Below are 143,340 nucleotides of genomic sequence, written 5' to 3' on the forward strand. Positions count from 1 at the left end.
CCCTCAACCCTATCACTCCCTGACACCTTAAAAAGTCCCTCCCCAGCTTTCTTGTAGCCACCTTCAGATACTGGAAGATCACAAGAAAGTCTCCTTGGAGCCTTCTCCTCTCCAGGCTGAACAACCCCAACTCTCTCAGGCTGTCCTCACAGGAGAAGAGCTCCAGCCCTCTGCTCATCCTCATGGCCCTTCTCTGGACGCATTCCAGCACCTCCAGATCGTTCCTGTAACCTCCAGAACTGGATGCAGTACTCCAGGTACTGCAGGTTAGTGGCCCCCATCCTTTTGCTGCAGCAGAGAAGGCTCAGATAAGATGAAACGGCAGCAGTGAAAATTATTCAGAAAGCCTGTGGTGGACAATTACAGTGAATTTCCTTGAGAGAGAGAGGGAGAACTTAACAAGACAGGAAAGAAAATATGCATTTAGGCCAATTAGAGGATCCACAGCATTAGAACCCACACTGCCCACAAAAGGCCTGGAGATGACTCCAGACCTTGATTAATTCATAGCAAATCCCCTGCTAGTTCTCTATAATAAAAATGATTGAGTGCATTTGTCCTGATAGCAAGACAGTAGGTGCCTTAGAAATGCCTTTGTGAATAAAATTCCCTCTGTGTGTATCAGTTGTAAGCAATCATTTTCCCTGATGCATTTTTACAAAGTAGCTTGCTGTATTTTTCTTTTTTTTATTTCCTTTAGAAGCAATTAAAGGGATTGTTGAAGTATTAGAATAATGTGAGAGACAATCAGAAATTGTAGCAAGTATTCAATAGCCCAGAGGAGTGTCTTGGCTCATGCAACTCCCAATGTTTTTGACAAGGGATATTTTACTTAAGTTTATTTAAGGTCTTTTTCTCCCTCCTCCAACTGGCCTGGTGTCTCAGATTCCTGCAATGGAGAGTGAGGGAGCATATTAATTCTCACACTTGAATGCCTTGGACTGATCTCCAGGGAGTGCTCTTAAAGCAGATCACATTGTAGCTTTTGATAAACTACAGCTCAGACTTTTACAATTTCCTGTCCTTCAGCATTTCCATTCCCAACTCAGGTTAGTCTGAGTTGCATGGAAAAATAATTCTGGTTTGCTTGTCCTTTAATTAGCCTCAGAAGAATTCTTCTTGGTTACTTTGCATGCACAAAGCACCCATCTGTACTTTCTTATTTCTTGCCTAGGCAGGAAGAGTGAAGCACTCCCATCAGTTCCTTCTCTAGAAACAACAGGGAAGAAAGGTTCTTCTTCTCTAGGTACCTCCTCACAAGGTTATCTTCAGAGCCTTCTTCTCTAGGTACCTCCTCAGGAAGGTTATCTTCAGAATCTTGTTCTCCAGGTACCTCTTCTTACATTTGATTCTGAGGTTTGAGGTATTTGCTAATCACAGAATGTCAGGGGCTGGAAGAGACCTCAAAAGATTGAGTCCAACCCCCCTGCCAGAGCAGGATCACCCAGAGCAGATGACACAGGAGCACATCCAGGAGGGTCTTGAATATCTCCAGAGAGGGAGACTCCACAACCCCCCTGGGCAGCCTATTCCAGTGTTCTGTCACCCTCACAGGGAAAAAAATCTTTCCTTCTGTTTCCATGGAACTTCCTGTGCCTCAGCTTCCACCATTGCCCCTTGTGCTGTCATTGGGCATCACCCAGCAGAGCCTGGCTCCATCCTCTTGGCACTCACCCTGCACATCTTTATCAACAGCAATGAGGTCACCTCTCAGACTCCTCCTCTCCAAGCTCCCAGCTCCTTCAGTCTCTCCTCCTAAAGAAGATGTTCCACTCCCTTCATCTTTTTTTGTGGTTCTGTGCTGGACTCTCTCAAGCCTATGAAACTCTTCCTTCCAACACTATAAAGCTCCCTAGGAGCCTGCCCCCAGACAAGAGTTTGCTGTCACTTACATTTCAGCCCTAGAGAGATCAGTGTTGGGGTGATGTGGCACAAAATGTCATTCCTCAGCTGGGTTACAGACTTCTGTCACTAGCACATTTACCTGCACCATGAGCTTTCATGTCGTTGTGTTTTCACTGGCACAAACCTCTAAGTTTATTGGCAAAGGAACATTTGTAACGCTTTGTCTATAAACATGGGGATTATCAGCATGGTAGAGCTGCTACATGATGGGCAATCACCATGGCATCCTCGAGAGATGGTGTTTAAAGCTCTGTTGGTGCCTCTGCAATGAACTTTAGGTGAAAACAAATTTGTTGTCCTTGATATCACTCTTCAAGAAGGACCTCAGGGAACTGCTTGAGAGAGTCTAGCACAGAGCCACAAAAATGGAGTGAAACATCTTCCTTACAAGGAGACACTGAGGGAGCTGAGGGCTCTTCAGCTTGGAGAGGAGGAGACTGAGAGGTTTGATGTTGATGACTTTGATGTTGATAAAGGGTTAGTGCCAAGAGGATGGAGCCAGGCTCTGCTGGGTGATGTCCAGTGACAGCACAAGGCTCAACAGCGGAAGTTGAGGCACAGGAAGTTCCATGGAAACATGAGGAAACATTTTTTTTTTTTTTTTTTTTTCTCTGTGAGGGTGACAGAATACTGGAACAGGCTGCCCAGGGGGGTTATGGAGTCTCCCTCTCTGGAGACTTTCAGTTCAGTGTAGAAGGTGATGGAGCACAAGCAGCCTTGTCTTATCCCAGGCACTTCCATGTAGTGTGTACACAGAACTGAGATCTCTGTTAATACCCAGGTAGTGACTGTGCTCTGCAAGAGCTGTCTTTTAAGAGACTTGTTTGCCTACTATAGTACCCAACACTTGGGTGGTGGTTTTTTTTTTTTTCTATAGAAAGAGTTTCCACACTTAGATGTCATTTCAGTGTTGAAGAACTGCTATTTTAATCTGCTGAATGGTCCCTAAGGGGTTTTAGAACACCATTTAAAGTCAAATTTTATAGCTTTTTTTTTTTTTTTTTTAATGCTTTCTGACAAAGCTATTTTGAAGTGGAAGGAATACCTACAAAGTAGATATGGGGGGGAGGGGAATCCAAATAAAATGATGTGTAGGCATTTCAGAACAGGGAAAGGAACAAGCAACCACATGAATAATTTGCTCTCTTTAATCACAAGCTACTGTATTATTCCCTTAAAGGGAAATTTCCTGAAGATATTCTGCTTAAAGGTTATTGATTTATGCTAGGATGACAGATGACTTAAGAAATTCTGTGAGTGGAAGAAGGCAGGCACATCAGGGAGGCAAAAAGCCATTGATTTCCTGGAAAGGACTTTCTTGGGGGGTGGAGGTTATGCATTTAGGCAGCAGTGATTTGTAGTCCTTCATTAATGGTCTTGCTCTGACTGGCTGTGTCAAGGATTCCAGCATCTCATCTCATAGGTACTTACCACTGGTTGATAATAATTTGTTTTCCCCAAACTGCCTCTCACAGTACATCAGAGGCTGGAAGGGACCTCCAGAGATCATCAGGTCCAACCCCCTGCCAGAGCAGCATCACTTAGGGTAGTCTGCACAGGAATGCATCCAGGTGGGGTTGGAAAGGCTCCAGAGAAGGAGACTCCACAACCCCCCTGGGAAGCTTGTTCCAGGGCTCTGTCACCCTCACTATAAAGAAGCTCATGTTGAGCTGAAATCTTCTACGTTCAAGTTTGAACCAGTTCCTACTGAAAAAATTTTCCCCAAATAAATATCAAAGATATAAGGAACCTTTTTTGGTCTGATTTTTCTCCCTTATGCCTCAGAAATATAAAGTTTTAGATAAAAGGCTTCTGCTGTCAGAAGGGAGTAGGTTTTGCTGTGCCAGAGGAAGAGTTTGACCTCCTCAGGTGCTCTAGGGGAGCATCAGAATAGGAACTGTCTAGACAAGACTCAGGCAAACAAACACTCCAGACAGCCTGCATTGATGTGGGATTACCTGGCCATCTGCAAGTGCAGCAACAACAACATGGAGGCATCTGAGAGATGGCCAGGAGGTCAAAAGTGTCTGCAGGGACTTCCTGAGGGTACAGGTCACTTGTGTGACGTTGGTTTAGGAAGCACTGCTCAGTGTTGGGTAGTGACAGGACTAGAGGGAATGGAGCAAAACTAGAAATGGGTAGATTCAGATTGGATGTTGGAAGAAGTTTTTCCCCATGAGGGTGGTGAGACACTGGAAGAGGTTGCCCAGGGAGGTGGTGGAAGCCTCATCCCTGGAGGCTTTTGCATCCAGGCTGGATGTGGCTGTGAGCAACCTGCTGTAGTGTGAGGTGTCCCTGCCCCATGTGAGGGGGGTTGGAACTGGGTGATCCTTGAGGTCCCTTCCAACCCTGACAATTCTGTGAGTCTATGACCTTGTACACAGCCAAGAATTTATTGCTAGTCCAATTGAAGTATTGGCAATCTAATCAAAGGCTTCTAATTACAATGATGCTAACATGTACATCAAAATGATCTCATGACAAATATTTTTCATTTATTATACAACTGTATCTTTTATGCTCACTTTTTTTTTTTTTTTTATCCTGGGTCAGTAGATGGATAATGTTATCATTCCTTAAGCAGAATAGCACAGAATCATAATTGTCAGGGTTGGAAGTGATCTCAAGGATCATCCAGTTCCAACCCCCCTGCCATGGGCAGGGACACCTCACACTACAGCAGGTTGCTCACAGCCACATCCAGCCTGGCCTTGAACCTCCAGGGATGAGGCTTCCACCACCTCCCTGGGCAACTTGTGCCAGTCTCTCACCACCCTCATGGTGTAAAACTTCTTCCTAACATCCAATCTGAATCTACCCATTTCTAGTTTTTGCATCATTCCCCCCCAGTCCTATCACTCCCTGACACCCTAAAAAGTCCCTCCCCAGCTTTCTTGTAGCCCCCTTCAGATACTGGAAGGCCACAATAAAGTCTCCTTGGAGCCTTCTCTTCTCCAGAGTGAATAAAGTCTCTCAGCCTGTCTCCATAGCAGAGGTGCTCCAGGAATAATAAAACAGGGAAGCAGAATTTACTCAGGGTCCAGCTTCAAGTCCTTCACCAGCAAGAATAAGATGGTTGTAGTAGGACTTCTTCCTTGTTTCTGGTTTCACTTGGGGTTATTTTTATGCTTGCTAACAAACATATTTGCTCTTTCTCCAATGGTCAGCAAATTCCATGTTATCTTTGGGGTTTAGCATACACAGAGGTGGTTTTTTTTTTTTTTTCATGTGATAGATGCTTTGCCCTTGTTATCCCTAAATTCAGTACCACCTTGATCTGCAGCCCTAAGGCTGCTTTTGTTCTTTCAAGGCTCCTTCTGTCTTCTTGTGCTTGAATTTTTGATGCTTTTCTTTTTCTTCAAAAGCCTTGGTGCTGTTCATTCCCAATAATGTAATTAATGTTACATTACCACAACCTAGTCAAGCACTCATCCTTCCTCAAGGGTTATTCAAGAGCTCATAAAAGGAATGCTCCACAGGCACATTTATTTGTATACCTAGATGTTTTGGTAATTAGTTGTTATTAATATCTCTTAGCTATGGCAGTATCACTGTTGTCAGGGTTCACAGTCTCACAGGATATCAGAGGTTGGAAGGGACCTCAAGAGATCATCAGGTCCAACCCCCCTGCCAGAGCAGCATCACTTTAGGGTAGTCCACACAGGAATGCATCCAGGTGGGCTCTGAAAGTCTCCAGAGATGCTTTGCAACAGGAGGGATTTCAATCACTACAACTGGAGTGAGACAGGATTGAAACAAATTTGAGCTGATGTTTGAAAAGAATATTTGACTAAGCTTGGCATGAACTTGAAGAGGATTTAGGGAGATTCCATAAATATCTGAGGGTTGGGTGTCAAGAGGGAGGGGACAGGCTCTGCTCACTTGCACCCTGGGATAGGACAAGGGCCAATGGATAGAAACTGCAGCACAGGAGGTTCCACCTCAACAGGAGGAGGAACTTCTGCACTGGAAGGGTGACAGAGCACTGGAACAGGCTGCCCAGAGAGGTTGTGGAGTCTCCTTCTCTAGAGACTTTCAAGCCCTATCTGGATGCATTCCTGTGTGACCTGTGCTGGATTCTATGGTCCTGCTCTGGCAGGGGGGCTGGAGTCAATAATTTTGGGAGGTCCCTCCCAGCCCCTAACATCCTGTGATCCTGTGACTCTGATCACATCATGCTTCCAGGTATTGAGTGAACTCTCCTGATCTGTCATAAACAGTGACTACCAGTAGTGTTTGCTGCAGTGAACAACATCTGAAGGAACAGGAGGGAAGGAATAGTCACATAGTTTCTCTGTGCAGCTGAGAAAAAGGACATCCATTTGAGCTAGGTCCTCCAAAGGATGATTATCTCCCTCTCCATGAACCACACAGGAATCCTGAGAAATAAGTATCTCAAGCTAGGTACTTCAGAACAACCTCTAAGTATGTTGCATTCACCTAGGGCCTTACTGAACTGTCCTCTTAGTTGTTCACTTCCCAGGTGTTTAACTGTTAAAACAGCTGTAATGTTATAAATATCTCTGCTTTCATGGGCACAAAAAACAGAAGGTAAAAAAAAAAATATATATATATTAGAAGGTAGACCAATGCAGAACTGCAAAATCAGAGGGCTTAATGTAGTCATTCAAGACTGAGCTTTCCTCAATAAGAAGAGTAGCAAGAAGTCATTTCTGCTGGTGGGAGATGGCAGTTCTCCAGCCTGAAGCATGACTCTCCTAGTTAATGATAGCTGATGTATTGATCAGATTCTGAGTCAGCATTAATGTCTAGACCAGAAGAATAACCTGACCTTTCCCCCTCTTGCATCCCTTAGGGAGGAAGAGACTGTGCAATAGGACTACCTATGCTTGTAGATGTTTTGGAGGTCACTAGGAGTCCAGAGGGTTACCAGCCCAGGTGCTAGCATGGTCTGTATGTCTACACCAACACCAGATATGTCTGACCTATGTCTACAGCAGCATACTCATTGTTTCTTCCTTTTCTTTCTTTCTTTCTTCAAACCTCTACAAAGGTAAACAAGACAAAACCAAAACCACCACCACCAACAAAAAGCCACTGAATTCACTAATTCATCTGTAGAAAAGAGCAGATAAAAAAGATCAGGATGCTCAGCACCATGATTTTTCTCTGACCCTGACAGCAGCATTTTGATTAAAAGCCCCCATTCCAGTTTCCCCTGTGAGGGTGCAGCAACTACTTTGCCTCCTCTGACCTGTTCCTCCCAGAAGTACTACAGCATTGCACTCACAAGGCCATGTTATGGCTGAGAGGGAAGCACCGCTGCAATACAGTACACCTGAAGGCATGTATGTTAATGAAAAGAAAAAAGGAAAGTGTTGGAGCTTAAATGAGCCATGAGGATGCTTGGGAGACTTGAGCATCTCCTCTGTGAAGAGAGACTGAGAGCCCTGGGGCTGTTTAGTCTGGAGAAGAGAAGGCTGAGAGGGGATCTGATCAATGTCTATCAATAGCTGAGGGGTGGGTGTCAAGGGGAGGGGGCCAGGCTCTTTTTGGTGGTTCACAGTGATAAGACAAGGAACAATGGGTTCAAACTTGAACAGAGAAGAATTCAGCTCAACATGAGGAGAAACTTCTTTCCAGTGAGGATGACAGAGCCCTGGAACAGGCTGCCCAGGGGGGTTGTGGAGTCTCTTTCTCTAGAGACTTTCTGAACCCACCTGGATGCATTCCTGTGCAGACTACCCTCCCCAGCTTTGTTGTAGCCCCCTTCACATACTGGAAGGCCACAAGAAGGTCACCTCAGAGCCTGCTCTTCTCCAGACTGAACAGCCCCAACTCTCTCAGTCTGTCCTCATAGGAGAGCAGCTCCAGCCCTCTGCTCATCCTCATGCTCCTTCTCTGGACACCTTCCAGCATGTCCAGATCCTTCTTGTAATAGAGGCTCCAGAACTGGATGCAGTACTCCAGGTGGGGTCTCACCAGAGCTGAGCAGAGGGGGAGAATCACCTCCCTTGCCCTGCTGGCCACACTTCTCCCGATGCAGCCCAGAAAGCCAACCAGATCCTGGGCTGCAAGTGCACATTGACAGCTCATGTTGAGCTTCTCAGCCACCAGCACCCCCAAGTCCCTCTCCTCAGGGCTGCTCTCCAGCCAGTCCCTGCCCAGCCTGGATTTGTGCTTGGGATTGCCTTGACCCTGATGCAGGACCTTGCACTTGGTCTTGTTGGACCTCCTGAGGTTGGCTTGTGCCCACCTCTCCAGCCTGTCCAGGTCCCTCTGGATGGATCTCTTCCCTCCAGTGTGTCAGCCATGCCACACAGCTTGGTGTCATCAGCACACTTGCTGAGGGTGCCCCCAATGCCAGTGTCCATGTCACAGACAAAGATGTTGAACAAGACTAAGTGGAGTGTGTGAAACCACTACTGTAACTTAAAGTAGTAGTTTAAGAAATGATATAAAGTCGCTGCTGTTATAGTAGATATTTTGAAGTGGTTCTGAGGTGAGAAGGGTACAAATCATGTGAGGATCAGCTGAGGAAACTGGGGGTGGTTAGTCTGGAGAAGAGGAGGCTGAGGGAATGATCCTCCCATTCTCTGCCATTACCTGAAAGGAGGTTGGAGCCAGGTGGGTGTTGGTCTCTTCTCCTCACTAAGTGATAACATGAGAGGAAATGGCCTCAAGTTGCACCAGGAGAGGTTTAAATTGGACATTAAGAAAAACTTCTTCACTGAAAGGGTTCTTAAATGCTGAAACAGACTCCCCAGGAAGGTGGTTGAGTCTCCATCCCTGGAGGGGATGAAGAGATGTGGTACTGAGGGATATGTTTTAGCACCAGCCTTGATAGAGTTGGAGAATGGTTGAAGTCAATGGTCTTAGAAGGTCTTTTCCAGCCTAAAAAATTCTATGTTTCTAAGTTGAAAAAATGGAAGTGGGAGTAGAGTCCTCTTACTCTGTCCTTAGCAGAACCAGTGTGATTCAGAAGGAGATGAACACTCTTGCAGATAGACATCCAGGTCCTGGTATTGATCTGGAAAGGGTTGGGACTAGGATAAAGAGCTATGGATGATGGAAATTCCTCAGCTACTGGACAAACTGTCAAACTGTGCACAAATGGTGGCTTCTGCTTGACACCTGTCATAAGCTTGTGGCACTGGCAGCTCTTAAGTCTTTGCAATCCTTCCTACAGTGGAAGGTCCCTGCATGGACAACATTCTGCCAGGAGCTAACGAGCATTTAATGGAGAAAAAGAATTAGCAGTTCAGAAGAAATAGTTTAAATGAAACGAGCTAGCAACCAAAACAGATGAGATAATCGATTTAAAATTGCACTTTATTTTATTAAATGAGATCAAATTATAAAGATTTTTGTTTTTTCCCCCCTCCCAGACTAAATAAAAGCTCTGTTTTGCATGGCTAATGCAGCATGGTAACTGAGGTGAAGCTCCACAAAAGCATGCAGTGATTTTAGCAGCTATTAGGCAAACCAAAGGCTCTAACATCCAGAGCATCATTCGTGGCACAGCTGAAGCAGAAGATAATGTGAGTGCCACCAATCTTGTCAGTGGAATTATTTTAGGAGGTACTTTCAAGGAAGGTTGAATTACCCCAAGGCAGGCTCCTACTCCAGAATAATAGCATCATCAATGATCCAAACTGAAGCAGCTGTTCCATTAGTCTCCAATCAAAAGGGTGAATTGGTATTGATAATCCTGAAAGCATATCATAAACCAGTAAGATAATTCTCCCACTTTTAAAACCAGTTGATTTCTCTGGCATTCACCAGAATTATCTCTGCACAGCAACATTGCTTTCTGGGCTTGAATGATGAATTTTCATCACACACAGATGCTGGAATCTGCAAGCTGGTGATTAAAGACAACTGCAGACACAAAAGTTTGTCTAGGAGCAAAAGACTAAGGGCCTTCTAGTCCCATTTTCTTGTACTGCTTGAGAGAGAAAAATGCTCTTTTTTTCTGGGACAGGTTAAAAGAGCAAAACCAGATAATCTTTTAACTTTCTTTTTTTTTTTTTCCTAATTGATTGTGGCACTTTTAGGCTTTCCCAGACCTTGAACAAAAAGTAGTAGAAAGTAAATAAATTGCCATTAGGATGTAAAAGGGAAAATAATGATAAGTACTAAATAATCCCATTGGTCTGAAAATCAACTGAAGTTAGAGCTTTCTCTCTTTTGGCTTCCTACACTCTGGCAGATACTAGCTGGCTTTTGCTTAGCTTTTGCTGACCTTGGCTGTGTTCTTTGTTGTGGTTAATTACTAACAGCAACTCTCTGCTCTTCGTCCTCTTCTACCATGTACAGGAGGGGGGAAGGGAGCAGGGAGGGGGAAGCTATTAGCAGCCCCCTGGTTATGTCCAGGGGGCTTCTTGTGTTTATAAACTGTAAACATATGTAAAAATTGTACATTTTGTACATATTCATTGCATTTCACATTTAGTTTATAGTTGTGATTGTAAATGTGCTGGATTAGGAACTGGCTGGAGGGCCAGGCCCAGAGAGTGGTGGTGAATGGTGCCACTGCCAGCTGGCAGCCTGTCACTAGTGGTGTCCCCCAGGGATCAGTGCTGGGCCCTGTCCTGTTCAATATCTTTACTGATGATCTGGACAATGGGATGGAGTCCATCATCAGTAAGTTTGCAGATGACACCAAGCTGGGAGCAGGTGTTGATCTGTTGGAAGGTAGGAGGGCTCTGCAGAGGGACCTTGACAGGCTGGTCAGATGGGCAGAGTCCAAGGGCATGAGATTCAACATGTCCAGGTGCTGGGTTCTACACATTGGCCACAACAACCCCTTGCAGCTACAGGCTGGGGACAGAGGGGCTGGAGAGCAGCCAGGCAGAAAGGGACCTGGGGGTACTGGGTGACAGCAGCTGAACATGAGCCAGCAGTGTGCCCAGGTGGCCAGGAAGGCCAATGGCATCCTGGCCTGGATCAGGAATAGTGTGGCCAGCAGGAGCAGGGAGGTCATTCTGCCCTGTACTCCGCACTGGTTAGACCACACCTTGAGTGCTGTGAACAGTTCTGGAGCCCTCAGTTCAAGAAAGATGTTGAGATGCTGGAAGGTGCCCAGAGAAGGGCACCAAGGCTGGGGAGGGGTCTGGAGCACAGCCCTGTGAGGAGAGGTTGAGGGAGCTGGGGGTGTTTAGCCTGGAGAAGAGGAGGCTCAGGGGAGACCTCATTGCTGTCTACAACTACCTGAAGGGAGGTTGTAGCCAGGTGGGGGTTGGGCTCTTCTCCCAGGCAACCAGCACCAGAACAAGAGGACACAGTCTCGAGCTGTGCCAGGGGAGGTTTAGGCTGGATGTTAGGAAGAAATTCTTCTCAGAAAGAGAGATTGGCCATTGGGATGGGCTGCCCAGGGAGGTGGTGGGGTCACCATCCCTGGAGGTGTTTAAAATAAGCCTGGATGAGGCACTTAGTGCCACGGGTTAGTTGATCAGATGGTGTTGGGTGATAGGTTGGACTTGATGATCTTGAAGGTCTTTTCCAACCTGGTTAATTCTGTGATTCATTTGCTTTAAACTGGGGTGGTCTGGCAATTTTATGCTGGGGGGAGAATTTCAACCCACTACATTGATGATGCAATGAAGTCATTTTGAAAACATACCATGAAAATCTATCTTAAAAAAAAAAAAAAAAAAGTCAGCAGGCTGCTGCATTTTTGACCCCATGGAATATGCATTTATTCCTTAAGCTCCATGTTGCTTAATGTTTGGTATCATCAGCAAATGGTTACTGGTAATTAACAGCATTTTATTTACACAGTCCCATGAGGGCCTGTCATGACACACTACCTGAGAAGATTAGGGTGTTGTTGGTTTGTTGGGGTTGTTTTTCTCTCAACAATTAGGTTTGGAAACAATGCAGGGTTTGCATGATGTATTTTGACATATTCACAGTATCACAGAACCAATAGAGGTTGGAAGGGACCCCCAGAGGTCATCAAGTCCATCATCCCCCTTCCAAAGCAGGATCACTTAGTGTAGCCTGCACAGGAATGCATTCCTGCCATTGCAAATAAATCTGCTACCCCAAAAGTTGTTGCAAGCACCCCAAAACTTGTTGAATGCACCCCAGAAACTGATTACACACCAAGCTATGCTGTAGGACAATTCTGTTTGATTATGTAGGGAATATTCAATTAAAATCATTTGAAGTTCAGCCAGGTCTCTGGTTTTTTCCCCCCTACCCTTACAGTTTAGGGCTAGTGCCCTAGCCTAGTGTCCAACTGCAAAAAAGGAGTTTTTTCCCAGAGAGTTTGAGTCTAGGGGATAGACAGACTTTAGAGGCTGGACAGAGAATAATGCAGAGATAAATTTATCTCATCTCGTTGGCTTGCTTGAATATCTTTAAATTTTGCAGCACAAACTTGGGGGTTTTTGGGCTTACTTCTCTGGGGCTGCCTCCTGCTTCACTTTTGGCTGCTCTGTCTCTCTGTTCTGACCTTGTATGTTGGGTTGGCTGCCTTCTTGTTTTGGCTGGTGAGGTACAAGTGGGTTGGGAGTGGGGGGGGGAGACAATGGGCTGGTTGTAATACAGCCCTCTCTGGGTCTTTTGTGTCCAGGGGGGATGGTTTTGTGCTACTGTTGAGCTGTAAACATTCCTGGTATATGTTTATTCTGGTTTATACTTTTATATTTAGTATACTTGTGTAAATAGAATTTCATTTTACTTCCAAATTCTGAGTAAAGTGTAGTAAATTTACTCCTGGGGATAAAGGGGAGGGGGGGGGGGAGCAAACTTCCAAATTTGTTAGGGTCCAATCTAAACCCACAACACTTACTAAACACTGATGACTGTGATGTATTCAAAATGGAGATTAAGCATTTTTTTTTTTAAAGTGTCCTATAGTAACCAATAAGCAGATGATGGAAAAATAACCTTAAGGAGAAATATGGAGATGCAAAAGAAAGGAAAAAAGAACCAGTGTGACTTCACAGTCTCACAGTATCTCAGAGGTTGGAAGGGACCTCCAGAGATCATCAAGTCCAGACCCCTGCCAGAGCAGCATCACTTAGGGTAGTCTGCACAGGAATGTATCCAGGTGGGGTTTGAAAGTCTCCAGAGAAGGAGACTCCACAACCCCCTGGGCAGCCTGTTCCAGGGCTCTGTCACCTTCACTGGAAAGAAGTTTCTCCTCATGTTGAGCTGAAATCTTCTCTGTTCAAGTTTGAACCCATTGTTCCTTGTCTTATCACTGTGAACCACTGAAAAGAGCCTGGCCCCCTCCACTTGACACCCACCCCTCAGCTATTGATAGACATTGATCAGATCCCCTCTCAGCCTTCTCTTCTCCACACTAAACAGCCCCAGGGCTCTCAGTCTCTCTTCACAGGGGAGAGGCTCAAGTCCCCTAAGCATCCTCCTGGCTCTCTGTTGGATTCTCTCCAGCAGGTCTCTGTTTCTCTTGAACTGGGAAGCCCAAAACTGGACACAGGATTGCAGCTGTGGTCTCAGCAGGGCAGAGTAGAGAGGTAGAAGAACTTCCCTAGACCTGCTGGACACACCTTGCTTGATGCACCCCAGGATCCCATTGGCTCTCTTGGCCACAAGAGCACATACTTCAGAGAATGTATACCCTCTGTTAAAGGCTGCAATATACAATCTCACACACCATACTTCCAGGCTTTTTGTTACAATTATGAGGTCTAGAGGTCAATGAATAACAATTATTGAATTTCAGAAGAATGATTTTATGTATTGCAGAGAGACTGTTAATGTTCTGGACAGCAATTATATCACCCTTCATTTAGGCTTGCTATGGGATTCTGGTACCAAGAGTTTAAATCCTCACTCTGCAGAGAATTTTTTTCCTGGTTATCAGACAGACCAGTCCTGTGAAGAAACCTTTTTATGTCTTGTGCTTTGCAGATTGAAAAACTTCTTGTACTCTGAGGAGGATTGGTCAGGATAGGGTATACTGAAGAGCCACTTTCAACCTTCAGCAAAGGCTGAGCCAAATATCAAATGAATCTTTTTGCAGCAGGAAAAAATACTGACTACAGCCTCTTGCCTGCCCCATTATTTTTCATTTTCACATGTCTTTGTCCTCTGGATCTGGCTGGAACAGTAAGTGCTCACAGTAGTCAGGTAGAACAGCTGCCCTGTTAGCCTCTAACAAAATAAGCCCAGACAGATAATCAAATAGTAGTCTCCTGTGAGCATCCTGTAAGCCACAAAACAATTCTTATTCTTAGCGTTTGCAGGGACTTTACATCCTCCCTGGAGACAAGAGGAATCAGCAAAACCAGAAGGGTTCTCTGCAACGTGTTTCAAAGTGTGGGAGCACCCACAGCAGCAGACTGATTTGCCAGAGTCTTTGTCCTCTCATAGTTCATTGTGGCATTGGCTACATCAGCAAGTAGCATGGTGAAATAGAAGCAGGTCTTCAGAGAGAATCAGTTGGCCCTGAGAAGCCAGCACCCATAGTAAACATGTTTGGAGGAGGTTACTTTAGACCAGCACTAATCTAATCCCATAGGCTGAAGACACATTAGTGCTGAAACACAGTAGGTTCCAGTACTCCTGGAAACCACCTCCAAAAAGATGCTGCAAGCACCTTCATGTGCTCCAGGGACTCTGTTACACCAGCTAAAGCTCAGTAGGGTGTGGCTGGGAGGCTCACTTTGAAAGCATGCTCCTCATTTGAACTGAAGTGCCAGTGTGTGTCAGGTACTCTCTGTATGCTTGCACCACTGCGCTTCAACTGTGTCACTTCATGGAATCAACCAGGTTGGAAGAGACCTCCAAGCTCATCCAGTCTAACCTATCACCCAGCCCTGTCCAATCAACCAGACCATGGCACTAAGTGCCTCATCCAGGCTTCTCTTGAACATCTCCACCACCTCCCTGGGCAGCACATTCCAATGGGCAATCACTCACTCTGTGAAGAACTTCCTCCTAATATCCAACCTGTACCTCCCCTGGCACAGCTTGAGACTGTGTTGGTTCCTTGCTAGGGGAAAGAAAGCATCAACTGGAAGAGTTTGAATGCTTGCCCATTGTAATAAAAATGTTGGGGTTGTTTAGCCTGGAGAAGAGGAGGCTCAGAGGTGACCTCATTGTTGTCTACAACTACCTGAAGGGAGATTGTAGCCAGGTGGGGGTTGGTCTCTTCTCCCAGGCAACCAGCAGCAGAATGAAGGGATGCAGTCTGAAGTTGTTCCAGGGGAGGTATAGGCTGGATATTAGGAGGAAGTTCTTCACAGAGAGAGAGATTGCCCATTGGAGTGGGCTGCCCAGGAAGGTGATGGAGTTGCCTTCCCTGGAGATGTTCAAGAGAAGCCTGGATGAGGCACTTAGTGCCATGATCTGGTTGATTGGATAGGGCTGGGTGACAGTTTGGACTGGATGAGCTTGGAGGTCTCTTCCAACCTGGTTGATTCTATGTATATTTGTATATATTTATGTATTTTACTACTCACTATCTTCAAACACCACTGTAACTTATTTACAAAATAAGTATTCACAGGTTCAGTTACTCAGTGGTGGGGTTTAGATTCCACATCTAAAGACAGTTAAATGATTTAAGCACAGATCTGCCATCTCCAACACAGCAATTCAAATTGGACATACAGGTGCTGTGATCTGTGGGTTTCCCACAAATGGGATTCTGTGGCAGACTGGCTGGGAGCTCACAACTTGCTCCTCTGTCTGGTATCTTCCCAGATGCCGTGGCTGTGATTCCAGCAGTCCTTGGCTTGGAGAGGGCTAAGGGTGTCTCTCTTGTCATGCCCAGTTCACAGTCTGGAGCTTGCTCTTGGCTTGGAGAGGGCTAAGGTCATCGCTCTGGTGTGCTCCCTTGCTGGGCTGCAGCCTCTTCTGGGATTCAGTTTCCTTGGAGCTTTTCCCCTTGCTGCCTTGGATGAAGTTGTTGGTCTGCTAGAGCAGGTTCTTCAGCTGCTACTCGGGCAGCACTTGGCTCTTGTCTCTTTGTGCTAAGCTGGCCCTCATCTGCTACTTGGGCAGCATTTGGCTCTTGTTGCTGTCTGGGTGAGCACAAGGCAAGTTGCCTGACTTCTTGGCTGGTTTAAATACTGTCCCAAGACATTAATGCCCTTTGGTAACACAGGACCCTGACAACTGGACCTCTGGGATGGAGCATATCCAAAGATGGGCAGGGGCACACACAGTTCAGAGGTGTGTTAGAAGGTTAATCACATGTGGTACATGTTTATCTGCACCCCAGGAAGTGTCCAGGTTTGCACATCCACAGGTGCTTAGCCCATTGTCTGGGCTAGGGCATGTTTGGGAATTTGCCCCTTCAGGATACCCATGCTTGCTAGGCTCACTTGCTGTCCATAACATTGTGGTAGTCCAAGATGGACTTCCTAAAGGAACTAGAGTGTATCCTGGTGCCCCAGTCCCCTGTAAGGCTCCTTCCCTTGTCTGCAGCATGCATGTGCTTGACATTTCTCATCAGTCACCATATTCCCTAGCAAAGTCTGCTGTCTTCAAAGGTGTGTCTTGGCAGATGGGAAATCCAGGCTGCTGAGAATTCCAGGCTCCTGGCCTCTGTTTTCTGAAATATGAGTGAAAGGTACAGATAAAATTGTGTTTTTGGGGAGGAGAAGGGCTGTGGCTTTAGACCTTGTGAAACAGGAAGGATCAAAATATGTTTTTGCTGTGTTCTGACTGTGGCTTTAGACCTTGTGAAACAGGAAGGATCAAGATGTATTTTTGCTGTGTTCTGACTCATTCTGGAAATACTTGGAGATCTAGTGAAGGGTGATGACAATCATAACAGACCAAGGGACTACTTGTGCTTTGAAGTTATCTTTCTGTACCCAAGCACTTCAGCCCTCTTACCATAGTGTATGATTTGATCTGGTTTGTTGTTTTGGGTTGGTTTTTTTTATTTCATCATAGCTTAAATGTCTCCCAACACACCAACATCATAGCTTAAGTGTAAAAGGAAGGTTTTCTTTAACCCTTCCCCTCTCCCTTGGAGGCAGAGATGGGTGCAGTCTTCTTTCCCACATCCTTTGCTCTCTACTTGAGATTTTTTTTTTTAAGTGCTGCTAAAGTTGTCCTGCTAGTAATGATTTTAATGAACAAGATAAGTGAGGGAGCAGTTAAATCAATGTATTGGAGATGACAGCTTAACGAAAATGATATTTAGCTATGGGAAGTGAGAGTTTCATAATTTATTTTCTATTATGATGTTGATTGTTTCCCTTTGCAGTTTGAACCACAGTGTGGAAGCTGTGCTGAAGTTATGTTCCTGCACCTTTGTGCTCTCCTCCCATGGACAGCCACCAGCCTCATGTTTAAAATTCCACTTTGAAAGGCCAGTTTCAAAGTGTTTGCACTGTTTTTCTTTGGTGCCCTGAGAAGTAGGGAGCTGTTTTCATTTGAGTTCCAGGCTTAAAATACTGTGTGTGTGACACTGCACCTTCCAGCACCTGAAGGGGGCCTGCAAGAAGGCTGGAGAGAGACTGTTTACAAAGGCCTGCAGTGATAGGAGGAGGGGAAATGGTTTGCTAGTAGAGGAGATTTAGATTGGATGTTAGGAACCAGTTCTGCACCATGAGGGTGGTGGAACAATGAACAGGTTGCCCACGGAGGTGAGGCTTGACAGAGCTCTGAGCAACCTGATCTAGTTGAGGATGTTCCTGCTCACTGCAGGGGAGGTTGTTGAATTAGATGACCTTTGAAGGTCCCTTCCAATCCAAACCATTCTATGATTTGTGTTCCAGCCAAATGCACTCACATAAATCACATGTGCATGCTTTTTGAAGATCATTGCAGGTGGGTTGGACTAAATGGCCTCTAAAAGGTTCCTTCCAACCCAAACTATTCCATGCCTCTACCACCTCCCCTATGGGGACAGGATGAGGGAGTTGGGGTTGTTCAGCATGAAGAAAAGATGATTCTGGGGAGATCTTACAGTAGCCTTCCATTACTGAAGGGTGCTGTAAGAAAGCTGAGAAAGGACTTTTTACAAGGGCTTGTACTGATAGGATGAGAGGGAATGGATTGAGGCTTGAGGAGGGCAGATTTAGATTGGAGATTAGGAAGAAATTTTTTATAGTGAGGGTGGGGAGACACTGGAACAGGTTGCCCAGGGAGGCTGTGGATGCCCCCTCCCTGGAGGTGTTTAAGGCCAGGCTGGACGAGGCCTTGAGCAACCTGGGCTAGTGGAAGGTGTCCCTGCCCCATGGCAGGGGGATTTGGAACTAGATGATCCCAACCCAAAGCATTCTATGAGTCTATGACATACTTGGGTGGGTGTCAGGAAGATGGGGCCAGTCTTTTTTCAGTGGTGTCCCGTGACAGGACAAGAGGTAACAGGCACAAACTTGTACATAGGAAGTTCCATCTAAACAGGAGGAACTTCTTTATGCTGAAGGTGATGGACCACTGGAACAGGCTGCCCAGAGTGGTGGTGGAATCTCCATCTCTGGAATCAAAGCCTACCTGGACTCCATCCTGTGCAACCTGTTCTAGGTGACCTTGCCTACCACTCTGTGACTTCCTGATTCCATTTTGCAGTTTTCCTTTATGGCTTCTTTTGTCCTTAGGAATTCAGACAATCCGAGGTTTCCCCTGGCAGTTAAAAAATTTTAGTATTTCTTGTTTCCTGTTTGCTTTTCAACATTTTTAGACCTATTTTCCTGTAGTATTTTATTCACTCATGAAAGAGATTCTTCTCTAGTTTTGAGAAGGATGGATTTCTATTGTTTACATAAAAGCACAAGGAAAAAAAAAAGTCAGATTTGGGACTACCTGAAACCAGCTTGTCCTGCTCTCGCCCTTAGTCTCATGTTGCTTGAGAAACATCATTGGTGCTGATTTCATTTTAAATAATGAAAATGAAAAAGCTTTGTTTTGTCACTTGTTTGAGCTACCTGTCATTTTAGCTGTAGTCCTTCACCTCTTTCAGTGCTAGCAAGCTGCTGGACCTACTACACAGAGGTGCAATCTCGAGTGCTTTTAAAGAGGTGCTCCAAACTGCTCATGTAGAACTGAGAGGGTTTTTTAATTCTGAAACTACTCTTATGTGAAACTTCCTCACTTGTCACAATAATGACATAATATATTTTAGTGACAGGACGAAATTTTATAGACTAGTAAAGAGTTTTAAGGGCTCCATAAACATCAGAATGCAAAGGCAGAGGAAGAGTTCATTGCTCATTTGGTGAAATGCAGGCAATTTGGCAGATCGATCCATAATAAACCTAAGGACTGTGGCTCTTTTCAGGGCAAAAGGACTTCCCAGAGAGAAAGGGACTTGGGGACAGGCTGTGCTTATTTTCTTGCTGAAGGGGACAGCAATCCTGCTCCTGGGAGCCAGTGCCACCAGCTGCATCAGGGAAGCTGCTACTGCACTTACTCCGTAATAAATGCATATTTCCTCCTCTGAGCTCATCATGGCAGGACCCTGCCTGCTGTGTTAATCCACCACTAAAGAGACCTCAGGTCATACAATAATATGTGCCTTTACCTTCTGCCAGTACCCCCAGGACTGGCTATTAATTTTCAAGTCGTTGAATTTTTCACTTAATCTACTGCAGCTCTCTGAGGCATGCTGAGTTTCTTTAACCGTTAAAGCAGCTGTAAGCTGTATGTATAAAATAATAACCAGATGATGTGTAAAGTAGCAGGAAAACCTAAGCCAAACCACTGCCTTTCATCAGTATCACCACGGAAAGAGGGTTTATTTACAGTTCTGTGCACTTACATCTTCGCTCAAAGGAGGAGGAGGATGGCTAGAAAACGATTTGGTATTTTATGCAGCACAGGTTACTCCCGGAGTGCCCCATAAGCCAGCTGCAAGCAGTGGCATCTCCGGGGCCAGGGAATTGGGCAGGGGATAGATTCAGGACCCTGTAAGCCACGCCAAGGATTTTATTTAAGCGCTAGTCCCGCCGAGATGTATCTGGCTATCCCTACCGCCGGGGAAAGCGGCAGCCGCTGCCGCTGGTTCTCCCGCCTCGGCTTTCGTTTTGGTGGGGGATTTGGGGTGATGGTAACGGTGGTTGGTGGGGGAGGGCTGGCTACTTCCCCCCGTAGCTCTCCCGAGAGAGGCAGGAAGGGAGGGAGCAGCAGGGAGGAAACAAGAAGAGGAGGGAGCAGAGCGTTTTGAATGTTGCAGCAAAGCCTTGTGCGTTTTATAGCACCGCGCATCGCCCGCTTTCCTCCCCCTTCCCCCCCGGGGGCGCTCCGCGGCCGCGTAGAGCCGCCCGCAGCCTCCTGTTTTGCACCACTCTTGTTGCGTGGCTGCGCGGAATTCTCGCCGTCGCACTTGCGCCTTTGCCGAGCACGCCGCCTGCCTCCAGCAGGCTTTAGGGACCCGGTTTAGAGGACTGAGCCCCTTCTCCTGGGGACGGAGGAGGGACTGGAGGGTCCCTCTTTGCCCCTGCAACTGGTGCCGCCCTCCCCAGAATCGCTTTCGCGCCGGACGCGGCGCCGCGCAGCCTCCGCGGGTGTCCGCGCACGTCCCCCGTCGCTTCTCCTCCCGCCTGCGGGTCTCCACTTGGCAGGACCGAGGGGCTGCTGCTCCGATTGCGAGCAGATCTCTGAGTGGCTTTAAAGATAAAAAAGATTTAAATATCCGTAGATACGTAGTTTAAATAGATGCTTATCACTTTCTCTCTCGGCATATTTCTGTATGGGTAAGACGGCATTATTTTCCCTCTTTGGAGGAAATAGCAAATCAATGCCACCCTTTCTCTCAAGCATGTTTCCCTTCTAGTAAAGGAGGCTCCGCCTCTGTCAGGGACTGATTCGCCCAGCAGTTTTTAGGATAATTTATGGGGCAACCTGATGAGCCTATTGGGCGAGTTGCTCGCTCCTTGTAGAGTGGGTTCCTACCTGTTTGGGTGGTTTATTTTATTCCCCCCCCGCCCCGCTTCCTACCCCTCCTTCTGCCTGCCGTGTGCCGGTGTGTGTGTTTGGGGGTGGGGGGGACACACGGTGGGATTGGCAAGGTCGCTATTCCCCATCCTCTCCGGAGAAAACTCGGGGAACGGAGAGAGCCTTCAGCCTCATGGATGCGTGGGGGGGCCCCGCGCCCCTCTGGAGCCGCCGCGGGGCCCGGCTGCTGCTGTTGCTGCTGACCGTGCGGCTGGGGAGCGGGTGAGTACCGCGGGCACCCCGGCACCGGCCGCCCGCGCCCTGCCGCTGGCTCTCGGCTGCCTGCGCGTTGTGCCCCGGGCTGAGCTCGGGGGTCGAGGGGATGTGGGCTCGGAACGGGTTTGGGGAGGGGAACAGGGGAAGGAAGGGGGCGTGCTGCGCGCCGCGAAACTTAAAAGGTCCCGGTGCTCCCAGTGCGGTTGCTGCGGGAGGCTGCGGGGGAAACCGGCACCGGCAAAGTAAAACTTCGGCCGTATCCCAGTTGGTCGCTGGGCGAGTTGGGCACTCCGGGCTCAGCTCGCTGCTGGGAAAACCGCGGCGATCCCCCGCCCCGGAGGGCCGGGCCGGAGTACACCAGCTAGCAGAGAAGCCCTCAGCCCCTCGGGGGGCCGTCGGTGCAGGCTGCACCCTCGCAACCGGCTCCCGCCGCGCCCGCACCTTCTGCCGCGGTGCCTGCGCGGCTGCTTAGCAGCTGGGAGCGGAGCTGGAGCTGGAGCTGGAGCTGGGCTGGCGAGCGGCTGCGGCGCTGGTGGCTGTTCGGGAGAAGACTGGTCCGGCGCTTGGTGGTAACGCGGGGGCACTGCCCGTGGTACCGGCACTTTCTCACCGTGCTGCCCGTGCAGTGGGGCATCGTGCACCGCACCGCCAGCGCCAAGGGGACCGGGCCCACGCGTGGGGTGGTGCCAGGCAGCTGCTCAAGTCCCAGAAGTTGGAAACGTGCGTTTTAAGGGAGAGTTACGACCCGGATCTGTAGAGCTCTGAAGAAACACCAGTTTGGCATTGCTGTGTAGATGTGTTATTAGTACCCATAACAACGGAAAGCAATTTAGTCATTCATCCCTATTAATAATTCAGAGCTAATGTGAGCCATTCCACAGGTTATACTCTCATAAAAATCACAAAGCAGTACTGAAAGGGTATTTGACTGTGGCTCAGTGTGGTGTTCTGTGTAATGACAGACCAAATTATCATTCAAGAGGCCATACCCAATGGGTAGTATAAAGACTGGCTTAAAAATTAAGTTAAAAGTCTAGTAAACGTTTTCTTGTAAGTATGTGAAGCTCTAGACCCCTTCCCCATACTAAATGGTGATTTATCAATCTTTGTGAAGTGTGCTGTCTCAACTCATGTCTTCTGTGTTACCCTACTCAGAAACACCACTCACTGATTATGCTTTTCTTAATCTGTGTCTTCTAAAACCTTGCTTATGTTATGGAAATATATATTTTTTTTTCAAAAACATTGATGGAAATTATAACTAGTGCAGCTGTGCATCTTCAGAATGTTTCTTAATGAACATATTGTACCTCAGGTATGAAAGAAATTATCAAGTGGTTTGAGAGAGAAAAGAATATGCATGCTAATTTATCAGTTCAAAGACTTAGTTACAAAGGAGGAGGACCAGCTTAAAAAAAAAAATAAATGTATTTTTTGGTTTTGTTGTCTATTGAAGTGTGGTTGTGATTACAGGATTAGGTATAGATTATTATGTATACGTCTCATTAACATCAGCTTTTGTAAATAAGTTGGTAAGAGGTCTTCAGTGAAGGAAAAAACCCAATCCCCTAACTTACATCATTATTTTGTGTTTCAGAACATCTCAGATAAAATGGAACCTTTGGTGTAGATATTCATGTATCTGAATCAGCTTCAGGCTTGCTTTTCATTTGGAGGCTGCTAAGGGAAATGGTGGAATGGTGATTAGGAGGTAGATTTCCTTTTTAATTTAATTTAAATTTTTAGTTTTAAGTGACCACAAATGGACTATTTTTCAGATCCTGATTCTGTGGTCTGTAGTGCATTTTAACTCAGGGATGTTTGCAGAGGGGTCTGGGGCTCTAGGGCCCTTTAGAAGCCTGCCACAAAGTAGGATGGAAATATTTTTTTTTTTCTCCTTCTTTGGGTGCCTTTCTGTAGTTTCAGCCCAAGCTTTTCCTATGAGGTCAAACTAAACCACTGAAGTAATGCTTTTCTCAAGAACAGCCTAGGTTGCACCAACTCTGGTTGCTTTTCTAAAAACATCTTGCAGGAGCCAAGCCACCTTTTCAGCACAGACTTTTACAAGGCTGCAAATTGCATCACTTCCAGTGTGCATTTATAGACACAGTGCTTTGTGCTGAGTGTGAGTCAAGTTATTGTCAGGTGTAACAAGTGGAGCCAAAACCTAGGCAAGGACTTTGGGAGCTGAGTCCAACCAAGAGTTTATCCTTTCAATGCACTGCCCCAAAAGCTGTACCATGGCATTAGACCAAACTTCCTTCACCAAAGGGATTCATTGCAGTTCAAGTCTGTCCCATAAACCATTTCCACCCTGCCTCCCCCACCCAGTTCTCTACAGGTAGCACAAGCAGGCTGCAATGGTGAATGAACTTGATGTAACTTTGTGAGTCACAACTTTGTCAATATCTGACATCCCTTCCATAGCAGATATTGGGCTGTGAGCCCTCCTCTAAGGTATGTGCAAGGTAAACTCCCCAGCAGTCACTGCAGTCCTCAGTGTTCAGCAAACCCACTATTCCTGCTGGACTCCAATAAATAGATAATTCATAGGGAGAGCATAAGAGCTGACAACTTTAATTAATATTATTTCCTTGGTTCTAAGCATACAGGTGGAGCACAACTGTAATTTCTTCTAATTTATGCTGCTCTAAATGGTAGGTGCTGGTCAGCATCCCTAACAGTCTGTTGTAAGCTGTACTTAATGTTGGCCATAACGTGCCCAGAGAAGGGCAACCAGGATGATCAGAGGGCTGGAGCTGCTCTCCTATGAGGACAGACTGAGAGAGTTGGGGCTGTTCAGTCTGGAGAAGAGAAGGCTCTGAGGTGACCTCCTGTGGCCTTCCAGTATCTGAAGGGGGCTCCAAGAAAGCTGGGGAGGGACTTTTTAGGCTATCAGGTAGTGACAGGACTGGGGGGAATGGAACAAAGCTGGACGTGGGGAGATTCAGGCTGGACATGAGGAAGAAGTTCTTCCCCATGAGAGTGGTGAGAGCCTGGAATGGGTTGTGCAGGGAGGTGGTTGAGGCCCCATCCCTGGAGGTGTTTGCAGCCAGGCTGGATGACGCTGTGGCCAGCCTGCTGTAGTGTGAGGTGTCCCTGCTCATGGCAGGGGGGTTGGAACTGGGTGATCCTTGTGGTCCCTTCCAACCCTGACTGATTCTATGATTCCCTTTTAGTTTTGTAACCTGACTTTCTTAAAAAAGGCAATTCTAAATGCTCCATTTCAATGGAGCTGTCAGCAGGCACAAGTGTCAACTAATGATTTCTTTTCCATTTCAAAGCATCTCTTAGGAAAATCCTTCTGTAACATGGCCTACGTTTTCCCCTCATGGAAATTCCTGGATCAGTGTTAAGCTTGTCATAACACTATGGGTTCCTTAAGGCTTGGTAATGGTGATTTACTGTTTCATTTGAACATCTGTGGTGTTTATTTGTTGTTATCCTTATTCTTGTGTGCTTTGTTCATGATGTGATGGTGAAGAGAACTTGTTATTTAGCAGTCCTGGTGCTTTGAGAGATGGTTGATTTCATTAGAAGCTTATTAATGTTTTCTTTGGGTAGTGTAAAGTTTAGTAAGACATAAATACTGAGAAATGTTTGTGTTCTTTGCACACAGTTTACTCACTGTGGATTTGAAGGAAACCTTCAGACTATGGCAATCTATAATGAAAAAAAAGAAAAAATAAAGAAGCTCTCATACAAAATTGAACTTAATTTTCAATTACTTTTAACTTTCTGTTTGCTCACTGTGCCTGATGTTAAATAAGAATACCCTTGCTACCAATCCAAGCCTTCCTGAGGTGGGCAGAAAAGGTCATTTGTTGACTTCTGTCAACTTTTTTTTCTGGGTACATAAGTCAGTTACAAAGGGGTTGGAAGGTCTGTGGTTTCTCTTTGAAGCTGTAGAGGAATAGTAATTATCTGGGTGGAATGCAACACCCAGGTTTTATGGTCAAGGGGTAGGGCTACTCAAATGGACTTAGCATATCCACTGTTTGAGAGTGGATTGCCTTGGTTTGTGCTATCATTTTTGCATACCCTCAAAAGTCAATGTGTATGGGGGGGGGCTCACACAAAAGCAAAGATGAACAGCATCTCCCAAGGTGCACAGAGGCATTTTTGTAGTACCTTTAGTTACCATCAGAAGACTTTCTTGCACTGCATGCTAAGTTGAGCATCTACTTGTGTAAAATAACAATATCATAACTTGCTTGGTGAGGAGCAGCAGAGAGAAGTGGTGATGACAAATGAGAGCATGACAGGAACCTTTCAAAGGATGGTGGATGACAGTGACACAGACTTTGATTTCTTAACCCCTTTCTCTGATTGGTAATAATTTGCAAAGAGTAATTCACATGCAATGGAATTAACCTGGAGAGGACACAGAAGTCCCAATTTTGCATTTTCACACATGCAAACATTTTTAATAAGGCTGAAAGTAATGTGATGAGTTCAGTGGCCTGCAACCTGTACAAGAACTTGGTTCTAACATCTCTAAACTTAAAATGGTAGATCATGCAACAGCATCAAACTAATAAAGGTAACAGGAGAGACTAGAAAAGTCATCTGGAGTTCACCAGGACAGAATCTGTTTCAAAGAAGGAAATCTCAGTGATATGGCAATGTTGGAAGAAGAAGTTCTTCACCACGAGGGTGGTGAGACACTACCAGGGAGGTGGTAGAAGCCAGGGAGGAGGTAGAAGCCTCATCCCTGGAGGTTTTTAAGGCCAGGCTGGATGTGGCTCTGAGCAACCTGATGTAGTGTGAGGTGTCCCTACCCATGGCAGGGGGGGTTGGAACTGGATGATCCTTGAGGTCCCTTCCAACCCTGACAATTCTATGATCCTAGGATTCTATGAAATAGTTTCTAAAATACACTTTCATGGGTGGATGCTCAATCCAGAAGGATCTGTTGTGATAATCCAGACTGATATCAGAACAAACAAAGCTGGCACATTTATCTTGTATCTGCATCAGTTTTGTTCCTTCAGTGTAAGTGTTTTAAGTCCCTGCATAAAGATTTGATGAGGAGGAATCGATGAAGTGTTGTACAGTGTTTCTAGTCTGAGTTTTCTCTGGCTTCCAGCCAAAAGATCTCCTGCCTTCTGCTAGCTGAAAAGGCTAGTTTCCACCCCCCCTCCCTCCCCCCCTATCCCTAATGCTACCTGCTACAGCTGCCTCAGCTCCTGGATCCCACATCCATCTCTTTGTGAGGAAATCCAGGTTTTGGTTCATGCCTCTGGTGTTCTTCAGGGTGTGTGGTAGTTTTAGGCTGATGCCTAGAAAGCTTCCACAGGTTTTGACCAGAAAGTGATAGAATGTGAATAAATTGCCATTGGGTGTAGAAGGGGAAATAATGATAAGGTCTAAATAATGGCATTGGCCTGGTATCTAACATAAAGGTAGTTGTGTACACTAACTTTTTCTCTCTTTTTGCTTCCTCTGCTCTGGTAGATACTGCTTCTGCTAGCTTGCTGACCTTGGCTGTGTTCTTTGTTGTGGTTAAGTACCAACAGCCTTCTTTCTGCTCTTCTCTCTCTTTTTTTTTGCCTTGTGTACAGGAGGCAGGGAAGGGAGCAGGGAGGGAAAAGCTGCTGGTAACCCCCTGGTTTTGTCCGGGGGGGGGGTTCTTGTGCTGTTTATCAATTGTAACTATGTGCAAATATTGTATATTTGGTACACATTCATTGCATTTCATATTTTAGATTGTACTTCTGCTTGTAAGTACAGCTTCAATTGCTTTAAACTGAGCTGATCTGGCAATTTTATGGTTGGGGGGTGGTGGAATTTCAACCCACCACAGGGTTCAGATCCATGGCTGCAGCTGAACTTCCAGCAATGGAGTATGGTCTATAGCCATCTACTCTTCAAAACTCTTCTTTCCCTTGTATGCCTCTGCCAGGTTTTGCCTTGACAAGAGCTCAGAGCACCTCATTCCCAAAGCAATCAACATTTTGGTCAGAAAACATCCTTCTGTCTTTCTCTTTTCAGCCTAGTGTTTCATAGTATGCTGTAGATTATCAGCTTGGAGAAACCTCTTCATCTGTCAGGAGATGAGAAGCTGCAGTGCAATTCTGTGCCTAGCAGTCGTTGCAGGACAAATGATCCAGTCCAGAATGGAAGCTTTAGACAAATGGGTCACAATCAGAGATAACTCTGTGCAGAGTGGAAACTTCTGCTGAATCAGATGTACCCATGCTACAGTCATACTAACTACCCCTAGAATTATTTCCCCAGTATATATGATTTAAGAGGCAGCTTGGTAGCAGCTTACATTTTCCTCTTGGAGAAGTAAACTGAGCCACTTACGTTTATTCAGAAAATGCTGAAATGTTTGTCTAACCATTTCTATAAAAACTTCCCACTTTTTCTTTGAAGAACAGACCTTAAAAATGGGTGGGCTATACAAACATTAGCCTCATTATTATATTACTTCCCTGCTACTACTTCATCCTGCTGCCTCAGCCTCCAGCAGTGTTCCAGTCTAACTTAAGGTTTCTTTTGCTTTCTGCCTTGGTCCTTAAATCCTTTTCCATGTCAATGCATTAATTTCTGATGATGAGGTATGAATGGCTAACTCTGTATTTCTAAATTTATATGCAGCTGTTTTTCTTATTTTCAGGAAGGCAGATAACAGTGAACAGAGATCTGAGGTAACAAGATATGTCCCCTTTGGATGAAATTAATTTGAGGTCTTAAATGGATTGTTAGTCCTTTCAATTAACAGGCTTTTCCTGTTGTTTAAGGCATTGCATCATGAAGGATCAACTTTTATACTTATTAAGTCTTGTTATTACTGATCCAATTTTATGGTCCAATTTATCTTTCAGAATAAAGTACAGCTGGATGAAATTTATAGCAGGAAAAAAGAATTGTAGTGTTGTGTATTAATTTAGGCAGCTAACTCTGTCACTGTAATTCATAACAATTTTTATTTATTCATTTATATTTTAAGATTAATTGTCTGATATATTGTCATGGTTTAACCCCAGCCAGCAGCTAAGCACCACCCAGCTGCTCTCCAATTCTCCCCACCACTTTGTATGGTATGGAATATTCCTTTGGCCAGCTTGAGTCAGCTGTCCTGGCTGTGTCCCTTGCCAACTTCTTGTGCCCCTCCAGCATTCTTGCATGCAGGGCATGAGAAGCTGAAGAATTCTTGTCTTAGGACTCTTCTTAACAACAGCTAAAGGCATCAGTATGTTCATAACATTATTTCCTAAATTATTACTTTTACTTACTATTATTACATTATTTCCTAAATTATTATAAAATAATTTACTAAATCCAAAACACATAACTACACCAGCTGTTAGGGAAAAAAAAATGACATTAACCCAGCTGAAATCAGGTTATATATTTACATGGCAGAATTCATTTTGGAGATAACTTTACAAAATAAAAGTATCCTCAGTGCTTTCTCTGGGGGAGAAAGGTACTTGAGTTTACCAGCACACAACCATCAAATGCAGAATCATAGAAAGGTTTGGGTTGGAAGGGGCCTTCAAAGGTCATCTAGTCCAACCCCACTGCAATCAGCAGGGACATCCTCCATTAAATGAGGTTGCCCACGGCCCTGTCACCTTGAATATCTCCAGGGATGGGGCCTCAACTATGTCCCTGGCCAACTGTTCCAGTGTTCCACCACTCTCATGGTAAAGAATTTCCTCTTAACACCCAGTCTAAATCTCACAGAATCAATAAGGTTGGAAAAGACCTCAAGTATCATCAAGACCAACCTGTCACCCAAGACATCTCCTCTAATTTCAAACCATTACTCCTCATCCTATCACTTTGTAAACAGTCCCTCTCCAGCCTTCTTACAGGATCCCTTCAGGTACTGGAAGGCTGCTATTAGATTTCCCTGGAATCTTTTCTCCAGGCTAAACACCCCCATGTCCCTCAGCCCATCCTTGGAGCAGAGATGTTCCAGACCCCTGATCATTTTTGTGGCCCTCCTGTGGACCCTCTCCATCAGATCCATGTCCTTCCTGCATCGAGGGCAGCAGAGCTGGATGCAGCACTGGATTGTATCCTACCTGATGCAGGTGAGCTGTGGGCCTGTGCCATTGACACTGTTTCATCACTGATGGCCATCCAGCTGATGGCCTGCAGGTTGCATCCACTGGGGAACACCTGTGACAGTCATAAATTTTAGTCACCATATGATGAGAGGTGGACTACTCTTGTCACAGAAAAAAAAAAAAAGGTGTTCTATTTAATACACAATAAATTACAGTGGAGAAGGCATAATTTTGCTTGCAGAGAGGGAGAGGCAGCAGGCTTTTTTATGACATGATTTAGGTATTTACATTAGCTCTCATGGAGGAGTGCATTCACCTCTTTGTACAATTATTCATTAATTTCATTGACCTTGGGATTAGCCCATAACTGCCTAATGAAAGTTAGACTAAAATTGTAGTAGAACCCATTCACCATATTTCTCCTGGGGACATATCATTCCCTGACTTCATATTTGTATGTCCTTTCCTGGGGTTTTAAGCCAGATTCACCTATATGCCGCAATTATGGTTCAGTGCAAGTCTCTGGTTCTCTTTCTGCTTCAGTCTATCTGTTGCTCCTTCAGTTCAGTCTGTATCTATTTATTTGCTCCTGTGGAAGGAGTCTGAGACTTCCAGAACTTGGAAGGCTCCTCAATTTGAGAAGGATATTGAGACACTTGAATGTGTCCAGAGGAAGGCAAAGAGGCTGGGGAGAGATCTTGAGCACAGCCCTGTGAGGAGAGGCTGAGGGAGCTGGGGGTGTTTAGCCTGGAGAAGAGGAGGCTCAGGGGAGACCTCATTGCTGTCTACAACTACCTGAAGGGAGGCTGTAGCCAGGAGGGGGTTGGTCTCTTCTCCCAGGCAAGCAGCACCAGAACAAGAGGACACAGTCTCAAGCTGTGCAGGGGGAAGTTTAGGCTGGAGGGGAGGAGAAAGTTCTTCAGAGAAAGGGTAATTGGCCATGGAATGTGCTCCCAGGGAGGTGGTAGAGTCACCATCCCTGGAGGTGTTCAAAAAAGGATTGGATGTGGCACTTGGATCCATGGGTTTAGTTAGTCATGAGGTGCTGGGGGAATAGGTTGGACTTGATGATCTCTGAGTCTTGTCCAACCTTGTTGATTCTATGAGTCTATGAAATAAGCTTGTTTGTGTGAAGACTTGTAGTGGATTTCTTGTTACTTGAAGATTTAGAAGGAAATCTTCAATGAAATGCTCATGTTAATATCTTGGAATACCAGCAGCTGAAATGACTGAAAATGTCTTATAAAGGAGAGCTCATTTCATATGTTTCTTGAGATGCTGGTGGTGTTTTCATGTAGAAGTCTAATGAAGTTGACTTTGCAATGTGATGACTGTTACAGGGACTGTGGGATGGCATTTAATTAGGGTAACTGCTTTTTATTGAGGCTGTGGTTCTCAGCATTCAAGTCTAGTTCCACTGTGGAAAGGATTTCTTGGATTAAGGCACTTAACCCTTCAACAACAGATCAGTTCATTCTGAACTTGATGACCATTAAGCTTTCATCAGTCCAGTATAGATAAGAGATCTGCAGTCTCTTGACTAGGGTGCTGACATGTGGCACATGGATTTATCTGCCAGTCTTTGTGTGTTGATTCTACTCTGCAACTGCCAGATCTGATACTGCCACAGTTAGGACACACTCCAGATGTCCAAAGTGGTCATGTCTTTTCATCACCATGTCCTTCTTCATCAGGTTGGGGAATATTTTGTCCTTTATTTAATGGAGTTTGTCCTTCTCTGTTGTATGCACTTAGCCTTTATGATTTGCCATTGTTATTATTTATCTTCTGTTCTCTTAATCTTCCTGATGTTTGGTCTGGATGAACAGCAGACTATGGCTGTTTACATTTTAATTATTTGATTGCATGGGCTGGCCAAAACCCACTCTGAAGATAAAACTTAACCAACTGAGCAGATAAGACTTACCAGCTTCTATTTCTAGGTTTCATTCAAATCCATCTGAAATACTCCCTAAGAATTTTAGTAGGTTTAGACTTAAGTTGCAGTCAAGGCAATGTGGATTATCCTAAAGCCCACTTTATCTTCCTGATAAATTTTATTTTTCATTGCATGCAGTGACTGAGAGGCTTTCCTTTAGAAGGCATTTATAAGAGAAGGATATATATATATATATGTGTGTGTGTGTGTGTCTCAAAAAGTGACAATGACAAAATGCTCTTGATCTCTAAGATTAAAGTATAGTTGGCATAATGGCCTCAGCTTGCATTAGAGATGTTTGGACTAGAACAAAGTAAGGACCTACTTACTGGAGATAATGGATCTTCTCAAGCACTTCCTTAGGCAAAAGAACTGCTTTAAGATGTTGTAGCAATGATTTTCTCAGAAGAGAGGAAGAGATGCTCAGGTTCTGTGACTGTTGCAGTCACTGAGTTACCTCAGTGGTTTGGTAAGCCACGACAAAACACACCACACATACTGCAAGTCTCCAGTCAGGATGTGGAGTAATTGATGTGAGGAAAGAGAATTGAGAAGTGTGTCCTGTTTCCTTGCTTGCCTGGCATAGAGGAACTGCTCAGAGCATTCAGAATCACAGAATTAACCAGGTTGGAAAAGACCTCTCTCTAGCAGGTCTCTGTCTCTCTTGAACTGGGGAGCCCAAAACTGGACACAGGATTGCAGCTGTGGTCTCAGCAGGGCAGAGTAGAGAGGTAGAAGAACTTCCCCAGCCCTGCTGGACACACCTTGCTTGATGCACCCCAGGATCCCATTGGCTCTCTTGGCCACAAGAGCACATTGTTGTTCCATGCAGAACTTGCTGTCCACCAGCACTCCAAGAACAATGGGGATGAATTGCAACAAGGAAATCCCAGCTAGCTATAAACATTCACTGGGTTGATAATTTAGCAGTGGAACAAGCTGTCCAGTGAGGGTTGTGGGATCTCTGTCCATGGCATTTTTAAAGACCTGACTGGACTATTCTGTATGCATCATGGGCTGAATTCAGTGTTGGCCCTTCTGTGAGTAGAAGTCAGCTTTCCAAGATCCCTTCTAGATTGCATGGTTATGTGGAAAACAGCAGGAAACAGCTTGGTGTTGTTTTTTTTTTTTTTTTTTTGTTTGTTTTGGTTGGTTGTTTTTTTGAGTGTGGTTTTTGTGGTTTCTTTTGGTATGGTTTGCTATCTCATTGTGCAAGAATCTTTCTCTCTATTGCGTAACATAGAAGGGTGCAGACACAGGTATTTGTTTTCATCAGGTCTAAGAAACTGGGAAGAATATAGGGGGGAACATGCCTTTCTTAATAAAATTCCCAAAGTGCTATCACGATACTAATCACGGTGAATATGTCTAAGAGTCCAGCAGCTCTGAACTGGAACAGAGAATTACCTGTACTTGGGTGGACAGATGTGAGGAAAATTTTCAGTTGCTTTCTGGACTGCAACTGGATAGGAGGAGTAGAGGCAGCAGTTCCACTGGCCTGAGTATATCAATATTTGGCTGACTTGTCAAGGAGGGAAGATAAACTCTGTGTTATGTGAGAAAACTGACTGATAAAGAACATCTGTGATGCTTTGGGCTCAGATAATAATGTTGTTCAGATCTTTAAAAGCCATTTGAAGTAATAACAAATTTGACCAGTGGTAGTTTCAAGTAGTGTGTAGCATTATCTGAAAGTTGTTTTGGGGGACAGCAGTTTGTGTGGGTCTTGGAACAAAGTTATTTTTCTTTTTATTTTCTGGAACAGATCTTTAGTAATAGCTGTTCTTAACCTCAACAATTCCCCTCTCTTAGATGTTCTTTGCAGTCAGGTTGTGCCTTTATGAAGTGTTCAGTCATTTCTGTTTCAGAGTAGCATTTGTGGTATCAGGTACCACAGATCATTTTATAAGAAATGAGATCATATAGAAATGAGATTATAAAATGAAATGAGATTATGAGATGAAATGAGATTATGAAATCATTTTATAAGAAATGTGATCATGTTTCTAAGTGAGGGTCTTGCTGGGACTAAAGATAATTGTACTTAAGTTATTGTGTGGGAGAGAAAATTTCTCTCTCAGAGATGTTCTTCAAAGCTGCAGGACTCAGAAGAGCTTGATCACCTGATGGTTGTGATATGGGTTAAGGTAGCACAAGTCTGATGGTCTAAACATTCAAATATATATAGGCAGCACTTTTAGGTCTGTGGAATGAACAGCAGGTGCCTCTGCTTTTATCTTTGGGATGCATTCAGAGGAGTGTGTCCAGCAGATCCAGGGAGGTTCTCCTCTTCCTCTACTCTGCCTGAGTGAGACCTCACCTGGAATATCGTATCCAGTTTTGAGTTCCCCAGTTCAAGAGGGACAGGGATCTGCTGGAGAGAGTCCACTGGAGAGCTACCAGCATGACTGAGGGAGTAGAGCACTACCTTATGAGGAGAGGCTGAGAGAGCTAAAGTCTGGAGAAGAGAAGACTGAAAGGGGATTTAATAAATATTTATAAATATGTGAGGACTGATTGTCAGGAAGGAAGGGACAGCCTCTGCTCAGTTGCACCCTGAGATAGGACAAGGGGTAATGGATAGAAAGTGCAGCACAGGAGGTTCCACCTCAACATGAGGAGGAACTTCTTCACTGGGAGGGTGACAGAGCACTGGAACAGGCTGCCCAGAGAGGTTGTGGAGTCTCCTTCTCTGGAGACTTTCAAGCCCCATCTGGATGCATTCCTGTGTGACCTGTACTGGATTCTGTGGCCCTGCCTTTGGCAGGGGGTTGGACTTTGATGATCTCTGGAGGTCCCTTCCAACCCCTAACATTCTGTGACCCTGTTAGTGCTATGATTGTTCTTTTCTCTTTTACACAAAGCTTTACTTATTTAATACTAAGTGAGCTTCTTTGTGTAGCTTATCCCTAAAATCTAATGTTTCTTTCTGTATATGTTTATTTTCTCACACTTTTCCATTCTAAATTTACTAAAAACTCAGGCAGGAGAAGGGAAAGGGTAAACAGGGCAGGAAATTATAGATAGATAAATAGGAGATTAAAAAAGGGAAAGAGCACAAGACAGTATGTGTAGCCAGAGGAAGAGTTAACCTAACAGTATATGGTGGGCTTACTGGAAAAATATATGCAGAGAATAAGTAAAACAGACTTCAGTAGGAGAGAGAAATATTTTTATCACAGTCTCACAGTATATCAGAGGTTGGAAGGGACCTCAAGAGATCATCAGGTCCAACCCCCCTGCCAGAGCAGCATCACTTAGGGTAGTCTGCACAGGAATGCGTCCAGGTGGGTTTGGAAAGTCTCCAGAGAAGGAGACTCCACAACCCCCCTGGGCAGCCTGTTCCAGGGCTCTGTCACCCTCACTTTAAAATTTCTCCTCATGTTGAGCTGAAATCTTCTCTGTTCAAGTTTGAACCCATTGTTCCTTGTCTTATCACTGTGAACCACTGAAAAGAGCCTGGCCCCCTCCCCTTGACCCCCACCCCTCAGCTATTGATAGACATTGATCAGATCCCCTCTCAGTCTTCTCTTCTCCAGACTAAACAGCCCCAGGGCTCTCAGTCTCTCTTCACAGCGGAGATGCTCAAGTCCCCTAAGCATCCTTGTGGCTCTTTATGAAATGCTGGGGTTTTTTTTGAAGGGAAAGAGAAAACCCTGGAACTTTTGAGGTTCTCATTTTATAACACAAAAAAATATACCAAAGTCTAGTAAGGCAAAAGGAGGGAGAGATAGATTGACAAAAGCATCTGAGATGGAATGGGTAGGGAGAAGAGAAAAGAGAATTATGCTAAGAAAGTTTCGAAACTAGTTTAGGATGGCTGAAGGAGGAGAAATACATCAGTGGCTGTATCCCACTGGATTAAGAAGAGCAAGTTATGCTTTCTGGAGACTTTTTGTTTCAGTAGCTGCATTTCTGTGCTTGCAGTTAGGCTGATTTATTTCCTCAGATATTTTGTGTACTGAATGAAGCCTATCAGTGAAGAAGGCGATGATGGGATGCAAAAGAGTGTTCATTTCTGCAGAAATGGTATAGGACTGATGAGTATGAAGTCAGCCATGAAGTTGGGAAGGTAAATCTTGGGGGATGTTTAAACCATCCACTACTGACAGCTAACAACAAAAGTAAGATTCCAAGAAAATCTTCTGGAGAAAAACATAGTTGGGTCCTATTCTAACAATCGTGACTGTGTGGTCTTGCTGCTCTTTCTGCTACTGAAAAGAATTAAGTTGTGGATGCATTCCTGTGTGATCTGCTCTGGCAGGGGGGTTGGGCTGGATGATCTTTCAAGGTCCCTTCCAGCCCCTAACAGTCTGTGATTCTATGTGAGTGTGTATGTGCAGGAGTCCCAGTCCTTTATTTTTAACTTCTGAAGGATACAAGTCTGTCTGTGGTTCTTGTTTTATCTTAGGAAGACCCAAGGAAATGTTTTGAATTGCTGACAGAAGAGTAATTACTGATTCCTACCACGCTGCAGTTGCATTTTACTCCCTCTAAAAAAGAAGTTTCTTCTGTCTCAGGTACTGCTGAAACTTAGCATCCTTCTGGGTGTGAGCTTTTCATCTATCCTGGTTCTATTCTTGGGGAGACCCAAGGAAATATTTAAACATGTTTGGAATTGCTGACAGAAGAGTAATTACTGGTTCCTACTATGTTGCAGTTGCATTTTGCTCCCTCTGTAAAGAAGTTTCTTCTGTCTCAGGTACTGCTGAAACTTAGCATCCTTCTAGGTGTGAGCTTTTCATCTACACCTGGTTCTATGCTTTGGTTCCTACACTTGCCTAAGTTCTTGATTTATTATTTTGTTTTATTTTTACCTTCTGAATTAGAATCATCACCAGCCTCTGTCCCAGCAGCTCTGGATGCTGGGGTGTCAGTCATCATGTTTTTTAGTGATGCTTCAGGTATTTTTTTTTTCTGTGTGTGTGTAATCCGGCTAGGTCAGATGACCTCCAAATTGTCATTGATGGAGCCATAAAATACACTTCTTTACCACATCATACAAGCTTATCATGCTTGATATTCTGGAGTAAAGTAGTATCTGGTTAGAGGTCTGATTGGTTGGAAGCTTTCCCTGAAAAACTTCCCTGGAAACCTTGTTTGCCTCAACTGACTTCCTAGGAAGCATTTTCTGGTTAAATACAGTGTTTTGACAAACTCTGGAGCTGTATTGGTGCTGGTAAAGTAATCTCCCATGTTTGCAATTTAGGAGATATTACCTTTTTTTGTCTGAAAGTTAAGAGAAATAGCTTGGTTTTAGAATCACAGAATCAGTCAGGGTTGGAAGGGACCACAAGGATCATCCAGTTCCAACCCCCCTGCCATGGGCAGGGACACCTCACACTACATCAGGCTGCCCAGAGCCTCATCCAGCCTGGCCTTAAACACCTCCAGGGATGGGGCCTCAACCACCTCCCTGGACAACCCATTCCAGGCTCTCACCACTCTCATGGGGAAAAACTTCTTCCTCACATCCAGTCTGAATTTTGTTTATTTTGAAAGTATTGGAAGATAAAGGTTAAATTGTATTATACTTAGAAAAAGGACATAGATATAATACATAGCAGGAATTGCAGCCAGTGAATAGCAGCTGTCTTAGGAGTCCACTGTTCTAAAGCATGGAACATCCTTCTGTTGGTAAAAAATCCTGGAGCAGCTGCTTGTGGCTGGTGTTGGAGAAGATCCTCAGCTGGCTGAACTCACTCAACCTACTGCTTTCATTTGCATATGTAAGAGAAGAAGGGAAATGCTATGTTCCTATGTCAGAAATTATCTGACACATTGACTTTCCTTCTTGGTTATTAAATGAGCATCTTTGTATTCCTTGTAGGGAAAGGATTACTTCCCAACAGACAAAGCTGCTGTGTAGGATTGTTTAAACCTCACCCCTGCTGAGCTGCTTGAGTGTAACCATGAAGTGTTGGTGGAGATAATTAATGTTCCCTGCCCAGTCTCTGCTGCTTCTCCAGAAGCTGTGCAGGTTCCTCATAAATCAACCCTTCTTGGAGGACTGGGTACCCTTGGGGGTGTTGAGTGGGAATAGGTACCTGGGGTTTAGCTGTGTTTCAATACTCCCACCTATGCTCCACTTTTGCATGTAATGCATGGTCATACCAGGAGGAGCACTCTCATTGTATCAACTCTTTTCCCAGTTCATTACATAGCCTGACACGAGTTAATTGCAACTTAAAGCTCATCTGATTGGTTTTTCCTCATCTTTAAAGGAGAACAAAGACCTATGCTGTTCATGTCTGAAGATCAGTGTGTTGCCTGATGTTGAAAAGACTTTATTTAGGCATTAGTCTGGTGTGCTCAGGGATTTATTAGTCATGGCAATGTCTCAAATTAGTTGAAGGACAGAGAGCATAATTAGGGCTCTTTTTGCCTAATTACTGTTAACTGTATACATGCAGTTTACTGTTTATGGGGCTGGCTGAAGTGTTAGAACAAGCAGCGTGTTAAGAAGTGAGTTCTCTCATTTACAGAAATCATTAAAATTGGGATGACCACCTTCACTAATAGATGTAAAAGAGCTTCATGCCATGGAACAGAAGTGTGTTTGTTTGATTTCATGTTTTTATTCTAAATAATTGGCTCTCCAGACATTCTGAAAAAGACAGAGTGAGCTTTGTTGGGGAAAATTACATTCTACATTAAGTGGGAGAGGATCAAGTTGTGTAGTCTGTGTGTAACAAATAACCTTTCAATGAACTTAGGATGGAAAATAACTTCTCTTCAAGTTTGCTTTCCTTCCTGGAGTTATGGGAGATAGGAGACAGTGCTGCTGATAAAGTGAGAATGGAGCTAATTGGCATGAATCTTGTCTGACTCCACTCTGCCCTGGTGAGACCTCACCTGGAATATTGCATCCAGATTTGGACTCCCTGGCTCAAGAAGAGACAGGGATCTGCTGGACAGAGTCCAATGGAGAGCTACCAGCATGATGAAGGGACTGGAGCATGTGCCCTATGAGGAGACTGAGAGGCCTAGGGCTGGTTAGTCTGGAGAAGACTGAGAGGGGATTTAATAAAAGTTTATCAATATCTGAGGGCTGGGGGTCAAGAGGGAGGGGACAGGCTCTGCTCACTTGCACCCTGGGATAGGACAAGGGCCAATGGATAGAAACTCCAGCACAGGAGGTTCCACCTCAACATGAGGAGGAACTTCTTCACTGGGAGGGTGACAGAGCACTGGAACAGGCTGCCCAGAGAGGTTGTGGAGTCTCCTTCTCTGGAGACTTTCAAGCCCCATCTGGATGTGTTCCTGTGTGACCTGTGCTGGATTCTCTGGTCCTGCTCTGGCAGGGGGTTTGGACTTGATGATCTCCAGAGGTACCTTCCAGCCCCTAACATCCTGTGAGCTTATGACTGCAAGAAGTAAAAAGGTGCTCAGCAAAGATTAACTGTTGCTGATATTTGATCAACCTCTCTACCTGAATTTAACATTTTGGCTTCTGATTTGGACTGAAGTTTGCTCTCTTCTGTGTTTCCTTCTACCCTATTGCAAATCCTTGAGGAAAAAATTAGACTTCACAAAGTGAGATGCATAGAGACTCAGGTAAAGTCAAGAGTTTTGAACCACCTTGTTTTCCAAAGGGAATAATTCCTTCAAGAATATTGTCTAAGAACATAGGTTAGATCCTGAGAGATCATCTCAACTGATCTTGCTGAGTGGAAATCTGAAGAGATTCCTACCTTTGAAAAACAGGGTAGTTCAAATCTCTTTAGGAAGACAAAGATCAGTGTTCCAGACCCCTAGAAATTAATATGTCCACAGTGTCTGTCCTGTTGTCTTCCTGTGTCTAGGTGGTCTTTTGAGGGAGCTTTATGCAACTCCCCAAGAAACATCCAGATTGAGAATTCAAGTTGGCAAGTGTTGTGTGCTCTGCTCTGCACTGGAGAGAGTACAGAAGACTTTCTCTGTATTCTGGTCACTTCCTTTTTCCCAACCAGCATAATTTCTTTCTTATCTCAGTCCTGTGGCTGCGTGTCAGTGGCTATGGCTTAGGAATCAGAAGTGTAGCACTGGGTGCCATCAGCATTGCAGCCTTTATTGCATGCTCACTGGTCTTGAGCATACTTTAAAGAAGAATTTAAAAGATAGGATGGTGGTAGCTAGATGAGTTAATCACAATCAGTCATCTCTGAAAAGGTCAGTAAGATATCAAGAGAAAGAGTAAGACTAAGTCCTTTCCCTGTATAGAACAGGGATGGTCTTGTTCCTCCAGCCTTTGACACTCTGCCACAAGAAGCTCCTGGCAAAGCTGGCAGCTCGTGGTTTGAACAGATTCATTCTGAAATGGGTCAAGAACTGGCTGAAGGGCCGGGCCCAGAGAGTGCTGGTGAATGGTGCCACATCCAGTTGGTGGCCAGTCACTAGTGGTGTCCCCCAGGGATCAGTGCTGGGCCTCATCCTGTTCAGTATCTTTATTGATGATCTGGATGAGGGGATTGAGTCCATCAACAGTAAATTTGCAGATGACACCAAGCTGGGAGCAGGTGTTGATCTGTTAGAAGGTAGAAGGGCTCTGCAGAGGGACCTTGACAGGCTGGACAGATGGGCAGAGTCCAATGGGATGAGATTTAACAAGGCTAAGTGCAAGGTTCTACACTTTGGTCACAACAACCCCAAGCAGCACTACAGGCTGGGGACAGAGTGGCTGAGAGCAGCCAGGCAGAAAGGGACCTGGGGGTGCTGTTGATAGTAGCTGAACATGAGCCAGCAGTGTGCCCAGGTGGCCAGGGGAGCCAATGGCATCCTGGCCTGGATCAGCAATAGCGTGGCCAGCAGGACAAGGGAGGTTATTCTGCCCTGTACTCACCTCTGGTCAGGCCACACCTTGAGTGCTGTGTCCAGTTCTGGGCTCCTCAATTCAAGAGAGATGTTGAGGTACTGGAAGGTGTCCAGAGAAGGGCACCAAGGCTGGGGAGGAGTCTGGAACACAAACTCTATGAGGAGAGGCTGAGGGAGCTGGGGGTGTTTATCCTGGAGAAGAGGAGGCTCAGGGGAGACCTCACTGCTGTCTACAACTACCTGAAGGGAGGTTGTAGCCAGGTGGGGGTTGGTCTCTTCTCCCAGGCAACCAGCACCAGAACAAGAGGACACAGTCTCAAGCTGTGCCAGGGAAGGTCTAGGCTGGATAGTAGGAGGAAGTTCTTCACAGAGAGAGAGATTTGCCATTGGAATGTGCTGCCCAGGGAGGTGGTGGAGTCACTGACCCTGGAGATGTTCAAGAGAAGCCTGGATGAGGCACTTAGTGCCATGGTCTGGGTGATTGGATAGGGCTGGGTGCTAGGTTGGACTGAGTGAGCTTGGAGGTCTCTTCCAACCTGGCTGATTCTATGATACTAATTTCTGTTTGTGCTGCTTTAGCTAATGGATTAGTGAGCCACATGCTCTGGTTAACCTTGTGTACTGGTATGGAAGCCTTGTGTATTTCTCTTCCAGCAGTTGAAACTTTTTTCAGCATGTCTTACTTTCTAGATGAAGTGAGATGGTTCTGTGTAAGTAGTGGGGAATGTGCATTTTAAGCCAAGACTCTTGTCAGACCCAGAGAAAGATTGCCTTTAATAAAAGTGCCTCCTGAAATCAATTTGCTTAGTAGTGACTGGAAAACCTCTGGGATATTGGGATGGAATTTTTCCCTCTTCCTCTGAGACTGAATTATTGATACCTTTCTGTGAGCTATCAGTGTCCTGGGCTGTATACCTATTTATAATTCAGACTTTTACGTTTGGAGGAGGACCAGAGGTCCTGCAGTCAAGCAAGGCAGAAAGTGAAAATTTGAAATGTATTTGTTTGTTTTGTTTTGGTTTTTTTTTGTTAATTTCAAGTTTATTTAAGTACAGTAAATAGGGGAAAAGAGAGATGTGGAGAGCAGGTTACTCAGATGTTGTATAGTTGGAGAGCCAACGTGAATCAAGCCTCCTGTGACCTCAGAGCTGGCCCTGCTGTCAGCAGGAGACTGGTCTAGAGCCCTCCCATGATCTCTTTTTCCATCAGAGTTGTCCTGTGAATCTATAAATAAAATTAAGAACTCTTCAAAATGTCAAGATATTCAAGTGACTGTGAGTGAAGGTGTCATGATTGTATCTCCTCTTGGGTTTAGGTGGGGAAGGTCTGACTTCTTGTACTTTGCATTTTGACTAGGTCTGTGCTGCTCTTAATAACAACGTGGAGAGAACACTAAAGTAGGACAGAACTGTGTCCCCATCACTTCAAATTCTCAACAAACACTTGAGCTGGTCCTGAGATTCTGTGCAGAACTGGGTGCTTGGGGATATGGTTTACAGGTGAACTTCCTAGAGCAGGGTCAATGGCTGGACTTGAGCCCAGGGATCTTTTCCAACCTGAATGATTCTGTGAACTCTGGCAGTTTCACCATGCTTTCTCCTGTTTGTGGGGTGGAGGACAAGAAGAAGAAGAAGAAGAAAAGGTCAGTTTTGTAGTGGGCTTGGAAGAAAAGGTCAGTTTTGTAATGGGCATGTCCCTTTCCATAGACAGCTGCTTATAAATTAAGTTTTGCTGCTCATTATCTTAATGCTCCTGGGGAAAGAGTAGCATTGCCTCTGCACTCTTAGCAACCATAAGCTCATTTATATAGTAATCAGATGACATAAAGAGCAAGCAGACCAAAAATATGGACTAAAGAAAGCTGCATGGTAATGAAAGATGAAAGATTTGGCAGTAGGTAGCTTTGAGGGAAAAAGAGTGGATGGTTCCAAAACTTAGTTTTTTCCTTCTTTTAATGCTTCTATTAGTCGGATCCTGCTAATGGGAAATGTTAAATATTTCATATCTGACATTTCTATAATGTCTATGCAGTAAAGACCAAGTATTTTATGGTGCATTTCAACTTAAAGGAAAGCAAACACTTTGCAGACTGTTAGAGGGGAAGCTGCTAGGGAACCTTGTATTTAGAGTGCATATTACTTTCAGCTCTAATAGACCCTTGCAACTTGTTTGCAAGTAGGAAACTTGCAGGAACTTGTTTGCAGTAGGTTCCTCTGGGAACCTACTGAGCTGTGGCAAACTCCCTGTTGCATTTCCCAAATGAAGCAGGCATGCCAAGACCACTGAGCATTTTCCACAGCAGTGTTAGTCTTGATTTTCAGTATTATTTGAGAGGTGATGCAAGGTCTTTTGCATACAGGCTGGTATGGTGCATTCCTACAAAGGAATGTGATAGAAGCCATGCACATGTACTCCATCCATGTCCTTTCCTGATTTTTTTTCTGTCCTTTCCTCCTGAAGGTGTAGTCTCCATGTGTAACACATGGAGGAAATGTGGCCAACAGAGCCAATGGGATCCTGGGGTGCATCAAGGAAAGTGTGAGCAGCAGGTGTAGTGAGGTTCTTCTCCCCCTCTACTCTGCCCTGCTGAGACCACACCTGCAATCCTGTGTTCAGTTTTGGGCTCCCCAGTTCAAGAGAGACAGAGACCTGCTGGAGAGAATCCAACAGAGAGCTATGAGGATGATTAAGGGACTTGGGCATCTCCCCTGTGAAGAGAGACTGAGAGCCCTGGGGCTGTTTAGTGTGGAGAAGAGAAGGCTGAGAGGGGATCTGATCAATGTCTATCAATAGCTGAGGGGTGGGTGTCAAGTGGAGGGGACCAGGCTCTTTTTGGTGGTGCACAGTAATAAGACAAGAAACAACAGGGTCAAGCTTGAACATAGAAGATTTCAGCTCAACATGAGGAGAAACTTCTTTCCAGTGAGGGTGACAAAGCCCTGGAACAGGCTGCCCAGAGGGGTTGTGGAGTCTCCTTCTCTGGAGACTTTCCAAAGCCACCTGGATGCATTCCTGTGCAGACTCCCCTAAGTGATGCTGCTCTGGCAGGGGGGTTTGACCTGATGATCTCTTGAGATCCCTTCCAACTTCTAATGTTGTGATGGTTTTAAGACCATCACAAATGTACTGTGATACAGTGATAAACGTACTGGAAAAAATCCCACCCTTAGTTCTGAGAGCAGTGTGTCTGTGTCATTTAGAAGCCCTGAAGTCCCTTTCTAATGATATAGCAGCAACAGTTTTGGTTTTGGTGTAGTGTGCAACACAAATTAGTACAAAGGACAGTCATTCAGTTGCTGTCTTTTACTGGAATGCCTGGGCTTATGTTACCATAAGAAGTGGTTTATATGGATTGCATGCATCCTGTAATAACTGCTAGCCAGTGCCCATTTGTTGAAGATGTGTTGTGTAACTGTCAGGGATGCCGCTATCAGTCTGATGCACTCTGCTTGAATTGAAGCCCACAGCAGTTCCCTGAAATAAGCTGGGTGAGTAATAGAGATTGGAAACTTTAGTGCTGGAGGAATGCTGAAGTCCACATTTGTTTGATTCAAATGGAAGGAAAACTCCATCCAGGCATTCTTTGACCTTTTGGTGCTCTCTGAGCGAATCTGCAGACACAATCAAGGTATTGCAATTTCTTCCTAATGACTTAGTGATTAACTACATATTGCAGCTTATCTCATTAAAAGGTAGGCAACAAATGAAAGTGGAAGTGTTTTCCTTGCATGTTTGTTTCATCTTGATAAAACAGGTAGCTAAAAAAAAGGTTATTCTTAACTGAAAGGAATGGTGCAGCAGTTTAACTCTAGGTTGTACACACGCAAAACTGCTGGAGAGGGTCCAGAGGAGGCCATGGAGATGATCAGGGGGCTGGAGAACCTCGCCTATGGGGACAGGCTGAGAGAGTTGGGACTGTTCAGAATGGAGAAGAGAGGGCTCCAGGGAGATCTTAGAGTGGCCTTCCAGTACATCCAGTACCTGAAAGAGACTACAAGAAAGCTGAGAAAGGACTTTTTACAACGGCTTGTAGAGATAGGACAAAAGGGAATGGATTGAGGCTTGAGGAGGGCAGATTTAGAATGGAGATTAGGAAGAAATTCTTTACAGTGAGGGTGGGGAGACAGTGGAACAGGTTGCCCAGGGAGGTGGTACATGCCCCCTCCCTGGAGGTGCTCAAGGCCAGGTGGGATCAGGACTTAAGGAAACTGGGCTAGTGGAAGGTGTCCCTGCCCTTGGCAGGGGGGTTTGGAACTAGATGATCTTTAAGGTCCCTTCCAAGCCAAAGCATTCTATGAATGTTGGTTTGCTTGCTTGACATTTGAGTGGAAATGAATAAGTATGCAAGTCTTACTGCTTAATGTTCTAATGTTTCATGCCTTACTATGGTTAGAAGAGAGGATACTGGGAAGTGATTCTGCTCCTGTTCTTGGCACCAAGATGTATCTTCTACCCTGGTTAAGCATCCCTTAGAAATGTTAGCACCATGAAATGAAATGAAACACCTGTAGGGAAAAGCTTGGGGATAACAGTTGGTGTTTTAAACCAGGAAAAGGCTGACAGTAAAAGGATGTCTGCTGCTGCTTTTATAGCTTTGACTTGTGGCTTGAGTTTTTCTGTCTGGGTGATGTGTTAATGCCTCTCTCCACGGGTTTGTTAGCTTATACTCTCTACTGCCATAAACCAAAATGTTGAGGGTTTTGTTGTTATTGTTGTTTTGGGTTTTTTTTTAATAAGGTCCTGCCACTTTCTCTTGGCACCAGAGTGCATTTGGAGCTTTATCAAGTATTCTAAATCATGTTCAATATTTTAGCAGTTGTTTTTCCTCACCTCTTGTGTATTTAGTTTCACTGTTGAGATGATATTTTTTTTACCTAACCTTCTTTTTTCTTCTCTCTTTATTTTTTTTTCTTTTTAAATTCACTAACCGTAGAGCTGATAAAGCAGATGATGAGGATGATGAAGATCTAACTGTGAATAAAACATGGGTCCTTGCACCAAAGATTCATGGTGGGGATGTAACTCACATACTGGACTCCTTACTTCAAGGATATGACAATAAGCTTCGGCCAGATATTGGGGGTAAGCCTGCACAATAAATCAGTAGACAGAAGATGTGAAGCAGAGGTGGTGTACATTTTGTGAAAGAAGGGCCAAAAAAAAAAAAATCTGCTTAATGCAAATTTTGAAGCTCAATATAACAAGCTAGGTATAACAGCAATAAAATGCAACGATTTTCTGCAACTGGTAAAAAGAATCTTCTATGCCAGAGGAAATTTGTGAATGTTTTATTTACAATCTCTCTTACCTGAAGTATTGCTTTGGCGGGGGGGAAGTGGGCAATCTATATTAAATCATTACAAGGCAATTACAGTTTGCTGTGTTTAAATGTGACCTTCTGGCAGAAAGAGTTGTAGATGTAAAACAGTGCTGGCTATTTAAAAATTTTGATCTGGAGTCAGTAGGAGTTTGTTAAAGAAAATATTCCTAGATATTTTTACTCTTTCTGTAGAAAATTCATTGCAAAGGGTTTATGTTGAGCAAATTTAACTCACCCTAGTTCCTTTTTTTTCCCCCTTAGCTCAGACTTGAGAAAAGTGCTGAAGAATCTTAGAATATAGTTAAGGACTATAGGAAGGAAAACTGCACTACTATGCTGCTAGTAGGAAGGGAATTTTGTCTTTCCATAGTCAAAGCATCAGTTTGCATGTAACCATTAAGTGTAAATATCTGGAATAATGTTGTGTTGCAAACATGGAATGCTTGAAACCTTGTCTACCAGATGCATGTTGGGTCAAACTAAGGAGAAGTAATTTATTGTCTCTGAGTTTGTTTCCTGTGCTGTGAAGTCAGAGGTGGAGGAGATAATTCTTTGTTAAAGACTTGGCTTTCCCTGTTAAAGGAATGTGATGTAAGTCTGTAAGCTGCTTATATGATAAACACTGCAACCACCTAGACTTGTTTCATTCATGTAGGAGAACAGGCAGATGCAATCTCAGCCTAAGTATCTGCTTTTGAAAGCTTCTGACACATTGTTTTCTTCCCCAGATTGCTTAGTTCTGTTGTGTTGTTGACTGGTCTGAAGATGCTAAGGGACAATTTTTTCTCTCACTGTCGTAAACACAAGCACATGTGAACCCCATGAAGTTTGCTGCAAGCCTTTGCCTTTGTGATCATTTAGTTGAATTAATGCAAACATTTAGATGACAAGAAAGATGTTCCAGCATAGTTTTCTTCAAATTCTCAGTGTGTGACAGATGTAGAGCGTTACTTTGTTTTCCCCTTGACAGGGCAGGCAATAAAAGGCAAAGGGATTGTAGGATCTTAGAATGGTTTGTGTTGGAAGGGCTGTTAAAGATCACCTAGTTCCAATTCTTCTGCCATGGGTAAAGGGCACTTTCCACTAGATCAAGTTGCTCAAAGCCCCATCCAGCCTGGCCTTGAACATCTCCATGGATGGGGTGTCCATAACTTCTCTGGGCAACCTATTCCTGTGCCTCACCTCCCTCACAGTCAAGAAATTCTTCCTTGCATGTAATCTAAATCTACCCTCTTCCAGTTTAAAGCCATTACCCCTTGTCCTGTCACTACATGTCCTAATAAAATGTCCCTCTCCAGCTTTTCTGTAGACCTCCTGTAGGTACTTCTACAATGTCTTCACAGAGCCTTCTCTTCTCCAGGCTAAACAACTCCAACTCTTTCAGTCTGTCTTCAGAGAAGAGGTGCTTCAGTCCTCTGACCATGTCCATGGCCCTCCTCTGGACTCCCACCAACATGAGGGAAATAGGAGGGCTTAAATGGTCTCCTCTAGGATTCCTCTTAGTGCTTAGCTGGTAATGGGGATGAAAGAATAAAGAATCGTGCTTCTCCTCTCCCCCCATAAAACTTAGAATAAATGTAAATAAAACAGGGGAAGAGGAGTTGATTCTGACACCTCAAAATGGATTTAGGTGGGCACAGAATAATTTTGCTGCGATCCTTACCTTCCCCTGTGTGAAGTCTTGATCAGTCAAGAACTCTACCTTTTAGTTAGTAGCTCACTTGTACAGCTCTTTGGATTCCAAGCATCAGTTCCTGAAAGACTTTTGATTCTGGTTTCTCTCACATAAACGTTCTCCTTCCATTCTCCTCTGCTCTCTTGGTGCAATACTTCTGCACAAATCTGACCTTTGCTGCCTGGGACCTGCCTCAATCCAATATCATAGAACATGAATAATGAATAATCATGAATAACAAGTCAGAGTGTGAAAAGCTGGAGACATTTGGCTGTGTTCACCTTGTCTTATGTTAAGACTTAAGTCTCTTCTGGATGGACAGGAAGCTGCAGGCTTCTGCTACAAGGAAGAAATATGGGCAACATAAGTTGGAATTTCCAACTTTCGAGTGAAGGCATCACGTTCTGTCCAGCTGCAGACATTTAAGAGTCAGGAAAACAGCATCAGGCTATAGTGCATTCACCTCAGTCTGCTTCAATTATGCAGATAAAATCTGGTGTCAGGTTCCACATCTTCAGTGGGGATGTCAGTACTTGTACAACAAGGTTATTGAACTGGAATTCTAATTATCTTTCAAAGCAATAATAAGTCACAGAAAGGTTTTACTATTGAATTACAAAGCTTAGTTACAATAGAAACATTTTTGTCTTGTTTGGTTTGAACCTGGACTTTCTGGGTTCAAATGCCAGAGCAGGATTTTGTTTTCTTCCTGATGTTGGCACAGAATTTCAGCATCTCAGAAGGAGACAAGGTGGTTTCATTGTTAAACACGCACTTGGCTGAGGGAGGTGATAAGGGAGAGAGCCAAATTAAAATCAAAATGTCAGAGGCAAGACTGAAATGTAATAGGAGGAAACCACATTGTCATTTTCTGTTAGTCTTATTCATGTACCCAGGGAGCTGGCTTGGTGCAAGAGGCCATTGTTGTGCTGAGCTACAGGGACAGGAGAAGAGGTCAAGAGGGAATGGATTGAAGCTGGAGGGGGGATTTAGACTGGAGATTAGGAAGAAATTCTTTCCAGTGAGGGTTTTGAGACACTGGAACAGGTTGCCCAGGGACGCTATCGATGTCTTCTCCCTGGAGGTGCTCAAGGTCAGGTTGGATCAGGACTTAAGCAACCTGGGCTAGTGGAAGGTGTCCTTGCCCATGGCAGGGGAGCTGGAACTGGATGATCCTCAAGGTCCCTCCCAACCCAAACCATTCTATGAATCTATGAGTTGTAGTTCTTAACTGCTACCCTTTTTATTGTTTATTAAGCTTACAAATCTTTAACTTAATTTACAAAATGTGCCTTGAGGTTTTTTGGAGCATAAAGGAGCTAGTACTGAAGAACCTTCTGCTCAATATGGAGTCATAGCAGTTACCAGATAAAGTCTCTTATCTGTAATAGCCATCCCTTTCATTACAGCTGCAACCTTGGAGTGTTGATATATGAACAAAGCTCTACTATTCTCACTGTAATGTTACCTTTTGAATACCTGATTTGATAACCACACTTGCTGTCATTTTTTTTTTAACTTTCTTTTTTTAAAGGAAAGAATTCTAGCTGCACACTCTTTCACCTCTCACATCTTAGGGACACTGATCTGTTATTTGCCTATCAATGAACAGCACATTTTGTTCCCCCCAGCTATGTCTCATGTCCAATATGATCAATATAAAAATGTAATTAAAAATAGGGACTAACCATTACATGTCTGCAACTAGAGAATCATAGAGTGGTCTGGGTTAGAAGGGAACTCTGAGGGTCATCTAGTCCAACCCACTCTGCAGTAAGCAGGAACATCCTCAACTAGATAAAGATAAACAGGATAAAGAACTGGCTTGATGGCTGCACCCAAAGAGTGGCTGTCAATGGCTCCATGTCCCAGGGGAGGCCAGGGACAAGCAGAGTCCCTCAGGGATCAGTCCTGGGACCAGTCTTGTTCAACATCTTTTTCTGTGCCATGGACAGTGGCATTGAGGGCACCCTCAGCAAGTTTGCTGATGACACCAAACTGTGTGGTGCAGCAGACAGGCTGGAGGGAAGGGATCCATCCAGAGGGACCTGGACAGGCTGGAGAGGTGGGCACAAGCCAACCTCAGGAGGTTCAACAAGACCAAGTGCAAGGTCCTGCAGCTGGGTCGAGGCAATCCCAAGCACAAATCCAGGCTGGGCAGGGACTGGCTGGAAAGCAGCCCTGAAGAAAAGGACTTGGGGGTGCTGGGGGATGAGAAGCTCAACATGAGCCAGCAGTGAGCACTTGCAGCCCAGAAAGCCAACCAGAGCCTGGGCTGCATCGGGAGAAGTGTGGCCAGCAGGGCCAGGGAGGGGATTCTCCCCCTCTACTCTGCTCTAGTGAGACCCCACCTGAAGTACTGCATCCAGTTCTGGAGCCTCTGTTACAAGAGGGATCTGGACATGCTGGAAGGTGTCCAGAGAAGGGCTATGAGGATGATCAGAGGGCTGGAGCACCTCTCCTATGAGGAGAGACTGAAGGAGTTGGGGCTGTTCAGTGTGGAGAAGAGAAGGCTCTGAGGTGACCTTCTTGTGGCCTTCCAGTATCGGAAGGGGGCTACAAGAAAGCTGGGGAGGGACTTTTTAGGCTCTCAGGTAGTGACAGGACTAGGGGGAATGGAACAAAGCTGGAAGTGGGGAGATTCAGGCTTGACATGAGGAGGAAGTTCTTCCCCATGAGAGTGGTGAGAGCCTGGAATGGGTTGTCCAGGGAGGTGGTTGAGGCCCCATCCCTGGAGGTATTTAAGGCCAGGCTGGATGAGGCTCTGGGCAACCTGCTGTAGTGTGAGGTGTCCCTGCCCATGGCAGGGGGGTTGGAACTGGATGATGCTTGTGGTCCCTTCCAACCCTGACTGATTCTATGATTCTAGATCAGGTTGCCCAGAGCAACCTGAGTGTTTCAATCACCAGTCTGAGGAAAGCCATCATTGCTAGAATTTTTAAGCATGGTGATGATTGATCATGGACATAGAGAAATTGGGTACCAAGAGAAATTTGTGTAGTTGTGGTGGCCCTATAAGCAAGGCGTGGGTGAGTAATTGTGTCTTATCACACTAATGTGAAAATCCATGTACTCAGGGATATAAAGGATGCATGAACAAAAAGTGGACTTGCAAGAAACTAATAGAAGCACTGCCTCTGAAAAGATAAGGATATTAGAGGGATATTTTGTTGGGCAGGTGCTCTTAGTCTGGCATTGATGAAAGGATGATACAGGCGGGAAAGTAATAAGCCCAAAGAAGCAGGAAAATACCAAGTAAAACTCGAAGAGGTATGAATTCTGAGGTGAGGGATGTCTTTGTGAGAGCTGAAGGAAATTGCAATACAAGAGCAAGCTGCAGAAGAGCTTACTCAGTGAACGTGAAAAGAACCGGATGTGTGCACTGCGTGGAAAAGGATGGAAAGTGCTGGGGTAGGAGAATTTGCTCAAGATGGGTTTCTTTTAAATAAAAAGATAAGAAGTGTGGAGAGCAGGGCTCTGCTTTCATCCAAATCACTTTGAAAGCATTCTTCAGAGACGGAGCTGGAAGCCTTTTGCAGACACTTGAGGCTGGAATTTTCAATCGAGATAGGCATATAAGGAAAACTCTGAGATAACTGCTGGTGAGAATTGCATTATTCCCTGAAAAACTTACAGATGGAAGGCCTCTCTTATTTCTCTATGTAGTAATTACCTAATTTTGTTGGGTTTTGGTTTGTGGTTTTTTTTTTCCTGAGTAACTGCTTTATCACCAAGAAGAGATGCTCCTTTAAGCAATTAATGAGGAATTACAGAAAACATGCTCAAAGAAAATATGCTTGGATGACATTGTCAAAGGTGGTCTTAGTTTAAATTAAATAGCATGATAAGTAACACTAATAAAAAAAAGAGGTTCACTGCAAAATAAGGAATTGTGGTGAGCTAAGGGGAATGGCCAGTGAATTTAGGTGATGGACAGGCTATTGAGTAATGCTGAGGCTTGGAGTAATGAAAATGGAGCAATATTAAGGAGGAAAAAGTACAATCCTCTGCACTTTTACAGTAATGATAATCATTTTTAGCAGGAGCTAGGGGTTTATCAACTGCCAATAACCAATAGGGAGAGCTCTTCAGTGTAGCAGGCAGAGATATTTCAAATAGCAAAAGCTGGATATTTGGTCTGGATAAATACAGGCTAAAAAAAAAAAACAACAAAAAGAGGCACTTTTGATAGGAAGAACAATTACTAAATTAATTTGTCAGTGGCTGAGGTGGATTTTTATCACTGTGGTTTTTCTAATAGACAGTAAACATTTTTCAAAATGCAGATTTTGAACTGAGATTGGAGTTCAGATCATGCCCATGTCTTGGGTTTGTGTGGCAAGGTTCTCTTAGTGGGGGAGTCTACAGGGCTGGCTTCTGTGAGAAGCTGCTAGAAGCTTCCCCTGCATCTGATACAGCCGATGCCAGTTGGCTCCAGGTTGGATCCACCGCTGGCCAAAGCTGAGCCCATCAGTGATGGTGGGAGCACTTCTGGGATGATTATCATGCCCTGTTGACTAACTTCTTGAAGAGATGGAAGTTTGCTTTCCTAAATATCAGGGTCTCAACTTTACCCTTTGCCTGACCCTTATTCCTCAAGACTATGAACTCCACCAGAGTGTGATCACTGCAGCCCAGGCTTCCTCCACTCTTGTCATCACTGATTAGCTCCCTTGTTGCTTGTTTGGAAGTTCATTCTTGTTCTTGGATTCCAGCCACAAAAGTTGCTTATTTATGGTATTCATTTCTTGGGACAAGCCTGTCTTTAGCTATGTATTGGTGTTAGTTGATGCTCAATACCTGTCAAACCTTTTAATCCAGAAGACGAAAAGTTTTGTGTAGTGAAGAAAAGGTGGCAGAACAGAAAACCAGAAAGTGTGAGTAGAACTCTCCAGATCAGGCTTAGCAGGCAGCTTATCTGTGTGCTTCAGCTACATTAGGAGCTGACTGTTGAACTACCCCTTGGAGGTAGCTAATCCTTGATGCTCTTCTTTCTCTCTTTGTTGAGTATGCAGTCTGCTATCCTCTCAGCTCCTTACTTTACTTTACCCTGGCTCATATTGTCTTTCAGTGTAAATGTTTAAACTGCACAAACCCTCTCTTCCCTTCCTTAGAAGCTCCTGTAAGTTTACAGTACAGTTCAGTACTTCATGCAGGATGTGTCAAATAGCCTTCTTTCTACTTGTAGTGCTTTCAATTTTTAAAGGAAAGGAAGAAGCGTTCACAGTAGAAAGATCTTCTCAAGCCATCTTTCACTGTTAGCTCTTTGTGGAGAGAAATGAGCAATGGTAATTATATGGATGTCAAATTAAGTATCAGGAATGTATTTTCCTCCAGCATTTGTCATGGATTCCAATCAGTTCTAGTTGAAGAACACAGAAGAATGAATTCTTTCTTCTGATTCACAAAAGTACTTTGCTTTGAACCATGCAGAAAAACTAAGGTAACAAAACAACTTCTTCCAGTCATCCTGAATTGTATCTTTTCCTCTGGATCATTTGGGTCAATTAGAATAATTTCAACAGAGGTAGGTTTTCAGATTCTTCACTGGCACTTAATGGCTCTAACAATCTCACTCAGAGCAGTATGGAAAATGCAAATTGAACTCTGTGGCACATTAGAGGAGAGCCCTTCTGGCAGATCAAGTAGTGCTCACTGCAAGCTGGAATTTCATAAAATTGACAGAGCCCCCATTAAAAACTGGCTGGCTGACAGATCTCAACATGTAGGTTGCTAGTAAGGAAATATCAGTTGTGTGGCTGTCTGTAGTGGGGTCTCATAGGAAAGTCCTGCTCGAGAGTAATGATACCTTGAATGATTTCAGCAATGAATTTTTGCAGTAAAGCTGGCAGATGATACAAAGGCAGTTGGGAAGGAAGAGTTGGGAATCTGCAGAGTAATCAACTCCTTCAGTAAGTAAAACTGGAGATACAGAAACTGAGAGGGAGAAAAATGAGAAGGGGATGGGGGGAGGGGGAAGCCTATGGGTCCTATTTCAAGGTGGGAGGTTCTGCATAATAAAGCAATGATTTAGGGGGAAGCTTAGATATTATGTGTAGTATAAGATCTTAGCTATGTATCCCCTGAGCATTTTCCTGAGATTAAGTCCGCTTTTGAAAAGGAACTCAAGTAGAAACTTGCAAATGCTCAAGAAGTGCTGATAACACTTATGAAGATTTGCAGTTCTGGTTTCCACGTTTGAAGATGGATCTGGCAACAATGGAGTAACTTTAGAAGTCAAAGCAGAACAGATTATCTGTAGATTGCATTTGCAGTATGCAATATGAACTGTTCAGCATACTGAAGGCAAGTTTCAGAGGTGACCTTAGTCACTCTGTGTGGTGTGCATGCATGTGAAGAAGAGGCTTGATACATGCCTAGGTAGTTCTAAAAGTTAGAGCCAAAGAACTGAAGCTCAGACAAAAACAAGATTTCCTGACTCTAAGGAGAGTTCACAGGCTCACAGGATGTTAGGGGTTCGAAGGGAATTCTGGAGATCATCGAGTCCAATCCCCTGCCAAAGCAGGACCATAGAATCCAGCACAGGTCATACAGGAATCCAGATGAGGCTTGAAAGTCTCTAGGGAAGGAGACTCCACAACCTCTCTGGGAAGTCTGTTCCAGTGCTCTGTGCCCCTTATAGTAAAGAAGTTCTTCCTTATCTTGAGGTGGAACCTCCTGTGGTGCATCTTACATCCATTGCCCCTTGTCCTATCACAGGGCACAAGTGAGTAGAGGCTGTCCCTTCCTTCTTGACCCCCAGCCCTCAGATATTGATAAACATTTATTAAATCCCCTCTAAGTCCTCTCTTTTCCAGACTAACCAGCCCCAGGTCCCTCAGCCTCTCCTCACCAGGCAGTGCTCCAGTCCCCTAATCATCCTTGTAGCCCTACACTGGACCCTCTCCAGCAGATCCCTTCCCTCCTAAACTGAGGAGCCGAAAACTGAATGCAGGACTCAAGATGAGGTCTCACCAGGGCAGAGTAGAGGGGGAGGAGTTAATAATTTTCTGAAAAGGAGTTAATAATTTTCTACTAATATGGGTTTAAAACCAGTGGCATTGCTTAAGCAGTAAAGCAAGATAAGATTCACCTCTTGGTGTTCTAGTCTAGTAGTGAAGTTGCTGTTCTATAAATCAACAGAGTTGCAAAATTAGAGGAAGAGGATGTGGGTTGGGGACATGGCAGATGTGAAATATATTGTACAAATGTGTAGACACACACACATTATATACCTTTTTAGTTAGTTTTTTCCCTTATTTCAGATATGAACTCTTGTATTGCACTTCTTTTCAGTGAGTCCTGCAGATATGGAAAACATTTTCTTCCCAAGAAGTACTTTTTTTTTTCTTTTTTTTTTCTTTTTTTTTTTCTCCCCAGGAAATAAATTGGTTTCCAGAGTCCATTTAAACTTTCTGTGAAGCATGCTGGGGATATGATGGTGACCAAGTGACTCTGTGCTCTGTGGCTGTACGGCAAATCCTTTGTGCAGCCTCACTGGTGTGAGTTACTCTCAGGCTCCAGGGTCACAGGAGTAATCGGATTTGGAATCGGGGAGAATTTCCTCCCAAGTGAGATTGGCAGCTGAAAGGTATCTCAGGATATTTAGGGAATGTATCTTGCCTGTCATTGTAGCTGGCAAGGATGTTAATGATACCCTGTGTTTGAGTCTTTGATTTTTTTGAGATCTGAAAAATCCTCTTAAGATTTTAGGTTTGCTGTAGAGCATTTGGGCAGTCTCTGATGGTTTACAGCATAAAGAAATCAAATCCAATGACCTGGGTCCTTCTCCTACAGAATCAAAGTGCCTTTTTGTTTGTACCTTCCTCCTTTTCCATCTGCAGAAGGACAGAGAGGCTTCATTTTAACCTGACACAAAAAGACAGAAGGGCCAGGAGAGCTTCATTATTAACTATATTTATTCCACTGGGGACTAGGATATATGTCCTCTTGTGTTCACATTCTGGCTTTCCAGTACATCCAGAAGAAAATGCTGGGTAAATCAGTGAAGTTAAAATGTATCTTGATCTCTTTTGTTTGTACCTTTGCCCCCCCATAAACCAGCCAGGCAGAGATAAACCTGAATTATCAGTGCCACCTGTACTTCAGGTGTGACTTTCATGGGAAGTCACTTAGACTTGGTGCCTTTTTGTAAGGGCACAAGGTAAGGATGTATATTCTGTAACAATATCTTTAATACACTTTGTTGGTTTGGCTTTGAGTTTGGAGTCGGGGTTGGGTTTGGGTTTGATTTTTGGGTTTGGTTTGGGTTTGGATTGAGTTTGGTTTGGGTTTGGATTGAGTTTGGTTTGGGTTTGGATTGAGTTTGGTTTGGGTTTGGATTGATTTTGGTTTGGGTTTGGATTGATTTTGGTTTGAGTTTGGTTTGAGTTTGGTTTGGGTTTGGATTGATTTTGGTTTGGGTTTGGATTGATTTTGGTTTGGGTTTGGATTGATTTTGGTTTGGGTTTGGATTGATTTTGGTTTGGGTTTGGATTGATTTTGGTTTGGGTTTGGATTGATTTTGGTTTGAGTTTGGTTTGATTTTGGTTTGGGTTTGGATTGATTTTGGTTTGGGTTTGGATTGATTTTGGTTTGAGTTTGGTTTGATTTTGGTTTGAGTTTGGTTTGATTTTGGTTTGAGTTTGGTTTGATTTTGGTTTGGGTTTGGTTTGATTTTTGGTTTGGGTTTGGTTTGATTTTTGGTTTGGGTTTGGTTTGATTTTTGGTTTGGGTTTGGTTTGATTTTTGGTTTGGGTTTGGTTTGATTTTTGGTTTGGGTTTGGTTTGGTGTTTGGTTTGGGTTTGGTGTTTGGTTTGGGTTTGGTTTGGTGTTTGGTTTGGGTTTGGTTTGGTTTTTGGTTTGGGTTGGGTTTGGTTTTTGGTTTGGGTTGGGTTTGGTTTTTGGGTTGGGTTGGGTTTGGTTTTTGGGTTGGGTTGGGTTTGGTTTTTGGGTTGGGTTGGGTTTGGTTTTTGGCTTGGGTTGGGTTTGGTTTTTGGCTTGGGTTGGGTTTGGTTTTTGGCTTGGGTTGGGTTTGGTTTTTGGCTTGGGTTGGGTTTGGTTTTTGGCTTGGGTTGGGTTTGGTTTTTGGCTTGGGTTGGGTTTGGTTTTTGGCTTGGGTTGGGTTTGGTTCTTCGCTGCTCACCCTGTGCTTTTAAAGAAAAATAAGCTTGGAAATGACTTAATTTTTAAATGGCTTTCAGTTGAGGAGTTTTCAGCTGGGTGTTTGAAGCAGTGTATCGATCAGGCTCATGAAAGGACATCAGTTATCCTTAGGGTGTGCAACTGTGCAGTTGCACAAAGGGAAGATATCTGTGGGGAAAAGTTATTTCATTTTTGTTACCTGTTTTCAGCAGGAGCTGACAGAAAACACTGCATATTCTTTACAACTTGTTGTAGGTTAGTGGAAATCAAGAGTTAATTGGTATAACCACAAAGAAAAATCTTCCAGAGGCTAGAGAGTCCCAGGGGGATGGGCAGCTCAGCCAAGGATATTGTAATCTGTTATTCTATTCCATTTTTCCTGTATTTCTCTATTTAAGGGAGTGCACAGAGAGTTCTCTCTCTTCTCTCTGGTTGGTATGTGTGTGCTGTTATCCTCTGTTGGGAGAGGTTTTTCTCTTGGCCTTGGCTGGCAGCAAATTTCCTGCTACACCACTGAGCCTGTTGAAGCCTGTGGTACACCTGGGTCTAGTCAGGGGCAGTTTGGCTGCTCCTGGGTCTGCTGAGGCTGAGTGGGGTGGAGGTTTCTGGAAGGCTCTGGAAGGTTTTGGCCTGGTAGGTGAAGGACTGAACCTCGTTTGTAAATGTATTTCCTTTTACCTGAATACCTTCTGTATGTATTTGTAAACAGAATTCCCATTTAAACTTCCAACCCAGTGTGGAGAATTTTTCTTTTACTCCTTGGGAAGGGGTGAAAGTATCTTTTCTGTCCTTTTGCCCTGGGCAGCTCTTGGCTCAAAACTAGGACACCAGTTTTAAAGCACATCTCATCCCAGCCCTCATGGTTTGTTGCAGAAGCAGGTTTTTTTCCAAACACTATTTTTTTTGTTCTTTTTATGGTTAAATTTTTATATTGGAAGACAGTATAAATATGATATAAAATGGAGGGGTGGGTATTTGATTGGTTGGTTGGTGGGCTTTTGTGTTGTTTGGGTTGGGTTTTCCCCCCCCCCCCCTCGTTTCCCATTTATACCTTTTATATCTGTCTTACATCTGGTCACAAAGCACAGGTGGAGATTGCATTGTGAAGTAAAAAATTTGTGGTGATAATTCCAACAACTGACATGGGATAAGGGAGCCAAGTCATATATGATCCTTCACAGCACAGATTTAATTATTATTCTGACTCTAACAAAAGAATATCAGATTTGCTGCTGGGTTTAGTAAATAGATTAAATCACACTAGCAATGTGCAGAATGAATTAAATATGTAATTCTTATGATTGCTGGTTTTGTTTAGTGAGAACTACAGTGATTGAAACAGATGTCTATGTCAACAGCATTGGCCCAGTTGACCCAATCAATATGGTAAGTTCCAATTCTTGGCAGAAAACATTTTCTCAGTGTGCTACGGGTTCATATCATGGAATACTTTTCACCCCCATTCAAATGCATTTCTTTGTTTCTTGCTGTGTGCTCTTACACTGTTGGTTATGCTCGTGGTTAGTGCAGGAACAGGTTCAGACTCCATCTGAAATGGTGATTTGAGATGATGGTTTCTTCTCTCCACATTGTATCAGGTCTATGTTTTGGATGGTGTTGAATGTTTTCATTACATTTGCTAACTCCTGGTTTATCTCTGGCCCAGTATTTCCTGCAGCTACTCCTCAGAGCTTAAGAAAAATAACCATTGACCCAGCATTTGTGAAAGGAAGAAAAACAACCAAACTATTTTCAGTGCAGTTAATTATTATTCATTTTTAAATTCCTAGAAAGAAAAAAATGGAAATGAGCTCTTTTCTCTTTCCCATGTCCTATTAGTCTTATGGATCCTCTTCATTGTGTGTGTGTGGACAGGCACACAGAGCTGGTTTCTTCAGAAGTTAAGCAATGCATCTCATTTAGTTTCTGGCAGAGCTGTTGAGATCTGAACTACCTGGTTCCAGCACTGAAGTAACAACACTTATGAGGAAGCTGAGTCTGTAACCTATTCTTCAACTGAATAAATTTTCTGACCCCTTGTATAAAGTGGTGGTGTTGGAGGCTTGAGAAAGACTCTCTTGCATGGCTCACTTCTGGGGACTACTGCCTAGGACTAAGACTGGGACTAGTTCTAAGATCAGTTACTAGGCTCTAACTACTTTCTGTTTCTTTCCAAACCAGGGCCAAGATTTTTAAAAAGCCACTGTTTGGTGGAACAAGTAGCAGAGTCTGATATATTGCTGCCATGTAGAAATCTGTGCTGATTCATGCTGCATGTGCACCCCATCAGTTTTCTCTGCCATGTATTCCTCCCCCAGACCTTATGAGCCTACTGGTGCCTCAAGGGATCTAGGGGAGAGCCAAGCCAATGCCATAGCTTTTGTGATTTGACAGGCCATGCAAGTGTGCAATTCAATGGGTTAGGAGAGGTATTGCAGCCCTCCAAGGCTTTCCTTTAGCTAAGAGAAGAGCTAACCTTGTCATTTCTGTTTGATTCAGACTCTCATAACAGTAAAATGAGAGAATTTTTTGGAGATGGAATACAGGATCAGCTCCTTAAAAAGTAGTATTACATAATTGTGTCAAAAATGAAGAGTTTCCCTGTCCTTAATGTCTATTTAGTCAAGTTTCACATGGTAAATAGTGGAGCAAGTTGAGTCACAAAAAGAGAGGAAGGGTTAGAAAGAGGGGATTGAGTCAGTCATCAGTAAGTTTGCAGATGACACCAAGTTGGGAGCAGGTGTTGATCAGTTAGAGGGTAGGAGGGGTCTGCAGAGGGACCTTGACTGGCTGGACAGATGGGCAGAGTCCAACAGGATGGCATTCAACAAATCCAAGTGCCAGGTGCTGCAATTTGGCCACAACAACTCCATTCAGTGCTGCAGGCTGGAGTCGGAGTGGCTGGAGAGCAGCCAGGCAGAAAGGGACCTGGGGGTACTGCTTCACAGCAGCTGAACATGAGCCAGCAGTGTGCCCAGGTGGCCAAGAAGGCCAATGGCATCCTGGCCTGCATCAGGAACAGTGTGGCCAGCAGGAGCAGGGAAGTCATTCTGCCCTGTACTCAGCACTGGTTAGACCACACCTTGAGTACTGTGTCCAGTTCTGGGCCCCTCAATTTAAGAAGGACATTGAGAGACTTGAATGTGTCAAGTAGCTGGGGGTGTTTAGCCTGGAGAAGAGGAGGCTCAGGGGTGACCTCATTGCTGTCTACAACTACCTGAAGGGAGGTTGTAGCCAGGAGGGGGTTGGTCTCTTCTCCCAGGCAACCAGCACCAGAACAAGAGGACACAATTTCAAGCTGTGCCAGGGGAGGTTTAGGCTGGAGGTGAGGAGAAAGTTCTTCACGGAGGGAGTTGTGAGTTGTTAGCTTTTGGAATGTGCTGCCCAGGGAGGTGGTGGAGTCACCATCCCTGGAGGTGTTCAGGAGGGGATTGGACGTGGCACTTGGTGACATGGTTTAGTGGTCATGAGGTCTTGGGTGACGGGTTGGACTTTGATGATCCTTGAGGTCTTTTCCAACCTTATTGATTCTGTGATTTCTTCAGAGAGACATAGATATCACAACTGAGAGATTAAAACCTATCCAGAGAAAATACTCTGTCTGTGTCTCCGTGCAAGTGCATACCTGTGTAAGTAGGTATGGTTACAGAAAGATGGTTTTAAAACTACAGGATTTTAAATTTCATTGGCTTTTTCATGTGTTTCTAAATCAGGGTTTGACATTTTGAGATGTCATGGTATCGTAGTCATTTTACTGCTCTTGATGGCCATGTATTTTTTTTTTTTCTTCTTCTTCCATTGCTGTGGATGCAGGTGATGCTCTCTATTAAAACTTCACTTTCTATTGATGGAACTCTGTGTTAGGAGGTCCAGACTGAAAATTCCAGGACAAATTTCTAGGACTGCACTTCACAAAGTGGTTTGGTTCCCTTGTTGTTTTCCAGCGTTTCTGTCTCTTCTGTGTATGATTTAGCTTTTGTTGCATGATCTTTGCTAGTTATGTGTTGAAGGCTACAATGACTGCAAGCTGAAGGCTATGCTTTGAAGCCCAGCATCCTTATTTTTAACAAGAGAGCAAAACCACTAAGCAAATAAGATATTATCACAGTCTCACAGTATATCAGAGGTCAGAAGGTCCAACCCCCCTGCCAGAGCAGGATCACTTAGGGGAGTCTGCACAGGAATGCATCCAGGTGAGTTTGGAGTCTCCAGAGAAGGAGACTCCACAACCTCTCTGGGAAGCCTGTTCCAGGGCTCTGTCACCCTCACTGTAAAGAAGTTTCTCCTCATGTTGAGCTGAAATCTTCTCTGTTCCAGTTTGGACCCATTGTTCCTTGTTTTATCACTGTGAACTACTCAAAAGAGCCTGGCTCCCTCCACTTGACACCCACCCCTCAGCTATTGATAGACATTGATCAGATCCCCTCTCAGTCTTCTCTTCTCCAGACTAAACAGCCCCAGGGCTCTCAGTCTCTCTTCACAGGGGAGATGCTCAAGTCCCCTAAGCATCCTCCTGGCTCTCTGTTGGATTCTCTCCAGCAGGTCTCTGTCTCTCCTGAGCTGAAGACTGAATGCACAATGTGCTGCTACTTTGGTACAGAAGGAGGCTGTGTGGCCTGGATTCTGTTAGGATTCAGTTTTTTCTTGATATGTTGTATCACTTATGACTTAGTGTAGAATGTACTGATGATGAGCTTTAATGATCCTTTGACTTCCAAATTCCACTTTCCTTCTCAAGTTGCTGCAAGTGGCAACAGATTCCTTTTAAACGTTCATTTTTAAGATGAGTATCCTGATACTGATTGCTCAGTGTAATTGTGGAGGATGTTTTGTGGTCAGGTATGTCACTGTACTTACTCTAGTCACTGAATTTGTACTAAATGTTTAAAGTGTTTGTATACTTATTTACAGTGCCAGGTAGTTTACATTAAGCACATTAGAATACAAGTAACCATGACCCAGAGATGCATTATCTGAAGCTTCCCTGAAATCCAGTACTTAAAGCTGCACTCTCTGTGTGCATTATTCTTTGAATCAATGGCTTTTCAACTGTGTTTTTTGAATGGCAAATACATGTTTTGTTACTCAACAGTAACTAGCAGGAAGAAAGATGAGGCTTAGAGAGAGACAGAAATAAATACTGGAATTAACATGGCCTAAATCTTGTAGATAACTTCAGTTTACATGTGTGAGCTATGTCACATTGACAAAGATTTAAGAAACCCAACAGGAAAAATTCCAAAGTATGAAGAATCTGAAAGATATGAACCCTCTCTGCTTCCCCCCTCTCTGCTTCCCCCCTCTCTGCTTCCCCCCTCTCTGCTTCCCCCCTCTCTGCTTCCCCCCTCTCTCCTTCCCCCCTCTCTCCTTCCCCCCTCTCTGCTTCCCCCCTCTCTGCTTCCCCCCTCTCTGCTTCCCCCCTCTCTCCTTCCCCCCTCTCTCCTTCCCCCCTCTCTCCTTCCCCCCTCTCTCCTTCCCCCCTCTCTCCTTCCCCCCTCTCTCCTTCCCCCCTCTCTCCTTCCCCCCTCTCTCCTTCCCCCCTCTCTCCTTCCCCCCTCTCTCCCTGTTACAGAGAGCTGTGTGTCTAAGTGAACACAGTTCCATGCAAGAAACATACCCATAATAAATTACAGTGCTATCCAGATGCTGCAGAGTATAATAATATTTCAGGACTGGGTGAAAGCTGCTTGATAGGGCTTCTAATGGTTTGTGAATTGTGTTTGAAGCTTTTCCTGAAGGCTGGAATTGCTTCCATATTTGGAGAACACTGCTTTGTGGAGAACCATTGCCTCTGTGAGCTGTATGATGGCAGACTGAAAGGTAAAGCAGGAGGGATGCACTTCTGCCCCAAATTTGAGAATGTATGAATTTATGTTTCCTAAGGTTGTGTGGATCCAGCATGCAAGCACTGCCAATCTTTGAAGACTCAGATGTGTGCATTTTATGCAAACTGATTCCACTCTCTTTCAAAAGGCAGAAATATTTGCTCATAAGTCAGGACAGAAATACCAAGGAGTCTTTGAACATTACCTGTTTCTTATGGTACAGCATCTTCCTTGGAGTAAGCCAGAACAAGACATTTTTTTCCCCCCAAACATATTCCTTTATTTTTATTAAGAAAGATGGATTCCAATAATTTCGTTGTCTGCCAGCACTGCAAGCGATCAGAGTTCATTTATCAGATGAGTGTTTGAGATAAATTGACACAGTGTTCATTTACAGCAACTGTGTAAATAATCCTTCAGTAGCCTTGAGAAGTGTGGGGGGTTTTATTGGGTTTTTTTGTGAAATATATTCAAATCTCAAACCCCATATGTCTGTTAGTATTTCTTATTTTTTTGGCTCTGGGAACTTCAATGACACTTCACAAATACAGTTTCATGAATGCTCTCCAATTTGTTTTGTAAAAGAGAAAAAGGGGAAAAAAGAAGAAAAAAGGGGAGAAAAAGGAAAAAAATAAGAAAGAAAAAGGAAAGAGAAAAGGATGAGAAAGGAAAGAAAGGGAAAGGGAAGAGAAAAGGATGAGAAAGGAAAGAAAGGGGAAGGGAAGAGAGAAGGATGAGAAAGGAAAGAAAGGGGAAGGGAAGAGAAAAGGATGAGAAAGGAAAGAAAGGGGAAAGGAAGAGAGAAGGATGAGAAAGGAAAGAAAGGGGAAGGGAAGAGAGAAGGATGAGAAAGGAAAGAGAGGGAAGGGAAGAGAGAAGGATGAGAAAGGAAAGAGAGGGGAAGGGAAGAGAGAAGGATGAGAAAGGAAAGAGAGGGGAAGGGAAGAGAGAAGGATGAGAAAGGAAAGAGAGGGGAAGGGAAGAGAGAAGGATGAGAAAGGAAAGAGAGGGGAAGGGAAGAGAGAAGGATGAGAAAGGAAAGAGAGGGGAAGGGAAGAGAGAAGGATGAGAAAGGAAAGAGAGGGGAAGGGAAGAGAGAAGGATGAGAAAGGAAAGAGAGGGGAAGGGAAGAGAGAAGGATGAGAAAGGAAAGAGAGGGGAAGGGAAGAGAGAAGGATGAGAAAGGAAAGAGAGGGGAAGGGAAGAGAGAAGGATGAGAAAGGAAAGAGAGGGGAAGGGAAGAGAGAAGGATGAGAAAGGAAAGAGAGGGGAAGGGAAGAGAGAAGGATGAGAAAGGAAAGAGAGGGGAAGGGAAGAGAGAAGGATGAGAAAGGAAAGAGAGGGGAAGGGAAGAGAGAAGGATGAGAAAGGAAAGAGAGGGGAAGGGAAGAGAGAAGGATGAGAAAGGAAAGAGAGGGGAAGGGAAGAGAGAAGGATGAGAAAGGAAAGAGAGGGGAAGGGAAGAGAGAAGGATGAGAAAGGAAAGAGAGGGGAAGGGAAGAGAGAAGGATGAGAAAGGAAAGAGAGGGGAAGGGAAGAGAGAAGGATGAGAAAGGAAAGAGAGGGGAAGGGAAGAGAGAAGGATGAGAAAGGAAAGAGAGGGGAAGGGAAGAGAGAAGGATGAGAAAGGAAAGAGAGGGGAAGGGAAGAGAGAAGGATGAGAAAGGAAAGAGAGGGGAAGGGAAGAGAGAAGGATGAGAAAGGAAAGAGAGGGGAAGGGAAGAGAGAAGGATGAGAAAGGAAAGAGAGGGGAAGGGAAGAGAGAAGGATGAGAAAGGAAAGAGAGGGGAAGGGAAGAGAGAAGGATGAGAAAGGAAAGAGAGGGGAAGGGAAGAGAGAAGGATGAGAAAGGAAAGAGAGGGGAAGGGAAGAGAGAAGGATGAGAAAGGAAAGAGAGGGGAAGGGAAGAGAGAAGGATGAGAAAGGAAAGAGAGGGGAAGGGAAGAGAGAAGGATGAGAAAGGAAAGAGAGGGGAAGGGAAGAGAGAAGGATGAGAAAGGAAAGAGAGGGGAAGGGAAGAGAGAAGGATGAGAAAGGAAAGAGAGGGGAAGGGAAGAGAGAAGGATGAGAAAGGAAAGAGAGGGGAAGGGAAGAGAGAAGGATGAGAAAGGAAAGAGAGGGGAAGGGAAGAGAGAAGGATGAGAAAGGAAAGAGAGGGGAAGGGAAGAGAGAAGGATGAGAAAGGAAAGAGAGGGGAAGGGAAGAGAGAAGGATGAGAAAGGAAAGAGAGGGGAAGGGAAGAGAGAAGGATGAGAAAGGAAAGAGAGGGGAAGGGAAGAGAGAAGGATGAGAAAGGAAAGAGAGGGGAAGGGAAGAGAGAAGGATGAGAAAGGAAAGAGAGGGGAAGGGAAGAGAGAAGGATGAGAAAGGAAAGAGAGGGGAAGGGAAGAGAGAAGGATGAGAAAGGAAAGAGAGAGAGGGGAAGGAAAGAAGCTTTAATGGATTGATCTGGCTCTCGCAGGCATGTAGTTTGCCTACTGCTGCTGTAAGGTAACGCCAGTTCCGTTTCAGAGGAACTGGCCAAGCACAGGCAACATTCTGCTCCTGCTGGCTCAGTGTGGTAGTTCCTGTGTGGTTCCCAATTTCTGTGTTCATTATGAAGGGAACAATGAGGGGTGGGTCAGCAGGCAGCTGTTGTACAACAGAAGAATGTTGCAGCATCTTTCTGAAACCAAAAGACATCTGTTCAGCCCCCACTTTAAACAGCATTCAGTACTTGTGCCATTTTCAGCTGCAGTTTGTTGGTTGTCCCTTAGCAGATGATAGGAAGTCAGGACAGGGAGTTAAGGCTCTACATGAGACACCAGAAGAGTCTGTGCTCTCTGCTGCAAAACCTGGCTTAATTTGAGTGTAGTTTAGCTAAAGGCTGCAGCCTTTTTGTGCTTTGATTTACTCCTAAGCCTGATGTTAGACCATCTCATGCTTTAGGAAATACTGGTTTGTATAACACTGTTGGACCACTTAAGCCATAGCTTGTATGGTTTCAGTGTTAATAATGATAATAAAACCTTACTTTGACTTAACTCCTCTTGAGCGTGCCAAAATGCTGGTTGGAAGTCCAGTTGATATCATCTCAGACTCAGCATTTGCAACCAGAGCAACAACCAAGCTGTCTTTGAAGTACCTGAGGTCTCAGATGTCAGTGCTCTGCTTTTGCATAACACTAATTTGTTGAAGAAACAGCAGATGTGCTGAGCTGTGGACAAGGTTGAGGCTAGAAGACCACTCTGCAAAGCTTTCTCTGTTTTATTTGCAGTCAGTGTGTTGGGAGGAAGTCCCTAATGTCTTGTGTTGCCAGTATTGGATCTGGTTAAACATTTATGTGATTGTTATTTCTTAAAGCTCTTCTTTTGGTGCTTCTGACCATGTTTTTTCCATGACCACCTTCTCTCCTCTTTCTCTCAACTACTCCTTGGTAGTTTCATGCACAAATTCAGCAACATTTCTGTGTCAGTTGCTGCTATTCTCTGTGTCCTTTGGTCCAATCTGAAATATTGCCTTCTGCCCCTCCTATCTCTTCACAGGTGTTTAGTTAGCTCAATATGGCTAAATCAGAGCTTGCAATATTCCCACTTTTCACCCTGGGAGCAACTTCAGTTGCTGTGGATTCTCTCTGTGCCATTGAGACCTGAAATCCAAATATTTTCTGTGAGGTGATGGATTTTAAAACCAGGAGCAAGGTGTCAGTCGTAGTCTTGCAAATTCTGAGTGAAAAAGGGGTTTTATTCTTATTACTTTTTAAATCCAGCAGACAGAACCTCTTGTCTAGACTCTCATTGGTATGCCAATGTATTTTTGTAACCTTTCCAGTGGTGTCCTTGCTTCACTCATACCATCTAGAGATGTCCTAACAAGTGAGAATTTTCCACCAGTTCTACTGGGCTGTTTCTTGCTCAGGTTATTGCTCTGTCTTCTCTTTCACTGATCTTCACATACAAACAACTTTCTTTCACTTTCAAGACACTTCAAAGCCTGTTCCCATCCTTTTTTTTTTTTAATTTTTTTTCTTTTTTCCCTCAAGAGGCCATTCCCTATCTCAGATCTCACTAGTCTGTGCTCTCATCCTTTCAACTTTTCATACCACTTTCTCCCAAGCTGTCCTTTATGCTTGAAAGAATCTTTCTATAGATGTCTGCAAAGACACTTCATTGTTTCTCATTGTGTTTCTGTTTAAACTTTCTTCTGTTTTTTTTTTTTTTCCTCCCCTCCCTCCCTTTTCTTTTTTCTTTCTGTGGAGACTACAAAATGACCACAAACAATCAAACTTTTGTTGTGCTAAAAATCATTCCTTGTAACTCTGACTGTCAAGGGGTGCTGTGTTTCATGTTGCTCATGACCCTGTTGTCTTTCCAAATTGTATTTTTTCCACCTTGAATTCAAACTGTAAGCTCCTTGCAGAGGCTGTGTATCCTGTATAAGCAGTATTGAGTGCCTGCACAGTTCAGTTGTGATCTGAGATGATCTGAACCAGGGATTGTTAAGTAAGCCACATAGCACTTCCTTGAGAAGGTAAAGATGTTGACTAGGGCTGAAGCTAACTCTGGCTGTGCTTTAGTCCTGCTTTCCCCACTGTGGGCTGCTTGGCTGCTGTGTCATCCAGTTTATTGTTGCTTCCAGTGCTTAGTATCCTCTCCAAATCCTTTCTGTCTGCTTCTGCTGTGGCTGTCTCACTTCTGTCTGCAGCTGAGTCAAGTTCTTTGTCTTGTACCTCTTATCTTTGTGTTAAATAGATGATAAATATTTTGAACATGAAATGATAAATATTATACACCTGTTCTTTGTTACTAATTCCTAATCTGTCTACATGGAAATTTGTGATGCTGCATTTCAATTGTGGGAATAATTCTGCTGACCTAAATTTGAAGAGAGTTGAAGAGGGAAAAAAAAAAAGGCTGAGGGTATGCTTTGGTTGTTTGTGTTTGCTTGTACCAGCCTCTTGCAATAGAAACTGTCCTTGGAAATGGCTCTTTCCATGCAGGTTTTCTTTCCTTTCTTTACTGCTATGCTCCAGAGGAAAGCTGTTGCTGTTCGCTGGCCCCTAAAATGGGTGATGCCAGGATCTGAGCTGTCACCACAGAGCCACCTCCTCTGTTAAAAGCCTCTGGGCAGCTACAGGATGGGAAAGCAACCACATTTTTGATATTTTGTTAAGAGGAGTTACACATCAAAGATAAGTTATGTAATTTAATAAATTTCCCAATAGTCCTTCATTGATGCCCAGAGATATTTGGATGAAGGAAAAAGGTAAAGGTTACCAATGTTTATTGGTAGCACTCTGACAAGATGAAGACAAACTGGCTAATGCTTGAAGGTTCATTTGGTGCTTACCTCCCAGTTTTGTCTGGGACTTTCTTGTTTAAACCTCATTTCCATACTAAATTAAATTTTTGGTATTAGATCACCTCTCTTAATGTCAAAACATACAGCTTTGTAGAACGCTTTCTTTAGCTTTTCCTTCTTTTATTTATTTTCTTCCCCTCCCTGCCTCACTCACATTGGATTCTAGTTCAAATAATCAGAAAGCTGGAAAGAATTAAGAAATGGGGAGAACACCTTGAAGCTCAGACAGGTGCATAAGATAGCTGTCATACCTGGTGACTGAACTGAGTTCAGGGTCTCCCTAGGAAACAGATTTCTGAATTAGCTTCTTGTGCTCCTGAGTGCCCTTCAGGTGGAATTTTGAATCCAAGAGAAAAGCTCAGGTGGGTTTCTGAGCAAAGATGAAATGTCAGCAGCATGTTTTTATTCACCTTTCTCTGAAAGTCATTGGTCAGGAACCTGTATTGCAGACCTGTAGTTTACTAATACTTTTTTTTTTTTTCAGCCCTGACTTTCATTTTGGGACTTTTTGTTGCTTTTACATTTAGCCTCAGAAGACTTTTTCCCCAATTCTCAAACCAAATGTATTGCAGTTAACATAATCCAGCCAACTATTTAGCTACTCATTGCTTGATCATTCCACGTCTTTCGCTGTGCAGTATCAAGTCAGTTCTGAGACTGCCAGACCAAGTATGCAAGAAAAAAAATATTGTCTGCTTTGTGAGGATTTTTCCACCTTTATTGGCATTTCATGGTTTTGCCTTGTGAGGATTTTCCCACCCTGGTTGACATTACATTGGAATTCCTGTGATGCAGTTTGCACTGTGATGCAGTTTGCACTGTGATGCAACTTGCAGTATGGTAGGACCACAGAATTATTGAGGCTGGAAAAGACCTCTGAGATCAGCCTTATGACCTAACACCATGACATCAGCTAAACCAAGCCACCAAGTGCCACATCCAAGGATGCTGTCTGCTTCCCTTTTTTTCCCTACAGTTTTTGAATAAAGAGCCAAATCCACTGGCCCATTGTGATGGCTGAATGTAACTGAGCTATGGATGACGATGAAACTGATGTTGAATATTCCATTTATTCCCACAGAGTAGCTGTTCCTCCTTTATTTGAAGTAATTGCTTTTATTTATTAAGTGAATTTCTCTCAGGCTCTCCACCTGCTTGGCTGTATTCAGTTTGTTCCCATCCCTGGCCCTTTGATGGCAATTGCTGATTAGTCTTTGTGTTCCCAACCTTTGGAGTTTATGATTTTTTAGGGAGGAAAGAGGAGGATTGCAGTTATCTGTGGGGAAAAAAAAAAAAAAAAAAGAGTTCAGTGATCTAATCAAATGCCAAATAGGAGCTAATGTGTGCCATGGTTGCTGACCCTTGTGATGGTAGATTTGAGTAAGCATTCATTCAGCTTTGACTTACAGAGCCATGGATTGATTCCATTTTATTCTGCAGCATTGGTTGCAGTTGAAAGAGTAGTAAAGCAGTTTTGGTTTTGGTTACACAGTGACATTGAATGGTGAGGGTTTATGAAAACCTCCTAGAAGCAGTGCTAAGAGTGTTAGTGTGAACTTTTTGTAAGAACACCAGGAAAACAGGAGAGTTGCTCAGAAGGATTCCTTGCACTAAAAGAGTACATTGTAAAACCTGGCTGCTATTGTGCTTGCTCAAATGGTGTCTAAGCAGGGGTAGGGGTTTTATTCACCTAGTTCTGGAAACAAAATACTGCCAGAAACAACAATGTAGAGATTTCCCCACCTCCTTTACAACACCTTTTACACACCTAGGTTTCCCCTTCTTAAAAAGGAAATATGAAGTATTTTTTCAGGGGATGCAAATTTAAGAGAATTCAGTGTATGAATCCATAAAATCTAAAAAAATTCAGGCCTGTTCAAAAGTAGATTTTCAGAAAGAATCCAGGTGTTTTGTTGTTTTTTTTTAATGGCCCCTTTTTCATAGTTTTCCTGTCAGGTTATTGCTCTCAAGCATCTAAAGTATCACAGCTGCAGGTTTCCAGATTCTTAGTTGTCTGACATTCAAAGTCAAGCTTGATGGGACTCAGAGCAACCTGATCCAAGTGGGGGTGTCCAAGCTTACTGCAGGGGGGTTGGACTCGATGATCTCTAGTGGCCCCTTCCAACCCAGTGCAGAGTTTGAGCCTGTGGTCATTCTGTGTGTTTGCCTGCTGACTGCTTGGAATCTCTTTGGACCTTGGGATCTGTTTGGCCTCTTCTGCAGGGCAGGTTCTGTTCAGGAAGGAGGCTCATACACATTTGAGTCCCATTTTCCCATGCCTTGCACCTCTACAATCTGAGTGCATGTGTGTGTTTGGACATTAGGCTGAAGTTCACCTGAGTGTGAGGTAGCATAAGGTTGAAAATGTGATGCCATGGTGGGTGAAGTGTGTGAAGAATGTATGCAGCCTCATAGAATGAATTAGGTTGGAAGGAACTTAGGTTGGAAGGAACCTCAGAGACCATCTACTCCAACCTCCCAACCATGGGCAGGGACACCTCTCTACTAGACTCAGCTGCTCAAGGCTTAATCCAACCTGACCTTGAACACCTCCAGGGAGGAGGCAACCACAGCCTTCCTGGGCAACCTACTCCAGAGTCTCACCATGCTCACACTGAAGAACTTCCTCAGATCCAGTCTAACCCTACTCTCCCTCAGCTTCAAACCATTCCTCCTTGTCCTGTTGCTAGACACCCTGACAAAAAGTCCCTCTGCAGCCTTTCCTGTAGGATCCCTTCAGGTATTGGAAGTCAGCTCTAAGACCCCTATTGAATCTTCTCTAGGCTGAACAACTCTTTCAACAGTGAGGAAAGTCATGAAGAATTTTAACAAATTTTTGGTTTGTTTTCCAGAAGAAAGTTCTTTAAACAGCTCCTGTTTTACACAGGTATGATAAAAAAATCACACATCTAATAGTGAAAGGTAAGAGAATACAAACATCTGGGTCTGCTGAGGCCATTCCTTTGCTGTGTGTGATCAAAATATTCTCTGAACTTACTTTGTTTTCTTTTTTCTTTTTTTTTCCCCCCCGTCTTAATTTGTTAGGGTGGTTGATACTCTTCTGAGTTGTCTTGCTCCAGGTGGATTTGACTGTAATGACACTTTGATAAATTTCTTCTCAGGCCATTCAGAGTTGCTGTGAAGTGGCTGCTTAGAAGGGCACCTTCCAACTCAGAGCCTGCTCTGTTCAGACATTTGGTCATAGAATCATAGAATCAGTCAGGGTTGGAAGGGACCACAAGGATCATCTAGCTCCAACCCCCCTGCCATGGGCAGGGACACCTCACACTACATCAGGCTGGCCAGAGCCTCATCCAGCCTGGCCTTAAACACTTCCAGGGATGTCTGTTGATTTCACTCACTGACTTCTTCTGGTTTTGTTTTTTTCCCCTCCTGTTTGTACTGTAAAGGTGACATGTAAAACTTTGTTCCTTCTCTTCCCTTTTAAGCCCCCTCCTCCACGTTGGTGCACTGCCTCAGGCTCTCACATACACTACAGCTAGGCAAGTTTCCAGTTGTAAACCACCACAGATGGACAAGCACAGAGAGATGAATTTTCAGGTTAAACAGGCTTTGGGTTTTCACAGGTGTCTTGAATATTATTTACAGGAGTAAACTGATCAAGGGTTTGTTTTCACAGAATCATAGAATGGTCCAGGCCAGAAGGGACCTCTAAAGGTCATCCAGTCCAAGCTCCCTGCAGTCAGCAAGGGACATCCCCAACTAGATCAGGTTGCCCAGGGCCTCGTCAAGCCTCACCTTGAATTTCTCCAGGGAAGCAGCCTCAGCCACCTCCCTGGGCAACCTCTACTCCACTGTCCTCATAGTGAAGAACTTCTTCCTGATATCTAATCTAAATTTGCCCTTCTCTAGTTTGAAACCATTGCCCCTCATCCTTTGCAAACACTCTTTTCCCATCCTTCCTGTAGCCCCCTTCATGTACTGGCAGACTGTTATTAGTTCTCCCCAGAACCTCCTCTTCTCCAGGCTGAACACCCCCAGTTCCCTCAGCCTGTCCTCATAGCAGAGATGCTCCAACCCCCTGAGCATTTTCGTGGCCCTCCTCTGGACCCTCTCCATCAGCCATCCTATATTGATGGCTCCAGACCTGTACACAGTACTCCAGGGGAGGTCTCACCAGAGCAAAGTGTCAGAATCCCCTCTCTGGATCTGCTGGCAATGCTGCTTTTGATGCATTGTGATTGGCCTACAGAATCATTCCCCGATGACACCACCTCTTAAGGAATAAGCAGAGTTTTAGAGCTAAGTTATCTCTAAAATGCATTTTTCATTCGTCCTGTTGTTCCCTCTGCTCTTCATCCCATGCACCAGTTATGAATAACCTTGAAGTCACCAAGTCACCACAGGCCAGGTGGTAATTCATCTGCAGTGCATCACAGTACAAGGGCAAACCTCCCTTTTGCATATCTGTTTCCTGAACCTAGTCTTAACCCACCTGGAGAGGTAGCAGAATTGAGAGAGATTTAGGAAGGTAGTCCTGGAATATCTGCCTTGGGATTTCCCAAGGATGAAATGCCCAATTTCCCATTTTTTCCTGGGAGATAGGTGGTATCAGCTGCAGAAATGAGTGAGGAGTCGTGAGTCACACAGCTGGCTGCTGTGATTATTTAAAGGTAAGAGAAACCAACCCCCTCACTCCAACCAGCAAAGCCTTCCACTTTTCTTTTATTTAAACCCAGAATTACCTGTCTGCACCTTGCATTTTTATTGACCAAACAAACTGGTAGTGACTCCTTTGGCTCAAGCAAAGGTTGGACTACTGCCTCCTCTCTTCCCCCTGCCCACTCATGCCGTAATTGACAGGTGAGCAACCAACACCAAGACTTAGGTCTGGTCTCCAGCTCTTTTTTGGTGTTTTTGTTTCCTGCAGAGGAACTGCTGACCTGCTCATTGGAGCCCTTGTGGGCAGCCATGCAGGAAAGGTCACATCTGCTCTTAAGCAGAGAAACTGTTACCCTTAAGGTCAGAGTTGTGGTCTGGAGCTGTGACAAATGCAACACAGAAGTTGCTGCTTTCCTCTAAAGTGCAGGAACAACTGTCTGGGTGCCTTGGAAAACAATGTTTAATTGCACCTCTTATGTTTGTCTGCCTTAAGTTGTCCTGTGTCAAGAGCTCTCTTACTTAAAGTCTGTGGGTTTTCCCTTCATTTCTTTGTTTAATCTATTTTTCACCTTTGCTGGCTGTGAGTAATTTTGCTTTCTATCACAAAAATCCCAAACCAAACAAACAAGCCCACAAACAAACAAAACCCCCAAAAAACAACTTTCTTGAGGCTTTAATAAGTGTAATTGCTTCAGGGAAGTGTCCAACCTGATTCTGGTTATGCATACTTTCGTGTGTCTGTAGGTAGGTATCTGAGGCAGATGGCAGGGGGTAGATCTCCAAACTGTCATTTTTACTTCCTGCCTATTCATGAAATTTCTTCAAGGGTCTTGTTTGGAGGGGAGGGAAATGCAGAAAGCTTATTTGATTTGTTTCTAAAGAGGTGCAGAATCTCTTATCTTAACAAACACAATATAGCCTTGAGGTATTAAGGTTGCCCTTAATTTTCTCTCTAGTACCCCCAGAGGTGGTGGAACTGTGTAGGGACCTCCAAGTTACAGCAAGCTCCTATCACATCTCCTCTTAACTAATCAATGCATGTCGGGGGAGAAGAGGCAAGGCTGTCCCAGAAGGCTGTGTGCAACTTGCTGTCAGCTTGTAATTTCTGTTTGGTCCAGGCTGTGCAGCCATCCAACGTGACCTGGACAGGCTGAGAGCTGGGTGTAGGCAAACCTCAGGAAGTTTAATAAGGACAAGTGCAAGGTCCTGTATCTGGAGAGAAATAACAACAGGCACCAGGACAGGTTAGGAGCTGCTCTGCTGGAAAGCAGCTCCACAGAGAAAGACCTTGGAGTGCTGCTGGACAGCAAGTTCTGCATGGAACAACAATGTGATCTTGTGGCCAAGAGAGCCAATGGCATTCTGGGGTGCATCAAGCAAGGTGTGTCCAGCAGGGCTAGGGAAGTTCTTCTACCTCTCTACTCTGCCCTGCTGAGACCACAGCTGCAATCCTGTGTCCAGTTTTGGGCTCCCCAGTTCAAGAGAGACAGAGACCTGCTGGAGAGAATCCAACAGAGAGCCAGGAGGATGCTTAGGGGACTTGAGCATCTTCCCTGTGAAGAGAGACTGAGAGCCCTGGGGCTGTTTAGTGTGGAGAAGAGAAGACTGAGAGGGGATCTGATCAATGTCTATCAATAGCTGAGGGGTGGGTGTCAAGGGGAGGGGGCCAGGCTCTTTTTGGTGGTTCACAGTGATAAGACAAGGAACAAAGGGTTCAAACTTGAACAGAGAAGAGTTCAGCTCAACATGACAAGAATCTTCTTTCCAGTGAAGGTGACAGGGCCCTGGAACAGGCTGCCCAGAGGGGTTGTGGAGTCTCCTCTGGAGACTTTCCAAACCCACCTGGATGCATTCCTGTGCAGACTCCCCTAAATGATGCTACTCTGGCAGGGGGGTTGGACCTGATGATCTCTGGAGGTCCCTTCCAACCTCTCATATACTGTGAGACTGTGATACTGTGAGTGCTATGCAAACAAACACATACACACAAATAGTAGAAAAGTAGCCTCAGATTTATAGATGGGTTAAAAATTTCTGACTTGCTAAACCTATCCACAGATGTGATTGTTTCTCTGTTTTTAGGAATACACTATAGATATAATTTTTGCCCAGACTTGGTATGACAGTCGTCTAAAATTTAACAGCTCCATGAAGGTGCTTATGCTTAATAGCAACATGGTTGGAAAGATTTGGATCCCAGACACTTTCTTCAGGAACTCCAGGAAATCTGATGCTCACTGGATCACGACTCCCAATCGTTTGCTTCGAATCTGGAGTGATGGAAGAGTATTATACACTCTAAGGTGAGTAGAAAAGTAAAAACAAAACAAAACAAACCTGTTATGGCTAGGAGTATGTAAACAATGAATATGAATCAAGTCCTTCTCATCTCTTTTGCTGTGGACCACAGGAATTTGCAAGGAATTTACTGAAAGAGAACTGAAAGAGGAAAAAAAAAAAAAAAGAATAAGGCTGTTACTTTGTCACAAACCTCATCAAATCAATGCTGTTGAAATATATTGCCTTCATCATTGGATAAAGACAACTGAAGGAGACAGGAAATTTTGCTCTGTTTTAGGTACAGACAAGATTTAAAGGAGTTGCCACATAGCAGGTGGCACTGTGTTGGTCTGTCACTAACCAGGAATTGCTTTGCAGGCTGGCTGTTCTAAATTAGCTCAGCATCTAATTCCCACCAGATGATAATTCTGGAAGTAAAAATGGTGAAAGGCTTCATATCATAAAAATAATCCTATGTCTGATTAAACCTAAAGCCCCACTCCTGTGTATACTTCTAACATGTTTACCCTTGCAAGCTATTCAAGTCAACAAATCTGCTCATTCAAATTAGACATAAGCAAACGTGTTGGTAATAATCCTTCCTGCCAAATGGGGGATGCTTGGGCTGGGTTTAAGCTTAGTAGCTAGGCCTGTCTGTACTAATCCCTGAGCCACTTTTCAAACAGCTCTTGAGGATGAGAGGCTGTAGTCTACAGAAGGCATTTTGAGGCTACCTCTCCATTTTTCTTCTTTTTTTTTCTTGAGAATCTCTAAAAACATCTTGCAGTAAACGAGGAGTTGATCAAGAAGCAGTCCATGCATAGGATGCCAGAAATCTGAATCTTCTCATAGGAGTAGATTAATTTATTTCAACCAAAATGTAGCAACTTTTAATTACTTCTCAGTCATTTGAGTTGTCCGATGTGTTCTTCCTATTAACACCAGGCACCAGTACAGTTTAGGAGTTGCCCTGCTGGAAAGCAGCTCCAAAGAGAAAGACCTTGGGGTGCTGGTGGGCAGTAAGTTATCTATGAGACAGCAATGTGCCCTTGTGGCCAAGAGAGCCAATGGGATCCTGGGGTGCATTAGTAAAAGTGTGTCCAGCAGGTCTAGGGAGGTTCTCCTTCCCCTCTACTCTGCCCTACTGAGACCACAGCTGCAATCCTGTGTCCAGTTTGGGGTTCCCCAGTTCAAGAGAGACAGAGACCTGCTGGAGAGAATCCAACAGAGAGCCAGGAGGATGCTTAGGGGACTTGAGCATCTCCCCTGTGAAGAGAGACTGAGAGCCCTGGGGCTGTTTAGTGTGGAGAAGAGAAGACTGAGAGGGGATCTGATCAATGTCTATCAATAGCTGAGGGGTGGGGGTCAAGAGGAAGGGGCCAGGCTCTTTTCAGTGGCACCTGGTAGTGGGACAAGGAATAAGGGATATAAGCTAGGAGACAGGATGTTCCACCTCAACATGACAAGAAACTTTACTGTGAGCTCTGGAGGAACAGGCTGCGCAGAGTGGTTGTGGAGTCTCTTTCTCTGGACACATTCAAAACCTGTCTGGATGCATTCCTGTGTGGACTCTCCTAGGTATTCCTGCTTTGGCAAAGGGGTTGGACCTGGTGATCTCTGGAGGTCCCTTCCAACCCTTAACATACTATGATTCAGAAACCTCCTTTATTTGCTATTATAAACTCCCTTCCTTGTCCTACTCTCAGTCCCTCCCTTTTATCCCTTATTTCTGGTAGAGGGCTGAGAAATTCCCCCTCCCTCTCCCAATGAATTGAAATATTTGAAATGGCTTGAAATGCCAGCTGGAATCAACACAGGAGCTGAGGTCACAGGTGATAGCAGTTCTTGTTCATCCAGTGATGCTGGATGCTTTTGCAGATACACAGTTGGCTGTGCATAGCATCCATTAATTGGCAAACTTGATTTCTGTGCATGTTCTTTACTATCTACTCTGAAGTGTCTGCATGCTTGAATATAATCTTGGGTTTGGTTGTTGGTTTTGTGTTCTTTTTTTTCTCCTTTTCTAATTAGGCTGACAATTAATGCTGAATGTTATCTTCAGCTTCACAACTTTCCTATGGATGAACACTCCTGCCCACTGGAATTTTCAAGCTGTAGGTGGTAAAAATTGTTTTTTTTTTTCTTTCTTTTTTTTTAAACTCTCTGTACATTCAGGTTCTGGCAGCAAGAGAGTGACTGTTTACTTTTAAAGCCTTGTAGTGAAGGGAAGAACTGACTTGGTTGTGATTAGATTTATTTTTTTAGCATTATTTAATGCTAAATGCAGCAATGAATGAGTTGAGTTGTATGCATTTCACTTAATTGCAACTTCAAAATAATCTTATTCATTAGGAGTCTGATACAACGTCCATTGTAGTTAATAGAAATCTATTGCAGTCCATTGCAGTTAATTGAAATCTATTGCCCTGCAAGAACTTTGGTTTCTTTATGCCAACTTTGAATTAATTCCAGGTGATACACTTAAAAGCAAAAATCAGATCTGTCTTCTTCAACCTGTTCCCATAAATATTCATCTGTATAAGAATGAAGTCCTCCTCCTTTCAGTGGGACTTCATTTGTGTGAATAAGAAGCACAACTTTCAGGCTTTGCTGTATTAAAAAAAAATTTAAAATAAAAAAAAAGATTCCTAAAAACAATTGTGCTGTTCTCAGCAAATTAAACCCAAACCACCTGGCCACAGCTAAATGACTTGTTCCTAAAGGCGAAACCTAACAGGCAGTGAAATCAAACTTCACTGATTCTTCTTACATGAATATTTTCATTTAATAATTCCTTCTTGAGCTCCTCAAGCTACATGAGCTTGGCTAGCTCCATTGATTCAATAGTCGTGCCACATAAGAAAGTCTTGAGATGATTTCTGCTTTCCTGTAAGACAGTGTGGATCAACATGTGAGGCAGAAGAGAATCAAGAAGGCTTCACTTCTTTCAAGTTGAAGTACTGGACAGTGAATCAGGCCACAAAAAATCTGTTCTGGGAATGACTGTCAAGGAAATTTTCAATAAACATCAATGGGGATTTTATCAAATGATGTATTGATAAGTGTCTGTCCTTTTAAGCTCTCTGTGAACTTTTAATGGCAAGACCTAGTAATCTATTTAATTCATAGTGATGATCCAGAGCCAGTTTTTCATATCTGGGTTCCAGAATATTGTTGTGGATATATCTTAAATGTTTGTACTTACATAGTATTTGATTGATCATACATTTAGGTAAGCTTAAGACTGAGGCTAGATATTGGGTGGTTAAATTTGAAGTGCACAGGTGGGCTGTGGATTGGCTTTCTCTCTGATCCACCTCATTTATGTTGTGGTTTATCTCATAAACAACTTCAGAAATCACAAACAAAAAAAATGCTTGGAGTATATACAGTGTCTTGAATGCTTGATTTGCTCTGGTTTGTTCTAGATGGCTATCCCAGGAATGAGATTGAATACAAATGGAAGAAAACCTCTGTTGAAGTGGCAGATCCCAAATACTGGAGGTTGTACCAGTTTGCCTTTGTAGGACTGCGAAACACCACTGAAATTTCTCATACCTTATCTGGTAAGGCAAAGCATTCAGTTTTATTTCATCCAAACATCTCTCTAGAGCACGACTGAAAAAAAAAAAAGGGAAGATATAACTGGCACAGGCACCAGGACAGGTTAGGGGCTGCCCTGCTGGAAAGCAGCTCCACAGAGAAAGACCTTGGAGTGCTGCTGGACAGCAAGTTCTGCATGGAACAACAATGTGATCTTGTGGCCAAGAGAGCCAATGGGATCCTGGGGTGCATCAAGCAAGGTGTGTCCAGCAGGGCTAGGGAAGTTCTTCTACCTCTCCACTCTGCCCTGCTGAGACCACAGCTGCAATCCTGTGTCCAGTTTTGGGCTCCCCAGTTCAAGAGAGACAGAGACCTGCTGGAGAGAATCCAACAGAGAGCCAGGAGGATGCTTAGGGGACTTGAGCATCTCCCCTGTGAAGAGAGACTGAGAGCCCTGGGGCTGTTTAGTCTGGAGAAGAGAAGGCTCAGAGGGGATCTGATCAATGTCTATCAATAGCTGAGGGGTGGGTGTCAAGTGGAGGGGGCCAGGCTCTTTTGGGTGCACAGTGATAAGACAAGGAACAATGAGTTCAAACTTGAACAGAGAAGAGTTCAGCTCAGCATGAGGAGAAACTTCTTTCCAGTGAGGGTGACAGAGCCCTGGAACAGGCTGCCCAGGGGGGTTGTGGAGTCTCCCTCTCTGGAGCCTTTCCAACCCCACCTGTATGCATTCCTGTGCAGACTCCCCTAAGTGATGCTGCTCTGGCAGGGGGGTTGGACCTGATGATCTCTTGAGGACCCTTCCAACCTCTGATACACTGTGAGACTGAAAACCATTTTCAATGTCATGTAAGTGTTTGGTTTTTTTCTTTTTTTTTTTTTTTTTAATTTTCAGGTGATTACATTATCATGACCATCTTCTTTGACCTCAGCAGACGTATGGGATATTTCACTATTCAGACATACATTCCTTGTATCCTCACAGTTGTTCTTTCATGGGTGTCATTTTGGATCAATAAGGATGCAGTTCCTGCAAGGACTTCTCTGGGTAAGAATATCTTCTTTTTTTTTTTTTTTTTTTTTTCCCAACCTTGAGAGGTCTGCTACTCCCCAGGAATACAAATCTGCAGCAGGGAGTAGATTAACCACAGTTTGTTCCCCTCCAGACTGTGACCATTGGTGACCTTTGCTCTTGAACTGTAAGATTAAGAGTAGGAGGATCCTGCTGTGGATGCACAGCAGGGCTTAAGGTGGGGGAGTGTTGACAATGAAAATCTGGGAATCCTGAACCAGGCCTTGTGGATCTGCTGTGGTTCACATAAATACATTTTTCCCCCCACTCCTTTATATTTTTTTTGCCATCACCACAGAAGGCAACACAGCAATCATTACTCCAACAAGTATTAAAGTTCTCTTAGCATCATGGAACAAATGATGTCATTACTACACAGGGAAAACACAGGAAGATCTCCATTCTGGGGTTTTTTAGTTGGTTTCTTTGTTGTTGTTCTGGTGGTGGTGATTATTTAATTTTAATGATAGAAATGATTCAGTTGTTCTTTTAAACCCATGACAGGATGAAAAATTTGCAACCAAATTTGCACTTGAAGCAGCTAAGCCTAGAAGTCACTAAAACCTGTCTCACTGTCCTGCATTTACTGCTGACCACTGAAGTGTGTTGCAGGGAGAATTCTGTGTTAGTGTCATCTTGGCTGACCTGTGGTGTCAGTCTCCTACATTTTCCTGTTTAGTATCTTAGAATCATAGAATCAGTCAGGGTTGGAAGGGACCACAAGCATCATCCAGTTCCAACCCCCCTGCCATGGACAGGGACACCTCACACTACATCAGGCTGGCCAGAGCCTCATCCAGCCTGGCCTTAGACACCTCCAGGGATGGGGCCTCAACCACCTCCCTGGACAAGCCATTCCAGGCTCTCACCACTCTCATGGGGAAGAACTTCTTCCTCACATCCAGTCTGAATCTCCCCACTTCCAGCTTTGTTCCATTCCCCCCAGTCCTGTCACTACCTGATAGCCTAAAAAGTCCCTCCCCAGCTTTCTTGTAGCCCCCTTCAGATACTGGAAGGCCACAAGAAGGTCACCTCAGAGCCTTCTCTTCTCCAGACTGAACAGCCCCAGCTCTCTCAGTCTGTCCTCATAGGAGAGGTGCTCCAGCCCTCTGATCATCCTGGTGGCCCTTCTCTGGACACCTTCCAGCATGTCCAGATCCCTCTTGTAACAGAGGCTCCAGAACTGGATGCAGTACTCCAGGTGGGGTCTCACCAGAGCTGAGCAGAGGGGGAGAATCACCTCCCTTGCCCTGCTGGCCACACTTCTCTTGATGCAGCCCAGGCTCTGGTTGGCTTTCTGGGCTGCAAGTGCACACTGACAGCTCATGGTGAGCTTCTCATCCACCAGCACCCCCAAGTCCCTCTCCCCTGGGCTGCTCTCCAGCCAGTCCCTGCCCAACCTGGATTTGTGGTTGGGATTGCCTTGACAATCTGTGTGCTGCCTTGGAGTAGAGTTGGTGTCCCCACAAAAATGTGATAGACAGGGATGTGTGGTGTGCACAGGACACATGCTAGCAACTTTGGGCTTAGCAGTGAAAGATGCTTTTAGTAAAGCTGGTGACAGCAGGATGACCTATTTTGAGGGGAAGACCAAGAGCTCAGAGTGTATCTTAGGAACTGAGGGATGAGTTAATTTTCTCCATCAGCTTTATAGGATTGTGAACACATCATTCCCACATTTAGGAGTGTTTCCTACTAGAAAGGAGTCCCGGTTTTGACTCCCTGCCTTTCCCACTGAAACTGGACCACTGTCCAGCCAAGCCTGCAAGATTAATAAGTCAAGAAACAAAGTAAGCAGAAGTGAGCATGACTCAGTAACCTAGTGAAAAGGTAAGGAAAGGAAAGTCTTGGATCCTAACTTGGATGCTATGAGATTCAGTGAAGAGAGACTAAAACCTTCAATAAATAAGTGAGACTGTCTCTTAATAGTTTCAAATCTTGATTTAGAAATTAATTTAAAGCTTTTTATTGACCAACTGATCACTGGACATCATTGTGAGTACTCTCTGGAAATACACTAACAGGAAGAAGTGGTTTGAATATCCTGCTAGTTCTCTTTCCAGTTTGTTCTTTTTACAGAGTACTCTTTTTGTTCATGCCATGAATCTAGCAAATTTGCCTTTGATCTCTTGGCTAAGCTGGAGCTTTCATGCTCCCTCTTCAGCAGTACTACCCTTCATCTACTTGAGATGTACTACAAATGTTTGCAATACCATGTTTACAGCTCCCTGCAGTCAGCTCTGAGCTCCTTTCTGTGTGAACACACAGAAACCATTGTTTGACAGGTTGTAGGATGACTTTTCTCACAAGCAGATGTTCTGGTGGAAAGCACAGTGATGGATACATCAGAGAGACACAATTTTATAGAATAAGACTGAGAAATTAAGACAAGAAAGCCAAGCAAGGTCCATTGTGGCAGGCAGTCATGGTGCTGTGGAAGATTTGCTCCCTGTGACAGCCTCCTGAATGCCTTTTGCTTAGTAGAGAGGACTGGGCAAGTCCACATCTCCTTTTCTCCTCTCTGAACAGAAGTCAGTAGGCTGTGGGTGTGACTGCCCACCTGGAAGCTGTGGTCTGGGTCCACTGAAAAGGCTAGGAACCTTCCCTTCAATGTATGTTGAAAGAAGCTGGCAGATGGTTGATTTGAGAATATTAAAGGTATTTAGATAATTAACTATGCAGAGCAATGCCCTAATTAGAATCATAGAATAGAATCATAGAATCAGTCAGGGTTGGAAGGGACCACAAGGATCATCCAGTTCCAACCCCCCTGCCATGGGCAGGGACACCTCACACTACATCAGGCTGGCCAGAGCCTCATCCAGCCTGGCTGCAAACACCTCCAGGGATGGGGCCTCAACCACCTCCCTGGACAACCCATTCCAGGCTCTCAGCACTCTCATGGGGAAGAACTTCTTCCTCACATCCAGTCTGCATCTCCCCACTTCCAGCTTTATTCCATTCCCCCCAGTCCTGTCACTACCTGATAGCCTAAAAAGTCCCTCCCCAGCTTTCTTGTAGCCCCCTTCAGATACTGGAAGGCCACAAGAAGGTCACCTCAGAGCCTTCTCTTCTCCAGACTGAACAGCCCCAACTCTCTCAGTCTGTCCTCATAGCAGAGGAGCTCCAACCCTCTGCTCATCCTCATGGCCCTTCTCTGGACACCTTCCAGCATGTCCAGATCCCTCTTGTAACAGAGGCTCTAGAACTGGATGCAGTACTCCAGGTGGGGTCTCACCAGAGCTGAGCAGAGGGGGAGAATCACCTCCCTTGCCCTGCTGGCCACACTTCTCTTGATGCAGCCCAGGCTCTGGTTGGCTTTCTGGGCTGCAAGTGCACATAATTGATTTTCAAAAGCATCTAGTTGGAGCAGAGCATTTTTGAGGAGCTATGTGGTTATTGCCCTTGTAAGCATGTCATCTCAGTGAGAAATTTGTTGCAACATCACTACAGCTTTCCTGCTGCAAGATCAGGTCATAGTGATCCCTGATTCCATGCTTTGATCTACCAGCCACAGCCAGCCTGGGAGTGGTTTCTTCTTCTTTGTGCATTTCTTCTTTGCAATAAGGCCATGCATGTAAATAGCAAATTGCCTGCTCAAGTATTGCTCTCCAAAAGGAAAGGTCACATCTTAATTTTGGCAGTGGAACACTGGAACAGGTTGCCCAGGGTGGTGGTTGGGGCCCCATCCCTGGAGATATTCAAGGTGAGGCTCAACAGAGTTCTGATCTAGTTGAGGATGTCCCTGCTGACTGCAGAGGGAGGGTTGGATCAGATGACCTTTGGAGGTCCCTTCCAGCCCAAACTATTCTCTGGTTCTATGACTGCTGTGAAGAAGCCTTTGCACCTTCCTGAAGCATCAAGTAGAAGAAAAAAGTGTTAACACCTTGTAAATGCTAAAGCAGTGACAAATGGTAGAGTTGAGATTCTGAACACATCCTTGTTAAGGCTGGCTTGTTCTTTTAATTAACTCCTAGGGAAGTGGATCAAGGGAAACATTTTCTATTACTTAAGACACAGTATTGAAAAAAATACCTGGTGACTTAGAGAATGAACCCAGAAAGGCCAGGAAGGTCATCTACCTTGATCTGCTATGTGTCAGAAGCACACAACTGAACACATGATGACTTTTCCTCGTGTTTTGTGAAATAATTTGATAAACAACACACTTTTTTTTTTTTTTTTTTTTTAATGAATGCCTCCTTTTGTCCATTTTAATCTTGCAAGAGACAGAAGAATTTGGGGGGGGGGATTTATACTTTTTTTTTTTTTTTGGGTGCTGATTTCAACCTGTTGATCTCTTGTATTTGTTTTACCTGTGCCACTTAGAGCAGATGTAGAGAATCAGATCACTTTTCCCAGTGCCATGGTTTATTCAGGGTGTGATAAAACTAGGAGGAATTTCAGCTGAAGGTGAAATGTGCCTTCTGTTTGATCCCATGGTGATTGCTAGATTTGTAAGGTGGGCCCAGGTGAACCTCATGAGTTTCAATAAGAGCAAGTGGAAGGTTCTGCATCTGGGCTGGAACAATCCTCACTATCATTACGGACTGGGGGATGAGGTGAGAGAAAGCAGCCCTGTGGAAAAGGATTTGGGGCTGCTGATGGATGAGAAGCTGGACATGAGCAGGCAGTGTGAGCTTGCAGCACAGAAGGCAAATCACAGCCTGGCCTGCATCAAAAGCAGCATTGCCAGCAGAGCCAGAGAGGTGATTCTGACACTTTGCTCTGGTGAGACCTCACCTGGAGTGCTGTGTGCAGGTCTGGAGCCCTCAATGTAGGAAGGACATGGACCTGATGGAGAGGGTCCAAAGGAGGGTGATGGAAATGCTCAGGGGGTTGGAGCACCTCTGCTACAAGGACAGGCTGTGAGGGAGCTGGGGGTGTTCAGCCTGGAGAAGAGGAGGTTCCAGGGAGCCTTCCAGTACCTGAAGGGAGCTGCAGGAAGGATGGAGAGAAACTGTTTGCAAAGGCCTGCAGTGACAGGACAAGGAGCAATGGCTTCAAACTAGAGAAGGGCAGATTTAGATTGGATATCAGGAAGAAGTTCTTCACTATGAGGTTGGTGGAACACTGGAACAGGTTGCCCAGGGAGGTAGCTGAGGCCCCATCCCTGGAGATATTCAAGATGAGGCTTGACAGGGCCCTGGGCAACCTGATCTAGTTGGGGATGTCCCTTCTGAGTGCAGGGAGGTCAGACTGGATGACCTTTGGAGGTCCCTTCTGGCCTGGACCATTCTATGATTTTATAAGGATAGCTTCTTGCAACATCACCAATGTGTGTAGGTGTGACTAGGGGGTGAACACTGGTGTGGCTCTGTTCTTGTATGCCTCAGGAATGAATCAAGGGCTCATTTGAGGATTTTTTCTTGTCAATATGATTGGATTATTTATTCACTGCCTCCCTTCTCCCTGTCTTTCTCCAACAGGCATTACAACAGTGCTGACCATGACAACACTGAGCACAATCGCTAGGAAGTCACTCCCAAAGGTTTCCTACGTGACAGCAATGGACCTTTTTGTGTCAGTTTGCTTTATTTTTGTCTTTGCTGCCTTGATGGAATATGGCACCTTACATTATTTTACCAGCAACAGAAAAGGGGATAAAGGAAAAGAAAAAAAGGCAAAATCTAAGCCATCGGTAAGTTTAGCAAAACAAGAAGGGAAAAAAAGAAAAGTCATGCTCTTCCTTGTAGCATCTGATCTTGAGAGACTGGTTCTTGAGTAGGAGGGTTCAAATCTAATCAGTAATATTTATGTTATAGTTAATTTTTTTTTGTTTTTTTGCAGTTTGGTGCTTGCTTCATTTTCTGTCAATACTACTAATGGGCACAGGTTTGAGATCATTCCACTCAGAAGCTAAAGAGAACACAAAAGTCTCAGCTAGGGGGTGGTTGGGGATAATACTCCATGCTTCCATGCTGTGTCCAAGCCCTTGAGTTTTCTAGAGCTGCCCATGGAGTGTGTGCCCATTTGTCTCATCACAGGGCCTTTGAAAACAGCACCTGGCAGAAGCTAAAGATAAGAATGTAGCAGTAGAGCTAAGGTAAATGGACTGAAGGTATGAGAATTATTTAGGATCTGCATCACCTAACTTGTGCCTTACCTCAGTATCTCTGCAGGGGGAAAAAAGTGTTTATTATTGGTCAATATTCTGATTCCCTTCCACTTCAGAAATTTGACTTTAACTCTCTGTTTTGTCATTTACGTCCATCTTTCTTTCCATAAAGTGAACCCTTTCCTGTTACAAGTTGATGTTTGCAGGGTGTGAATCCTCACACATCCCCAGGAACAAGAATTATTCATTTTTAAGAGGCTTTCTGTTCTTCTAGTAGTACTAGTGGACCTTCCAAGGAATCTGTTGTTGAAAGTCAGTATAAATAATGAAAGCTAATCTTCAATGTTGAGGTAAAGGCATCAAATATCTTATGAATTCAACACTAGTCTTAATATCTTGAGGCTTGATTGTAGGTAGTTATATTTTTGACACAGTAAGAGGAAGGACAATGTTTACAAAGCTCTCTTCCAGATCATTTTGTTGAAGGAAACTGGAGCATAACTGAATCATATCAGTTGCCTTTTCTGGGGGAAGGCTGAGTGTCACCTGTGTAAGATGAAACAGAAATAGAAATGAAATTACAGAAAGGAAGATACAGAAATGGAGAAAGCCTGCTGTGAATCTTATCCATTCTGCAGCTAGTGTTAGCTCCCTTGTTGAGCAGAGCTGCTATGGGAGGCTGTCTGAATATCAGGGAAATGAGAACCCTTGCTTTTCCTTATGGTGAGCTGGCCTGAGTGGATCAGCTGTGCATTTCATACTGCCCTCTGATGCCTTGGTTGGATCTTAAGGGAATCCAACACTGCCAAGAGAACTGGAAAATCTAAACCCCAAACCCCCTTCCTCTTAGTGATGGAAGCCAACGTGGGCACAAAGGACAGGATGGAAAACAGGCTTTGGCAGGGGCCACAGCTGAGCAGTGAGGATAAAAGGTAAGAGAGGCTGCAGAATTTGGAGGGCTTCCCAGTGCCTGCATAGCAAATTAAGTTCTAGGTTGTTGCAGCGAGGTCTCAACAACACTTAGGGAACAGGGAGCTGAAACAGACCTACTCTCAGCATGCACAACAAAGAGAAAAGGGAGAGTGGAGAAAATGCTGTTTATTCAAAGCAGGGAAATATTGAAGATCAGGTGCTGGCAGATCAAAAGCCATTGAAGTGGTTTGCAACTAGGCTCTGTTGAATGGAGTAACAAGACTTTTGAGAACCTGTTCACATAGCAGCCATTTGTGCAGCAATCTACCAAGTGAGCGGAGATTTTTCGGTGCATTATAGCAATTTAAAAGGCAGAATAATGGTGAGACTGAAACTGTGACACTGGAGAAACAGCTGGAGTTTGGACTGAGATTAAAATGAGTAATAGAATACTCAGCACACTCTTCAGTTGTGTTTTGCTGTATTCTTACAGCACACTTTTTGTTTCTAAGTATTAAAAGCTAATCATCTTTTCACATGGAATTCTTTGAACACGTTTCAGCACATTATGACTAGAAGGCCACATTAAAGAAGAGATTACTCTTAAAATTAACAACAAACCATGGAGGAGATTAAATTTAATGTACTTAGATGCAAAGATTATAATTTGATAAATAGGTTTTTGATGTTTTGTAAAAAAGCTATACAGTTTCTTGTTCCAAATAGAACAATTAAAGAAGCTATCTGATTAATGGGAAGTCATACAATTACAAATCCTTTTTTAATTCTTTTTTTTTCTCCTTTATCTTTGTCAAAGACTTCTATTAATTCTTTTTTTTTTTTTTTTGCTCTTGTAGTTATAGATATGTAACTCAAAAAACCCAGTTTCATTAAAATAGTCAATTTAATTCCTTCTGAAGAGTTCTCATTTGCAGATTTTTTTTTTTTTTTTGCTTGGAAAACTTTCCTTCCTTGCATCTTCTACTTCTACTGCAAAATACAGTATTATTCCAGGAAAATACAATATTATTATACTGCAAAATACAGTATTATTCCAGGAACTGATGGCATTAAGGTGAAAGAAGTGATCTTGTGAAGAAATGCTGGAATTTAACAAGTGATTACAGCACTTTTATCTTACAAGATATGTGCTGGCATCATTCAAGTAAGATAGTAGGAACTGGCCTATGTAAATCCACATTAGTAAGGGTAATGAGTTTGGGTAGGAAGGATTAAACTTAATTAGTTGTGGATCTTGTGCTGATCACCTGCAGTGAATGCATCACCTTTTGTACCTGTATTAGTGCTACTACAGAATAATTTGCCTTTGAGCCTACCAGAGTGCATTTTTAAATGCTGCTCACTCTCTTTGGGGTTCTGTCTCTAGTTGGCATATATATCATATGCTGCTGGAGCTACATGTTATTAATTTATTTTTTAAGGCTCTGCCAGTTGATGTAAGGTCATTTTCCTGTGAGGAGTTGGTCTTTTGTCCCTTTTTCTTTCACATTGTCTCTTACACACATTTAGGTAGTCAGTCCTGTAAGACCACACTGCATTTCTTCTTCTTTCAGGCCATCACTTCAAACCTTTAATCAGCAGCCAGCTTCAGTCTGTGCTGGTGAAAGGAGCAGTGAAAAGCAGCACTGTTAATTTTTTTTAACTCCTCCTATGGTGTTCCTGAGTTGAGGGCTTCTGCTTTACCCCACCAGCAGAAATTAATCATGCCATGAACCTTAACACTGGAAGAACAGAGTCAGAGAACTCTTGTAAAGCCAGAGGAGGTGTGAGTCAGAGCTAAGTATTTTCCTCTATATACCTGCAACATAAAATACTGATTTTTGTAAGTTAAATAAAAGCAATTTGAGCTTACTACTTGTTTAATAAAAACAAGCCTTGCTTGTAACACCTCAAATGAATCTAGAAGCATATAACTGCTGTGCCTTAGTATTGGCAGTGTTTTATCATAACTGAAAAGAATAATGAGGTCCTTTAAGATGATAATTAGCTCCCTAGGTCATCATGCCTCAAAAAAAAAAAAAAAAAAAGTGTTGAACCAGCAGTCTGTGTGAAACTTCCTCTGGTAAAGACAGTGATTAAATAAAGCTGTTTGAGAAGGTGGTAGAAAGAAAACTGCACTGCTTTAACATCACCCCTTGAGATGCTGAGTAAAACGTCCCTGCAGTGGGAGAATTCCTGCTTAACAAAGTATAGAGATTTATGTGCTGGCCAAAGTAATTCCCTGGAAGTGGGACAACAGGGCTCTAAAACATAACAAGAAGCTCAATGATGTGAATTCCTGGTTTTAATTTTTAAATACTTTTTTTTTCGTTGCCTGTTATGTAGAATTGTTTAAGTGAGATTCTTCTCTATGCTTCAGTCCTGACTCAGTTCTGGATGCAGCCTTTCCTGCTGTGTTTATTCCTTACATGACAAAATATGGGCATGATAGGAAAAAAAAAAAGAGAGGGAAATGCAAGAGTAGTGTTGCTATAACCCTGTCTTTGCTCTGAAGATTTTTAGAATAGGTGCCAAAGGTCAGGTTGGGGGTAGAGTGTTGAAAGAAAGAGGATTATGGAGTAATTTTTAAAGGCTACGAGGTTTAGAAAGGGGGGAAAAAAAGGACAGATGGAGAATGTCTTTTGAAGAATTCAGAAAAACAAAGGTGAGGAGTGAAAAACTGCATGGAAACAAGGAAAGAGGGAAAGATGGGCTGTGGCAGTGCAAATAAAAGGAAGGTGAAAAGGCAAAAGTTGCAAGAAGGGGAAGAGCAAACAGAGTCTGTCCTAGGCAATGAGGCATGCCATCTTTTCCTATGAAAATTATGAACCTTAACATCTATTACACTGAGGATTTACCAGGTTGCAAGAGGGTTGAATTATGCCCATGGAAAGTAAAACTGAGAATTAACAGCTGAATTAATCAGTTTCACTGGCTTGAATGATACTCTGCTCTGGATTCTTATGTCTTGTTTCTAAAAGCAGGACATATTTAAGGATTTAACATCACAGAATTAGATGCCATAGCCTGGCCTTATGTGTCTTCACCAATGATGCTGTACTAATCTTATTAGGTTATTTTTTTTCCATTGGTGAAATTGTATCTTCCAGAAACATGACCATTCTCATTCCAAAGATGCTAAATGATGGGAGAACCATCATTCCCTTGGTAGGGATGCTTATGGAATTGCTTGTGACCCCATTGTCAAGCTGTGTCTGACCTCAAAATGTTCCTTTGTGTTGTGTAGATGGGATCAGCTCACCCTGTCTGTGTAACTAATTATCCACTATTCCCAAATCCCAGCACAACCCAGTTTTCACTCTGGCAGGTGAAAATCATTTGTGATCTTTTGCCTGCATGAGCTAATTATATACAGCAGTTCCTAATGCACCAAGATCCCCAAACAGTTTTTCTTTAACATTAGAATTTCTGTACATTACTGAAGGTGCTTGTATTGTCCTTTGCTATGGAAAGCCTTTGGAAATTCTTCAAGGATAAAAAAAAAGAAAAAAACAAAACCAAACACCACAACCACAAGACTGTTTCTCTCTTTCCCTTTTCCCTTTTCCCTTTTCCCTTTTCCCTTTTCCCTTTTCCCTTTTCCCTTTTCCCTTTTCCCTTTTCCCTTTTCCCTTTTCCCTTTTCCCTTTTCCCTTTTCCCTTTTCCCTTTTCCCTTTTCCCTTTTCCCCTTTCCCCTTTCCCCTTTCCCCTTTCTTGTTTTTTTTCTTCGTCTTTCTTCGTCTTTCTTCGTTTTTCTTCGTCTTTCTTCGTCTTTCTTCGTCTTTCTTCGTCTTTCATCCTTCTTCCTTCTTCTTCCCTGTGTATTTGCTTATTTGGTTGTTTGTGTTTTTTTTTTTCTTGTTGCTTTTCCTTTGGATTTGCTTTGGTTTGTTGTTGTGTTATTTTTTTTTCCCTTTTCGAAGAGACCGCCTGCAATTGCCGTTCGACCGGGATCGACACTAATTCCAATTAATAACATTAATCATCTCCCTGAACGTGATGATGATTATGGATATGAGTGCCTAGAAGGGAAAGACTGTGCTAGCTTCTTCTGTTGTTTTGAAGACTGCCGCACAGGATCTTGGAGGGAAGGAAGAATACACATCCGCGTCGCAAAAATTGACTCTTACTCTCGGATCTTCTTCCCAACTGCCTTTGCGTTGTTCAATCTTGTTTACTGGATTGGCTATCTCTACCTATAAGTTTCAGAGGTTGGGCAAACTCAGAAAACCCACAACCCAACACCACAACATGCTAATTGAACATGCTAATTAACGCTTTTCAGTGAGCAGGCAATGATTAGAACTGGTCCAAAACGACTCGAGCTGCTTGGATGATGAAAAACAAAATTGAGGCAATGAGAGGGAATAGGGTGATGTAGTCTCCCTCTTGTGATCAAGCATAGAACTGGTATTTTGAAGAGGAAACTCAAAAATAGATATTCCTAAGATTTAACTCACACGCACACATATTTTTTTGTCTTGCAGAGTTAAGAGGCTATGTTAATTAACTAGATGGTTCCCCATAAGCTTTCGATTTTCATCCTAAATGATCATGCAGATGAAATTTGTAGCATCTCTAACACCTCTGCAAAGAAAGCCTTAATAAAATGGGATTGGTTATTCTCATCCATTTCATCCATAAGGTGATGATTTTATTAATCCCTACTTAAAAAAAAAAAAAGGAAAGAAAAGTTGAAACAAGACATTTCTATTTTTCAACCCACCATTTGTTCTCTGCCATGTGTTAAAAAGAATGATTAAGTCATAATTAATCACATTCAGATTCATACAGAATACAGGGATTAGAGCAGTGAGAAATAGATGGATCACAAGAAGCCCAAGGGTAATTCTGAGCTTGTTTTATCCTGACCGTTGGTACAGACTTTTGGCTTTCAACCTTGGATTTACATTTCTGTTTGTGCATCACTGTTGTGAGTTCCCCTGAAGTTCTCCAAGAGGGCTGCATCTTTCAAAACCTTCTACCCAGCTCCCATTGCTTGCTCATTTCATCAAAAGCAGACGAATTTTGGCTGAGATTTTTGGCCATTAAGCTTAACGATCTTCCCATCCTCTCCATTCCCCTCTGCTGTGTTTGATTCGCGGTCAGGAGCAGAGAACCAGTCATAAGTCTACAGTCAGTAGAATTTGTACCATTAGAGTTTGGAAAACCTGTCACAGTCACTGTATTCAAAGCCACTCTGTTAAATCTCCAGCCCTGAAAGTGCAGTGTGTGCCCTGCCCCACTTTGCATACAGTCTGGTTTGGTAGATGCTGCTTGTTACTGCAAATGCTGCTCACTGAGCCAAACAAAATGGTTTGGATTCCCTGGACCTGTGTCATGGATTGCTGTGTTACTGCCTCTTTCATATTTGCTGTCTAATGAAAAGCCCTGTGATGGGGGTGAGTGGGTTTAAAATAATCCTTATGAGTTCCAGATCCTCCTTCAAGGTCAAAAATCCTAGCATCAGTTCTCCAGCCTGTCTATGGTCACAGCTTCTGTTCACTTTAGCAGCAGTTCTTCAGTAATAACCTTTCTGGACTGACCTCTCTGTGTTGACTGTTGCTGGTTGGCAGCACTTTGTATCTCATCTCTATTTTTAAATCCTTTGTCTTCATTAGGGAGAAGAGCAGTCTTTCCTCCTTTCTCAAAAGAGAAACTGATCTCTAGTGAGTTTGCAAAAAAAAAAAAAAAAAAAAAACCAAAACTGTAAAATTAAGATAATTCATTAAGTAAAAGTCAGAATTACACAGAAGACCTTACAGATCTTTAAAGAGGATTAATGAGATTAGTATTTGGCTGGAGGTAAGGATGTTCAGTACTGGAGATAAAGGCATGATTAATGGCTAATAATAGAAAAAGATACAAGGACCCCTCCAATATTTCTGTTGAATGTGCTCCTTCCTCTGAATTTCTCAGTAAAGATTAATGTATTTTTATATCCTAGTTGGTACCAGACATAATAAGATATGATGTGCAATACACATTTCAGAGGAAATACTGCTGCAGTGTTCAGCCTGAAAGTTTTATAGAGAATGCAAGGCTCTGGGCAGTGATTCTGGAAGAAAGTGTGGCAGAGACGATCCCATTTTAATAGAAAATTCTATCAGTATTTAGCTGATGAAATACGAAAGTGATAGAGAGAATCTGAAAGTGTGGCAGAGAAGATCCCATTTTAATAGAAAATTATATCAGTGTTTAGCTGATGAAATACAAAAGTGAGTGAGAGAATCTGAAAGCCTGCAATGGAGGTTGGCTGACAGTATTTGTTGCATGACCTTTATGGAGCACCAACATCTTCTGCCTGTTAGCCTGAGCGTGGAAGTGTGGCATCATTAACAACACTGATCTGCTGTAATTTACTTTTTCTTTCGAGTCTCATTTTCCAGCAACTGTTCAGTAGAATGGAAATGTGTCACTTTTAATTCCATAGTGCAGCTTGATGCTTCTTGACAGCACGCTGAGCACATTTCTCTGTAGGAGGAGTGAAGGTGGCTTCAGCAGCAGTGTGTTGGATGTGTACTTGAGGAGCAGTTCACCCTCTTTGTAATATGAGGCCCAGATTTTTGTGAGCTCCTGAGTTTCATTAATTCACCTCTAAACAAAAAGAACCTGGGGAAAAAAATAAGAACAAACCAAAAAACAAACTTGGCACTTCACAAGAGGAAATACAAATTTCACAGCCTGCTTTCCTCTGGCACCTCTAGTTAGCTTTTATTTTTTCCCCCTATTCATGTGCTTGTCAGTTGCCAATCAGCCTCCAGTGACTGAATTGGAGAGCAGAAAACATTCAGAATTGGCAAGGGATGGATCAGAATGCTTTCATCTCTAATTTCTATGAAACAATGTAATGGAGTGTTAAACCTATTGAATCTTATGGCTCTTTGGCTTGTGGATACACTTCTGTCTGTTGATGAACTTTCCTGTGTCCTTCATTCGTTTCTGATGAAATAGTTTTAGTTTCCCATAGTACTGTGAGTGCAAATAGAAATGGGAATGCAGTGAACTGTATAACATGGCATGTAATAAATGTGTTATTTTAGTCAAATGTGTTTTGTTTCTAGTCTGCCTGTAAACACTTGATTCCAGTGATTCTTAAAAAAAAAAAAAAAAACAAAACACCAAAAACCAATGGAAAGAAACAGAGACTATAATTACTTGGACCTCTCATTTTTCCAGCCTACCTGGGTAAAAGTTTGTTTACTGATGGCTGGGATCACAGTATTTGGAGTCATATCTTTCTGACCATTACTGCTTAAGCACATGCTTAAACCTATTCCTAATCAGTACTGTAATTAGAGCAGAATTCAGAAAAGCCTCTGCTTATGTACTGTCATAAAGAGTGATGCCATCCTGAAGTGATGCCATTAACACATGCTTAATTTGCACTAATTTCAATAATGAGTGTTCAGCAGCTCAGATGATTGAACATTAATGATGTGAGCCAGAGCCTCTTCAGTAAGTCATTTTCTCACTGAAAGAGAGGGACAGGAGAGGAGAAGCTGCCATAAAGTTGGAGGTATGGAAAAGTCTGTGGAGACTGTTTCAGAGTGCACCTATCTTAAGCATCTCCTGAAAGGTATTTTTCACCCAAAGATGCTTTTCCTTGATGTCTCTGTATTAGTGTTCACCACTTGTCTACTTAGTAGTGAGTAGCTGTCAGTGTGTTCTTATTTGGTAAGGTTCTGTCTGTGCTTGTACCTCCCTGATGTTCAGTGCCTGTCTTCTGTGTCTGACTGAGTGTGTTTCATGTAGTGGCAGTGCAGCCAAAGCATGAGCTCTGGGTAAGGTGCTTTATATTCACCTGTTGATGTGCTTCAAAGGCTTCAACCTCCTCTGGTTTTCTGACATTCAGAGACACAGGAGTGTGTAAGACTTTGAAGGAGAATCACCTCCCACATGGTTTTTGTCATTTTCTGTTGCTTATTGGCTGCGGTAGCAAAAGACTTGATTGAAACCAAAGTGTGAGCTGTGCTTGTAGTTTGTGAACACCTTTGACCTTGCAATTGAAAGCCCAAGAGGAGGAGTCTGGATTTATAAATCTGCCTAAAGTCTTGCAGGTTTTGTTTAATTGCATCGGTCTTCATGACACTCTACTGTTTCCAGATATCTGAGAATCTTTGCTAACATAGTTATTAGGTTCTTTAACCGATTGCAGTTTTTCTCAGTGGCACATTAAATGTGATCTGGTTTTGTTTGTGAAATAATTCTCTATTATTTTGTTTTTTAAGCCATTATAACAAGCATAAAAAATAGAAAGTACTGTAGAATTCCTCAGTTAAAGAATACAAGGCTAGGAAGTGGAATTACTGTCCAGAAAAAGCTCAGTGAATGTCCACACACCCCTGGGAATGTTCTGTGGGGAAAACTGACTCACATTGAGAGGCAAAATATTCAGCAGGCTATGTAAAAAGCCTTTGTATTGATTCATGCCATGGGCTTCATACCCAAGCAGTGCAAGCCAATGAAAGGAGTAGATCTGTCCTCCCTTCTTCACTCATCTCTTGTTTCTGCTACACTTGCACCAGCAACAGCAGTTGTAAAGCTGTGTTGCCAGGTAAATCAAAACCTGAAAACTTACCTTGACTCTTTTGAAAGCTAATGTTTCAACCAACTGGGGGGGATTACCTGACTGAACACCCAAGACTTATAACCAAGTTCTCTTTTAAGACAGGTGATGGGAGCTTGCAGCTGGAGGCTGAAGGATGGCTTCTGCTAATGGACATCTTCCATTCTTTTGAGAATCTGCATTGAAAGCTGGTGTGAAAGAAAAAAGGAAGGATGAAATGTAGGGGGGAAAGGTTACTGGAGACAGTGATTCCAAAATCCAATTGCATGGATCTGAGTGACTTCTATTTAGTTAATAGGTTTCTTGCTGGAAACCTATCAACTCTTCATTTTCCTGCAACATCATTAAATCTTCTTTCTTCTTTAATTATAAAACCAAACCCCATGCATTTCCTGTGCATTGATTGCAGAACAAATGAGCATTAGACAGTTACCCTGAGTGATCATTCTGGTGAAACTGACAGAAGAGGAGAAATCAGGTTAAATGAGAAGGAGGCCAAGGTGTCTAAATCTTCACAGAGCTCAGTCTTGTGGGTTCTGAGTTGTCTTTTATGATGCTAGAGACAAGGCAATAAATAGTAAGCTTTTGCTTTTACTGACTAGTAAATCTCACTAAGAAAGATAGAGTGTTAATAAAGGCTTTAGAGGAAACATCAGAGAGCCTATGGATGTAGGAAATTAGCTAATAACTGCAACAGACTAAAAGATCCAGCCCTCTTTTCTACAGGTGGGTCTTGTTGCCTGATGACAATGTCTTGTTTCTAAAAAAATTTGTTAAAAGTCTCCTGGTATTTTAAGGGGGAAAAAAAAAAAGCCAGGCAAACCATAAAACTCCTGGACAATCTCCATTCCCTTTCCCAGTGAGAAATCTTTGTTTGCCTGCAAGTTTTGCTTATCAACAGTACTTGAGCTTTTTGAGTCGAGTCACAGGGAGTGTAAGACAGAAGCCCTATAAAGTGTTCTACCTTATTCTTCCTCTCAGTTCCTTTTCTTAATAAAGAAAAGAGTTTCAGAAGAGTAGGTGGATGGCATGTGTAAATGAGGACAATTTTGCTGTTGAGAACAGGGCCAGAGTCCCACCAGCTGATGGGATCAAGAGAGACAGGAATCTACTTGCAGTAATGTTGCTTCTCTTTGGTCATTCTTTGCAGCAGCTTCTTTTCCATACATCTCTACAAGGCTACCTGAGACCTGAACAACTTTCAGGTTGGAAGCAATTCTTGTGTGTGTTTCTGACTTCACAGAATGATCTCTGTCATTAAGGTTTGAGCCTTGCTGAATTCAAAAGCAAAGGTTTCTTCTTGAAGTTTCCCTCTCTGAGCATTGCAGGTAGGAGAGGTCTTGTCTTGGAAAAGTGATTTTTCAGTTGGTCCCGCAGAGAAGCTCTGCAGGGTGACATTAGGATTGGTTTCTTATTTAGACTTGAAAAGGTGGAAGGCTGTTAACAGCAATGACCAGCACTGCCCCTGCAGGGGATGTAACACCTTTGCCAATTGGATATTTAAAACCAAAACCCAACCCCAGCTGCTGTGGGTGGGAAGTGAGAATGAATCATTATTTCACTGCTGAGGTCGATTTCCCCTTGAGTTATTTTTTTTCCCCTGCTCCTTTGGAAGAGAGTAAATAGGAATCACAGTCTCACAGTATATGAGAGGTTGGAAGGGACCTCAAGAGATCATCAGGTCCAACCCCCCTGCCAGAGCAGCATCACTTAGGGGAGTCTGCACAGGAATGCATCCAGGTGGGTTTGGAAAGTCTCCAGAGAAGGAGACTCCACAACCCCCCTGGGCAGCCTGTTCCAGGGCTCTGTCACCCTCACTGGAAAGAAGTTTCTCCTCATGTTGAGCTGCAATCTTCTCTGTTTTAGTTTGAACCCATTGTTCCTTGTCTTATCACTGTGAACCACCCAAAAGAGCCTGGCCCCCTCCCCTTGACACCCACCCCTCAGCTATTGATAGACATTGATCAGATCCCCTCTCAGTCTTCTCTTCTGCAGACTAAACAGCCCCAGGGCTCTCAGTCTCTCTTCACAGGGGAGATGCTCAAGTCCCCTAAGCATCCTCATGGCTCTCTGTTGGACTCTCTCCAGCAGGTCTCTGTCTCTCTTGAACTGGGGAGCCCCAAACTGGACACAGGATTGCAGCGGTGGTCTCAGCAGGGCAGAGCAGAGAGGCAGAAGAACTTCGCTAGTCCTGCTGGGCACACCTTGCTTGATGCACCCCAGGATCCCCTTGGCTCTCTTGGCCACAAGAGCACATTGTTGTTTCTGTGGCTTGTGAAACCTGCAGGAAGCAGCTTGTAGTCATTTATAACAGGTAAAGGCCTGTTTGTCCCTCTGCCCACTGGTGGCACAGGAGCAGGAACAATGAAGATGCTTCCACTACAGCTCAGGTGTTGCAAGACAAGTAAATGTGGACTTCCACATATCAACAGCCCCAATGCACCCACACAATCTGTGTTCACACTGTAGTCAAAAGTAAAAAAAAAAGAGTCTTAGTTGTTTGTGCTTCTTCACAGGATCTGTTGTATTTCCCACTGCTCTCCATTATGAATACTTAGACTTTTTGTGTGAATGTCAAAATGAAACCTTTACTTACATCTAAAATTGCTATAGAATCATGGAGTGGTTGGGGTTGGAAGGGACCTTCAAAGGTCACCTAGTCCAGCTGCCTCTGTAGTAAGCAGGGGCATCCTCAACTAGATCAGGCTGCCCAGAGATCTCTTGAGCCTCACCTTGAATATCTCCAGGGATGGGGCCTCAAGCACCTCCCTGGGCAACCTGTGCCAGTGTTCCACTACCCTCACAGTAAAGAACTTGTTCCTAACATCCAATCTAAATCTTCTCTAGTTTGAAGCCCTTTTCCCTTGTCCTATCACTGTAAGCCTTTGTAAACAGTCTCTCTCCATCCTTCATTGAAGCCCCCCTTCAGGCACTGGAATATGGATTCTTAAACTAAAGGATCAGAGTCTGGAAATCTCATGTTGATTCCTATCTTGGAAAATTTAATATTTGTTCTTAATTGCTGTTTCCAATTAAGTACATAATACTGCTGTTAATTTCTATTATAGTAGTTTTATAAACAATTGCAATGGTCTAATCCCTAAATTTGCAGCAATGTGCTTCAAAACTAACATTTGTTGCTTTATTCTGTGCCTCAGTATTTATTGTTTTGAGGTTCCATTATTTAAATACAGTCTTAATGCAAGTCTCCATCTCTGCATCTCATCTCATCTAGTGTTTCAGTGATTCATAGTTTGGGCTTTGTACTTCACTAATGCATTCCCCTCCCCCCCACCCTTTCTTTTTAAATGATGCTACCTAAGTGAACATTCATACCCCGCATTTAATTTCATAGTGTTTTGGCACCAGTGGAAAATATTTCTGTATTATGCATCAATGTTCCTTTAAAAATTATTTATCAAAGGCCCTGTGGATAAATTACTGAAAAAAAAAAAACAAACCAACAACTAAAGTATATTAAGATAAATTTTGTAAGTCAGGGTGCTGCTTCTAATGATTATATATAAAATGCATGATGCTGGTGCAAAAGTATTTCAGTTTTCCTTCCAAAAGCTTCCTCAGTTGGGCTAATAATATTAGAAGTGTGCTGATATTTACAGTTCTGTTCAGTTATTTGGTACTTTTCCAATAGCCTTGGTATGCACTCAGCCATTATTACATTCAATTACCTGGAAACATCAAGGTATCCTCACAGGCTTTTAATGTGATTAAGCCATGACTTCTCCAAGCCTTTCTTAAAATACTGTCATCCATTGTGTGCAATGCCAAAACTAAAGCATTTGCAGGCATTAAATGGATTGTCATTTGCTCCTCCAGTTGAACAAAGCCTGTCTGCTGGCTTAGACTGAAATGTTGATGTCCTCATTTTAATACTTGACAACATCGTTAGTGGGCACAGGTGAACCAGAAGGCTTCTTTCAAATGATAAACTGAAGATGCTCTTGGCTAAATCCTGTATGCCTGAGACTTTGTCAGTGTGGTAGGAATCAGTGGTGATGGGAAAGGTGTGGAATGCATCCATGTGTAGACTGGGAAGCAAGACGTGAAGAGTTTTATATGTACAGCTAGTTCTGATTGTCATGTTAGCAGGCTTTTCCCCCTCTCATAAAATTTATGCTGTTATATGTGACCCCAAAAAAACCCCAACAAACAACCATTTAGGTTTGCAGTTAGAATGTAGAAGTGGTTCAGAAGCTTACAATCATGATGACCTTATTGTGGCCTGCCAGTATCTGAAGGCAGCTACAAGAAAGCTGGGGAGGAACTTTTTAGGATATCAGGACTAGGGGGAATGGAATAAAGTTGGAAGTGGGGAGATTCAGACTGGACATGAGGAAGAAGTTCTTCCCCATGAGAGTGGTGAGAGCCTGGAATGGGTTGTGCAGGGAGGTGTTTAAGGCCAGGCTGGATGAGGTTCTGGCCAGCCTGCTGTAGTGTGAGGTGTCCCTGTCCATGGCAGGGGGGTTGGAACTGGATGATGCTTGTGGTCCCTTCCAACCCTGACTGGTTCTGTGATTCTATGACTCCATTGGATGGGTTTGTGGATTCATTTTTAGCTGAACTCTTTTTACTGAGGAAGAAAGGGAGAAGACAGATGTCCTGGTTGAAGACAGGTATTGCTATCACTGAAGGTAAACAGGAAAATTTACAGATGATGACTCCGTTGGAGGGATTTGTGGATTCATTTTCAGTTGAACTCTTTTTACTGAGGAAGAAAGGGAGAACACAGCTGTCCTGGTTGAAGATTGCTACCACTGAAGGTAAACAGGAAAACTCACTATTTGGTGACAAAATGATTTATAGATAGAGGTAGCAGCAAATTTCTTCAATGCTGAGGAAGTTGCTGTGATTACATTTTCAGGGTAGATGGATTCTGTTCTTTATTTTGATAACTTTGTTGGTGCCATGTTGAAAAAAATGATTCAGTTTGACACTTTTTGGTACACTCTTAGCTTTTTTTGGGTGGCTCATTTGCTGATGTGCAGATGAAGATGTATGAACAAGTCCTGATTTTCAGATGGTGAGCCTTTGGCCCTTTCTAAAAATCATTCCTTAAGCTTCCAGTTTGAACCATCAACTACTACTTGAACTGAGTAGTTTGGCATCACTGAGAGTGTTGTAATTGAATGGGAAGTTTAGATTAATACAGAGCAGATTCAATATATATTTCAAGGCCAACATTTTCTAGCCTTTTGGTCTCTCTTGATGTGGGATGTTAGTTTTTAATTCTTGTGTTTCAAATTTTCTTGAGGTATGGGGAGAGATGAAAGCAAATGGCCAGATTTCACCCTGTGGGGTTCTTTTGACAGCACTATGCCTCATGCAGAATAGTGCACCAGCTGCTAAAAGCTGATTCTATTTGAGGACTGGTGAGCTGGTGAGACTTTGAGGCTGATGGCAGGAACTAACAAGCTCAGAAAGGAGGTGCTTGTGGCCCTCATTATCAGAAGGGGCTTGGCTGCTCAAGGCTTTGAAAACAGAATTTCTGACGCAAGATTATGGGAGAGAGCTGAATTATAAAAACTTCTAAGGGAAAAAAAAAAAAAAAAACAAACCCACAAAAATCTCAGAAACCTCTGGCCAGGAGGAGACTGGCAGTAGTTTGAAGGATAGGTTTTATAGCTCATGGCTGTACTGTGAATATTAATGTCTGTTGAATTTTCATCTAAGTGTTTGCACTAGTCCTTGTGCACTGAGTGGAAACCTGCTTGCACCCTGGTGCATGGTTCATACAGATGTTTCTGAGATGTAGCCTGTAATCTTCTAACTGTAAAATTCTGAAAGCCATAGTCTTAAAAGATAAATGAAAAGCCCACCATCCAATACTGTGTGCTCTGTGCCAAATGAATAGAGTAGATGTTTGTGCTCTTATGTCTCTTAAACCGCTAAGAACCCAGAGACTTTCACCACTGAACTTTGTAAAGCAGTTGTAATGCATTGTTTTTACTGTATCTGCTGTGAAGTTGATTGGTTACACTGTGAAAAAAAAAAAGTAAAATAAATAGTGCCTGGCTACTTATTTTTTGATGTGTTTTATTTTCTGCTTGTCATTCATTCTTTTCTCTGAAGGGCCGTGGTGATAACAGCCACTCTGGTGTACGAAAATAGTCTTACACGCTGCTCTGACTGGGGGCTTTACAATTTTCCCTCTCCTCCTCTTTCCCTCCCTCCCCTCCTCTCTCCCTCCCTCCCCTCCTCTCTCCCTCCCTCCCCTCCTCTCTCCCTCCCTCCCCTCCTCTCTCCCTCCCTCCCCTCCTCTCTCCCTCCCTCCTCTCCTCTCTCCCTCCCTCCTCTCCTCTCTCCCTCCCTCCTCTCCCTCTCTCCCTCCCCTCCCCTCCTCTCTCCCTCCCTCCCTCCCTCCCCTCCCCCTCCTCTCTCCCTCCCTCCCTCCCCTCCCCTCCCCTCCTCTCTCCCTCCCTCCCCTCCTCTCTCCCTCCCTCCCTCCCCTCCCCTCCTCTCTCCCTCCCTCCCTCCCCCTCCCCTCCCCTCCTCTCTCCCTCCCTCCCTCCCCTCCCCTCCCTCCTCTCCCTCCCTCCCTCCCCCCCCCTCCTCTCTCCCTCCCCCCCCTCCTCTCTCTCCCTCCCCCCCCTCCTCTCTCCCTCCCTCCCCCTCCTCCTCTCCCTCCCTCCCCTCCTCCTCTCTCCCTCCCTCCCTCCCCTCCTCTCTCCCTCCCTCCCTTCCCTCCTCTCCTCTCTCCCTCCCTCCCTCCCCTCCTCTCTTCTCTCCCTCCCTCCCTCTCCCTCCTCCCTCTCTCCCTCCCCTCCCTCCTCCCCTCCTCTCCTCTCTCCCCTCCTCTCCTCTCTCCCTCCCTCCCCTCCTCCTCCTCACCTCTCTCCCCTCCCTCCCCTCCTCTCCTCTCTCCCTCCCTCCCCTCCTCTCCTCTCTCCCTCCCCTCCTCTCCTCTCTCCCTCCCCTCCTCTCCTCTCTTCTCTCCCTCCCTCCCCTCCTCTCTTCTCTCCCTCCCTCCCCTCCTCTCCTCTCTCCCTCCCTCCCCTCCTCTCCTCTCTCCCTCCCTCCCCTCCTCTCCTCTCTCCCTCCCTCCCTCCCCTCCTCTCTCCCTTCCTCCCTCTCCTCCTCTTTCCCTCTCCTTCCAGAAGTATTACATCAATAGAACATCAGTCATCCAAGAGAACTAAAGCTCTGGAATTAAAATTCCACTCCATCAGCCAATTTGGCTGTGGTCAGTTTTATAGCTAATGAAAGATGTCTTGCTTATACTGCCAAGAGGAGTGGTCCTGCTCTTCCCCACAAGCCCTTCACCTCTACTAGTGCTGTTGCTATTCCTGCTTTCCTTCCCCTTCCAGGATCCCTCAAAGCCATGATGTGTGCCTGCTTCTTTATTTGTCTTGTTTCTCAGTTTAGGAAAGGTTGCAACTTGTGTTAGACATGTGGGGCAAAGAGCAGGGCTCACACTGAGAGCAAATATCCAGGGCAAAAATCACACCTCATTATTTTCATCAATATGCTTTGCTCTCTTGCCTTGCTGGCTCACCAGAGGATCTGCCTGGAAGTATCAGACTCCTTCTGTGGTCAGTCCCAGAAAATATTCTTTATTGATTCTAAACAAAGTGTGGAAAGGTAATGAGGGTGCAGTCAAAACGAAAATTCTGGGAAAGGAGTCACAGAAGCACAGAATGTTACGGGTTAGAAGGGAGCTCCAGAGATTATCCAGTCCAACCCTCCTGCCAGAGCAGGATCATCTAGGGCAGGTCACACAGGAGCACATCCAGACAGGTTTTGAAAACCTCCAGAGAAGGAAGTTCCACAACCTCTCTGGGCAGCCTGTTCCAGTGCTGCATCACCCTCACATTGAAAAAGCTTTTCCCTGTATTTAGGTGGAACCTCCTCTGCTCCAGCTTGCACCTATTGCCCCTTGTCCTGTCATTGGACATCACTGAGCAGAGCCTGGCTCCATCCTTCAGCACCAAAGTGTTCTGGAAAACGTCCTAGGTGTCTGCAGTTTCCTATACATCCTTTTTAGATGAACATCAAAGGTCCCAGCAATACCTACATCCCCTTTAGCATCACATGTTCTTTTTTTCCCCCCCTGCTAACTACCTCTGCTATTATGTTACTTAAATTATTAAGGGTTATTTAAGGTATAATAGGATGCATTTATATTTTTCTTTCAGATTGTTGATGTCCTCTCTGTTCTACAAAGGCTACAATGAACTGTGGTATTTCAGAACATCAAACCTCTCAAGCATAATGTTTTGAATGGCTTTTTAGCTCACAAAAAAAAAAAAAAAATCAAAACTCTCGCTTCCACAGTACTGATGTAGCTGATAAAAGAGGGAATTAGGCAAAGGCTTTATGTACAGGCTTCAGAGTAAAACCTGTCATCTGTATTTTGAAGGTAAACATTTTTCATTATTACTGTCAATAGGGTGAATTTCAGCAATAGATGCCTGCAAGGAGCTAAAATGAATTAATTTCTCTCTGACATGCCAGGAAAAAAAAAAAAAAATCATTTTCTACAAAATGGAGACTCCTAAGGCTTGGAGTGGGCACATACCTTGTGGCCTGAAGTTATGTCAGTGCAGAAAATGTGTGAGGCAGTAAATTTTTAAAGAGTTCCCAACTATATTTATCTTGGTAATAGCTAATATTCAGTTTTTCTTGATATTAATTAGTAAACAAACTTCATAGCTAGTCTTTATTAGTAACACCCCATTTTATTATTTGCTAATAGCATCTGCAGTAGAAATTGAAGAGCCATTTTAAAATGTAGATTAGGAACTCAAAGGGTCCAAATGAAGCCTGTGGATGTTTTAAGAATCCCAGCCAGAAGAAAGCAACTGCTGCTTTTCAAAGCAGGTAGGTAAAGTTGTTTCTGCACTCCATGCCCTAAGGTCCTGCATTGTGGCTTGCTGGGAGGGACAAAACCAAGTTGTGTGCCCTGAGATTGCCCTCAGAGTTGTTCTTGGTCAGGGTGAGTTCTGTGATGCTCTCTCAGAGTTGTTCTTGGTCAGGGTGAGTTCTGTGATGCTCTCTCAGAGTTGTTCTTGGTCAGGGTGAGTTCTGTGATGCTCTCTCAGAGTTGTTCTTGGTCAGGGTGAGTTCTATGATGCTCTCTTAGAGTTGTTCTTGGTCAGGGTGAGTTCTGTGATGCTCTCTCGGAGTTGTTCTTGGTCAAGGTGAGTTCTGTGATGCTCTCTCGGAGTTGTTCTTGGTCAGGGTGAGTTCTGTGATGCTCTCTCAGAGTTGTTCTTGGTCAGGGTGAGTTCTGTGATGCTCTCTTAGAGTTGTTCTTGGTCAGGGTGAGTTCTGTGATGCTCTCTCGGAGTTGTGCTTGGTCAGGGTGAGTTCTGTGATGCTCTCACCTCTCTTTTGGGAAGGTCTCTGCTCTAGTGAGACCTCACTTGGAGTACTGTGCACAGGTCTGGAGCCCTCAATACAGGAAGGGCATGGACCCAATGGAGAGGGTCCAGGGGGTTCAGCACCTCTGCTACATGAGGACAGGCTGAGGGAGCTGGGGGTGTTCAAGGCTGGAGAAGAGGAGGCTCTGATGAGACCTAATGACAACCTTCCAGTACCTGAAGGGGGCTACAAGAAGGATGGAGAGAGACTGTTTGCAAATCCTGCAGTGACAGGACAAGGGGGAATGGCTTCCAAGTAGAGAAGGGCAGATTTAGATTGGATATCAGGAAGAAGCTCTTCACTATGAGGGTGGTGGAACACTGGAACAGGTTGCCCGGGGAGGTGGTTGAAGCCCCTTGCCTGGAGATACTCAAGGTGAGGAACACACTGAGGCCTTGGGCAACCTGATGTAGTTGGGGATGTCGCTGCTGAGTGCAGAGAGGTTGGATTGGATGACCTTTGGAGGTCTCTTCCATCCTGGACCATTCTATGATTCTATGATTGTTGTTCAGTCTGTCGACGAACGCTCAGCGCTGCTCTCATCAGTAGCTGCTACTTAATCCATACTTAATACTTATGTTTGTGACTTGACAGAGGACTGGGTTTGATTCCCTGTGTTTGGAACTGTACAGCAATGGACTTTGAACAATTGCTTGTTAGATTGTCTCCATCCATCTCCTCCTTGTTAAGTTAGGGATTTGTTGCTGCCTTCGGATAGCAGAGTGCTTTTAAAATCCTAACCTAATTGTTTCACTTAAATGGGAAAACCTTGTTACAGACAACCTTCACCTTTCCCAGCAGCCACAATGAAGATAAATGTGAATGGGTTATTGTCACAGTATTCCAAGAAAAAAAAAAAAAAAAGAGAACACCACCACATTAGGGGAAGTTATACATCACACCTGACTTGTCCTCCAGACTGCTGGGGATTTGTGGTCAATCACTGGGCAGAGGCAGAAGCATGCAGACAGCCATTAATGGAGCATTTGCTCTCAGTGAGAGTGTCTTGTGAAGCAGGCAGCAGGAAGAAACTTGTGAAAACTTGGATGGTGTGAAGGTATAGAGAAATAATTGTTGTTGGTTTTTTTGTTTTGTTTGCTTGGGGTTTTTTTTGGTTTGGGTTTTGTCTGTTTTGGTTTGGTTTGTTTTAATGTGGACCACCTAGTAAGTGATTCAGTCAGTGGGAATTATGAATTCCTCAGTGCATGGTTGCCTCTAAGATCTCTCAGCTTTCTGCACACTCTGCAGCCTTTATGACTGAAGCTCTTCTCCAGGAGCAAGCACTTTTTAGTATCTCCCTTAGCACAGAGCCAGCATCATCCTGCTGCTGCCTAAGGAAAGAGGACAAAAGGCCCTTTGCCAGACATTATTCTTAGACTTTGACCACTCCCCAGCCTTGTTGCCCTTCTCTGGACACTTTCCATCATCTCAACATCTTTCTTAAACTGAGGTGGCCAGAACTGGACACAGTACTCAAGGTGTGGTCTAACCAGTGCTGAGAACAGGGGCAGGATGCTCTGCAGGCTGTGAGTCTTTTCAGTGCCTCTGCTTAACAGAGTGGGGAACCAGGAGGCTTTAAACCCAAGAGGCAGGCTTCCCACCACCCCGCTCTCCTGCCTTCTGGGAGAAAGGCAGCAGTGCCTTCTACTCAGAGACTCATGGCTCAGAGGGAAGAAGGACACTACTGTCTTTCTCTCCCAATACCTACCCCATAGGACATACTGGTGTTTTTTTTTCGAGGGTTGGTGGGGTGCAATGCTTGAGAACGAGACAGGAGATGAATCACTGAGAGAATATCTATATTCTTCTTGCTGGAACTTCATCTGCAGAATTAATTCTGCAGAATGCCTCTTGGCCATTGCTGTCAGCTAATGCAAAGTCATCTACTGTGCTATTTTCCTGAGCAAGTTGTGGTTTTGTCTCACGAGCCTGCCTCAGTTTTACCAGCATTGCTGTTTCTCTGTCCTCCTGCTTTATCTTGCCTGTCACTGTTTCACTTGTAGGCAGCTGCCCTAAAAACACCAATCAGTCACTTTCACAACTGTACATTCTAAATGGATTAGCACAGAGGGGTGAATGAAAATCTCTGGATTCTAGGCCTTTCCAACCACTTGAGGCTCTGAACTGTTTAGAGAAGGGAGAGAGCTTTGCAGCAAGCTGAGATTAACCTCTCTTTGTTTTGTATTTCCAAGCTCTTTGTTTTCTCCAATGAAAATATTCCCTTTGAAAGCTTGCCTTCATGAAAGGGGATTATTGCTTGCCTGAGAAATAATAATTAGCTGATAATTTAGATTGAAAATAAACCACTAGGTCATGATTCAAAGTCCAAAAGAGAAACTGTAGTCTTCTGTGTGGAAAACTAAAGTTATATTCTGGTTTGTTTTTTTTTTTTTTTTCTTTTTCTTTTTACATTTTAATGGTGGCAATACCTTAAAAATATGCTCAGGACAGCTGGAAAAATCACTTTTAGGTTGATGAAGAAAGAAGTTGGTTATGAAGGATGCTTTCAGGGGATAATGTCCATAGTCAAGGAATAACAGAAGTGAGCAACTAGTGAGGGCTGTCTCTCATTTGAAACTGAAATAGCATCTGTTGTTGAATGGTTTCTGTTCTTTTAGGTGTTGCTTTCCAGAACACAGAGATGTTGCTCTTTTTGCTTTCAGGGGACTCTGAGGACATTATCTCTGAGGAGATAATGGAGAAAATCCAACAGAGAGCCAGGAGGATGCTCGGGGGACTTGAGCATCTCCCCTGTGAAGAGAGACTGAGAGCCCTGGGGCTGTTTAGTCTGGAGAAGAGAAGGCTGAGAGGGGATCTGATCAATGTCTATCAATAGCTGAGGGGTGGGTGTCAAGGGGAGGGGGCCAGGCTCTTTTTGGTGGTTCACAGTGATAAGACAAGGAACAATGGGTTCAAACTTGAACAGAGAAGAGTTCAGCTCAACATGAGGAGAAACTTCTTTCCAGTGAGGGTGACAGAGCCCTGGAACAGGCTGCCCAGGGGGGTTGTGGAGTCTCCTTCTCTGGAGACTTTCCAACCCCACCTGGATGCATTCCTGTGCAGACTCCCCTAAGTGATGCTGCTCTGGCAGAGGGGTTGGACCTGATGATCTCTGGAGGTCCCTTCCAACCTCTGATATACTGTGAGACTGTCATACTGTGAGATCATCTGGTATGACCTGTGCTAGGTTCTGTGGTCCTGCTCTGGCAGGGGGGGTTGGACTCAATGACATTTGGAGGTCCCTTCCAACCCCTAACATCACAAAGTTGTACATTTCATGGAGTTCATCTAGAAATGCAGACTCCAAACCAGCAAGCAAAAAAACCCCATGAGTCTGACTGCATCAGGCTTTCCAAAGGGTGGTTGTTCATGACTTAAACCTCAGGAAATGGAGGTGCTGCCATTTGGGGATCTTGTCAATGTCTTTAAATATCTGAGGAATGGGTGTCAAGATGAAGGTGCCAGGCTCTTTCTGGTGGTGCCCAGTGACAGGACAAGGAACAACAGGTACAAGCTGGAACACAGGAAGTTCCACCTCAACATGAGGAGGAACTTCTTCACTGAAGGGTCACAGAGCACTGGAATAGGCTGCCCAGAATGGTTGTGGAGTTTCCTTCTGCAGAGACTTCCAAAACCTGCCTGGATGTGTTCCTTTGTGACCTGCCCTAGGTGGGAGGAGGATGCACTCAGTGATGTCTGGAGGGACCACTCTGTGATTTCCCATGGTAATGTAGAAGAAATGTCCATTTCCCTCAAAATTTCTTCTTTTTTTTTTTTTTTTCTTGTTTTCTCTGTGAATGCTGTTGTTGAAAGTACTACTTAGTGTAGCTGTAATGCTTGTGTCTAAAGAACTAATTACCCTGTGACTGGGCAATATCTTTTACCTGGAAGGGAACTTGGCTTTTCACTCCAGCATACAATGTAATCCTCTTCATGAGAAGCTGAAAAAGCTCTTTCTCAGAGACATCTTTCTTTGGGCTTGGAATTATGTTTGGAAGTCTTTGTGTTCCCTTAGAGCTGTTCACTGCTGGGGATGAGCAGAGTGTTCTCCTACCAGCCTAATCAGTGGTCTAGTGGAGAGCAAACCTCTGATTCCAGTGTTTTAATTAACCTTGTGTGTTCCCATGGAACATGTGAATTGCCTCCCAATACTTTTAACACTCCTGCTCATGTTATGCTTTCATGTTCAGAATAAATCTGAGTGGAGCTCTTTTCAGAACTTGGGTGAGGAAGAAGTCCCTCTTCTGGAGACATTGTCAAAGAGGTGAGCTAAGGTTTATGGTACCAAAATGTTCATGAACTGCACATGCTGCCACATGCCTACCTATGGTTCCCTTAGGGTATTCTTCTGCAGGCTGTGGTATGCTTTTTTTTTTTTTTTTCCCCATGAATACAGATTGTTTCACATTCTGTGTTTCACCTGTGTCATATACCACACAGACTGAGAAGTAGAGCAGAGTCCACTTGATGAGTTAATTATGTTTTTCTTGTTTTATGAACAATGATGGTAATGCAACAAAGGCTTCTAGAAGAATTTCAGGGTTCAAATATTTTTTCATGGCAGCTACTGTAAGCAATGAATATCTATAATCTGAATGGCAGGGTTGATTTTTCTGGCATTCTTTTCACTACTGGATGCTGTTCTCAGAACTTTCACAGACTCACAGAATGTTAGGGGTTGGAAGGGGCCTCGGAAGCTCATCCAGTCCAACCCCCCTCCCAGAGCAGGATCACCTAGAGCAGATCACACAGGAATGCATCCAGGCAGGTTTTGATATCTCCAGAGACGGAGACTCCACAACCCCCCTGGGCAGCCTGGTCCAGTGTTCTGGCACCCTCACAGGGAAAAAGTTTTTCTCCTGTTTCCATGGAACTTCCTATGCCTCAACTTCCACCACTGCCCCTTGTGCTGGCATTGGGCATCACCCAGCAGAGCCTGGCTCCAGCCTCTGGGCACTCACCCTGCACATCTTTATCAAGATGAATGAGGTCACCTCTCAGTCTCTTCCTCTCCAAGCTACAGAGCCTCAGCTCTTTCAGTCTCTCCTTGGAAGGAAAATGTTCTACTCCTTTCATCATTTGCATGGCTCTGCACTGAACTCTTTCAAGAAGTTCCCTGAGGTCCTTCTTGAACTGAGGGTCCCAGAACTGGACACAGTATTCCAGATGCTGCCTAACCAGGGCAGAGTAGAGGGGGAGGAGAACTTAAGATCCTTCCTCCTAAAGGTGTTTCATTCCACAAGTGTATTCCACTGACACTTGTCACCCAAAAAGGAGATTTTTCACTTGTATACAAAGGAGGCAGTGCTCAATCCCTGGACATAGTGTGATTAGGAAGAAGATTCTTGCAGCAGAACAGAATGAAAATGCAGTAGATCATTTTCAAAACACTTTGCAAAGATTGTTTCTGTCTGGTTTTCTTCACCAGTTCATCACCTGTTAACAGAGACCTCTGAAACTAATCAAGTAATTACTTAGCATCCTGCAGGAAGAGGAATGATTAAGGATGAATGGGGGCAAAAAAGATACAAGACGTTAAAAACTGCTTAAATACACTGAAGGAGAGGAAAATATAAATGTCAAATGTGTGAAAGCTACCAACATACACAGGCGAAGCAGAGTTTAACTGTGCTTTCTTTGCTTTTTCCATTGTGGATTTAAAATGCCATTCTTCATTTTCCCCTTCTAAAATGTAGTGCAAGCACTGTGATGTGTGTTTTACCTTGCATGAGCTGCTACAGCCATACCTATGGCTGAGCTCAGGGTTGAAAGACAGTGCTCTGACTCTAGTTGGTTTCCTTGCGGAATGTCCAAAGCTGTCAACAACACATCAACCATAAACCATATGCATTTGAATTCTTAGTTAAATTATAATGGGACAGCAATGTGCCCTTGTGGCCAAGAAAGCCAATGGGATCCTGGGGTGCATCAAGAAAAGTGTGGCCAGCAGGGCTAGCAACCTCTACTCTTCTCTCCCTCTACTCTGCCCTGCTGAGACCACAGCTGCAATCCTGTGTCCAGTTTTGGGCTCCCCAGTTCAAGAGAGACAGAGACCTGCTGGAAAGAGTCCAACAGAGAGCCATGAGGATGCTTAGGGGACTTGAGCATCTCCCCTGTGAAGAGAGACTGAGAGCCCTGGGGCTGTTTAGTCTGGAGAAGAGAAGGCTGAGAGGGATCTGATCAATGTCTATCAATGGCTGAGGGGTGGGTGTCAAGGGGAGGGGGCCAGGCTCTTTTGGGTGGTGCACAGTGATAAGACAAGGAACAATGGGTTCAAACTTGACCATAGAAGATTTCAGCTCAACATGAGGAGAAACTTCTTTGCAGTGAGGGTGACAGAGCACTGGAACAGGCTGCCCAGGGGGGTTGTGGAGTCTCCTTCTCTGGAGACTTTCCGAACCCACCTGGTTGCATTCCTGTGCAGACTACCCTAAGTGATCCTGCTCTGGCAGGGGGGTTGGACCTGATGATCTCTTGAAGTCCCTTCCAAGCTCTGATATACTGAGATACTGAAATTAAGAAAAAATTGGCAGAAGTCTACCTGGACTCCCCCCTCACCATTCTGTATCTCTTACATCTGCCTTCTTTGAACCATTTTCCATACTGCTCTGCAGGAACAATTTCCTTGTCCTGTACTGTAGTTTCAGTATCTTTCTTTTAATTTTGCATATTAGTGGTCAAAAAATAGCTATGAGTGGCAAAATGTCCAATTCAAATGGAACTTGGACACATTTCAGTCTTGGATGACTTGTAGTGACTTATTTATTCTGTGGGAGACATAGTCTGAGTTATACTTTCACTGAATTATCTTTTGGTCAGCAAAGGATATTTCTAAGTGGCAGTGCCATCCAGAGGGGATTGGTTATGTGCACCACCCTGATCTTTGGGCTCTGCTGCAGTAACAAGCTCTTCCTGAGGCAGAAAGAAGAACATTCTGCATATCTGCACTCTAAAACTTTAGAGAATTGCTCTGACATTAGCATACTGCTCCTATAACTCTGTTGGGAGGGTTTCTGAGGCTGAAGCAAGGAAACAAACCAAAACCCAGAAGTTTAGGCATGGTGACATTTACACAAGTGAAACAAGCTATGAGGATATTGCTTTGGAAAGTGCCAGCTCTGGGCATTGCATCATGGCCAGCTCTTGTTACTGATCTGCAGAACAGCCTCCCTGGCATGTTTCAAACCAGAGAAGGGCACCAAGGCTGGGGAGGGGTCTGGAGCACAGCCCTGTGAGGAGAGGCTGAGGGAGCTGGGGGTGTTTAGCCTGGAGAAGAGGAGGCTCAGGGGAGACCTCATTGCTGTCTACAACTACCTGAAGGGAGGTTGTAGACAGATGGGGGTTGGTCTCTTCTCCCAGGCAACCAGTGACAGAAAGAGAGGACACAGTCTCAAGCTGTGCAGGGGGAGGCTTAGGCTTGATCCTAGAAATAAGTTCTTCCCAGAAAGAGAGATTGGCCATGGGGATGGGATGCCCAGGGAGGTGGTGAGAGTCCATGTCCCTGGGGTTGTTTAAGGAAAGCCTGGATGAGGCACTTAGTGCCATGGTCTAGTTGATTAGATAGGGCTGGGTGATCAGTTGGACTTGATGATCTTGGAGGTCTCTTCCAACCTGGTTGCTTCTGTGATTCTATGAAAAGATTTATACCACCTAAAGAGTTTTTCAGATCAGATTGTTTTGATTTGTCCCTGTAGATACATGATAATCATCCTGTCTTCTCCAAGGATAACATCTTTCATGAAACTGCTTATTTACCATTTCAAAGTTCCAGACCCCTTGGTAATATTTGGCAGCATGGTTAAAACACAAAAACAAAATTTCTGCTGCTGTTCAGAATACAGCAGCAGGGAAAGGCCAGACTGCTGATCAGCCTGATGCAGACATATGTTGACAGCAGAATATTTATTTACCATTTCTAATTCTAGGCTGCCCCAAAAAGTGTTATTTGTTTTTAGCAGTGATTTGAGCTGACCTTTGCATTGCATTCCATTGCATTCAGCAGTGTTATGATCTGGAGGAATACTAAGCTATGTAGGGAGACTAGACAATATCAACCAGGAGAAGCATGGCTGAGAAAAGGCCCTTGAGGTTTTAGTGCAGCTGCTGCAGGGGGGTTGAGTGGAATTTGGTCTCTAAAGGCTGAAATACAGCATTTCAGAAAGAGAGGTGGTCTCATCAACTCAACCAGGGCCCATGGCTACTTCCTGAGGTGCTTAAGTTGATTAAGTCTGCCTGAGAGTTTTTTGCATGCAGGCAAAATTGTTATTTCCTAAAACTCCCTGTAACTACAGTTATACTAAAAGGTCTCAAATTAACCTTTTTTTTTTTTTTTTTTTTTCCCCTCCTGGCTTTTTCTCAGCCAGAAAACTGATCTAAACCAAACATATTTGCTCCCAGCTGACCTCCAACCAGACTTCCATATTCTGATTTCCATCAGCCTCAACAATCTAATAGAAAAGAAAAATCTAATATTATTTTCCCCCTCCAATGTCTTGTTCTTTTCTAAAACTTTTCTGAAACTTTTAGCCTAAAACTACCACATTTGCTTTCTGGGGTAGTTTGCTACCTTCCAGATAGCTTAAAAATTAGGCAGATCTCCTTTTTCTTATCTCCTTTTTTCCTTCTTTATTTACCCATTTATTTATTCTTGGAAAGATAGTTGAGGGTCTAGCATGAGCTCTGGGGGCTCCAGCATAATGCTGTGTAGGAGTTTGGGTTTCTCAGTGGTAGAATTGTGCTTAGATGCTCAGGAATATGTGGAAGTTTGGTGAATTGTCCTAAAACCCTTACCTTAGCTCAACAGACAACTATTAATATTCAGCAACAGTTTGAAGATGGACTCAGTCTGCCCATTCAGAGAACCCTGTCCAGTGAGAAGAGTATCAAAACTCTTGTGACAAGCTGGGCAACAAAACAAAAGGCTTTCTACCTCTGCAAACCTTCACTTGATAGAGATGGGTGAACTGAAGACAGTGGGTTTTGCCTTTCTAGCTGCTACTTTCACTACCCTTAGTTATTGCAACACCAGCAGATCTTGATCAGCCTCATTCTGAAGGATGACCTCCCCAAAGTAAGTCAAAAAGTGATATTTCCACAGCTGAACTTACCACCACTAGATTTCAGTGTGTAACATAGGTTCCTTCTTTTCTCCTCTCATGTGTGTCCTTTTCCTTCCCCAGCCACATCCATTTTCTCTCTCTTTCTATTTGCATTTTGCTGACTGGTTGGCTAGCAGACTAAGACAAATTTTCTGAAGTAAAAACTCTTTACTCTTCTTATTAGAAAAGTGGCAAAAAGATCTGGTTCAAATATCCTTACACTGGCTCAGGTCTAGCAGGTCTTGGCAAGGCTAATAGGATCCAGGGACCAGACCCTGTAAAGTATTAAGATGCCTGAAGCAGGATTCATGGAGAAAGTTAGTGCTGAAATCCCAAACTGTGACCTCAAATTGTATCTCCTTAATCTTGAAGCTGTCTAAAATCACCAAGCCTAAATTTCTCTCAGTGCAAACCCAATCCTTAGCATATGATGATGGATGTGTATAGCTCCACAAATCTTTCTTCCCAGATGTATTTAGGCATTGGAAAGTGCTGCCCAGGGAGGTGGTTGAGTCCCCAAGCCTGGATGTGTTGAAAGGTGGTTTGGATGTGGTGCTTGGGGATGTGGTTTAGGGGTGAGCCTTGTAGAGTAGGGTAAATGGTTGGACTTGGTGATTCTGAGGGTCTTGTCCAACCTGAATGTTTCTGTGTTTCTGTGATTTCAGCAACCAGAATGTCAGAGGACTACAGCACTACAGCACAGAAAGGAGGAAGGTGCCTTTTCTGGTTTTCACCTCTGGTTCTGCTGCTCTAACCTGTTTGGGAAAGGCCATCAGATAATCCTGGCCACTCCCAGTGAAGAAAGGAGTGTCTAGGGAGAATTGATGGTAGTGCAGACTCCTAAAACTACCTCTCTTTTCCAGGTTTAATTTATGCTGGTGAGCATGTCTTACGTATAAAGGGGAGCAAGAATAGAGGAAGAACTCTGGAAAGTACTGATGAAAGTGCTACCCTCTGCTCATTTGAAATGCCTTGACCCAGGTCAAGGGCTTAAAACCTGATCTTTTGTTCTTGCCATCAGTTATCTCTGCCCCTCTGTATAATGCCCACTCCATTGCTGGCGTGGGACTGCAAACTGCAGCTGCAATGGCTGAGCTTTTATTTTTGGCTATCATTACCTGAAACTCTACTGGTATGGTGAAGCTCAGTCAGGCAGTTTAGAAGAGAGTGTTTCTGACTGAGATAAGAAGAGCAGATTTCAGCTTCCCTCAGCTGTGAATTCCCTTTGCCTGTCACAAGTTTAGGAGGGCAAAACTATTCTCCCTCTTTCTCTGTGATTATGCAGGAGCATCTTTGTTGCATCTGAGCATCAGTCAAAGACCAACTGCTTCCACACATTCTCATTTATAAGTGTCTGTGCACCAGCATGCAGATAAAGACAACTGACAGGAAAGAAAGAGAACAGATGATATTGAAGTGCATATTTCTGTGTGGCTACTTGTTTCCAGTGACTGAAAAATAATGATTAGAAGATGATAACTGCTAGGATGATAATGGTAATGATAAATAATGTTCCCAGTGATCTTATGGCAGCGAAATTCCTCCTGTGCCAATTAGATGCCACAGTGGGGGGGAGGAAACAAAAGCATGGAGAAGAATGTTTGACAGCATGATACAAGTGAAAAAAAAAAAAAACAAACACAAACTTGGTAGACTCTGCTGGCTCAACCCAAAACCTGAGGGAAGAGGGAAAAGGATATTTATTTGACAAAGGACAGAAGAAAAGAGTTAATTGTCATTAAAGGAGAGATTGCAGTCAAAACTCGGACCTTGATTTCCAATTGCCTGGCGAATTAGTGCCAGAAGTTCACTGTACAATGGTAAGGTGTTAATGAAATATTTTTAAGCACCCTGTTAATTAAAAAGAAAAATATGGAAAAGCAGTGAGATCAAAGAAAATAGATTAATGTGATTTTTTTGTTTTTAAATAGGTTTGTGTTTCCTGCAAAGAAACTCATTCCTTGTGCTGTGTGTCAGAAGTGAAAGCACATTTTCATTAATGAAGCCAGCATCTCAGACCCTCAGGGAAATAGTCAACACACTGAGACTGTCTCTTGATGGGTTTAAAATCAGTAACAGGGCACTAAGTGTTGCCTCTTCACTGGATCTTGTTGTCAGTGTTCAAAGCTGAGCAGGGATTTACCTAGCTGCCTCTGTCCTGTAGTGAATAACCTGATTTGTCAGCTCCCTGTGACTGTCAGCACTTCTATTTAGGATGTCTTCATCAGAGGTATGGAACTCTCTACACTATGGGCTTGATTTCTTTCCAGTGTGGGACTTCTTTCTAATAAGTGTTTTTATATTGCTCCCTATTTAGAACTTCACCTCTCTGGTTTGTACATGTGGAAGCTGGGTAACAAAGTGGGACTGAAGAAAAGAAAGAAAAGGAAAGAAAGAAGTAAAAGAGGGAGAGAAAGAAAGAAAAAGAAAAGAAAAGGAAAGAGGAAAGAGAGAAAGGAAAGAGAGAAAGAAAAAGAAAAGAAAAGGAAAGAGGAAAGAGAGAAAGGAAAGAGAGAAAGAAAAAGAAGGAAAGGAAAGAAAGGAAAGAGAGAAAGGAAAGAGAGAAAGAAAAAGAAGGAAAGGAAAGAAAGGAAAGAGAGAAAGGAAAGAGAGAAAGAAAAAGAAGGAAAGGAAAGAAAGGAAAGAGAGAAAGGAAAGAGAGAAAGAAAAAGAAGGAAAGGAAAGAAAGGAAAGAGAGAAAGGAAAGAGAGAAAGAAAAGAGAAAGAAAGGAAAGAGAAGAGAAGAGAAAGAAAGAAGAAAGAAAGGAAGGAAGGAAGAAAGGAAAGAAGAGAAAGAAAGAGAAAGAAGAAAAGAAAGGAAGGAAGAAAGAAGAGAGAAAGAAAGGAAAGAAAGAAGAAAGAAAAAGAAAGGAAGGAGAGAAGAAAGGAAAGAAGAAAGAAAGGAAAGAAGAAAAGAAAGGAAAGGAAGAAAGGAAGAGAGAAAGAAAGGAAAGAAAGAAAAAGAAGAAAGAAAGAAGGAGGAAGAAAGGAAAGAAGAAGAAAAGAAGGAAGGAAGAAAGAAAGAGAGAAAGGAAAGAAGAAAGAAAGAAGAAGAAAGGAAGAAAGGAAAGAAGAGAAAGAAAGAGAGAAAGAAAAGAAGAAAGGAAAGAAGGAAAGAAGAAAGGAAAGAGAGAAAGAAGAAAGAAGAAAGGAAAGAAAGGAAAGAGAGAAAGGAAAGAGAGAAAGAAAAAGAAGAAAGAAAGAAAGGAAAGAGAGAAGAAAGAAAGAAAGAAAAAAGGAAAGGAAAGAAAGGAAAGAGAGAAAGGAAAGAAGAAAGAAAGAAAGGAAGAAAGAAAGGAAAGAGAGAAAGAAGAGAAGAAAGAAAAGAAGAAAGAGAAAGAAAGGAAGGAGAGAAAGGAAAGAGAGAAAGAAAGAAGAAAGGAAAGAAAGAAGAAGAGAAAGGAAGAAGAAAGAAAAAGAAGGAAAGAAAGAAAGGAAGAAGAAAGGAAAGAAAGAAAAGAAGAAAGGAAGAAAGGAAAGAAGAAAGGAAAGAAGAAAAGAAAGAAGAAGGAAGAGAAGAAAGGAAAGAAGAAAAGAAAGGAAGAGAAGAAGAAAGGAAAGAAGAAAAGAAAGGAAGGAGAGAAGAAAGGAAAGAAGAAAAGAAAGGAAGGAAGGAAAGAAAGGAAAGAAGAAAGGAAAGAGAGAAGAAAGAAAGAGAAGAAGAAAGGAAAGAAAGGAAGAGAAGAAAGGAAAGAAGAGAAAGAAAGAAGGAAGGAAAGAAAGGAAGAGAAAGAAAGGAAGAAGAGAGAAGAAAGGAAGAAGAAGAAAGGAAAGAAGAAAGAGAAAGGAAGAGGAAGAAAGGAAAGAAGAAAGAGAAAGAAAGGAAAGAAGAAAGGAAAGAAGAGAAAGAAAGGAAGAAAGAAAAGAAAGGAAGAGAAGAGAAAGAAGAGAAAGAAAGGAAAGAAAGAAGGAAGAGAAGAGAAGAGAGAAAGAAGAAGAAAGGAAAGAAGAAAAGAAGAAGAAAGGAAGAGAAGAAAGAAAGAAGAAAAGAAAGGAAGGAAGAGAAGAAAGGAAAGAAGAAAAGAAAGAGAAGGAGGAAGAAAGGAAAGAAGAAAAGAAAGGAAGGAGGAAGAAAGAGAAAGAAGAAAAGAAGGAAAGGAAGAAAGGAAAGAAGAGAAAGGAAAGAGAGAAAGAAGAAAGAAGGAAAGAAAAGAAAGGAAGAAGAAAGGAAAGAAGAAAGAAAGAAGAAGGAAGGAAGAAAGAGAAAGAAAGAAAAGAGAAAGAAAGGAAAGAGAGAGAGAAGGAAAGCAAGAAAAAGAAAGGAAGGGAGGAAGAAAGGAAAGAAGAAAAGAAAGGAAAGAAGAAAAGAAAGGAAAGAAGAAAAGAAAGGAAGGAAGAAAGAAGAAGAAAGAAGGAAAGAAAGAAAAAGAAAAGAAAGGAAGGGAGGAAGAAAGGAAAGAAGAAAAGAAAGGAAGGAGAAAGAAAGGAAAGAAGAAAAGAAAGGAAAGGAGAAGAAAGGAAAAGAAGAAAGAAAGGAAGGGAGGAAGAAAGGAAAGAAGAAAAGAAAGGAAAGAAGGAAAGAAAGGAAGGAAGAAAGAAGAGAGAAAGAAAGGAAAGAAAGAAAAAGAAAAAGAAAGGAAGGGAGGAAGAAAGGAAAGAAGAAAAGAAAGGAAAGAAAGGAAGGAAGAAAGAAGAGAGAAAGAAAGGAAAGAAAAAGAAAAAGAAAGGAAGGGAGGAAGAAAGGAAAGAAGAAAAGAAAGGAAAGAAAGGACGGAGAAAGAAGAGAGAAAGAAAGGAAAGAAAGGAAAGAAGAAAAGAAAGGAAGGGAGGAAGAAAGGAAAGAAGAAAAGAAAGGAAAGAAAGGAAGGAAGAAAGAAAGAGAGAAAGAAAGGAAAGAAAGGAAAGAAAAAGAAAGGAAGGGAGGAAGAAAGGAAAGAAGAAAAGCAAGGAAGGAAAGGAAGAAAGAAAGAAGAAAAGAAGGAAGGAAGAAGAAAGGAAAGAAGAAAAGAAAGGAAGGGAGGAAGAAAGGAAAGAAGAAAAGAAGGAAGGAAGAAAGAAAGAGAGAAAGAAAGGAAAGAAAGGAAAGAAAAAGAAAGGAAGGGAGGAAGAAAGGAAAGAAGAAAAGCAAGGAAGGAAGGAAGAAAGGAAAGAAGAAAAGCAAGGAAGGAAGGAAGAAAGGAAAGAAGAAAAGCAAGGAAGGGAGGAAGAAAGGAAAGAAGAAAAGCAAGGAAGGAGGAAGAAAGAAAGAAGAAAAGCAAGGAAGGGAGGAAGAAAGGAAAGAAGAAAAGCAAGGAAGGGAGGAAGAAAGGAAAGAAGAAAAGAAAGGAAGGGAGGAAGAAAGGAAAGAAGAAAAGCAAGGAAGGGAGGAAGAAAGGAAAGAAGAAAAGAAAGGAAGGGAGGAAGAAAGGAAAGAAGAAAAGAAAGGAAGGGAGGAAGAAAGGAAAGAAGAAAAGAAAGGAAGGGAGGAAGAAAGGAAAGAAGAAAAGAAAGGAAGGGAGGAAGAAAGGAAAGAAGAAAAGAAAGGAAGGGAGGAAGAAAGGAAAGAAGAAAAGAAAGGAAGGGAGGAAGAAAGGAAAGAAGAAAAGAAAGGAAGGGAGGAAGAAAGGAAAGAAGAAAAGAAAGGAAGGGAGGAAGAAAGGAAAGAAGAAAAGAAAGGAAGGGAGGAAGAAAGGAAAGAAGAAAAGAAAGGAAGGGAGGAAGAAAGGAAAGAAGAAAAGAAAGGAAGGGAGGAAGAAAGGAAAGAAGAAAAGAAAGGAAGGGAGGAAGAAAGGAAAGAAGAAAAGAAAGGAAGGGAGGAAGAGAGGAAAGAAGAAAAGAAAGGAAAGAAAAAGAAAAACTCCTGTAAAATTATGTTTGCTTCAATGGGAGCTGTAAAATAAAGAAATAAAACTGTAAGATCATAGAATCACAGAATTGTCAGGGCTGGAAGGGACCTCAAGGACCATCTAGTTCCAACCCCCCTGCCATGGGCATGGACACTTTCCACTACTTCTCTGGGCAACCTGTTCCAGTGCCTCACCACCACAGAGCACACCTTCTTGTTCTGAGGCAGTGGTGGGAAAAGTTTAATATAGCAAAGGAAAGGGAAGGGTTTAAAAATTGAAGCCACACAGTTTAACTTTCTTCCTACACAATCAGTTCTTTTCTTTTTTATTGTTTAATTCTGCATTGATGGCTTATATCAGCTAAATTGTAATCTTCAGTGTCATTCCAGAGTGCTACTGCCCATGAAATTACTGATGTAACTGGCTGGAAGCAAGTGGATTGGGGCAGAGGAGAAAAAAAGGTCTGTTGTTCAGGTTCTGCATATGAAGGATGATGACCAGGAGGTAAACTTTCAGCATGCAGCCTCCCAGCTGGGGAATCTGTGTGGATTCTCTCTGTTCCTCTTCAGAACTCACATAGAACCACTAGTGAGAGGGGTGGACTGTGCAGGCACATCAGTGCACATCAGTGGTGAGTTCATGGATGAATGACAGCTGGCTAAAGCTGAACCCAGATGAACTTGAATCTGGTGTAAATTCATCTCCTAATTTTGCTTTCTACTTGAATCCTTCCTCAGCACTGTGCTTTCCTCTGGCTAATGCTTGAGTAACACTCAGCTCTCTTCTGTGCAGGGAAGCAATTCTTAACCATTTATACCTTTGACTGTACCAACAAGCTGTACCTAAAGCCCTGTATGCTTAAAAAATTCTAGTGCAGAGCACTGAAATGAATATTCTCTGGAAGAAAAAAAAAAAAAAAGACAGAAAAAGACCTAGAGCACTGAAATGAATATCCTCTGGGAAAAAAAAAAAAAAAAACAAACACAAAAAAACCACCCCAAAACAAAACAAAAACCCAATTTTTCCAGGCTACTTTCCATGTTTCTCATCTCTTGTGTGTGTATATAGTTATGAAACAAAGAGAAACCCATGTCTTTAATTCTTTACAACCAAATTGCTTACTAAACCCAAATTTTATTTCATGTAGCTCTTCATATGGAGCAAACATACTCCCATGGAGTGGGAAGCAGTGTTTGACTTCCAGTTTCTGTCATATAGTCAGTTTGGCAATAACTGTAAGAGTCTTCCTTTGGGATACAGCATCAGATTGGATCTAAGTGTGCAATTGTGATTATTCTGCAAAAAAGGGGAACTACCAAACTCCAGTTACACCTACACAGCTCTCTATGGAGTCCTCTTTGCCCAGCTGCAAAGGAATTGTTGCAGTCAGGGTATTTGGTGTCATCTTAAATTAGTCTGTGCTCCTTACCTAAAACATTGAGGCTATAGCTTTGTGACACAAACTGGCCTCTACTTTGCCTTGGCAGCTCCAATTCATTAAAAGAATGTTATCATCACCATCCATTCAAGTCAGTGAGCCTTGGTACCAGTATAACACAGCATCCTTCTGTTGCTCTCAGCAGCACTGCAATGATTATTTATGATTAATCAGGCTGCTCCACAGAAGGTGTATTATGCCAATTACATGCTGCCCATTGCATGAAATGCCTAATTAACATTTTGTCTATAAATATTAGCTTGATTGAAGTCAGCTTGCTGGCAGTCACATAGTCAGAGTCATGCCAAGACCTAGATAAGTCCTGGGAGGTTAGGGAAACTTCTTTGTCTCTGACTCAGTTGCATTAAGCCAATTCGTATGCCATGAATTCCAGGAGGTCTGAAAACCTTCACATGGAGGAAACAGTATTTAAAAGTACTTCTAGTATAATCTCTGGCTTTCTGGGAGTTTGTTGCTAGTTCTCCTGGATTTCCCTATAATTTAGGAATTCCATGTCTGTGATTGTTAATATTAAGGCTTGGCTGATATAAAAGCTACTGGCAATTTGCATTCAGTTACACTAACAGCTGTGATCAATGTAAGTGTCAGTATGGTTGGTCTCACACCTATGGAAAGGTCAGGAGTGATCCTGTGCAAGGGACGCTGAGTCTGTTGTAACCCACTCTGGAAGTGAACAGCATCTGGGGAATGTGGGCTGATCCAGCACCCAGCCTGTACAGAGGAGATCATCTCTTCTGCAGCTCTTTAGGGAACAGGTCCCTTCAAGTGGAGGGACTACAATGTGTCTGGCATCCTGTCTCTTCACCACAGTCACCTTTAAAACTTCATCTGGCATTTCTGAGTGCATCAGGATAGTCCAGGAGACAGTACAAGATCTGATTACAAGAAGGATCAGGATGTGCTGGAATGTGTCCAGAGAAGGGCCACAAGGATGATCAGAGGGCTGGAGACAGACTGAAAGAGTTGGGGTTGTTCAGTCTGGAGAAGAGAAGGCTCTGAGGAGACCTTATTGTGGCCTTCCAGTATCTGAAGGGGGCTACAGGAAAGCTGGGGAGGGAGTTTTTAGGGTGTCAGGTAGTGATAGGACTAGGGGGAATGGAACAAAACTAGAAGTGGGAAGATTCAGGTTGGATGTTAGGAAGAAATTCTTCCCCATGAGGGTGGTGAGACACTGGCACAGGTTCCCCAGGGAAGTGGTGGAAGCCTCATCCCTGAAGGTTTTTGCAACCAGGCTGGATGAGGCTCTGGGCAGCCTGCTGTAGTGTGAGGTGTCCCTGCCCATGGCAGGGGGATTGGAACTGGCTGATCCTTGAGGTCTCTTCCAAGCCTAACGATTCTATGGTTCTATGTTTCCTTTCAAATTATCTACTTTGATATTGTTTCCTCATGTAGATTTTTAGATAAGTTATTTTGTTTATCTTTTCCTATCATTTTGCCCCCTTTCCAAACATATTGGTGAGCGTACTTGGAGCTCTTCAGAGAACTGAGGCTGATTCAGGTGCTTTTGGGTGCTTGGCTACATCCAGTATTGAAGTCATCATCTGAGAATGTAAGGTAGGTGATTTTACCAGTCCAATCTATGGTCCTTTAAATGCTCATGGAGCAGGCTGCCCAGAGAGGTTATGGAGTCTCCTTCCCTGGACATATTCCAAATCCATCTGGATGCATTCCTGTGCAGACTACCCTAGGTGATCCTGCTTTTGATGATCTCTGGAAGTTCCTTCCAACCTCTAATGCACTGTGATGCTGTGATAAGGCAATAATGATCTCACGAAATATGCTTGAAAAACCAGCATCAGTGCATACCACATCCAAGCCAACAGTTGTTGTTTGTTTTGTTGGTTTTTTTTAAGTTTAAACATTTCATTAAGGTCCCTGTGAGTGACAAATTGAGAAAAATTACTATTTTCTGTATTTTATTAAGGATAAAGAGCCATTTTAAAAGAGTGTTTCTTGTTTTAGACTTCAGAGTTTTAATTCCAGTCCATAGCACTGTCTAGAGGAGAACTTCAAGTGAAACAATTTTGCCTTAGTTAAGTGAGCATATCCCATTGATTACCCACCAACAGTTATGGAATACAAGCAAGGGCAATTAAACCAGGTAGATTTAAACTCTTTCATTAGGCTGAACTATATTATGGTGATTTGTGGAAAGAACATGACACATTTAGTGTAGTGCTAATAATTTTTTCCAACACACAAGTCATTTAAATGGAGATAGATCCAACCGTAGTGGCTTCCCTAAAACTCCTGCTCCATTTCAGTTTCACTGCCTCAAGCTTATGAGGGATGACACTTCCAACATCCTTTTTCATGGCCTTTGGCAGGAACAAGGTGGCATCTCATTAAGATAAGCAGAATGTGTGGCAGTGAGCAGATTACAGTCATTTCTGGGAAGCTGTAGGTGTGGAGAAGGTGTTCTAAGCTTTTCTCTATTTCTTGTCATTGGGAAGCTGATAGGAGTGGAAATTGTTTGGGGGGGGGGGGGGGGAAGGGAAGTTTTATACCTTTCACCTCCACCCTGATGGCAAAGCAGACCTGTCTTCATGATATGCAAACACTACTGGCAAACTTTCTGCTGTTTTGAATAGTATTTTACACCAACAGGAAGAAGCAAAGATCAAGCATGGAGAGAGGTGAAGAAATTAGATATGTGGAAACAACACATGGAGCCAGACATGCATTGTCTTTCTGTTGTGAGGTCTGCAGTAGCAGCTCTCCTAGGTTATTTACATGACATTGTTCAGGTAACAAGGTAAGGAAAAGAACTAGAGTGGTGTCCTGGCTGTGGAAAACAAGGAAAGAACTAGAGTGGTGTCCTGGCTGTGGAAAACAAGGAAAGAACTAGAGTGGTGTCCTGGCTGTGGAAAACAAGGAAAAGAACTAGAGTGGTGTCCTGGCTGTGGAAAACAAGGAAAAGAACTAGAGTGGTGTCCTGGCTGTGGAAAACAAGGAAAAGAACTAGAGTGGTGTCCTGGCTGTGGAAAACAAGGAAAAGAACTAGAGTGGTGTCCTGGCTGTGGAAAACAAGGAAAAGAACTAGAGTGGTGTCCTGGCTGTGGAAAACAAGGAAAAGAACTAGAGTGGTGTCCTGGCTGTGGAAAACAAGGAAAAGAACTAGAGTGGTGTCCTGGCTGTGGAAAACAAGGAAAGAACTAGAGTGGTGTCCTGGCTGTGGAAAACAAGGAAAGAACTAGAGTGGTGTCCTGGCTGTGGAAAACAAGGAAAAGAACTAGAGTGGTGTCCTGGCTGTGGAAAACAAGGAAAAGAACTAGAGTGGTGTCCTGGCTGTGGAAAACAAGGAAAGAACTAGAGTGGTGTCCTGGCTGTGGAAAACAAGGAAAAGAACTAGAGTGGTGTCCTGGCTGTGGAAAACAAGGAAAAGAACTAGAGTGGTGTCCTGGCTGTGGAAAACAAGGAAAAGAACTAGAGTGGTGTCCTGGCTGTGGAAAACAAGGAAAGAACTAGAGTGGTGTCCTGGCTGTGGAAAACAAGGAAAAGAACTAGAGTGGTGTCCTGGCTGTGGAAAACAAGGAAAAGAACTAGAGTGGTGTCCTGGCTGTGGAAAACAAGGAAAGAACTAGAGTGGTGTCCTGGCTGTGGAAAACAAGGAAAAGAACTAGAGTGGTGTCCTGGCTGTGGAAAACAAGGAAAGAACTAGAGTGGTGTCCTGGCTGTGGAAAACAAGGAAAAGAACTAGAGTGGTGTCCTGGCTGTGGAAAACAAGGAAAAGAACTAGAGTGGTGTCCTGGCTGTGGAAAACAAGGAAAGAACTAGAGTGGTGTCCTGGCTGTGGAAAACAAGGAAAAGAACTAGAGTGGTGTCCTGGCTGTGGAAAACAAGGAAAGAACTAGAGTGGTGTCCTGGCTGTGGAAAACAAGGAAAGAACTAGAGTGGTGTCCTGGCTGTGGAAAACAAGGAAAAGAACTAGAGTGGTGTCCTGGCTGTGGAAAACAAGGAAAAGAACTAGAGTGGTGTCCTGGCTGTGGAAAACAAGGAAAGAACTAGAGTGGTGTCCTGGCTGTGGAAAACAAGGAAAAGAACTAGAGTGGTGTCCTGGCTGTGGAAAACAAGGAAAAGAACTAGAGTGGTGTCCTGGCTGTGGAAAACAAGGAAAAGAACTAGAGTGGTGTCCTGGCTGTGGAAAACAAGGAAAGAACTAGAGTGGTGTCCTGGCTGTGGAAAACAAGGAAAAGAACTAGAGTGGTGTCCTGGCTGTGGAAAACAAGGAAAGAACTAGAGTGGTGTCCTGGCTGTGGAAAACAAGGAAAAGAACTAGAGTGGTGTCCTGGCTGTGGAAAACAAGGAAAGAACTAGAGTGGTGTCCTGGCTGTGGAAAACAAGGAAAAGAACTAGAGTGGTGTCCTGGCTGTGGAAAACAAGGAAAAGAACTAGAGTGGTGTCCTGGCTGTGGAAAACAAGGAAAGAACTAGAGTGGTGTCCTGGCTGTGGAAAACAAGGAAAAGAACTAGAGTGGTGTCCTGGCTGTGGAAAACAAGGAAAAGAACTAGAGTGGTGTCCTGGCTGTGGAAAACAAGGAAAAGAACTAGAGTGGTGTCCTGGCTGTGGAAAACAAGGAAAAGAACTAGAGTGGTGTCCTGGCTGTGGAAAACAAGGAAAGAACTAGAATGTTGTTGAAAATGAATAGAAATATGAAGCTGGAGGTAAAGAGCTCAAAACTTCCAAGGAATGTGCATCACATACTCTAAAGTATCAAAATTAAAGTTGAGTTTAGACCTGTCTGGGCTGCAAACAGTGTGGTAATTGCTTGCAGTGTGGTGTTTTTTAAAAGGGAAACAGAATCAGGATTCACTTTTGCAGAGAATGAAAGCAGAGTGGAGGAACTGTTTCCTACTATCCTTTGTTCAAGGCTTGCAAGTGAAGTGACAGTTGCAAATAATAAACTGGATCCCTTTTTATCCTTCTAAAAGGGAGAAACCAAGAACTTCAGAATTCTTGCAGTTTGGTACTGCAGAGGCATTCAACAGCTTGGGTCAACCTGAACCACTCTTCAGGTGGTTGTAGCAAGAATATGAATTGTTAATGTGTAAAAAAAAATAAAAAGTGAAGCAGTTTTTCATCCCTATCTTCTCCCTGCACAAACATATATGTTTAATAGATATAGTTGTGTTTCTGTTTAATAGATTTAATTTATGTTTTGTTTGCAATAAATACTTTGATAATGATAATATTTTAATAGGTTTAATTTATATTTTGTATATTCATATTCTCTCTATATAGTTAATATCTATTTCTAGTTAATAGATTTAATTTGTATTTAGTTGATAATAAATAATTTGATAATGATAATATTTTAATAGCTTTAATTTATATTTAGTGTATTCATATTTTATATATATTTTATATATATTTCTATTTAATAGCTTTAATTTATATTTAGTATATTCATAATCTCTCTATATAGTTAATATCTACTTCTATTTAATAGCTTTAATTTATATTTAGTTTGTAATAAATAATTTGCCAATGACAATGTTTTAATAGGTTTAATTTATATTATGTATATTAATATATAATACATATTTCAATTTAATAGATTTAATTTATATTTCGTTTGCAATAAATAATTTGATAATAATATTTTAATAAGTTTAATTTAAATTTAATATATTCAGATTTTATATATACTTAATATCTATTTCCTTTTAATAGATTTAATTTATATTTAGTTTGTAATAAATACCTTGATAATGATAATATTTTAATAGGTTGAATTTATATTTGGTATATTCATATTTTATATATATATTTAATATCTATTTCAATTTAATAGATTTAATTTATATTTAATTTGTAATAAATAATTTAATACTAATAATATTTTAATAAGTTTAATTTATATTTAGTATATTTATATTTTATATATATTTAATATATAATTACATATAAAATATATAAATATATATTTTTATATATGTGTAAATGTAATATATTCTATATATAAATATATAGAAATATAATATAAATGTATAAAATAATATATAAATAATATTTATATGTAATATAAATATGTATAACTTTAATATATTATTTTAATATTATATATTAGATATTAATATAACATATATATTATATAATATACATTATATATTATTATAAATATATATTTTACATATATATATATATAATTTTTTTTAACACAGTGCATTCACAAGATATCTTTATGAGACACTGTCTTGAAAAGAATGGAAATCACAGCTAAGGCAAAAAGATATGAAATCCAAAGCAAAATTTTCTGTATAATACTTGAGAATGTTCTTTTTTTTGCTGAAAGATATGAGGCCTGTGAACACAAAATGACCTTTTTCTTTCTGCACCTCTACGATGGGGATTTGAAACCTAAGATAAAAATGGTTCCTTCAGGTTCTTTGTGTTAGAGCTAATCTTCACAGAGCTGTGCTTCACTTTTTTTTTTTTTTTTTTTGCTTCTGAGGTAAAAGCTGCACACTTTTCCCTTGGAAAAAAAAAGTATTACAGTGGTCAGTTAACAGTTTCCGCTTATTCTGCTCTAGAAATATGGATCTTTTTAAACAATCAGTATTTTCACACACACACAGCCATGGCAGGAGTTGCTCTAGGTAAAAAAGAAAAGCATGTTCTGGTTGTCATGAAGGGAAAAACAAAGCATGGTGTGATGGTTTTAAGACTATTTACTTTTTCTTCACAAAGTTGAAGCAGAGAAGGTGAAAGAATGTAAATCAATCACTATTGGGTGTCAGAAAGCAAAATAATGATTATTCTAAACAATTCCATTGGAGAGAGAGAAATGTTTAAGAATCGCTACTCAAAACAAGGTTGGGGAGTTGGGCTGTCTGAGTCTTGGCTTGTGGCTGTTTCTTCTTCTTTTCTGGCTGAAGATAACACACTGACCTTGACAAGCTAAGTCTAACAGCCTCTCTGCTTCTTGACTCTCTGCATTCTGCCAGGGGAGTCTGAAGGGACTCCTTCTGGCTGGGGGGGAGGCCCCCTGGGGGAAGCCAGGGGGCTTGGTTGTGCTTTTTCTGTTGACTGTACATATTGGTAAGTGCTATGAACAGTGTCTATTTGTACATGTCCATTGCGTTTCACCATAGATTGTAGTCTTGCCTGTAAATACAGCTTGCATTTGCTTCCAGACTGAGCTAGCCTGGTCATTGTCAGTGTGGGAGGGGGATTTCAGTGCTCACACTGTTACATATGGGAACACTGATTACCTGCTTTGCCACAGAAACAGCTGCCCCCCTGGGAAGGTAAAACACCCATGCTGATTGCAATCATTCATTCAACCAGAATTCAGTAAAAATTAAATGGGTCAGGGTTCTTGGTTGGACGTGGTGATCCTGAGGGTCTTGTCCAACCTGAATGCTTTTGTGATTCTATGATACTTTTCATATTAAGTTGAAAAAATATGATACCATTTTTTTTTTTTTTAGATGGAACATCACAGCAGGGCAGAACAAGTTTGCACCCCAAAGCAAATGAATTTGTTTACAATTTAGAATTCAGCTTCACACAAATTTAGCAAACCAATTTTTTGCCTACTTTGGTAATTATTAATCAAATGCACAAACAGTTGCCAAGGTTTGCCAGCCAAGTAAGATGCCAGTGAGATTTTTTTTTTTTTTTACAAGCTATCATAGTATCAGAAACACTTTTGCTTGGCTCTGACAAGTGCTTTAAGAGCAGTTGTGGTTCTTAATATCAGACAGAAGAGGTGACAGTTCAATTCAAGGGAGTTATGAGAGTAAGAGATCTCTCCCTGGGATAAAATAACTTATATAGGAGAAAAAACAGGTTTCTAAAGGCTGTCTCCATTAACAACTAGTGTAGTTTTATAGAATTGATCTCTACAGAAAAACATTGTCCCTGAGGACCTGTCAGACATATTATAATCACCTTAGAGGTGATATGAAATAGCTCTAGAGTGATATGCTCCTGGGCTCGCTCTCTCAGTTTAGTTTCATACAAAAGGAGTGTGGTGAAAGTGCTTGCAGACAGCTCCACAATCCCAACCAAAGTAAGCACAAGATTTGCCTCCAAAGTGCACTCTCAGTTTGTTTAAAATGCAGGTATAGATGCACTCTCAGTTTCTGGAGTGTTCTGTCTGGATCTGGTTATTGATGCTCTGTAAAACTGGGGCATGTGGGTGTTAATGTACCAGAAGCAGCTGCTAATCCTTTTACGATTTTATGTGAAGGCAATGAAAATCTAATAAGATTAAAGAGTCAGTTTTTTTCTCTAGAAAAGGTGACTTTATTGGGTAACTGCCAAGAACACAAAATAAACTGAAGAAATTAACTCTATATATTAGAAAAAAATAATAAAAAAACCCACAGTTCTTGAACTGTTATTGTTTTTATGTATTTAATTTCAGTATGCAGTTATTCAGGTCTTTGCCTATGCTTGTGGATCTAATTAGAATCTAGGGGTTCAGACGAAAGTGTGTGAAAGAGTCTTACCCTGTGATGAATACTGATGTCTTTCAAAGTAGCTGCTCTGGCTGATTCAGCACCTGAGATTGTTTGGGAATTCACAGGCTGAAGGAGCTGGGATTGTTTAGCCTGGAGAAGAGGAGGCTCAGGGGAGACCTCATTGCTGTCTACAACTACCTGAGGGGAGGTTGTAGCCAGGTGGGGGTTGGTCTCTTCTCCCAGGCAAGCAGCACCAGAACAAGAGGACACAGTCTCAAGCTGCTCCAGGGGAGGTTTAGGCTGGAGGTGAGGAGAAAATTCTTCACCGAGAGAGTGGTTGGCCATTGGAATGGGCTGCCCAGGGAGGTGGTGGAGTCACCATCCCTGGAGGTGTTCAAGAGGGGATTGGACGTGGCACTTGGTGACATGGTTTAGTAGTCATGAGGTCTTGGGTGACAGGTTGGACTTTGATGATCCTTGAGGTCTTTTCCAACCTTATTGATTCTGTGATTATGTGAATCAAGCAGGTTGGAGAAGACCTCAGAGATCATCGAGTCCAACCTATTACCTAATACCTAACACCTCCTGACAGCTAAACCATGGCTCCAAGTGCCACATGCAAGCTTTTTTTGAACACCTCCAGGGATGGTGACTCCACCACCTCCCTGGGCAGCACATTCCACTGGCCAATTACTCTTTCTGGGAAGAACTTTCTCCTCACCTGGAGCCTAAAATGCAGGAATGACTGTATCATGGTTAATACTCCATTGTGTCTCTTTATTCACTAGCATGTGTAATGTCTTTTAAGAGATTCTATATGGTACAGTCATCAATAGGTGCACCGAGAGTGTGTATATGTGCACCAGCAGTACATAAAGAGATACCTTCCTGCTGGGACAGGTGGAACAAGGTCCTGATCAAACCCCAGTGCATTTTCCCTGTGTGCAGATGTGGCCTTCAAGTTAAACTCTACAACAGACACAAAAATTTTCATTGGCTCTGAATTTGGAAAACTGCAGTCACAGAGGTGCTTACACCTCTGGACTATCACAGTGTTACAGAATCATTGCAGATCTACAGATAAAACACACACATTGCTATGGCTGATTTTGTCTCTCTTCTCCTACTACTAAAAGAAACAACCCAATCCATCTTGAATTTTCTGCTTTGCTCTACAGAAAGTAACATGAATTCTTAGAGCCTTGGGCAAATGCAAAAAATGGATCTTTTTTGATGTGGGATTATGAACAAAGAAGTTCTCATTCATTTTTTTATTTCTTTTGGTAAGGAGCCAGATCTTTCCAAATCAAATACAAACCTTGGGCTCAAAATACTTGAATCAGTGCCAGCCCCATTTACTATGGTGCCTCCAAAAGCTTTGTCTATACCCAGCTAGATCAGGTGGCAACTAAAAGCAAACAACACAACCCAAAGCAAGACTGCACATTTCATACTCAGAGTATGGAAACAGTTGTATATAAACTTAAAATTTTCACTGAAAACTGTTTTAAACTTCATTTTCCCCCCCCCACATATGCTGTCTTGGCAAGCAAGCTCAGAAAGAGATATGTTAATGAGTTACAGTCTCTGTTTTCAGAGTCCACAGATAACTATGTTTTAGCTACAAAAATGATGTTTTTTTTTCCTCTCATTGCTAACTTGTAAGTTAGTCAAATATTCCCAAGAAATAGCAAATAAGAGCTTCATAAATATTTATGTGGAATCTTGGTGCAGTGTTGCACTTTAAATAGGAATATTAGTGCATGCTTTTTCTATTGTTTTCCATAGACTGTCTTAAAGATAGGGCTGCTAAATATATCTAAAGTAAGACTTCATGTTGTTTTGGTGAGCTAGGCACTTCTTCAAAAGAAAGCTGAATTTGGTGTATCTCCAATTTACACTAAATTCCAACAAGCTAACTTGGCTCAGTTGCTGATGTGATGTGGAAAATGTAAGGTCTGTGATATCTTTGGGGTATGGCTGATCTCATTAGGGACTGGAACATCTCTCTTATGAGGAAAGACTGAGGAAGCTGGGGAACTGTGTAGCCTAGGGAGGAGAAATATCATGAGTGGACATTATCTTTGTGTGTAAATATCTCATGGGAGAATGTAAAGAGAAAGAGGTCAGGCTCTGGACCCGATGGAGTGGGTCTGCAGGAGGGCCATGAAAATGATCAGGGGGTTGGAGCCCCTCTGCTACAAGGACAGGCTGAGAGAGCTGGGGGTGTTCAGCCTGGAGAAGAGGTCTCCAGGGAGACCTAATTGCATCCTTCCAGTACCTGAAGGGGGATACAAGAAGGATGGAGACTGCCTACAAAGGCCTGCAGTGACAGGATGAGGAGCAATCACTTCAAACTAGAGAAGAGCAGATTTAGATTGGATGTTAGGAACAAATCTTTACTATGAGAGTGATGGAACACTGGAACAGGTTGCCCAGGGAGGTGGTTGGGGGCCCATCCCTGGAGATATTCAAAGTGGGGTTCAACAGGGCTCTGGACAACCTGATCTAGTTGAGGATGTCCCTGCTGACTGCAGAGGGGGTTGGACTGGATGACCTTTGGAGGTGCCTTCCAACCCACACCATTCTATGATCCTACAGAAAGGCTGCAGAGGGACTTTTCATAAGGGTGTCTAGCAGTTGGGCAAGGGGAAATGGTTTGATGCTGAGGCAGAGTAGGTTCAGACTGGATCTTATGAAGAAGTTCTTCAATACAAGGGCAATGAGATTCTGGAACAGGCTGCCCAGGGATGTTGTGGAAGCCTCCTCCCTGGGGGTGTTCAGGGCCAGGTTGGATGAGCCCTTAAGCAGCCAGGTTTAGTTGTGAGGTATCCTTGTCCATGTTGGGGGGGTTGGAGTAGATGATCTCTAAGGTCCCTTCCAACCTGAGCCATTCTATGATTCTAGATATCTATGTATCTATATAGATATATCTATCTCTCTATATATATCAATTATGTATGATTATTTTGAAACAAGTGTGTGTTTTTTTAATTACAGGCTAATCTATCCTGTTTAATTCAGCTGTAGACTTAATTCTTCCCCCCCCCCAGTTTTTACAAAGCAGATGTTTATCTGCTCCTTCTTATCACCCTACCATAACTTTACTATATTTTTCTTCCCTTTATTTTAGTTGTTCTTTAGGTATTATTTTTTCCTGTGTGGGAAAGAAAAAAGTGAATTTTAAAAATGTATTGTGATGTTTGCATTCTCAAAGGTTTTGTCCAAAAAAAAGTATTTTTATGTTTATTGAAAGGCTAAAACGAGCTCTACAGCTCTATATAGTATAAATTTAATTGGACTTTATCCATCAGAGATCATTCTGGATCACCTATGTAGTATGAATTTAGTTGGACATTATCCATCAAAGGTCATTCTGGATCATCTGTGGAGTATAAATTTAGGTGGACTTTATCCATTAAAGGTCATTCTGGATCATCTATTTAGTACAAATTTAGGTGGACTTCATCAAAGATCATTCTGGATCACCCTTGTAGTATAAATTTAATTGGTCTTTATCCATCAAAGGTCATTCTGGATCACCCTTGTAATATAAATTTAATTAGACTTTATCCATCAAAGGTCATTCTGGATCATCTGTTGATTTGGTTCCTTCTTCCTCAGAGTTGCATATCAGGGCAAGACTGCAAATATATAAATTTATTTAAATTATTTAATTATTTATTTATACATCTGTATAGATACATACATATGTGTGTATATATATGTCTGTATATAAATGAAGAAGAGTTATTGCTTCTGGCTTTATCCTCTCTCAGCAGTGTACTTGGACTACTAAAACTCAGTAGCAGGGGAAAAAAAAACAAACAGAAAACAAAAACTCATCTTGGGAGTATTCCAGAAAATTTCAAACAAGTTTATGCAATTTCTTCATTAGTGCTTGTAATACCAAACAAATCAGCCTGGCCAGTGGGATCTAACAGTAATTTAAAACCTTGGTAAGGTTGAGTTCTGGAGAAGGAGATAACAGATAGTGCTTTTTATTCAATGGTGCCAAAACATTTAACTCAAAATAAACACCACGAGGATATCCAAGCACAAAAATATTCATCACAAAGCCAGCTAATATTACACTCAATAAACCCAATTCTCACTCAGGAGGAGAAAGTGATAGGCTATTTCTTCCTTTGAGAAACCTGTAAAACCACCTTCTGTCTATTTAAGGTGGGTGTATATTTCCATTTGTTATTTCATTTTCATCTCTCAACCAATTCAGGATGCTTATTGCATACTCCTTGAGCAGAAGCCACTGTTTGATACTGGCTCCAGAGGTGGTAGTTACACTCCATGTGCCTCCCAAAGTTGTCTTATCTCAAAGGTCTTGCAGCAGCTGCGGCTGTTTGGTTTGGAAAAGAGGAGGCTGAGGGGAAACCTCATTGCTCTCTACAGCTATCTGAAAGGACCTTGTGGAGTGGTTGGTGCTGGTCTCTTCTCCCAGGTAATTAGTGATAGAACAAGAGGGAATGGCCTCAAGCTGTGAATGGCTAGGTTTAGACTGGACGGTAGGAAAGATTTTTTTTTTTTCCCAGCAAGAGTGTTCAGGGATTGGAATGTGCTGCCCATGGAGGTGGTTGAGTCCCCAAGCCTGGATGTGTTTCAAGGAGGTTTGGATGTGGTGCTTGGGGCTATGGTTTAGGAGTGAACTTTGTAGAGTAGGGTTCTTGGTTGGACTTTGTGATCCTGTGGGGCTTTTCCAACCTCAATTTTCTATGCTTCTGTGATTCTGTATGTAAACTTTGAATAGCTAACCCTTGTAGGTACTGATGTTTTCTGTAGCAGTGCATTGTAAAAGAAAATGAGGAAGTTAAACCTTTTTACTTTTAGAACTATTGATGTCTAGAAAAGTCCCTTAGAGAAATAATAGAAATACAGTTTCTTGTTCATTTAAAACTGCCAAGCACATAAGGAAGATGAAAAAAAGAAATCTGCAACAATAGGAGGTAACTTTGCAAAGTAATCTCACATTTCTGTGTGAGAGGAAACCAGTTTTGTGCAATAGAAGTGTGAATAGATAATGAAACAGTTTGTTTACCTACTACACACTGTGTAAATATGAAGCTGAGAATTGCAGAGCCTCCAGGAGATTTTTCTGGTCTTTATAGTTTTTAGAAATGCAGTCATGGATTGGGTTTTGAGGTGCTAGCACAGCATTAATGCAGTAGTAGGAGAACCATGAGCTAGCAAACAATCTGATGCATTTTAGGTGAAATTAATTGAGATAGAAAATATAAATACTGTAACCAGTACATACCAGGCAGTTGCCCACCCTTGCAGGAATGGATGCTGGTATTTCCTTTTGATTAGAGCTGGAGACATGACTGTGTTGTGAGAATGAATATGGAATTTCACTAGTACAAGTAAATGCTCTTCCCTTGGGTCATACTCTCGGAATATTGAGACCAGCTGAGACGTCATCCATTGAAGTTAATTTATTTTCACTTCCAGAGTACCTGAAATCTCTCAGAAAAAAAAAAAAAAAAAAAAAAAAAAAAAAAAAAAAGCACCAAAACAAACAGATCATGATTGGCATCTCACCGAAAGTAGATTTTAGTGACAATGCTGAAGTTCAAATCCTGGATGATGCCCTGGAGGACATCAGTTTAGTTGAGCGAAGTTATGTTGACTTAACAGCAGAATGGCAGCTGTGGCTTAATGACACACACTAACCAACACAAACCAACTGCCCAGAACCTGCAGCTGAGCAGCATTGCATGGAGCCTTCCACAGACATTTTCTGGCACATTCCAGAAAACAGATCATGTGAGATCCTGTGGTAGCTGCTGCCTAGGAAAATTTTCCACAGATTGAGTAGGGAAGTGGTAGAATGCAAATGAATTACCATTGGATGTAAAAGGGAAAATAATGATAAGGTCTAATTTATTTATATTTATAAAACTCTCTTTTCAGCTTTTTTAGCTGATACTAGCTGGTGCCTTTGCTTGGCTGTTGCTGTCCTTGGCTGTGTTCTTATTGTGGCTAAGTACTAACAAGCTACCATTTGCTCTTCTCCCTCTTTTACCTTGTACAGGGGGGAAGGGAGCAGAGAAGGGGAAGCTGTTGGTAACCCCCTAGTTTTGTCCAGGGGGGTTCTTGTGTTGTTCATAAATTGTAAATGCAGGTCAATATTATATATTTTGTACATATTCATTGCATTTGCTATTTCTAGATTGCAGTTGTGCTTGGAAACACAGCTTCGTTTGCTTTCCAACTGAGCTGGTCTGGCAAATTTTATTTTGGGGGTGTTTTCTCCAAATGAGTTGTGGGGGTAATTTTCAATGCACCACAGATCCACTGAGAATGAAAGGAAAAAGGAGATGGCAAAAGCCTGCTCAAGGCAAGAGCAGGGAGTCCCCCCTGTTGTCATTCTGGCAATTTGCCCTTCTACAACATTCAACACAGACAACTTGCTCTTCATTGTCATCTAAGCAGGACATAAGGACTAAGCTTGCTCACTGCTTCATTAAAATTCATTGTCTCAAACACTCATCTAAGGTGATTGGGGTGGTTTTTTTTTTTTTTGCAAAGTCTTCATGTTTAAAATCTCATTGTTGGTATAAATGACAGTCAAATCTGGTGTTTTAACTACAGAGGAAGCTACAGAGAAGAAAATGCTTTTATTTTTCCTTTTTCCTTTTGAGAACTAGAAATAGTGATGGGAAAAAAAAAAAAAAGTGGATTTTTCATCTCAATATGTTTGAGTTTCCTTCTGCTGATGCCTGGACAAACATTACCACTGTCACCTGTCAAAATAGAGAAAATCAAGTAACAGGTGTCTTGGGAAGAACATCTGACATTTGTTTTTAAGCCTGGATTTATTGCTCTTAACATTATGAGAACATGCACCTGTTCCTGTCTGCTGAGCACATTATTTCTGTGTCTGAGGGGATGCTTAATTTCTATGTGTCCTAACATTAGCTACAGTGAAACTGAAGAGACAAAGTGACAGATATTCCAGTTTATACTCTGAAAGAAGGCTGTGCAAGGGCTGAACAGCATTCCCATGATTTGCAGATGGTTTGGCATGAGTTCTCTTTGTGCTGGTTGTCCAAAGCCTGGTAATGACAACAAGGATGTAAATTTTATTTACTCACTTCATTGTTTAGAACACTTCAGAAAAGGAGTGAATGATGGACCAGATCTGCAGCTCTTGGTAAATGGCCACAGTCCACTGTCTTAAATGAAGATGCATTTGTCCATGTTTGTTGTCTGAAGCTGCATTACAATGCACAAACAGACAAAGGCTTGAAATGAAGTCAGAGAAGAGCCTATCAAAATTCTCCCAGTCCTGCTTTCCAATTTATCTAATGAAATTGCCATTCAAATCCCCTGTTAACTGTCTGAGTGCTTATTTGAAATTCTAAATGTCTGCCTAAAGGAATAACTATAGATTTTACCCTTTAACTTCATAAATTTGTGATTCTGTTACATTTTTCATTCTAGGTGTGTTCAGAGTGGAATTGGAATACAGAAACCTACTAAACTTAGTGTCTGTGGTGAACTAGAGACGGGTAACAAAAATCTTGAGCCTACATTAGAGGCTTTGCTTTCACCTAGACCTGTATGGAGTAGTCAGTAATGTCCACAGATATATTCAGTTGAAATCTTCCCTGGTAGGCTTGAATAATTCACACTTCATTGCCTCATTCCAAATAAGAGCCTTCTTAGAAAAGAAAAAAAAAAAAAAAAGAGAAAGTGTTATTTCTTTGAATCCTATGAGAAAATAAGGTTGCACAGTGAGAGCAGTGTGCTTTTGATGGACTTTTTCAGCAGTGTTCAATCCCCTCTGCTCTGTGGTAGCCACAACAGATGTATAGAGACATGTCTGAAGTCTCTTTCTGATGCACAGCTAATTGTTCACTCCAAAGCATTGCTGTTTTGAGCTTGTTCTTGCAATATCCTGAGCTGCTGTGACTTGAATTGTGCTAAAACATAACACTGAACTGCCTATTTCTAATCTCTTCTGCTACCATCACTCTCAATTCTCTTGGTGGAAAGAAGTAGAAAGCCTTTTTTGGTGGGTGTGCAGACAGCTCTGCTGATCTCCTTGTCATGAGCATCATCATCACAGGTTGCATGGTACTGCTTCATGCATCATCTAACCTGTGGGAGCTGTTGCATTCTTTTCCTCCTATTTGCACTTCTGGTTTAGGTCTCTTTTAACAGGCTTGGCATGTCCTGTGATTTCTCCACAAATGGAACTTCACTTTTGTATTTGAAAAGGAGCAGGGGGAAACAACAAAATGATTACAAGGTGCTGCTGAACTTCTGGGGAATGGTATCCTCTTCTCCTCTCAGTCTCTGTCCATGACCTTGCCTCTCCTAAGTGTTCCCTTGCTGCCAATGGTAAAGATCTTAAAAGATTCACAGCAAATTTTGATTTCTTAGCTGTCAGATTGTCTTTTTCCACACTCAAATTCACCAAATGGAAGCAATTTCTGCACTAACACAGAATTGCTCTGATCCATCCTTGTAGTTTGTGGCAGCCCTGTTATTTTATTAGGCACTCATCAAGCTGTAAAAGCTCATTACTTATTTAATGAAGGGGTTTTGGTTTATGGTTAGAGTGTTGACTTTTTTCACAAGGTACCTTGACTTAGGTATGTAAAAGTGGCTGCTCTGAACCTTCCTCAGCTGTAGACTTTAGTCCAATGCCCATCTCTCAGAAGCATACAGTAGGCAGTACAGCTTCCAACCTCCTTTTATGTGAAGAACTGAATCCCATGCTGACTACCTAACTGATTTGTAAACTCAGAAGTATTTTTGGTGTGAGGTGGGTGGAAACATGGAGAGCTGAGAGGTGGTTGTCAGTGCTGGCAATGAATGATCAAAACTTCTGTTCTGCTGAGAGATGAGGAAGAGGTGATGCAGTCTCCTCCAGCTTGCAGCTTGACATACTAACCTCATTTGCTCCTGACTAATACTTGCAGCAGCAGCAAGTTAATTACTAGCACCTGAATATCTTGCTCATTCATCAGGATGTGAGATGCAGGAAAAGCCACTCTAGGCTGATCACTGTCTATGAATGGCAGGCATCGTAATAACACCTTCTAAAACACCAGCAACTTACTCTAATAACAGCATGGTTATCCAGTTGATACCAAAAATAAATTGTGTTTAGTGATTAGCAACACTCAGAAATGGCCCCAAGGAAGATGAATGCTGGTTCTTATGGACTTTCCTTTCAAGGTTACTCCCTTTCTTAGGGCAGCCTGCTTTGCTCCAGTAGAATTACTGTCAATGTTTCTCTCAGTGACTTCAGGCTTTCTTTTGCTTTCCTTCTTATTCATTCAGTACATCTAGAGATGAACCCATAAAAGTCCTTCCATAAAAATCTGGAAAGTTCTTGGTATAGATCATTTTAATAATTACATCAAAGCCATACCTCCTTCCTGACCATCTCAGTCATCAGTTTTGTTGTCAAAAGAGATTAAAAGATCGAGGAGGTTAATTTAGGGGGGAGAGAAAAGTTGTTTACTGAAAGAATGATTGCAATGCAGATGAGATTTGATGCTTTAAATAGCAGAGGGATAATTCATCATGTCTAAGACCAAGAGCCTAGTAAAAGAAGCATTGAACAACTAACCTGTGGTAAGACAGCAGAACTATGGTTGTTGTTTCAATATCTCAGAACTGGCACATCCAAACTTAAAGTCAGTTGCTACCTCTGAACCACAAAAGGAGATTTCTATTCCTACCTACTAGTTAATTAGAATAAAATAGTTTTCAGACAGCTTTTCAGCTTTGCCACTTTGCAGAATATGGGGCTTAGGCTTTTGCTGATGGGGGACAACCAAGCCTTAGCTCCAGCTTGGCTCAGTCATCTGCAATGCAAACAGCACTCTCTTTCCTCACTGTCCTTTCCTCACTGCCCTGAAGGCTTGACAGTTGATACTTGGCCATGATACTGACAATCCAGCCAGCTCTGAAGGGAAGAGGCAGATCATTTCCAGCCTAATTGGCAAATTTTGGCAGGACAAAGAAACTATTAGAGCTGTTAGGATCTGTCAAATTCGACTGACCTGCAAGGTGTGTACCTCCTGCTTCTTACAGAGACCTTTCTGCCTGTCTTTCTCTAATGAATATTTTGTCTGATTCTCAAAGAATGTAAAAAAAAAAAAAAATGGAGCCAAGGTGGGTATAAAAAAAAGATCTTTTTCATAATCATAATTTTAACATTTCAATGACCTTCATTTTTATTATTTTCCATTAATATTTATTTAACTATTTATTTACTTACATATTTATTTACTTACGTATTTATTTATTTATTTATTAGTTTTCTTTCTTAGAGAAAAAATCATATAACTGATTTTGGGTTTTGTTTTGTTTAGGTTTTTTAATTTGATCTTTAACTTTTTTTCTCAGTGCTTAAAGATGCCACAGAAAGATGCATGCTACCCAGATCAACCCCCAGTGCAATGCATTATCTCTTCTATTAGACATCTGAAGGATGACTCAGTGAATTTAGCTTGCAGCAAATTATGCAGTAACTCTTTGGGCAGTTAAAGCATTTCAAGAGGGTCACTTCACAGAATTTGTGCTCATAATGCATCTCTATTTTTTGCACAGTTCATGAAATATCACACAGTTTTACTCTTTGATGGACAAATCATTAGGCTTGAATGTTCCTTTATGAATGTGTTGCCTGTCAAACAAGTTGAAAAATGTCTATAGTCCTATTTTGTAATCTCTGGCATTAAGCAATCTCTGACAAGTATTAAAGGTGCTAATGAGCACTTTCAAAGTGCAGTAACACTCCTGGTTTTACTGTTATCACCTTTTCTTTGTCCTATTTATGATCATTATTCCATTTCTCTGTACCTTTCCCTGAGTCTGAAAGGGTAAGATGGTAGGAGGTGTAAATGCTCAGCATGCACCCCTCTGAATTGTTCCATTAGCCAGCCTTCTCCCCACCCTCACTGCTCGACTGGATTACATGAGGTGAGTTTAGGGCTTGTTTTCTATGAATTCACTTCATTCTAGGGTGATTTGGTGGATCTGCTACTCTTTCATCCCAAATATCTTTGCTTTCTTATCCTGACGCATCTTAGATTAACTTGACCTTAATATGTTGTGTGAAAGAACTGAATAAATTTCTCCTTGTTAAAGTGAACTTTAGGGAAAATGAGATGCTGTATTTTGCTGCCATTTAAAGACTATAGAGATAATCCAAACCACTTGAGCTGTTTTGTCTTCCACAGCCTTTCTTGTGAAGGTGGTGGAACTCTGGAACAGGTCACACAGGGAGCTGGTGGAGGCCCCATGCCTGGGGACATTCAAGGTCAGGATTGAGTGGGCTCTGAGCAATCTGGTCTAGTTGGGGATGGCTCTACTTCAGGGGCTTGCCCACCCAGTGCATTCCATGATTCTATGAGTCTATGATTCTATGATCCCTCTTCTCTCATAGTGATTTTAAGGGTAGGTCACAATTAATTAACTGGTTACAGTTCCAAAAGTTTATAGCAATGCCAATCTTTGGATCTTCTGCTCCAAAGAGAGCCTTAGGGACCCAGGGAGAACAGAAGTTGTCTTCTTTAACCTCTCTGTGAACAGGGAGATGATTACTAGAAAGGTGCTTCAGATTACAGACTATGTAGGACTTCATTTGAAAGCTACAGCAACTCCCCAGGAGCAGAGCTGAGTAGGGAGACTGGCTGCTAAGAGGTTTATATTCTTGAGGAAAAGAAGTGATAATTTTACACAGCAGCTCAGCCTCAGGCAGCCACTTGCTCAATCACCTCCAGTGGGACAGGGGAGAAAATGAAAAGAGTAAAAGTGAGAAAACCTGGGGGTTGAGATAAAGGCAACTTGATGGCTAAAGCAAAATCCATACACACAAGCAAAGAAAAAAAATTGTCCCTTACCTCCTGTTGTCAGGCAGGTGTGTCACCATTTCTAGGAAAGCAGAGCTTCTTCACATCTCATGGTTACTTGAGAAGATAGCTCCAAATGTCCTCTCTTCCTCCTTCTTTCTCCTATATTTTACAGCTGAGCGTGACATCATACACTATGGAATATCCCTTTGGTCAGGTAGGGTCAACTGTAGGGTTGTGTAGCCTTCCAGCTTGCATGCTGGGTGGTGAGCACAAGAAACTTCACAGACTCTTGCTGCTGTGCAAGCACTATTCAGCAACAGCTAAACTATTGCTGTGTTATCAAAACTGTATTGGGTCACACAATCTGAAACACAAGCACCATGACAGCATGAAGAAGATTAACTCTGTCCCAGACAAACCCAATGCCACAGGGTAGTGATTATGTTGCCCCTGGAATCCTTTGCTCTTGTGAGAACCTGATGTGAAACAGAACTCAGCTGTGGCTTTACACTTGGCAAGGAAAAGCTAGAGAAGAAGAAACCCTGAATGGGGATTGTAACTGAAATTAGAATCATAGAATCAGTCAGGGTTGGAAGGGACCACAAGCATCATCCAGTTCCAACCCCCCTGCCATGGGCAGGGACACCTCACACTACATCAGGCTGGCCAGAGCCTCATCCAGCCTGGCTGCAAACACCTCCAGGGATGGGGCCTCAACCACCTCCCTGGACAACCCATTCCAGGCTCTCACCACTCTCATGGGGAAGAACTTCTTCCTCACATCCAGTCTGAATCTCCCCACTTCCAGCTTTATTCCATTCCCCCCAGTCCTGTCACTACCTGACAGCCTAAAAAGTCCCTCCCCAGCTTTCTTGTAGCCCCCTTCAGATACTGGAAGGCCACAAGAAGGTCACCTCAGAGCCTTCTCTTCTCCAGACTGAACAGCCCCAACTCTCTCAGTCTGTCCTCATAGCAGAGCAGCTCCAGCCCTCTGATCATCCTCATGGCCCTTCTCTGGACACATTCCAGCATGTCCAGATCCCTCTTGTAACAGAGGCTCCAGAACTGGATGCAGTACTCCAGGTGGGGTCTCACCAGAGCTGAGCAGAGGGGGAGAATCCCCTCCCTTGCCCTGCTGGCCACACTTCTCTTGCTGCTGCCCTAGGCATCTGGTTGCGCCTCTCAGGCGATGCAAGTGCACATTGACAGCTCATGGTGAGCTTATTGGTATTATATGGGACTATAGGGAGTTGAGGACTCCAATGTGAAATACGGGGTCAGGGAAGGATGTTTGGTGCAGTCTCCTTCCACGGACTTTTGGGAACTTCCTACCACTGTAAACAACCTGGGCTGGCCTGGAAGATTAGCAGAGAAATGGTTTTGGTGGTGTGTGACTGATCCTCTTACGGTGAAGGGACGTCGATGGAGTGGATGTCAGTGAAAATGAGGGGGGGTGTATATATACTACCAACCCCACCCACATCCATACCTTCTATAAACTTAATAACATACTCTATAATATCTTCATCCAAAACATTTAAACCCACCCCAACACAACAAACCAAAACACCACACATCCCCCACCTTAATAACTCCCCCCCCAACAACCCCCAAATCCACCCCCCCCCAACTACATACAAATCCTCTACAAATATTAAATCAAACAAAACCAACCTTACAATAAATCCCCCCACACTCCATTAACTTAATTCATTTACCTTCCCCAACTCTCACTACAACCACCCCATAAACTCTATCTTATTCAATTCCCCCTCATAAAACATTCCAACCCCCCACACCAACTCTTTTCCAATTTTGATCATCAACACATTGTATCTTGCTTTCACTATCCTTTGTTTGGGGAAAAAAAAAAAACAAACAAAACATTTTGGACAAAAACACACCACAGCTCTCCCCATGGAAATGCTTTGGGCCAGTGGCTTCTTTTCTCTTTTTTCTCTTTTCTCTTTTTTCTTTTCTTTTTCTTTTCTTTTTCTTTTCTTTTCTATTCTTTTCTTTTCTTTTCTTTTCTTTTCTTTTCTTTTCTCTTTTCCTTTCCTTTCCTTTCCTTTCCTTTCCTTTCCTTTCCTTTCCTTTCCTTTCCTTTCCTTTCCTTTCCTTTCCTTTCCTTTCCTTTCCTTTCCTTTCCTTTCCTTTCCTTTCCTTTCCTTTCCTTTCCTTTCCTTTCCTTTCCTTTCCTTTCCTTTCCTTTCCTTTCCTTTCCTTTCCTTTCCTTTCCCTTCTCCTTTCCTTTCCTTTCCTTTCCCTTCTCCTTTCCTTTCCTTTCCTTTCCTTTCCTTTCCTTTCCTTTCCTTTCCTTTCCTTTCCTTTCCTTTCCTTTCCTTTCCTTTCCTTTCCTTCTCCTTTCCCTTTCCTTTCCTTTCCTTTCCTTTCCTTTCCTTTCCTTTCCTTTCCTTTCCTTTCCTTTCCTTTCCCTTTCCTTTCCTTTCCTTTCCTTTCCTTTCCTTTCCTTTCCTTTCCCTTCTCCTTTCCTTTCCTTTCCTTTCCCTTCTCCTTTCCTTTCCTTTCCTTTCCTTTCCTTTCCTTTCCTTTCCTTTCCTTTCCTTTCCTTTCCTTTCCTTTCCTTTCCTTTCCTTTCCTTTCCTTTCCTTTCCTTTCCTTTCCTTTCCTTTCCTTTCCTTTCCTTTCCTTTCCTTTCCTTTCCTTTCTTTCCCTTTCTTTCCCTTTCTTTTCTTTTATTTCCCTTTCCCTTTTCTTCTTTTTCTTTTTTCTCTTCTCTCTTCTCTTCTCTTCTCTTCTCTTCTCTTCTCTTCTCTTCTCTTCTCTTCTCTTCTCTTCTCTTCTCTTCTCTTCTCTTCTCTTCTCTTCTCTTCTCTTCTCTTCTCTTCTCTCTTCTCTTCTCTTCTCTTCTCTTCTCTTCTCTTCTCTTCTCTTCTCTTCTCTTCTCTTCTCTTCTCTTCTCTTCTCTTCTCTTCTCTTCTCTTCTCTTCTCTTCTCTTCTCTTCTCTTCTCTTCTCTTCTCTTCCTCTCCTCTCCTCTCCTCTCCTCTCCTCTCCTCTCCTCTCCTCTCCTCTCCTCTCCTCTCCTCTCCTCTCCTCTCCTCTCCTCTCCTCTCCTCTCCTCTCCTCTCCTCTCCTCTCCTCTCCTCTCCTCTCCTCTCCTCTCCTCTCTTCTCTTCTCTCTCCTCTCTCTCTTCTCTCCTCTCCTTCTCTCTCTTCCTCTCTCTCTTCTCCTCTCCTCTTCTCCTCTCTCCTCTCCTTCTCTTCTCTTCCCTCTTCTCTTCTCCCTTCTCTTCCTCTTCTCTTCCTCCTTCTCTTCTCTTCCTCTTCTCTTCTCTCTCCTCTTCTC

General features: G+C 43.0%; 1 protein-coding gene across 1 annotated transcript; it reads left to right on the forward strand.

The window, feature by feature from the left end:
- The first annotated feature begins 20,875 nt into the window (after positions 1–20,875).
- Positions 20,876–89,713, forward strand: GABRG1 (gamma-aminobutyric acid type A receptor subunit gamma1). Its single transcript, XM_054382798.1, has 9 exons — positions 20,876–20,964; positions 44,651–44,799; positions 57,176–57,243; positions 73,728–73,948; positions 75,957–76,039; positions 77,354–77,491; positions 78,364–78,516; positions 83,970–84,181; positions 89,435–89,713. Exons 1-9 carry the CDS (start codon positions 20,876–20,878, stop codon positions 89,711–89,713), a joined length of 1,392 nt encoding a protein of 463 aa, XP_054238773.1.
- Positions 89,714–143,340: the final 53,627 nt, after the last annotated feature.

Source organism: Indicator indicator, chromosome 8 (genome assembly GCF_027791375.1).
Source record: "Indicator indicator isolate 239-I01 chromosome 8, UM_Iind_1.1, whole genome shotgun sequence".
Lineage (NCBI taxonomy): Eukaryota > Metazoa > Chordata > Aves > Piciformes > Indicatoridae > Indicator > Indicator indicator.

Coding starts and splice junctions, on each gene's coding strand:
- GABRG1 (XM_054382798.1), top strand. CDS start 20,876: ATGGATGCGTGGGGGGGCCCCGCGCCCCTCTGGAGCCGCCGCGGGGCC. Junction 57,244..73,727: donor CAGTTGACCCAATCAATATG/GTAAGTTCCAAT, acceptor CTCTGTTTTTAG/GAATACACTATAGATATAAT. Junction 77,492..78,363: donor AATTTCTCATACCTTATCTG/GTAAGGCAAAGC, acceptor TTTAATTTTCAG/GTGATTACATTATCATGACC.